Source organism: Muntiacus reevesi, chromosome 10 (assembly GCF_963930625.1).
Source record: "Muntiacus reevesi chromosome 10, mMunRee1.1, whole genome shotgun sequence".
In the NCBI taxonomy this organism is placed as follows: domain Eukaryota; kingdom Metazoa; phylum Chordata; class Mammalia; order Artiodactyla; family Cervidae; genus Muntiacus; species Muntiacus reevesi.
Window position 1 is genome coordinate 6205662 of NC_089258.1, and position 121896 is coordinate 6327557.

The 121896-nt window shown below is 39.9% G+C and overlaps 2 protein-coding genes, 1 non-coding gene and 1 pseudogene across 6 annotated transcripts; 2 read left to right on the top strand and 2 right to left on the bottom strand.

The window, feature by feature from the left end:
• Positions 1 to 1794: 1794 nt before the first annotated feature.
• Positions 1795 to 82724, top strand: PPP2R2A (protein phosphatase 2 regulatory subunit Balpha). Of its 2 annotated transcripts, none has more exons than XM_065946425.1 (10): positions 1795 to 2081; positions 3917 to 3991; positions 50717 to 50811; positions 62423 to 62588; positions 70731 to 70843; positions 72549 to 72726; positions 74627 to 74791; positions 75889 to 76058; positions 78136 to 78227; positions 81113 to 82724. In XM_065946425.1, exons 1-10 carry the CDS (start codon positions 2075 to 2077, stop codon positions 81390 to 81392), a joined length of 1341 nt encoding a protein of 446 aa, XP_065802497.1. In that variant the 5' UTR covers positions 1795 to 2074; the 3' UTR covers positions 81393 to 82724. The 2 variants fall into 2 exon arrangements, with proteins under 2 accessions (XP_065802497.1, XP_065802496.1); XM_065946424.1 differs by having other exon boundaries at positions 1796 to 2081; positions 50714 to 50811.
• LOC136176693 (small ribosomal subunit protein uS17-like) lies at positions 40396 to 40900 on the bottom strand (annotated as a pseudogene).
• A 10832-nt stretch (positions 82725 to 93556) lies between the features above and the next one.
• Positions 93557 to 119199, top strand: BNIP3L (BCL2 interacting protein 3 like). 3 transcript variants are annotated; one of them, XM_065946644.1, is made up of 6 exons: positions 93557 to 93772; positions 102324 to 102507; positions 107481 to 107553; positions 113381 to 113484; positions 113583 to 113732; positions 116457 to 119199. In XM_065946644.1, the coding sequence occupies exons 1-6, from the start codon at positions 93649 to 93651 to the stop codon at positions 116503 to 116505; spliced, it is 684 nt and encodes a 227-aa protein (XP_065802716.1). In that variant the 5' UTR covers positions 93557 to 93648; the 3' UTR covers positions 116506 to 119199. The 3 variants fall into 3 exon arrangements, with proteins under 3 accessions (XP_065802716.1, XP_065802717.1, XP_065802718.1); XM_065946645.1 differs by having other exon boundaries at positions 93557 to 93748; XM_065946646.1 differs by lacking the exon at positions 93557 to 93772 and adding an exon at positions 101555 to 101616.
• Positions 100462 to 100583, bottom strand: LOC136143928 (small nucleolar RNA SNORA26). The gene has a single exon (XR_010658430.1). It is a non-coding gene; the product is annotated as a small nucleolar RNA SNORA26 (small nucleolar RNA).
• Positions 119200 to 121896: the final 2697 nt, after the last annotated feature.

The following is a 121896-nucleotide window of genomic DNA, read 5'->3' on the forward strand; positions in this document are numbered from 1 at the left end:
AATACTAATGTAGAAATGGAGACATAATACAACCGTGCAGCTGTTCCATCTGGAGGAATTTTGAAACTCGCTTTTTGCTCAGATGGTAAAGAATCCACCTGCAATGCAGGAGACCCAGGTTTGATCTCTGGGTCAGGAAGCTCCCCTGGAGAAGGCAATGGCAACCCACTCCAGTAATCTTGCCTGGAGAACCCTATGGACAGAGGAGCCTGGCACGGCTACAGTCCATGGAGTTGCAAAAAAGAGTCGGGCACAACTGAGCGACTAACAGTTTACAATGAAACTCCTCTGCAGATCAACAATAAGGCAGCTGGGCTTTCCTGGTGGCTCAGTGGTAAAGAGTCGGCCTGCCAAAACAGGAGACACAGGTTTGATCCCTGGTCTGGGAGGATTCCACATGCCCTGGAGCAACTAAGCCTGGGAGCCACAGCTATTGAGCCTGTGCTCTAGAGCCCGGAGCGGCAGCTGCTGAAGCCCAGGGTTCCCTAGAGCCTGCTCCACAAGATAAGCCACAGCAAAGAGAAGCCCAAGCTCGGCGGCTAGAGAGTAGTCCCCACTCCCATAACTAGAGGAAAGTCCCAGCAGCAAGGAAGACCCAGTACAGCCATCTCTCCGCCCCCCAAAAAAGAAGAATTAGGCAGAAAGTAGAAATAATGCAGAGGAGGTGCAGACAATCATAAACTTTCGTTTGGTCTCTGAATGCCTTATCACCCTTTTCTGCCTTAAGGTCAAATCCTGGATATTTTTCGAGGTGTTTTTTATGTGGAAATCGTGGTTCTTTATTCTGTAGGAGTATTGCAAAGACTGAGATATGTAATGTATATGTTTTTAGGGGCTGCATGCATAATTAGCGCATCTTTTAAAGAAGTACGCATCCTCTCTGGTCTGATAGGTGTTTCCAGTTTTTTTTATCCTTAAACCTTCTAACTCCACTGAAGATGCTTTCAATACAAATCTAATAATACCGGCAGCTCACGTTTATCACGTACTCAAATCATTTAATCTTTGAAACAATCCTATAAGGTAGGATTGTTACCCTCATTTCCTGCGTGGAGTCAGAATCTGCTGCGTGGTTTCAGAGCCCAGCACTTAACTACTGTTTCTGCACTTTTGGCGGAACAGATCTGGGTCACCTTTTCGACAATAATCTACTAGCAAACTCAGTTTTCCTTTTTGAAACCATTCTCAACTGCCTTCACTTATCAAGGGCTCTCGCCTACGTTCCCGGGTCCAAGAGAAGGTAATTTAATTCACCCAGATGGCACCCGCCCAGCCACGTCCTTCTCAGATTCGCGAACTTTCACCTTGGCTGAGCAGCGAATCTGCACCACCGTCCCTTTATTTTACCGGTCTCGGAGCTGCCCGATAGTCATTATTTTAAGTAGCAATACAGTACGAGTGTTCTCTAAAAAGACACAGGTCCCCATCAACTCTTAGGAGCGAGCACGTTAAATGGACCACTGAGCCTGCCCAGAGTGCAGGCACTGGCGCGAAGGCGTGGGCGCCGAACCGCAGCAGGACCTCGGACCGGGACCGACAGAGCGAGCACAGTAGGGGTTACAGCCATGGACCAGAAACGCTCGGGCCAGGCCAGCTGGGACGCAGCGGGCGGAGCGGGGCCGGGCGGGGCGGGAAGGGGCGGGGCCAGGAGCCCGCCGGGCAGCTCCCCCGCCCCTCCCCCTCCGCTCCCCTCCACAGCCCCGCCCCGCCCCTCCGGCCCAGCCCGGCGGCTCCGCCCTCCGGGTGACGTCACTGGCCAGGCCAGCCGGCGCCATTTTGAAAGTGGAGTCGCCTGCCCTGCCGCTGCCGCCGCCGTCGCTGTCGTAGCCGCCGCCGCCGCCGCCGCCGCCGCTGGAGAAGGAGCAAGAGTGGGGAAGCCCCTGAGTGAAATCCACCATCCCGCCGCCTGGTCTGCCCGCCCCTCCTTCCTTCTCCCCCGACCCCTGCCCCCTCCCCCCACAGGTGCCATCCGCCGCCATCCGCCCTCTCTACCCCCCCATCCCCAGGTGAGGGGGGTGAGTTCAGGAAGCGGAGACCCCGAGGAACCCAGCCGGGTCACCATTTGCAGCGCAACATGGCAGGTAAAGGAGAAATCACCCTCTCCACTGACAAGGCACCGCTTCCTTCCTCCTCCCTCCATCACCCCCTAGCGACCGCCTGCGCCTGTCGGAGAGCCACGGGGCGCCCCTCGGATTTCAGGGAATTGGTCGGGTGGGGTGGGGGTGGGGAGGGTTCTGGGGAGGCGAGTGGTCGCTGTGGCATCGTAGTGGCTTTTAAAATGAGGGCTGGCGCCTGGGCACGGGTGGGGGTGGGGTGTGTGCCGGCGAGCCGAGGGGTAAGGCGTGGGTGGGGCGGGGTGGGGGCGACCGCCGATTTGTCCCTGCGGCCTGGGAGCCGGGAGAAACCTCCGCCCCCGCGCCCCCCCGGGGGGCTTTTTTGCGGCTCTTCCTTCCGGTAATTCCTATTTTTCTCCCTTCTGCAAGCCTTCTCCGGTGTTTCTACAAATAAATCTATTTTGCACCGAGAAGGCAGAGTGCTTTACAAGTTAAAATACAATGGGGACATAGTGTATTTCTTTCCACTGTGGGTACGTATGTTTTTGAGATTAAGCCTGAATTTTTTGGGGAGTCTGGAACCATTCTCCCTTTGGTTTCTTACCCTTTACATCCAAAGATGTAAAGGCCTCTAATACAGCAAGTTGTGTGAAAAATGTAATTTAAACTTACGTTTTGCATGTTAGCTTTTGTGCAGATGTCCTTTTCCCAAAAGGGTTTCATGGAGTTAGTTAAAATAGTTGTGGAGTTCAGAGATATAAATAGCCAACGGAGGAGAGATTTAGGTAAAAGCTTGGAGGGGGGAAAAGATGCAGAGAGAAAACCAGGTTGGAATATTTAGCAAGGAATGGAGGTGAAGGGGGAGAAAGGCAATTGCTTCGAGGATTATTTTTGTACATTTTGATGTTGCTGAATATCGTCCTTCATGTAGTAGAATCAATTCTAGATCTCGATCCAGTGTCTTGATAGATGCAGGACATTTTCCTCCGTGCTTGAAAGTGGAATAGAAACATTCAGGGACTAAACCCGTTTTCTGTGCTTGCATCAATATTTAGACAGATCACTAAACCTGTAAAAAAGTTAACACGTTGGATCGGCTTAGGGTTTGCTGTGAATAAGTTGCTTTTTGGCCTCGTTGAATAATTATGTGAAATTACAGTTGTTTTGTTTTGCACAAGATGATGACAAATGAGCAGAATTCATTCTTTGCAAGGTCCTTGGGCTTCTGAGGGATTAGGTGAAGGGGAGGCGAAACAAGCTTCCTGTGGCCGTCCCTTCAGGAGCATTCAATTCAGTTTCTCTTCCTCTCAGTCTGGAGCCAGTGATTTGCTGGTAATGAACTGCAAAGAAATGGGTGGTGAGGTTGTGTTTGCTGTATGTGCGCCTGTGGTGATAGGGTTCATATGAATCACTGCTCCTCACCCAGGCAGTAATGTTCCTGAAGTTTTCTCTTCGTTCCGTGTTTTATGGTAGCTTAACCTTATTAACTCTTCTCCAGGCTTTTGTACCCTTAAAGAAAAACTCTGACTTTTGGTATTTACGTTTTTCTGGTAGGTCTTGCTTGAAGTGAGGCTTTTACTGTATTTGAGGGGAAGGAAAACTGGAAGGAAAGTTCTGCACTCGTATACAGGGGTGATGATAGTACATGGACGATAAATATTTCAGACCTGGAATCTCTCTTTTGAACACTATACCAACTATTGGGGACTAACCTTTTTCCAAATTAGTGCTCTGGGGTGGTGGTTGTATCTGTGGGAACTGCCAGGCGGTTGGTCTCATGCCGACCGTGGATACCATCGCTGTGTTTACGAGAGTAAACATGAACAGAACTCAGTTTTAATTGGTATGTTTTCTTTTTGCAGGAGCTGGAGGAGGGAATGATATTCAGTGGTGTTTTTCTCAGGTGAAAGGAGCAGTAGATGATGATGTAGCAGAAGGTAAGAGAGCTTTTGATAATGCAGAATTTGGATATAGAATCTTTTCAAAATCTCGGTTGCTGAAGGACTTCCTAGCAGCTGAGTCTGTATTAGTTTAAGGACGTTTTATGTTTGTTGTCCAAGCAGTGGGAGAACAGTTTTAAAAGGTAGTCTTAAAATATTTTATTGTTTATGCTGTGTTTTATTATTTATTTCCTGATTAAAATGAGTAGCACTAGATAATGATGTATATAAAACTGTCATAAGAAGAATCTAAGGTCCATATGGTAAAGGTGTCTTTGCTGTGTAAATTTCGTGTACCAATAAATGGTGATACATTTTCATGGTTATGCACCGTATTTTTAGAGATAGCATCTTTCATTTTTAAGTGGGGTTTTTAGTTTTGTTTTTTTTTTTACTTGCCTACTTTGAGAGTGTGGTGTTGAAATTGGCGTATTCTGTGAAGAAGTGCTGGCTCTAATGATGCCTTTAATTGTCTTTTAAAGGTTAATTTAGGTGGATAAGAAAAGACAAGTGTAATGGATATAGAACATGTCTTCTGTATTCTTAGAAACTGGATTTGATCAGTTGAATTGCTTAAGTATTTATTTTTCCCCCAGATTTGTTTATTAGCATATTTCAGAATTCTCAAATTTTGAAACTTCAAGATTTTTGATTTTTGATGGCATTTGAGATGGTCTTAGATGGAGGAGACATTTTTCATAAAGTAGTTGTATTACATCATTGTTAGAAATATTAAGGTATGAATTTTAATAGTATTCTGTGTCTTGAATTACAGTAGGAATTGTCTAAAACTCAGATAAGATAGGTACTTTTAATTTTCAGAAATTTGTTTAGTGAAAATTTATAAATTCTCTAGATTGTGTTGTCCTCATGATAAGATCCTGTTTCTGACCTCCTGTCAGTGTTCTGTTTGTTCTGACAGTTTTCCGGGTGATGCTAGGGTGATGGCCTGTGTTGAGCCAGATGAATGCTTGGGTTTGCTTGTGTCAGTGTCATTCCGATTAAATACCTGCTCAGAGCTTGTGGAGTCCTGTCGGGGAGCCAGCTGGCTTCCGTGGCACTTGAGACAGGTCTGTCACGTTTCTTTCTCTTGAATCCTCATCCGTTTTGCAGATGAGAAACTGGAAGCTTAAAGGAGTTGAGACTCACTGCTGGTCATAGAAATAGTGCAAATCAAGGTTGTCTGGTGAAGCCTGTGGCGTCCAGCTTGTTCAGAGAAAGAAATCCTAAGTTCAAGGGAGGAGTCATGTGTTACTCATTTTGTAACTCCATTACCTGTTGAACAGTAGGCACTCAAATATTGGATCATTAGTTCTGTGCTGTTGTGTAATACACACCAAGTTATGAAAGTGCTGGATCCTTGAAAAACATTCCTTTGTTGATTTCCATTTATTCCCTTTATCAGAGATCTGCTGGGGGCCTGCTAAACATACTAGGGGTCCAGTGTGTCTAGAATTTAAACCCTGCCCTGAAGGAGTTCATAGTTTGCTTGTTAAACAGGCAAAGGCCACATGAATTTTATTTAATCAGAAGAGATTGATGATTTCAAAGTTAACCTAACTGAACCAAATGATAGTTTGTGACATATATGATGGATCAGTAAGAGTTTTCTTCTGCTAATACTTAGCTGCATTTTGCTACTGATTCATTACATAATTTTCGTCTGAGGTTGTTAAGTATTACTTTTAACACACAGTACACTCTTGGCATTTTAACATGCCGAAGTGTGGTATGTATTATTTTAATAAAAACATGATTTATTCTAGTACCTGTGTCCATACAAATGTAGTAAGTATAAAAAACACTCAGTTTTCAAGCTTTAATTTGGGTATTTTTGCATACTATAGTTTGCATACTATAGTCTGATATGTTTATTTTACTAAGAAAAGGTTTATTTTTCTGAAATAAAATAAGATTAATACATTTCCCCCTGGCTTCAGAGTGTGATCTGTAAATGATTACATCTGGGTCAGTCTTTGGCTTGCCTGCTTTCTGCTAACGATACATCCCAAGTTCTTTTCCATCAAAGGCTCCAAATTGTCTTTTCCTCCTACACACAGTCAGCTGTCATGGCATACCCTTTTCACCTCTGTAATGCTTTAATCTTCTTTCCGTGCCCACTTTCACCTTGGTTAAGGTTCTCAGTATTTCTCATCAGGATTGCTGTAACTTCCTAAATGATTCCTTGCTTCTTGTTAAATGTTTTGCTTCTAAGTTAATCTTAAATGCTGCCCAAGTTTATTTTCCTTAGACATTTTTAGTGGTCACTGTATCCACAGGATTATGAATTACCTTCAGATATTTTAGCGTAGAATGTGAGATGAGACTTCTCGCCAGTATGACTCCTACTTCTTTAAGCTTCTTTGCCAGTGTGTTTTACTGTCCAGGTGAATGGATACTGTTCTTCAGGCAAGTCCTGTACATTCTTATTTTGAGGTCTTAGTTTTGTTTTCGTTTTTCGCGCTTCTTCCCATGGAATGCCTGACACTCCTCCCACTCTTCCCCTACCAGAATCATATTCATCCTTCAAGTCACGTCTGTAACCCTTATACTCATCTCACTTTTCCAGAAATATTTAAAATCTTCCTTCTTAGCACTTTGTATCTATAGTATTTAGTACCCCCAACCTTCACTGTTGCACTGTAAGCTTAGTGCAGGACTGCTGTATCTTTGTCCTCTATGTGGGACTTTCTACATAAAAACTGCTGTGCTTCGAACAAAGCCTGGAACCCGGTAGGTGTTCAGTGTTTATTGAATGGAGGGATACAAATGTACTGTTATGGGGTTATGAAGGAGGACAAATATGGGTGAAAGATACGATGATTGAGACATACTTTTTACTTGGCAGCTTTCTAAGTGGATTGATGATACATATATAGCCGTATAATAGGAAGAAGTGAGGAGACCGTGAGTTTCTATCCTAGTAACAGGCTAGTATATGTCACTCTGGGTTCCAGTATGCTTAGCCTTAAGAAAACAGAACTGGATTAGGTGATTGCTGTTGTTTCTGGTCCTCTAATCTTATTAATTCTCAAAGATGTCTTAGGAAAGAGACAGCCTCATATTGTTACTACTGGTAAGTTAAGTTGGTTGAGATGTTGGATTCTCTGGGGGCCTTCATTTAAAAAGAAGACAACAGAGGTCTTGGTTACTCAGGACTCAGGATTTTTCCTTAAGTACATTTCAGAACATTTCAGGGGGACTTCCCTGATGGGTCATATGGTAAAGAATCTACCTGCAATGCGGGGGACCCAGGTTCGATCCCTGGGTTGGGATGATTCCCCTGGAGAAGCGAATGGCTACCCACTCCAGTATTCTTGCCTGGAGAATCCCCTGGACGGAGGAGCCTGGAGGACCACAGTCTATGGGGTCGCTAAGAGTCAGACACGACTGGGCGACTGTCACATTTCAGAACTGAGACAGAATTTGGGCATTTGATCATATACTCTTATTGTCCTTTCTCCAAGTAGGCCCTTGGACGTTTACAGCCAGTGTTGGGGTACTTATTCCGTGCCCTGTGCTCTTTAGGCCCTTCAAGTCGTTTACCTGTGATGTAGCTGCTTGTCTTGGAGAAGGATGAGGCACTAAAACCCCTACCACTCACGTAGTCTCATGTCATGTAGTTTTTATTTTAGCCTTCATGGTAGCTTTAGCTGCATTTTACCGTATCTTCAGCTTAAGTTTTTCCTTGGTTGATGGCTGTTCTCTTATGAGACAGTAGTTTGAGCACAGACTCCAGTGCTGGGCTGCGTGGTTGGAATACTGCCCAGTTGCTTGATAGCCGTGTGGTCCTGGGCAAGTACCTGAGCACCTTTGTACCTGTTTTTCCTTGTGTGAAACGAGGATGACAGTAAAATGTGTCCTATGAAGTTGTTTTGATGATTAAATAAGCTAATACTCCTAGAAAAGAAACCCGGCACATAATAAGGGTTTAGCTCTTGTTATTACTTGAACATTTATGGTGAGTAAGGGACAGTAGGAGACTGGGCAGTTGTGTTTAAAGGCAACTAAAAACTTACAAAGTGAGAAAACGGTGTGTGTGTGTTTGAACTCTATGAGTGGAATCAACGAATGTGTATAAATGGGATGGTGAATTGACCTGGATGGTGGTTGTACAGATGTTTGTAATAACTGATTCATTTTAATTTTCTGTATTTGGTAGCTTTCACAGTAAAAAATTTCTCAAAAATCCAATACTGTACTGAAGGGTTTAGAATGAAAAACAACAGTCCCTTCCACACTGTCTCATATCCTCTCTAGTCCCTCTCGTAAGGGCAGTTACATTGAACTCTTCTTCTAGCTGTATTCCGTTGGGCTTAATTACATTTTGTTTGATAAATAAAATGACATTTCTCTTTCTTGTTGATTTTAAACATTTCCGATTGACTTCCTTCCCTGGTAGAAGATTTAGCTGTTGATGTGCTTGTCCCCATGCCCCAGTGCTACATCACATGTTATGGTCAGATTAGAAATCAGTGCTTGCATTGTAATGAGGATGCAAATAATTCATTCCTGAGCCAACACTGCTCTGTGATGTTGCTCACTTTTTGTGCATTCCTTTATTTTTCCTGAAGCTAATGATTGCCTGTTTTATAATTTGCCTAGTTCTTTTAAAATGATTTTTAAAAAAACTTCATTGTGGAGATTTTGAACATTACAGGAAGTAGGTGGAATAGTGTAATGAACTCCCATCACTCAACATCGACATGTGGCTGGTGCTGTGGATCTCTTGACTCCTTCCCAGCTCTTATTATTTAGTAGCAGAAATATCATTGGTTTTGTTTTTAAAATCTAGATTCAACAAACTTGAAAATCAAGTTCATCATTTTAATGTGAAACAGTAAGAAATTTTTCCTAATGATTTTTTGCAGTGACAATTCTCATAATTCATTAATTTGTTCAAATTTAACTTGTGAACATAGGATTGTTAAAAATTCAGATACATGTGGGCAATCTGAAGTGTGTAATTTTGAGTAAAAAAAAATAAGAATTTAACCAATATGGTTATTTTAATTTTTTAATGCAAATTTTCACTATTTAATATTGAATATTAAATACTGAATTTTTATTATTTTCATTAATGTAAGTGTAATTTTTCTTATCTCCAAATTTGACCATCTTAAACTTTCTTTCATAGGGTATGATTTTAGGGTATGATTTTCCTACATGAGCCAGTGAAACTTGGATACAAATGTATTGCCATCTTTTTTTTTTTTTTTTGCATTGCATCTTTTCAACACTACTTCCTGTTTATTTTTGGACTTAGACTTGTGGACTAGTTCTTGGGAAAAAAAATTTGCAGTGGGAGAGTCTAAATAATCCCCAAGTAATGAAGTAAATAAAATTTGAGAAACAATCTTTGGGGCATCACAGAATTTCACAGTTTAAAATCCATTCAGCATCTTCAGTGCTATAGTATAACAAAACTTATCCATGTTAGATTCAGGCACTAGGGTCAGTTAGTAGAAAAAACTAGTAGAACCTAGTTTTTTGCATATTTTAGAGTATTGGCACATTGATTGTATTCCAGAACTTAATGACTCACGGCAAAGGTCTTAATATTTTCACTTTGTAACACACGTGACAACTTCTTTCCCTTGACACTAGCATTACTGCTGACAGAAGTCTGGTACTAATACAGTGCCATCACATAAAGTAATGTCACTTTGCTCGTTAAACAACATGGATGACTATTTCTCACTAGTAGTAGGCAGGATCCTTGTTTTCTCCTAAGGTACTAAGGAGTTTTTTCATACTCCTTTATTGGTTTAAAAAAGGAAAAACGAAATAATGGTGTTGACTGTCTCAGACTACTAAAATAAAACAAAAATGACACAGGTATTTCTCAGTACTCTCTTTTAGTGAACTACACTTTAAAATTCTTGAGAATTGTGGAATAAGCAGAATGATAAGAGATTGAAGCAAAGAATTTTATTAAATCAGTTTAAAAAAAAAGATTGCCATATAATTTGTATTTATACATCTGTATTTCCCTAGTTTAGTTGAGTTGCAGGGAGAAAGGTAAACTTAATTTTAAGCTTCTTATGTTGTTAAATAGGAAAATGAAAGGGTTGGAAATAGATATTTTAACTAATGCCCTCAACTGTCATCTTTTTTCCCTTCTCTTGGGTGATAATGGAAATTAAAATTGAGTAATCACAGGTCTGCAACTTGCTCTCTTAGTAGAAGGAAAGAGAAGTAAAGGCCTGGTCATATATAAATTAGATCTCTTAATTATGTGCCAGGTGTTGTTTCAGTGCTTTATATATATTATTAGTCTGTGAAATACATAGATGCTGCTGTTTTCCCACAGAGACAGGAAACAGGCCGGAAAGGTTAATTTACTAACTGTGTCCTTAAGCAGGTGGTGGTGCTAGGATTCTCACCTCAAAACTTTAGATTTCCCTAACGTAAGTTTATTTACTTAAAAACTTGAACTCCTTTTAGTTAAGGTGAAGGTGTTTGAGGTTGTTGGAATGTGACTGGTTTAGAGTTAATTTGTAATGCCTAGTAGATTATTGTTCTGAAGTAATTAAATCCAACTTGGAGATTTACTGAATTTTCTGCAAATGGAATTCTTATGCTAGGACATGTAATGTATGTCCTTGTACATTGGTGCATTGTCAAAACAGCGGTTATTTATTCCATTTTGAGGTGTGGTTTGGCAGCCTCTCTTTCTAAAGATCTCTGAAATTGAAACTGTTTTCGTAATCATACTAAGACACTGTTTGCCTTTTGCATTATGTTGACGCTTGCACCAACGATACACAAGCAGTGGTGGGTCGATCTGCTGACTCCTTGGCATGTGTTAAGGCCTTGGCACCAAAGGGTGGTACCAGCACCCCCACGGTCACCTTAATTGCCATGTATCAGCCTTTTGAAGATGCTCGCTTTACTTAAGAATGTCTTTGATGAAGCAGTAAAAATGGATTTTGTCAAGTCTCTACTATTGAAAGTCTTGATTCTTGAGTACACGTGTTGACATTCTGTGTAACAGGATGGAAAGTGCACCTGAAGTGTAAGCCGGAGGACAGTGGTGGGAGGAAAAGCGTTAGTGCAGTTATTTGAGTTTCAAGATGAGCTGACTAGCTGCTTTTGGGGGACATTATTTTTACTAGAAAGAGCTATGTGTGTGTTAGTTGCTCAGGCATGTCTGACTCTGACTCCATGGGCTGTAGCCCACCCAGTTTCTCTGTCCATGGAATTCTGCAGGCAAGAATACTAGAGTGGATTGCCGTGCCCTTCTCCAGGGGATCTTCCTGACCCAGGAATTGAACCCACATCTCCTGTGTCTCTTGCATTGGAGTCAGATTCTTTACCATCTGAGCCAACAGGGAAGCCCCCATACTGACAAGCTATTCAGACTTAAATATTTGTCAGACATTTTCACAAATGAACAGTGAATCTGTCATTGCAGTGGACAGTGTTTGTTGCTCTTGATAAAATTTGAGTTTCCAAGCAAAACTCAGAAAGTATTGGAAAACATGCATCTCCTGAACTTGATAACTTGTGAATGCTTACAGATATTTTAGATGAGATCAGTAGTAATATTAATGACAGTGATTTTTGATACCGTGTAATGAAATGTGTCAACGTTTGGAAGATCTGCATAACTGAATCACTATTTTTCAAATGGCCAATGCCTGTGATGTTAAAGAATTATGCATAAGTTGAAGTGTAAGAGCATTAGGTTTTTTTTAATGTATGTAATTTTATTTATTTATTTGTTGAATTTTGGCTCTGCTGGGTCTTTGTTGCTGCTTGGGCTTTTGTGGTGAGCAGGGGCTACTCTAGTTGCGATGCATGGGCTTCTCATTGTGGTAGCTTCTCTTGTATTGGAGCACCAGCCTGAGGCATACTGGCTTCAGTAGTCGAGCACATGGCCTCAGACGTTGCAACTTGCAGGCTGGATTTTAATATAACAGACAACTGGTAATGATTTCAGATTCCACAAACCTTTAAGAAACTGTCACATGTTGAGTTTTGCGATAGTATCAAAGGGATATCTGTAACTACCTGAAAATCCTGGAAATGGTTCCTGCCTTCCCAACCACATACCTGAGTAAGACTGGATTTCTTCATATGTTTAACTTAGACAACATGATGTAGTATGTTGAATGCAGAAGCAGTTGAGAGAATCTCAGCATCTTTTGTTAAGTGAGACATTGAAAAGATTTGCAGCAATGTAAATGCCATTCTTCACACTAATTTTGGAGGGAGGGGAGATAGTCTTTTTCTTTTTGTAACTTCTTTGTTAATGTGTAGGGCTGCTTAATACATTTTTAAATGAATAAATATTTTAAAAAGCCTTTGGGGGGTCCTCAGATTTTAATGGTGTAAGGAAATCCTGCTATCCAGAAATAGCTTACAACTGTGGGTTTAGTCTGTTAATTTCATTGTACCTTTGCTTTAGCTGAGTCTCCTGAACTACAAGATAAGTGAACAAACAGAAAGAATCATAAAGTGCTGCTTTTGTGCGTGAATGTTTAAAGCTTTCCTTTAACTTCAGATTGTTTCAGCTTACTCCCTTTCTGTTCTTTAGGTACCACATTAAATATGCCTAAAGTTTTTTAGGGGTTTTGTCACTATCTCTGATGGGGTCCACTATCATCAATACTTAATGTAGGATTAAAAATTCCTTAATGCCTAGTCTGCTGCCGTTTCTGGGTTGGCTGCCTGGTCATTAGAAATGAGTTGGTGCCCCCTTGCCACCGTGTTTTATTTTGAACCCAACATGTAGCAGTTTTATGTGGTTTTTTTTTCTCCCCTTGTGAGAGCTACACAGAATTGGCATGGTAACTATTTCTCAATTCTTAAGGGAAAGGAAAGGAGAAGGAACAGTGTTCTTTAAATTCTGCTTTAAAGTACAACATAATCCTATTTTTAAATAGTTGCTGAGTTTTCCGTTCTAAGAATGCAGTCTCAACTATTTATTCCTTAGTATTTTCAGTATTTTCATGGCTATTTTTCTATCCTTTTAAAAAATTTGTCAACCTGTGTATGACTTTTAAAACCTTTTAAAGCTTTACTAGTTTTCCATCCATGTTTAAACACCAAGTTTATTTAAAAAAAAACCAATTAACTTTTTACTAATATGGACATTTTTAATGTTAACTGTAGTTGATTAAAATGTCATCTAGATCTTTGCCTGTGACATATGTGGAATTCTTGGCAATTTATTATTGAGTGCTTCTGTGTACACTGTCCCATGGTCAGACTTTTGTAATTTTAGTTTCTGTATGTTGACTTTCTCTCTGAATGCTCACATATTGACTGGAATTTTCTTTTCCGATGTCCTTGAATGATCTCTTTTGTCCAGTTTGAGGGGACTCATGGACCAGTGACCCTGTTTAAGAACCCCTGCTTTAATCTAAAAATCTGTCTGTGTCTAATTTGCCTATATGGTTAATTTGGAGGAGTCAAGGATATTTTATATGAGAATGATAGTTTTTAATAAGCCTATTAAGAGGATTATTCTTAGGAATCTTTTTAGTAGTTACTCTCCTGATATAATTTTAGAGGGATGAATCTTCTAAGATATTGGACTTGACAGCTTTAGTGTAGTCTCATCTTAATTTTTTTTAATTGAAAAACTGTTGTCTCTTTAACAGTGGATAAAAATATTAGAGGATATATTGGATTTTTTACTTGATTACTTGTTTATACTTCATTCAGAAGGTATCTAAATTTTCCTCAATATATTAAAAAGGGATTGGTGGGAACATTTTTTAAATTATTTGGACTTCTGAAACAATGTTACCTTTTAGAACTTGCCATTGTAGAATTTCAGGTCTGCTTTGTGAAAGTGGAAACAACCTTTTTGGTGTTAAACATGCATGCACACACACCTCCCACCTCCCCACTCTGCCCAGTTTATCTCAAGGTGAGAGTCTTGTGGGCCTGAAGTAGGTGTGTTTTTAAAATAGCATAAGCGGAATCTTTAATATTTGCTATTGGCTAATAGATTGAGAAGGCTGTATTTCAAGAAAACAAGCTGTGGTAAGCAATCAGTAATTCTTGTCAAAGTCCTTTCCTAGGGATGCAGCATTAAAAATGATTATTATCAGACTTGGTAGTAGAGAAGGGATGGCTCCTGGTCTTCTTTCTTTGCTTGAAAGGAGAATTATTTTTTTCTTAGCAGCAAAACTTCTTTTAAGTTTTTTTTAGCACCTTGATATTTTTATGTATTTTGCACTGTAAAAAAAGTCCACAAGTTTACTATTGTAGCCATTTTTAAAGGTACAGTTCAGTGGTGCCAACTGTATTCACATTATTGTGAAGCAGGTTTCCAGAACTACTTCATCTGCAAAACAGATACTGGACCCTTGAAACATCTCTCCATTCTCTGCTCCCCTCACTCCTGTATCCATCAGGCTACTTTCTGTGAATTTGACTACTTCAAATACTTTATGCCAGTGGAATCATAGTATTTGTTTTTTCGAGACTGGCTTATTTCACGTCCTCAGGGCTCACCCATGCTGTAGCTTATGGCAGGATCTCCTTCCTTTTCAAGGCTGAAGCACATTCCCTGTGTGTGTCTCCCACAGTTTGTTTTCATTCATCTTTGACAGACATTTGGGTGGTTTCCACCCCTTAGCTGTTGTGTGCTGCCAACCTCTTTATAGATAGACCTGGGGTTCTGTGGGGAGGGGCGTCCTCAACTTTCTGTAAGTGGTTGGAGGTAGACAGGAGGAGCCCTAAGCAGAAAATGGAAGTGTCAGATTAGAGAATATTGAAAAATACAGGTTGTTACTGCTGTGATACAAGTCTATTATCCCAGATTAACAGTTTGGGGACAAGAACTGGGTTATTTTGTCGGCCATTTCAGGATAAGATTAAGCAAAATCTACATTTTTGACCAGAGTTTCACTTTATTTGTTTTGCAGTTTCTGGTTAAAAGTAGAAAATCCCATGGATTTTATGTCACATTTCATTACTGTAAAACAATAAAGACAGTACATTGTTTTGTGTGTATTTTAATTAGGCAAAGTCTTCAGCATAATAGGAAAATTTGATAACTACATTGCATTTCTTTGTAATGAAATTGTAGATAAGGAATGACCAAGGTTGCATTTCTTAACAAGCCTTTGAGGTAGATATAGTCATTTTGTACAGAAGGACACTGAAGCTGAAAGAAGTTGAGAAATGTTAATCTAAGATTATCAGTTAGTCAGAAAAACTATTCTGTCTGCCTTTAAGGCTCCCATGTTGCTTCTCCGTGGTTCACTTTTAAAAAATACTATTTAAATCTAAATCACTGGTTCTCATAGGGAGTAGTGCTCTGGTGAGACCCTAATTATTCATCCACCAGTCAAAAAGTATTTGTTGAGTGCCCAGTATTTTGGAGAATGTGAGGGAAATCGAAGACATGGTTCCATCACTTTAGGTATTAAGAGAGGTCAGTTTTATTACAGTAAGCATTCTCCATAATACACTGTGGCCTTTGGTATTAACTTGTTCATATTACCAGGAGATCCTTGACTAACCCTATGTAAAAGTTCTATAGATAATGCTGGGGTGTGAGTAGTAAATTATTTCCCACGTTCCAGGTTGAGGTTACTCTGCCTGATACTGAGATGGTGTTTAGTACAATACTTAGTTGTTTAAAAAAAATCACAATTATCTCAAGTCTTTTTTAAGACGTAACTATGTCTTTGTGGTTACAAATGGTTGTGAGTTGGATTTACTAATGAATAAAACTGAAGATTTCTCCAGACAGATGTTTGTGGTAGTTTACATGCCCTTTAGTCTCTTTCCTTTGTATCCTATGTTTCAAAACCTTCATTTGAAATTTTGGCAGCTCCTTAAAAAGTTAAACACCGATTTGCTATAACCCAGCAATTCTACTCCTATGTATATACCTCAGGGAATTGAAAACTTGTGTCCACAAAACTTGTACATGAATATTTATAGCAACATTGTTCTGAATAGCCAAAAAGTGGAAACAGAGCTGGTATCTGCCAACTGGTGATGCATAAAGAAAAGGTGATGTAGCCTTTGTCATTGTTGGTGTTCAGTAGCTATGAGATAGTAAATTTCTGTCGTTGGAGCCACCTGTGGTATTTTGTCATGGTGGCCCCCGCAAACTAACACAGGATTTTTGTTGTTCAGTCGCTAAGTTGTGTTCGACTCTTTGGGACCCCATGAACTGCAGCACACTAGGCTCCTCTGTCCTCTGCTATCTCCCAGAGTTTCTTTGGATTCATGTCCTTTGAGTCGGTGATCGTATCTAACCATCCATCCTCTGCCCCACCCCTTTTTCCTTTTGCCTTCAGTCTGTCCTTTCCAGTGAGTTGGCTCTTCGCATCAGGTAGCCAAATACTACGCATCAGGTAGTAAATCAATATCAGTCCTTCCAATGAATATTTAGGATTGATTTCCTTTAGGATTGACTGGTTTGCTCTCTCCTTGCAGTCCAGGGGACTCTTGAGAGTTTTCTCCAGCACCATGGTTTGAGAGCATGAGTTCTTTGGTGCTCAGCCTTTATGGTCCAACTCTCACATCCATACATGACTACTGGAAGAACCATAGCTTTGACTATACTGACCTTTGTCGACGAAGTGATGTGAGGTTTCTGCTTTTTAATGTGTGTCTAGGTTTGTCATAGCTTTCCTTCCAAGGAGCAAGCATCTTTTAGTTTGTAGCCACGCTGGAACATTGTATAGCCATAGAAAGGAACGAAGGACTGGTACATGCGGCAGTGTGGATGAACTTTGAAAACAAGTGAAGAAGCAGTCACAGAACCCACATGTAACATGGTTCTGTGTTTACGTAATGTCCAGAATAGACAAATACGTTGAGACAGAAAATAAATTAGTGGTTGCTAGGGCTTTGAAGGATGGGAGAAAGGGAAGTGGCTACCAGTAGGTACAGCATTTCTCTAAGGGATGATGGAAGCATTCTGGAATTAGAAAAGTGATGATGGTCACAAAATTCTATAAATTTAGTAATAACTGCTATAATGTACACTAAATTGAAACATAATAATTGTAAATAAACTAAAAAATTAACAGAGACAAAGTAGGATTCTCTTCCTTAAAAAGTTTCTAGAGCCAATAAAAAATTCCCATTCACAAAAGAAAAAACTTTGATTCTGCAGTACTTCTCATACACACAGCACATCTACTGTTCGATCCCTGGGTCGGGGGTTCTCCAGGCAAGAACACTGGAGTGGGTTGCCTTGCCCTCCTCCAGGGACTGTTCCTGACCCAGGGATCAAACCCGGGTCTCAGGGAAGACTGGTAGTTCCTTGAACCTCATCTGACTTTCCCTACTGTAATAACCAAATCTGATTTGCATATCTTTTTTACAAACCAAATGTAAGACAATTATTCTTGTGTTTTACTAACCAGGATTTAATATTAACACCTCCCACCACCACTGCATGCACATAGACATATACAATGGTAAATCCACACAGTACAGGAGGTGTACGGTATAAACATTTCTCTCTCTTACCTATTCTCCTAGGTTCTGTGTCCCAGATATACTGTCACAACTTTCACATTTATTATTGCAGAAATATTTAATATTTGGATGTTTTTTAATTAATGCAGCATGTTCATCACTTTAGATTTAAAGTGGGTAAATATATTCCAGAAGTCCATGATGGGCAGAGTCTGTAGCCAGGATGCTTAGAGAGGATCTAATGAATTGCTCAAGTAGCTACCATTTCTTTTAACTGGTCTGTGATTTCTGTAGATTCAGTCTGAAGAGTTGCTGAGAAGATTGTACATGTTTGAGATGTGAATCTAGATATGTGATTAGTGTGTTATAAATATAGCTAAGTAAAATTTATAATAATTAGGTTGTAAGATATCAGTATCTTTAAAAATAACATTTGGGTTTATTGATTCCTGGTGTCCATGTCTTATTGCTTTTTAAATTAGACCTTGAGCTGTTTTTAGTTGAATTTTACCATTCCTGGTAGAGTCTGAAGCCGACCTGGTCTTTTTGGTGATTATTTCATTAGGCTTACACTAGATGTTATAGAGTAGGCTGGTTCCCAAGGACCTAATTTTTTTTTCTAACGTGTTTTTCTGTCGAGTAAATACATAGGTCCTTTAGCTCATATATCCACCATCTCTAATTCTCAACTGAATTTCTTGGGAATTTGGTTAACATTGTGTAAAATGCCAAAATTTGGTTAATATTAGTGTACTGCTCAGGTTGATGAGAATATAGCTTCATCAGATTGTTGCTATGTGGTTATATGCTAATGTTACAAATTTTTATTCTTTCTGAATATGTTCTAAAAAATAAGTGCCCAAGGAACATAAAGTGAAAGTCACTCAGTGGTGTCTGACTCTTTGTGACCCCATGGACTATACAGACCGTGGAATTCTCCAGGCCAGAATACTGGAGTGGGTAGCCTTTCCTTTCTCCAGGGGATCTTTCCAACCCAGGGATGGAACCCAGGTCTCCTGCTTTGCAGGCAGATTCTTTGCCAGCTGAGCCACCAGGGAAGCCCCAAGAAACATAGCTGATTACCTATAGTGTAAGCACTTTGCATGCACTGTCTCATTTAATCTCTGAGGGTGGGTGGTATTATCATTTTCATTTTGTAGATGAGGAAATCAAGGATTAGATAAAGTATCTTGACCAAGGTCACACAGTTGGTAAGTGGGAGAGCCAGGGGATGAACCTGGTTCTTTTGACCTCAAAAACCATCATAAGTAAATGAAGAAAATTATGTTATCTCACTCCTTTCAGGTAACGTCTGTTAACATTTTCACATGGATTTTTCCAGTGTACAGCGCTTTCTCTGCTGTGGATATGTATTTTCACAGCCAACATTGCATGCATAGTCATGTAGTACGCTTTTCCCCAGTTAGCAGTCAGGAAGATGATTGTCTGTATGATGTCTAACTGTCTGTGTGCTGTGCTTGGTTGCTCGGCTGTGTCCGACTCTGTGACCCCGTGACCTGTGGCCTGCTGGCCTCCTTAGTCCATGGAATTCTCTAGGCAGGACTGCAGTGGGGTTGCCATGCCCTCCTCCAGGGGATCTTCCCAGCCCAGGGATTGAACCCAGGTCTTCTGCATTGCAGGCAGATTCTTTACTTTCTGAGCCACCAGGAATGCCTAATATATTTAATTTGGACATATTTATAATTTTTGCTATTATAAATTATGATGAACATCCTCGTGGGAATCTTACTATTACTTTAGGGCATATTTCTAGCAGTAGAAGCTAGTAGTCAAAAGGTGTGATCTTTTTTTTTAATGGCTGATGGCATGTACATGGCCACTCAATGAAGCGTCCTTGCCTGGAGAATCCCGTGGATGAGGAGCCTGGCAGGCTACAGTCCATGGGGTCACAAAGAGTCAAACACAACTACAGCAATTTGGCACGCGCGCAATGGTATGTTTTATAAAATTTCAGTAGAACATGATGTTGATTTTCCCTTTCTCCACCAGTGAATGGGAGTGCCCATTTCCTGACCTGTTGACAATGTCTGGCACAATACTACCATTCAGAAAAATCTTTTCCACTTATTTGCACATGTTTTAAGTGTGTAGATTCTGTTCCTGTCCTTTGTTGTTCTTTGGGGATGCTTGTCTTTTTCATATGTATGAGCATTCCCACCTCTCCCCCTGTCCTTCCCACCCCCCCTCCGTCATGTGATACCTGAGGAAGGTTGTATGGTAGCACAGAGAAGAAATAATTTATGTCTACAGTAGATGGGGGAAACTTTCTAAAAGAAGTGGTTTTGTTTGTTTTTGACAGGCAAAGGAAAGCCAGAGGGTAAGAAACCAAACATTTGAGAACTATTGTTGTGTTTTCTGTCTGTAAATGGGGATAATTACTAGACTTGCTTTGTTATTTGGAAGATTAAGCACATGTATGTCCTTAGTTTTGACACATACTAAGTGCTCAGAAAATATAAGTGCAGTTATTGAGTTATTTAATGCTAACAGGTTAGCAATTAACATAAGAATAAAAGCCTATTTGAGCCCATAAATTAAAAAAAAAAGCCTAACTGATTTTGAAATATGGGGCAGGTTATACACACTTTCAACCAGGGTATGTTGCCATAAATGCAGCTGTAACTTGGTTGGGTTAGGAATTTGGAAAATCCAAACACAGAAGTGGGAAGATTAGTTTCATCAGAATTGGGGTTAGGCTGGGGTTTGGCACTTTGCTTGTTAATTTAACTAAATTACTGTGTGGTGACAACATTTCAAACCCTTTTTTTCTTTTTCTTTTGCTTCATTTTCCTATTTGTCTCAAGTTCCTCCATGTTTTGTCTTCTCTCTGATTGTATACTCTGCATCTTCTCTGAAGGAGAATACAGTTGGGAGTGAGGGGGAACCTGAGACAGGCAGTAGGCCCAGAAGCGCCCTTCACCTTTGGGTTCATTTTCCCTTAGCATGTAAGAGTGGAGTTTGGGACACCTGAGGTTGTGATATCAGGAAAATCCTCTTAGAAGTATTGACCCTTTAATTACCGAGGTTCTAAAAAGCTTTTGAAGGCAACTTTAAAAGTGCATTATTCTTTACTGTTCTCAATATTCTTTCCTCCACTCTTTAGCTGTTTCTATGATGATCTGAATCCTTTAGCAAACCTTGAGTAGACTGATGAATATATGTATAACTCAGAAAAAATTCTACATGAGTCTGAAGAGAAAGTTTTATTATACCAGTGAGCACCTTTATTTGTCTCCTCCATTCCTGTTTAGAAGTGTGCTGTTTTGTTGTCGGAAGGGATGGTGTTAGCCCAGTACAGGTACTTGTCAAGCTTTATGTGCTTATGAATTTCCTGGGTGGAGCCTTTGGTTTTGCGTTTGTGACCAGCTCCAGTGATGGCCACGTTGCTGCTGCCGCCCTGGTGGACTGTGGTCCGCAGACTGTGCGCCCAGGCGGTTTACAGCTTTTTTTAGGGGAAGGAGAACAGGTAGGGTAGTAACTTAATTTGTTGACTTAGCATTTGTGACAGACTGAATAGATCCATTGTACTGTTGTCACATCAGTTAACATTTGTTCAATAAATGAATAAACACCTCCTGGAGAGCTTTGTACTAGTGTCAAAAGAACAGCTTGCATCATAGTACTATGCTTCAGCCATCCATAATTGTTGGGTTAAGTTTGTGTTTGCAGGTGCAGTTCAGCTCAGGCTAAGATCTTACTATACTTACAGTCTTGCTTTTGCTAATGATTTACTTTTATAAGTAGATGGCCTTCCAGTTCTGTGAAAAGGATGAGTTTAAGAAGTGAAATCTTAACTCCTTAATTGGTTGTTTCATTAACACAGATTTTTAATAAGTATAAATGAGGAACCATTTAATTTTTATGTTTGTGATTCCTCTGTTTGCTTCATTAGCCTTGAGTTACCTTTTCAGTCTCTACCAGGATCTCTCCCTCCCCAACCACCTAATCTTAGTTTTATTTAGGTTGATTTTCATTTTATCTATATAGTTTATGTATATAATTTAACAAATTGGTATTTCACAATGCCTTTGAGGAAGATTAAAAGTTTTCTGTCCCTCCTCACCTTGAGTCTCTCTCAGACTCTCTTAGCAGATTTTTCTGGTATTTGTTTTCCTGTTTCTAAACAGTATGCTTACATAGTTGTTCTTTTATCAGTTTTAGACATCCTGAGATGTAAATAGTCGCTAAGAATTGAGCTCTGTTCTGCCCCTTACCACTCTTGCTGTTTCCTCAGGATTGTTGTACCATTATGATTGTTTACACCAGTATTCAGAGTTGTAGCAGGCTGAATAATGGCCTTCCTCCCCCAAAGAAGATACCTACTTTGTAGCCCTGGGAATGAGTGAATATTACTTGGAAAAGGAATTTGAGATGTGGTTAAATTAAGAATTTTTTGAGATGAGATGGTTATTTGGGTTTATCCTCCTAGGCCTTGAATATAATCACAAGGGTACTTGTGAGGAAAGGAGGAGGAGATTAGGATCTAAGGAGGAAGTAGTAGATGCAACCCCAGAAGCAAGAGATTGGAGTGATGTGAGGAAAGGATTGCAAGCCAAAGGAGGCAGGTGACCTCCAGCAGCTTCCAAAAGGCAAGAAGTCACGTTCCTTCTTAGAGTGTCTAGAAGGAGCTAGCCAGCCAATACCTTTATTCCAGTGAAACTGATTTTGGGCTTCAGGCTTCCAGAACTGTAAGAAAATAAATTTGTGTTGTGTTCAGCCACCAGATTTAAGGTTAATCTGTTAAAGTAATCATGAGAAAGAAGTACAGAAGTAGATGTTATTATGTCCATATAAATACTGTTCACCACTGTCAGATGATGAATTATATCTTTGCTGTTATGACACTGTTTTCTCTAGAGTTTATAATTATCATGTTTTTCCTTTTTTTGTTATTGTTTGTTTCAATCTGCCATCCCTGTTTTCTTTCTGCACCTTTCAGCAGCTTTTCAATATAATTTTCTACGTGGCTAAAAGAATCAGATAATCAGTCGTTTATCTCCCCTTGACCCCTGGAGTTCTCCATAATGTTGTTTCAGTCTGGAGTGATTCATTTTCTGTGAATCTGTCGTTGAATCACCCTCAAATCCTCTAAGAGACTAGCTTTCCTGATAGTATTTCGAAGTACATCAGGGTGTTCTCCCAGTTTCAGTTTTTCCTTGAACTCTGTCCCTCTGAGACAGGGTGTTTTCTAAGTTTATTGCATACCTTTGGGATTTTTCTTTGTTCTTTCATATTCACATCACCATTGTGGGAGTTCCCTTTGTCTTTCCTGTGTTGAATCTTCCAGTTTTGGGGTGGCATGTTTTGTTTCGTTTTTTTTTTTCTCCATTGGTAGAAGTTTTTACCTGCTTGGAAAGGATGTCTTTCTGTTTTCACACTTTTGGCTTTGCCTAGTTATCGGAAGACACTTTTCCTCAGACTTTGAAAGGCATTTCTTCTGTCTGTTAAGAGTCCAGTGTGGCGTTTAAGAAACCTCGTGCTGTTCTGTTCACTTTTTTTCTGCCTCTGGACGATGTGCCATGGTGTATCTTTTTCATTAGTTAGGCTAGTACTCATTGGCCCCTTTCAAATTGTAGATTTATTTTCTTCAGTGTTTTTTTTCCTTCTCTGTCTTATTCTCTTATTCTTTCTGGAACTCCTGACATGTGAATCTTGGACTTTCTGCATTGATCCTCTAGTTTTTGTGGGTTTTCCCCGCTTCTGTTTTCCATCAACTTTACATTTTGTTTCTTTTTGTGAGAGTTCCCCACTTTTGTTTCCAACTCTTTCACTGGTATTTACAAATCCGATTATTTTAAAAAGCTTTTTGTGGTATATTCCTTTTTCAGCAACCTCTGTTTTGTAGATTGGAGTATCTTTGAGAGGATCAATTCTAATCTTGGCATTCTGTTTCCTTTGCTATCCTTCCTTTCTTGTGTTAGTAGACTGCAGTATCTGATGATCCTGTTGTGAGATGCTAACAGGGGATTGGAAGGGCGGTGTTCACTGGCAGAGCGAATCAGCTGGTGGGCTCACTGTAAGGTGATGAACTGGGGACTCTCAGTGTCTCAACAGAAGGAACCGCGTTCAGAGGGAGTTGGGGGGGGTGCGTGTCGTGTCTTAAGCCTGGCTGCTGACATTCTGAGAGCCAGGCAGGTCAGCTCACGGTTGACTATGCATCCTTTCACTTGGTCTCATTTTCAGTTACTTGGCCTTCAACCCAACCCATTTCTCCTCTGGTTCAGTTTCTTCAGAAACTAGTTCTCTCCTTGAGAATTAGACTTCTCTGCATCTTAAGTAGATGCTTCAACCAACAGCCTTATTTTGAATCTCATGTCTCACTCTTGTCTTTTCCTGACCCCTGGCACCGTCTGCTTGCCTCTTTGGCAACTCCCTCCGCATGCTCTTAGTTTTCAATTTCCTTTATTTGCTTAGTTACGTCTTTCCATTTTCTAGCACATTTGTTGTTGTCTTCTGCTGTTTGCGCACATGTTCTTTTGTTCTTAGTGTCTCAAGCTGTTTTTATTCATTTATTGTCATTTTAGTAGACTCTAAAGGGGAGAGATGAATGAAGTGTTTTGAATCTCTGTATGTAACAGGTAGATCATTAAACATCCTCTGTGTGCCAGGACACTTAATAATCACTTTCTCTGTCTTGGAATAGGAGAATTCACAGTAGTATTTCTCATTCTTTTAGTGTAAAGGTAGATTTAATTGTTTTCTCAGATTTAAATTCTAACACTGTGTCCTTTTATTCTCAATATACTAAGCCTACAGCAAAAAAAGAGAGAAATTAAGATACACTGTTTTCAAACCAAATTTTAGACATTAAGGAGTCAGCCAAAATGGGTGAAGTTTTAAAAAATTCACTATTACCATTTTTAAACTTTGAAATGTATTCTGATACATTAAACTCTACAAGGACCAGTTCTTTATTTACTGTGATACCTTTAGCGCCTGCAGCAGTGTCTGCATGCGAAGTAGCTGCTCGTGAGATAATTTGTTGACTAAAGTCATATGTGAAACTTAATCACATTTTAAAAATATCAAAAGAAAGCTTTTGCTCTATTAGAGATGACTTTTACTTTTTTTTCCAACTCCTAAAATCACTTAATTAATTGAAATATTTGTCTCAAAGTAAATAGGATAAGATTGTAGTCAGTTACTGACTGCAGGGCAGCTGGGTTCATAATTTTCTCCTGGGAACATCACTTACTCCTGAAACCAAGACAGAATTAAGGGAGTGATAGTTTTTCTCTGTTTTTCATCCGGAGCATTCATCCCCTGAAACTAGTTCTGTACATTTGTTCACTTAGTGCTAGGGTGCCTCTGCCTGCCTCTGAGATCTTGTCTGTCATCTCACCCTTGTGTTCCATGAACATGCACAGTCTTGTACTTGTTGAAGGCTTTAAGCTTGCTGTTTTAACCTGGCATATCTTAAATTTTTGCATGACTTTAGGTAACCCACTCCAGTGTTCTTGCCTGGAGAATCCCAGGGATGGAGGAGCCTGGTGGGCTGCCATGTATGGAGTCGCACAGAGTCGGACACGACTGAAGCGACTTAGCAGCAGCAGCAGCAGCAACTGCGTAAATTGAGTCCCCTCCCAAGTCCAAAGTGTACTCAGTGTTACCTGCTTTTCCCCCTCCTTTTCCCCATATTATTATATGAAATAATCTTACTATTTGTTTGTTTATTGTGGGCTTCCTCTCAAGTTTATAAAATTTTCATGCATGAGGCAGTGAACTCGTTTCTTTATTTTTACTATTTTTTTCTTAACATCTTGAGTAGTCTCAGGTATGTAACAGTATTTGGCACTCAGTGGGCATTTGGTAATTATTTGTTGAATGGGTAGATAAATTGTGCAGTGTTTTCATATGTCATCCCATTTATTCAAATATCTGTAAAACTTCACTTTTTATTTTACCCAAGGTATATATTTGTGCTTTTATTTAATAACAAGATACAGCCAGCTAAAAAGAAGTTAATAGCATTTGTATCATTCTAATCAGCTTTGTGAACCAGTAAAATGTTCAGCTGGTAAAGAATCTGCCTGCACCAGGAATCAAATCCACATCTGCACTGGCAGGCGGATTCTTACAAAAAAAAAAAAAAAGAATCTGCCTTTAATGCAGGAGACCCTGAATTGATTCCTGATCGGGAAGATCTCTGGAGAAGGGATAGGCTACCCACTCCAGTATTCTTCGGCTTCCCTGATGGCTCAGCTGGTGAAGAATCCACCTGCAATGCAGGAGACCTGGGTTTGATCCCTGGGTTGGGAAGATCCCCTGGAGAAGGGAACAGCTGCCCACTCCAGTATTCTGGCCTGGAGAATTCATGGACTGTTTAGTTCATGGGGTCACAAAGAGTCGGACTGAGTGACTTTCACTTCCACAAAATGAGACCCAGAAAAATACCCCAAGTCGTACAAGCTGTTACAGACCATGCTGCTGTAAAAGACGCAAATACACAGCGGCTCCCCAGTTGGAAGCTTATTTCTCTCATAGCCAGCGGTGGTAGAGAGGAGTCGTAAATGGATGAGCTGCTTTTTCCCAGGGATCATCCAGCACCCTGGGTTTCTTCTTTGTCCCTTTCCGCAGTGTGTTGCTCTTGTCTGCATGGCCAGGTCTGGGTCACATCTGTGCTTGTTCCTTGCGAGGGAGCCAGAGAGAGGAAGACAGGGAGCTTTTTTTAAGGATGTGACATGGGAATGTTACACTTATATCCCATTGTTCAGAGCTTGGTCACATGGCCTTAGGAGAGCCCAAGAAATGTAATTTCTACTTTCCTGTTAAAACTGTGTGCATGGTTTTGCTGGGGGTATGGGTGAGGGGCTGTGGGGAGTATCCGGGTGTTCTGTTACTAAGAAGAGGAAAGTGGAAGTGGCCACTTGCAGGGTCTGTGTGCCTGTTACAGCTTGTCATTCTTGGCAGTGTCACTCCCGCCTGTTGTCTCCTTAGTTCAGTGCTCTTTCTTTCCTACCTACCTCATCTGCACCTTTAACATTAGATATTTTCTTCAAGGCATAAAAAAGTTAAAAAATGTTACTGTAATTTTCATTGTCAGATAAAATGTTGATTATTTGCAGAATGGAATAGGTTCTAGAGTAGTAACAATAAAAATCTTCTAAAAATTAAAATTAAATCTCTTTAAAATTAGAACTTTTGGTTGTGTCTTGTTTGAAGTGGGGTTGAGTAGGCCTACATCTCATTTTTTAGAGGTGTGACTTCATCTTTCCCAGTCATGAGTGCCCTGTATAGCTTGGTTAGAATTGGGGAGATTATCTTTCTGGTTTAGTAAGGGTTTGAGGGAAATACGCCAACTTAGATCTTGGTTTTCATGCTGGTTAGTTAGGAAAGAGCCAGTCTGTGCCACCCCCCAGCCCGCCCGCCTGCCCGCTCCTAGCCATTATAGGTGGCTTCATAGTTTTAGGACTCAGTTAAATGTGAAATGAGGTCGGATAGATAATATTAGATCTATACAATGAAATATGAAGTGCTGTCTCCTGGGGGCAGGAACCAGAGGGGTGGTTGGTTCCCTGAGAGGCTTTGCAGCCCATTAGAAAGAGACCCAGGGAGGAGAGCACTCCCTTTTTTTGCTGTGATGGATGTATGAGAATGTATCTGGAGTTGCTGTATTCACTCAGTCCCTTCCTTTTCCATCTTCTGTTTTGAAATATTTTAAGCCCACAAAGAAGTTGAAAAATAAATTTGATAACCATTCTTTATTTTATTTATATTCACAAATTACATTTTGCCACATTTGCTTTATCTATACCTGCACTTTGGCCTCTAAATTTTTTGAAAGTAAATTAGAAACAACATGTTGCTTTACCCCTAAATAACTCAGCTTTTATCTCAAGAACAGGAATATTCTCTTACAACTACAATACCATTATGTTACCCAAAAAATTTGGCAGAAATTTATTCAGAAATGCTCTCTATTACACAGTGCATTTTTAAACTTTCCCAGCTGACTTAAAAATCATCCTTAAATTTTTTTTTTCTTTGTTTTCAATTCAGGATCCAGTAAAAGCATTCGGTTAATTTTGAAGAGTCAAGGCCTATTATAAAATACCTCATTTTCTGGATTTCACCAATTGTTTCCCATAAGGAAATCCATGCTAAACATTTCGGGCCAGATCACTTGGTCGTGTAGTATATGCCAAATCTTGCCCGAAAAGGACCCTATTTCCCTCTTTTGTATCAATAAGTAAATCATTGATGGCCCTTGCCTGAGGCAGTTAATATGTTGGTGGGTGCAGAACAATAAGTGAAGTGCTAAAATGTTTGAAAATTCTGCTTGACTCAAAACATACCACCTAGAAATCTGATCATATGAGATACGGGTCTAACCCTGGGGCGCAGGACCTTCTGCGTTTGTGCAGAATGGTTGCTTGTGTGGGTTAGATCCTGTGCGGCAGCCTTGTGTCTACTTAAGGCGTTTGTGTTAAGTCCCTTCTTAACTGTGTTTTCCACACATTCATCAGATAAAAGAACCTGAGTTCTGGTTGTCCAATACCAGAGTATCAGATCCAGAAATTTGTTGACATCTGATTGAGGGTTGTTTTTTTTTTTTTTTTTAGTATTTTTCATGTGGACCATTTTTACAGCCTTTATTGAGTTTGTTACAGTATTGTTTCTGTGTTTTATGTTTTTTTGGTTTTTTGGCCAGAAGGCATGTGGGATCTTAGCTCCCTAATCAGGGATTGAACCTGCACTATCTTCATTGGAAGGCAAGGTCTTAAACCAACTTGACTGCCAGGGATGTCCCTTGAGTTTTTGTTGTTTTTCTTTCTGTTCTATTAGTTTTGTAAGCAAATAGGGCAAATAAATTGTCTTCATGGGAATGAGGATGGGGTAAGAGGAATAATATGGTATAGAAAAATCTTTTTTTATTGTTAAACCAAAAATGGGTATTTTGGTTTGTGAGTTAGAATACTGTTGGTGTTTTGACTGAACCTGGGCAAACTTCAGGAGATGGTGAGGGGCGGGGAGGCCTGGCATGCTGCAACCCATGTGAGATTGATTGCATGGGTCGCACAGAGCCGGACACAACTGAGCGACTAGACAGCAGCGCCGTCTGTCTTCCCAGTGTCGTGTGTCTGTCCCGCAGCGCTCGGTGCCCCCTGCTGGGCGCGGAGCGGCAGGGGTGTCTGTGCAGCCCTCTTCTGGTGGGTTCTTCCTGCTGAGCAGCTGTGTGTTGTGATTCCGCTAAAGATGTTGTTAAAGTGTTTCTGTGCTTACTAAGTTTTCTGTTCGTGTCTGACTCTTTGCAGCCCCTCTTGGAATTCTCCAGGCCAGAATACTGGAGTGTGTTGCCATTCCCTTCTCAACGGGATCTTCCCAACCCAGGTCTCCCACATTGCAGGCAGATTCTTTACCATCCGAGCCACCAGTGAAGCCCAGGAATACTGGAGTGGGTAGCTTATGCCTTCACCAGTGGATCTGCCTGACCCAGGAATCGAATCGGGGTCTCCTGCATTGCAGGTGGATTCTTTACCAGCTGGGCTACCAGAGAAATTAAGTTTTCTAATTAGTCACCTCTTAAACTGGACTAAGTTTGGTGACATTGCATTTTTTTAGAAATCGGCAAAATTTAGTTACTTAGATTGAAATCTTTGTTTTATCCAACAACGGAATTGAATTATACGACTCAGAAAATCAACAAGCATTTCTTGTTGTATTTATCAAAACAAAGTCTTTGAAACAGTGTGTAAAGTGCTTTAGTTAAACAAATAGCTGTGTTGACACCCAGTGGAAGATGATGCTCTAAACTCATTGTTAAAACAGACAGACAGACACATTGATATGACCGACAAACATAATGGGGAGAGTGCCGTCGCCTTGGAAACCCTGGAAGTGCCGTAACAAAACTCAAGAGAATTTTGTCAGGAAACCGTGCAGATGAGAAACAGTGAAGAAAGTCCTTACTGGCTGACTTGGGTTCATTTATGTGGTTGAGAAGCCCTCTTAGGGTGTGTGATAAAGAGACCTACTTCGAGCAGCTAAAGCTAGAATTGAAAGTGGTTCATGGGGCAGTTGGTGAGATATTTTGTACTTGAAGCTGGATTAAAAACTGAATGATAAATATGAAAAGTGATCAGATGCTGAGCCCAGAAATAAAATGGAATAAATCTTGTTTAACTGGTGTCCTTACCATGGTCTTATCTGGAAGCCACCTACTTGGATATATGTGCTGATCAGACATACCCCCTGCATTCTGTTTCATTTATTTAGTAAACTTAAATAGTACTCCTTAAAAACAAAAACAAAAAAAGCAGTGATACAGACCGGTTCTTACCAAGGAGAGTGTGACAAGTGGAGAGGGGTTGACTCCCTGTGGTTGAAGGAGAGAGACTGACCGAGAAGCTCAGTGCTGGAACTCTCTGCTCTGATGCTCCCTTCTCGGCTTTGTAATCCTGCTTCCCGACTGCGCATGACTGGGTCGACAAGCTGACTAAGGGTGAGGTGTGGCAGATAGCTTCTAGAGTGGCCCCAGTGACCCTGCCTCCTGGTACGCATGGCCTGTGTGCCATTCCCTCCCCTGAGCATGGCTGGACGTAGTGACTTGCTTCCACAAGTGTGGCAGAAGTGATGGGATGTCACCTTCAAGGTTAGGTTATGAAAGGGCTTTGGGTTCCACGTTGGACTGCTGCTCATTTACTCTGAGGGAAACCATCTCCCATTTTGTGAGCTTCCCTATGTAGCTTGTGCAGCAAGGAGCTGGTGTTTCTGGCCAGCAGCCAGTGAAGACCTGACGGCTTGCCAGCAGCCGTGTACATGAGCTTGGTTTACGAGCCAATTCTCCTTCCACCAACCTGCATCGAGCTTTGAGATGACAGCGACCCTGGCTCACACATTGCTGCCTTTTGAGAGATCCTGAGTCAGTGCGCACCCCCCAGCACACCCAGGTTCTTGATGCCAGTTTGTTGTTTTAAACGGCTAAGTTTGAGGATGATTTGTTAGGCAGCAGTTGAGAGCTATCAATAATGTAGGAAGTAACCATGTAAACATCTCCCCATCCTTAAAGATTTTAATTTGGTTTTCTGAATGGTTTTTGATTGAACCCAGTACAGTTCCCAGTGTTGCATAAATGTAGACCTTTCTCTTTAAAGTTAAATACACGAGAAGATAGACATAGACTCAGTCTAAGAGAAGGTGACAGATTTATTGCAAGAAATAAGAGAAAATGTTGAAACTTAAAGAAAAACTAGTTAGTATTCTCAAGGAGACTCATGAGCATTTGAAGAAGTATCAGAGCAGAAAAAGTTCTCTGGTGAAATATGCGATTCTTAACCTATTGACTCTTCGGAGCTGGGTAGCTGCAGGGCTCTAGAAATATTCTTGCAACTCGGGAAATAGATAAAGGTGAGTAATGTGGACACAAATATAAGAAACACAAGTAATAGATTTCCATTTAGAATGAGAGTTCAGAGTGAAAAGTCAGAACAGATCAAAAGGGTTCAGGGACATACTTTACATTTGTTGAGCACTTAGTGTATACCCTGTGTTGGGCAAGTTGAAACTCATTAAAAATTGCCTACACAGCTTTCATGTGGTAGGACCTGTTAATATTACTCTTTTACAGATAACTGAAGTGCATACCAAGCAAAATAAGTGGGATCCACACCTAGAAATAACCTAGTGGATTTCTAAATTTTAGGGTGTGGAAATAAATAATACAGGTATTGAGACAGGAAGGAAGGTGTATCAGGTAGACATCGAGTTTGTCTTCTTTATGCTAGAACTATTCAGTTAGTGGTAGCCACTAGCCTCAGGTAGCTGTTAAATTTAATTCATTTTATTCCCTCAGTTTCACTCCTCTCAGTTTAAGTATTCAGTAAATAGCTGTGTGGCCAGTGGCCACCATGTTGAACAGTGCAGAATAGAACATTTCTGTGATCAGAAAGCCTTGTTGAACTATGCAGGAGTACCTTGTTGAACATGGCCGAGCCATTTTCCCATGGGACTTAACAAAGAGATGTATTCATAAGGGGCAATGACAAAGGAGAGCAGTGTAGCCTTAGGTTAATTTAGCTTGTGTTTCATAGTCCAGAACAGAGTTGTGAAAAGCTAGACTGTAGCATTTTGCCTGACTAAAAACTTGGGGGGCCCTTCTCTGGTTCCCTCCTTTGATCCAAACCTGCCTACTCAGTGACTTTATTGAAAGGTATAAGATCAGAAAGAAGAGAGTGCTGAAGCTCAAGGGAGCAGCTAGGCTTCTGACATGAAAATGCTCTCTTCCTCACTTTTGCTGTGTTGGTGAAAACCAGTGGAGTGGCATCTAGAGAAAGTAGAGGAAAGCTGTGTAACCTGAGAATCTTTGGTTGGTGAGACTGTCCTTCACATAGGGCAACAAAATAGCATTTTTCATGCTTCTTGTGACTCAAAGTGTATCACTCAAGTGCTTTTCTTGGGAAAAAGTACTGCTCTCTCAGTGCACCCAGCCCCCTGAGAAGTCAACGGCTCAGTAGCATAGTGAGTCAGCTTAAGTGTTTGCTTAACCCTCTGGTTCCCACAATAACCCAAGACATAGATTCAGTAAAAGTAAGGGGAGATCTTCATCTATGTCAGACATAAAGAGGATGCCCTCTGTAAACCACATTTCAGACTGTCAGAGCACTGATTTCAACCTCTCCAGCTTAGCTCCAGAGCTGCTTCTCCTGACAACTGTAGAATAAAGCCACAGAAAATAACTTTTATTTTAAGGATGCCAATCCACTGAAACCATTTCTGTTGAAATCACCCCAGAAATCTGCATGTCACCAAATCCAACTTTAATTTCTCAACCTTTGCTTAATTTCTGTGCACTTTGGGACACAGTTCATCACTGTCTCCTTTATATCTCCTCTTCCTTCCCTAAGCTGTCAAATTTGTCTAGCTTCCTAGATGACATTTCCACTTATGTGTCTGGTCGAAATCAGCACCACAGATGGAAAATGGAATTCTGGGCTCCTTTCTTACTCCAGACCTACTCTTTTCCTGGTGTGTGTCTCCTCAGTAAATGGCACTGACTCTTCCATTGGATGCGGTACTAAAACCTTGGAATCATCCTTTGACACCTCTTTTGAGACCTCAGCAAGTTTTGCAGTGCTGTCTTCAGAATGTATTCTGAATTCATCCACTTCTCTGGTTGCCACCTGAGTTCAGACCATCGTTATCTCTTGCTTAGGCTACTTCAATAACTTAAGAACCAGATAAGGGTTTTAAAACAAATTTAAAGCTCTTCAGTGGCTTCTTATCACTGTTATGACAAAGTCTTAGTCCTCCCTTGGCTTGTAGGCTGAATATGGTTTGACATCTGTTAAATGTGCCATCTCTTCTACCGCCTTGTTCTGCATTAGTCTCATCAACTCATTTCTACTTAGATCCTCTGCTTGTAATGCTTATTCTTGTAAGTTAGGACGACTGATTCCCTGTTCATTTTGGTTTCTACCTAAGTCATCTCAGAGAGGCTTTTTCTTACTACCCCACTGTGTTTGTATAGTACTTAGCACTACATTTTATATTTATCTTTTCTTTGTATAATATGCCCCCATCTCTAGAATCTATGGTCCATGAGACTGGGGATCTTTTGGGCTGCCTTATGAACTCCTGTATCCCTAGCACTTAGAAATGCTGCCATAACCTGGAGTGTCCAGCATGTATTAGATGAAGAAATGACTGTTAAGAATTTGTTGAAGGAATGAGCAGAACAACAAAAATGTACACGATTTATTAAAAAAAAAAAAAAAGATCAGTTGTCAGAGGAATAAACTTTTTGTTCAGCTAAGTGGAGAAAAACTTTAATGTTTAATTCTCTTTCAGTGAGATCCATGAAAGAAATTGCATATTTGAAAATGGAATCGTGAAATTAATTTCAAATTTTTGAGAAATGTGACTATAATTGTTTAAACAGTATAGTAGAAACAATGATTACAGTGTAAATACAATTGAAAACAAGGTCAGGGAATTATCACCTTGTGCAGACTAATCTAGAACCGAGAAGAAAGGTTTAAGACAGGAAAGATGAGCAAAAAGAACATTCTGAGCTAATTTTTTTTTTTTTTTAGTAATATGATATATCCCTTTTGGTTCAAGAGTTTTCATGAAATCATTCTTGACATAATCTTTAACTTAGCTGATGGAACTTAGCTTTTTTCTTTTACCTGAAGTTGGACCTACGAGTTATGTTGTTGTTTAGTTGCTAAGTCGTGTCCCAACACTTTGTGACCTCATGGACTGTAACTTGTAACTTGCCAGACTCCTCTCTGTCCAAGGGATTTCCCAGACAAAAATTGGGGTGGGTTGCCATTTCCTCTTTGGGGTGACTTGCCATATAGATGCTGTTAAATAAAACCTAATGTAAGGTAAATATCTGTCTACTGATGATAGCAAGATTAATACATTCAGCCAGCCTGAGAAGCAGGACATTGTGCTTGCTTTCATCTTCAGTTCTCCACACTTCAGCAGTGATCAAGCCTTGCTTTATATACTTCATAAATGGATTTTAAAGTCTGAAGACTTCTGTCCTCTCTTTTGCCTCCATGCTTTAGTTTCTTCATTTCTTAAATGGATATATTAATATAACCAGTTGGAGAGGTTTGTTGTGAAGATTAAATACTTAACATAAAGTGAATTTCAAATGTTGGCTCCTTTTGATAATATTGTTACAGTGCTAATACTAATTCACTTGGGTCATAGTCATCACATACCAGGATTTCTGGAATGACTCTGGGTTTGTCTCCAGACTGCCCCCTGCTTACTCTTCTCCTAATTCCCAGCCTATATCAGCCGTGAGTAATCTAAGGTGCATATCTTTCCAGTGGGCTTCCTTTTGTCATTGGAATAAAGTCTGTAATGTTTTTTCTATCATAAAGTTCTCTAACTTCTTTCTCTAAAATATTCTGCCTCTTTATACCCAGTCTGTAGGTGAGCTGAAGGAATCCTATCAGAAAACACATTTGCTCTGGTTGTGAGTCTGCTAAGACCTGTCCAGTGAAGTGCTTCCTGGTTCTTACAGATGGCTGTAATAATCCTAGTTTGTAAAGATTTTATAGATTAGCAACCAGATAACCATTCTGGTTGTAAAAGTATCTTCATACATGCGAAGATGCAGGGGCTTCGTGCAGTACTGCTTGTTTGTGTGATCTCAGTGAGGAACTAGAATCTATTTTGATAAGGCAACTTAATGAGATGATTTGTTTAGTGGACTTAATTATGACTTCCTTAAAAGTTGGTGAACATCTAATAAATATGGTAACTAGGTTTAGAATGTTCAATTTAGAGCTCTCCTTTCAGACATTGTATGTAACATTCATACACCAGGGCTTGTTTGTTAAGATCACCCCTGTAGACTAAATGTGTTAGCAACTATTTATCTTTCTGTTCTTTGTTGCAGGAGGGTATGGTTCCATTCCATTTTATCCAAACATGATATCAGATTATCCAGGAACAAGTTAAAAAGAAGGGAGACTGGTTCCAGAACACATCTCTGGAAATTACACTATGGACCCTGACTCTCGTGGCAGCTTTACAATGTAGGTTCTGTGTGAGCATCGACAGCCAGTGGTCTTTATGGAGCTTATCTCATAACATGTTCTGGTTCACTGAGGCAGGGGCAGAGGAAAGGCTTATTATGTAGGCCGCTAGCACTTTATGTTGTTCTTGGAAATCATGGTGTAATTTGAGGGGGTATTTGGACTAAGATAGGAGTACCGGATCCTGTTATCGGTCAGCTATGCTTCAGCCTGAGGCCTTGTAAGTGTCTCTGCAGAGAAGCAGCAAGCCAGGCAGTTGCAGGACTTTGTTCCTAGCTTGGCCTTTAGCCTCAGGCTCCTGGGAGCTATGCTGGACCACTTGAAGAACTTTTTTACTTAGACTAGGATTCCGCAGAATAGTCTAGAAACGAATAAGGCTAAATTCTTGTTTCTGCTTCATGCAACAAAGCCTAGATCCCAGCCCATGTCTTTTTTTTTTTTTTTAACCAGTGTGCCTAATGTGTGCCTTATTCAAGGCTCATTTCTTTGCATTTACTGCTGTTTAGCCCTGAAAGCAACTTTGAGGTTGTCTTTTTAAGATGAGGAAACTAAGTCTAAGGTGCTGAGTTACTTCCTCAGGGTCATATGGACAGGAGAAGTAGTGATTTGATAGTAGGGAAATGACCATCTAGCATCTGGTCACTTGCTGCCCAAGTTCCCTGCAGATGTGGCCCCAAGAATGGGGTACAGTTGTGCTAGGATAACAGTGCCTCAGTCCTTGAAGGTGGGTGCTTGAGTGCAGATGGGAGCAGCCTCCCCTCCGCTCGGTGCTAACGTTCTCTGGCTGGAGGGAGGAGGTGGTGCACTGGCTGCAGCAGTGAAAGTCTTGTGTCAGCAGGAGTGCTCACGGCCTTTCAGATGGTAGTGATCTGCCCTAGTCAGTGCCAGGCAGGAGAGGAGTCAGGAAGGGAGAGGAAGAAATGGTTGGGGTCTGCTCACCCCAGGAGCGGGTAAGCAGGTCATGTCATACTCAGCCCTGAGAAGCAAGCAATCATAAGGGGATGGCACACACTTAGCTTTCCCTTCGGAGTGCTGAAATTAAATGTTCTTAAGTTTTGAACGCATCAAATTTGTGGGAGGAGTGTCCTGACCTTGAGGGGAGAATATAATAAGAACTTTGAGCTCCCTCTAGAGGTCAACAGAGAAAAGGAAACATCATAGTGGTCTGAAGGGAAATAACTATACTTAATGCTTGCCAACACTTTATCAAGAAACTAGCATTTTATGGCTGCATTATCCAACAAAATACTTTTTTATACTGGGGAGGAATTAGTTACCTTTGGGAAGAAATCTGGGTGAATTATATTCTAGTTAGCTATGTGGGGCCAATCCTGAAGTCCAGTGTTTGCCATATAGGTTGTATTTAATGAATAGAGGAGAAAAGATTGTAAAAATTGGTCATGTTTCCAAACAAGATAACATGCTTCTTAATGAGAGCTCTAATTGTTGAAACTGGATCAAAATGAGAATTCACTTCTGTGCCGTTACGGTGCCAGAATGTTTTGACAGCAGGCCCCTGACTGTAACAGAGAGTAGTTTGCTGCTATGTGTTAACCCCGTCTCCCCAACATCTGAAAAGAAAAAAAAAACAGTACCTGAAGTTTAGAATTAAGAAATCCAGGTTGTTGGCTAACACACACAGTTTCTTAACTTCTAGAACCTCAGCTGACCAAATGAGAATCTGTTCTAGGATATAAATCTTTGTTGTTGTTTAGTTACTAAGTCGTGTCTGACTCTTTCGTGACCCCATGGACTGTAGCCTGCCGGACTCCTCTGTCCATGGGATTTCCCAGGCAAGAATACTGGAGTGGGTTGCTATGCCCTCCTCTAGGGGATCTTCCCTACCCAGGGATTGAATCCGTGTCTCCTGGATTGGCAGGTGGATTCTTCACTGCTCTGCCACTGGGGCATATAGAAACCTTACTCATGGTCAGTTATTCCAAGGATGAGAGTTAGTTATGGTGCTAATCTTTCTTTTAGTTATTCCTTTTGTTTTCAGTATGTTTATACTTCAGAATTAAGAGTTCAGTTCTTAAAATTTAGTATGTAACTATAGGATAAAAGAGTTAGAAGTCATTTCTAATTTGTGGTGATATTAAGACTATCTGAAAGTTTACATTAAAAAGAATATTCCAAAATTTCTCAAAAAGCAGAAGAATAGGAAAATGTCAAAGGGACCCAGGAACCAACCTGAAAGAGTTCTCAGTGGCCAAATCTGGAACAGTTTGAGCAGCACAATAAATTACATACTATTAGATTATAACCCAAAGTATGACATTAATACCTGTAAATTCCTACTGATAAATGATTGGTTGGCTAAATAAATGAGGGGGAAGAGACAAATTTCCCAGACGAATTCTAGATAGTTTAGCTACTTCCCCTCAAATAGATGGAGCTTGGTTAATGCATATACACTCAGTCCCTTTAGTGATTTCCTTCTGGAGTACCTTAAGAGGGTGAAGTGACTGGTGGAGAAACTTTGCAAACCATATCTTGGCCAGATGATCTAGGTTATCATCAGTAGGTCATACTGGTAGGATATCCCCTTGCTACGGTGTGTTAAAATGGTATCTCATCTCTGATCTTTCTGCCAGTAAGTCCCATAATTGCAGCCTGGCCTTCAGGAAAACACATTGCAATCTCACTTGAGATACTTGCTGCAGGGTACCTAACTAGTACTCTTCAGAACTGTCAAGGTCATCAGAAACAAGAAAAGTCTGATAAATTGTCACAGACCATAGGAAGCTAATTGCAGTATCCTGGAGCTGAAAAAGAACACTAGGAAAAATAAAATGAAATCTGAACAAAGTGTGGACTTTAGGTAATCATATGCAAGTATTAATTCCTTAGTTTGTGACACATGTAGCATAGTAATGTAAGATATAAACAGTGGGAGAAGCCTCCTGAGAGTAGGTGGGAATACTCTGTACTGTCTTTGCAAGTCTTCTGTAGATCCGAAACTATGCTAAAATAAACTTCCAGAAGCCAAAAAGATCCAGCTCAATTAACTCTTGTGTTATTCAGCTTTTGTTCTGTGACATTGGAAAAATGGGGAACTTTGCCGCTTTGTGTATATGTATTGAGCAGTCTCTGACTTTGTGTAAAAGTGAGGAAGATGCCATTTCCTGAAGTTGTGTGATGACAGATGACAGGAGAATCTCTGGTGCTTCCCTGCACGTTGAGCCGAGCAACTTCATTGTCTGGGTTCCATTCCTATTTCACCATCAAGTAGCTTAGAACTAACTGGAAGTAAATCACTATTGTTAACTAGTTCCACATTAAATAAAGAAGTAGTAAGTCTGGGATCCATTTTTGTCAGTGTGTGATCTTCAGTAGAGATCCTGGTCCTGGGTAGAGCTATGCAGCTTTTGCAGAAGGGTTGTCCTTTCAGTCTTTAATTTCAGATATTAGATGTTCATGCATCCTAATAAAAGCTTGCTATTTTCCTCCACCCATTATTCTGTTTTCTTCCTCCCTTAAATATGTTGATTTTAAGTATCTGAGTTGTGTACATGCCCTAAGACATTCTCTGAAGAGATCATCTATCCATATTTCTTTGCAAACAAGAAATTTGAAATTCATAAAGATTAAATGACTTACTCATAGTCAAATTATTACTTAATAGCAGAGCTGAGACTGTTTCCCCAGGTGTCTGGTTGCTCTTGCCTAGTAATGGTTAATGAAGAGCCAGAGCTTGTAGTGAATATGGAGGAGGATTAGAGCAAAATGTGAAAGGACATTGGCAGAGTAAGAACATTTGATGTTTCTCATATATTCTTTAACTTTTTAAATAATTTATAAAGGCATAGTGACTATACATTAAAAAATTTGGGGGGCATTATTTCAGTAGGATGACTTCTGGAACTGATCAAGTTCCAAAGGAATGAATGTTTTGTGGCTTCTGATATAAATTATGGAATAGCTTTCTACAGTAATAATTTATACTTTTGTCTACAATGTAGGCAGGTAACCTGCATTGTAGATAAAAGTATAAAGTGACTGAGCACATAGAGCAAATAACAGGCTTATGAACAATTTGTATTTTCTCTCTAGGAGATAGAAAATGGTGTCTTATTAAAAAATGTATTTAGTTTAATTTGAGTGGCTGTTTCCTTATGTTTTACTAGTATTCTTCTTCTGTGAATTGTTTTGCTGCATTGTAAGAACTGTTTCTAAAAATACAAGTGTTTTTCCTAGTCCATTTGGCTTCTATTTATTTATATAAAAATAACATTTTTCTTTTATTACACTTGTAGATTGTAATCATTCGGTGTAGCTCTACCTCACCAGAATTCTAATGTGAATTAATGCTTTTTTTAAAAAACTTTCCCTGATGGGGCACATAGGGAAGGGCTGAAGGAACTAGGAGAGGAAGGAAGGTATTTCAGGCAAGGTAGACAGTGTATCCAGGGTAAAGAAGAGGTAGTGAGGCTGGGCTTAAGTACATAAGTGGGAGGTGTAAACATGAGCTTCACTGGAGAATGTGGTGAGTGCTGTGGTCCTAGGAAGTAGGTTGGTATGCTTAAGGGAAGGGTTAATATTATGGAGAAGATGGAATGCCACTCAGTACTTCACAGATCTTGTTGTAATCCTTAGAGGACCTTGAAGGTTTTGGAGCAGGAAAGCATTTTGTAACCTGTAAGTAAAACAGAAGAAACACATGGCGTGTCTGAGATTCCAGGATTTTGTTGTTTTCTTATGGTATAATTTACATCCTGTGAAATATATCCTTTTATGTACAGTTCTTCAACTTTTGATTAGAAAACATAGTCACTACCATAGTCAACATAAAAAGCAGTTCTGTCACTCCAGAGAGTCCCATGCCCCCTTGAAGTTGGCCGCTACCCTCGCTCTATCCCTCTAGTTGTCCCTTTTCCAGAATGTCAGATAAATGGAATTATATAGTGTGCAGCCTTTTGAATCTGGCTTCTTTTTGTTAGCATGATGCGTTTTGAATTTTATTCATGTTACTGCTTGTATCTATAATTTGTTCCTTTTCGTTGTGGACTGGTACTTCATTGTACGGATATATGCCACATATTGTTTATTCATTCACCAGTTGAGAATCATTTGGGTTGCGTCCAGTTTTTGGTGATTACAAATAAAGTTGCTGTAAGCATTTGCATTCACATTTTTTGTGTGAATGGTAGTTTTCATTTGACTTGAGTAAATACGTAGTGATTGCTGGGTTGCATTGTGTTTGGCAGTACTCAAAAACTTTTTTCTTCCCCCCAAGAGGGTTGCATTCCTACCAGCTATATGGGAGGGTTGCAGTTACTCAATACCAGCACCAGCCATTGTCAGTTTTTAAATAAAAGTTTAGTCATTTGAATACTGTGTAGTGCTAACCTCACTACCTTTTTTTTTTTTTTTTACTTTGTAGAGATTAGTCCATTCGTTTTTGTTTTTGTTTTTGTTTTTTTTGATGGGGAAAATATCTTTATTGTGTTTGGGGCAGCGGGCAGAGGTCCAGTCTCAGAACTTCTGGAACTGCTTCTTGGTGCGGCAGCCTTGGTGACCCTGAGGACGTTGAAGCGCACGGTCTTGCTCAGGGGCCGGCACTCGCGCACCGTGGCGATGTCGCCGATCTGGACGTCCCTGAAGCAGGGAGAGAGGTGCACGGACATGTTCTTGTGGCGCTTCTCGAAGCGGTTGTACTTTTGGATGTAGTGAGGGTAGTCTCGGCGGATGACGATGGTCCTCTGCATCTTCATTTTGGTCACCACGCCAGACAGGATCCGCCCTCAAATGAAGACGTTACCAGTAAAAGGGCATTTCTTGTCAATGTAGGTGCCCTCGATGGCCTCCTTTGGAGTCTTAAAGCCCAGACCAATGTTCTTGTAGTATCGAGGGAGCTTTTCTTTGCCAGTTTTTCCAAGCAGGACCCTCTTCTTATTTTGAAAGATGGTCGGTTGCTTTTGGTATGCACGTTCTGTCTGAATGTCCGCCATCTTCCCGGCTGCCTGAAAAAAGGCCATTCGTTTCTGTTACTGTTATGTGAATGAGAAAATGTATCTGTACCTGGTCTCCCTAGCTAAGCTCTGGTCACCAATTCCATAATGCTCTGATGGATTTATGGTACACCAACAGGATCAAGCATGATTTGTAACTTTTTAAATATATATGTTATAGATAACATTCTTTCTCAGTACAATAGATTTTTTTTTTTTTTTTGGTACTAAGCGCGGGAAGTACATGTGAACAAACTTTGGAAGGGTATACCGGACTGAAATTCTCTCAGAAGTGGGGTTAAGAGTGAATGGTTATCTTTTTTTTCTTTTTCTTTTTTTTTTAAACAAAGTAGTTATTTTACACAGTAGTAGTTATTTGTGTGATCAGAAAAAAGGTTAAGTTAATTTTAATTGTAATTTCATTACTGAAATTGATCTTCAGAAATCATAGCATATATGAATACATCTGATTACATTTTTTGCACTTTGCATGAGTTTGCCAAAAGATTGTTCATTTATTACCTATGGTGGTTACTCCTTGTGGTGGGATTTCAGGTTTTTTATTTCAGTTTTTAAGTTAGTTTTATAGTGATTCTTGTATCTTTTTTTAAAAAGAAGAACAATACTATCTTAGATATGTATATACTTATGTTCCTGTAAATCTTCAAAAATATTTTTATTGCAGTACTAATTTTTGTCCCTGTCCTTAGAGTTTTAAGGTTACTAAGTAGTTGATTAGAACCAGTAGTTACTTATCATTAGCTAATTTTATTGTGCTTAGACGGTGTGGTTTTTAGAATTCCTTAAGGGACTCTCTCAGTAAACGTGAGTTTTTCAGATTTAAAAAAAAAAAGCTCTTTTGAAGAAATAACTTTTTTTGTATTGGTGTAAAGTTCTGTGTGTGTATCAGTTACATTTTTCATGTGTCTGTCCCTGCTTTTCCCCCCTTCCCTGCCTCCTGCCCCACCTATTTTTAATCTGTCAGGCATGGAAAAATCTGTCAGTCAACTCTTCTACTCCTGGTAACCCTGAAATATATAAAGTAACCATCTTTGGGCATAAGATTTATGACTGCTACATCTTCACCATACCTTTTATCAAATAAATATAAACATAATATAAACTCTTGTCCTATTGAGTTCTTTTTTTTATCTAATTTTACCAATGAGTGAAGGCATTATTGGCATTTACTAGGCATAGGCTTGATTGTACTAGCTATTCTGCAGTTTTCAGGACAGTCTTGAACTAGAAGAAGTTATCCCATAGTCTGCATTATTTAGAATATTTTGCCATGTTTGTGGTGTTGAAAAAAACTATTTTCTAAGCCTAAAAGCCTGACTCTATTTTTGTTTTTTGCATGTGTTTACATACTAAAGTTTATTTTGTAAATTAGGGAAATATTATGCTTTGAAATGTTGGAATTCTTCATGATTTTGCAGTTATATCCTAAAAACAAGACTAATGAAATTGATTGAGTTGCCACTACTGTGTACCTTTGTAAGTATGCGTGTATACCTTGGTTTGATTATTCTGCATGTAATGTCATCATGCTGGAGCACTTCCATGGTGGTCATTTTTTTCAAATATTCCCCAACTTTTCCCCTGGGACTGCAGTGATACCTATGTTGGAACACTAGATCGTCTCCTGCAAGGCAAGTCTTTGTTCTTTTTTTCCCCTCTGTATCATTTTGTTTTGACTCTGTTATGAGACCTTCTAGTTCTTGATCTTTTCTGTTGCAGCATCTAATCTGTTAATCACATTCAATGTATCTTTCATTTCAGATAGTATACTTTTCATTTTAACATGTTCCTTTGTCTTAAGCATATGGAGTGTATTTATGACAGCTATTTTAAGGTCCTTGTCTTCCAGAAATGATTCCTCCGTCATTTTTGGCATTTCTGGTTCTCTTTCTATTTTTCTTCTGGTTATGGCTTACATTTTCCTGCTTTCTTATGTTCCTGATGATTTTAGACCCCAGACAGTTGTGAATTTGCATTGTTGAGTTTTGGGTTTTGTTCTTGCACATAATTAAGTTACTTGAGATCAATTCTTCAATGTGAAGCTTTGTCAGGATGAATTCAGTTTGGCACTGACTTGATCTCTGAGGTGATACTCTTCTGAGGACTCCACCTGATGCCTTGTTAATTACATTTCTCTACTCTGGCTGGTGGCTCAGTTGGTAAAGAAACTGCATGCAATGCAAGAGACCTGGGTTTGATCCTTGGGTCAGGAAGATCACTTGGAGAAGGATTTGACAATCCACACCAGTATTCTTGCCTGGAAAATCCCATGGACAAAGGATTCTGGGGGACTGCAGTCCATGGTGTCGCAGGAGTCAGACACAAATCATCGATTAAACCATTGTCAACCAGCCTCCTCTGGTTGAGTGGGATCTCTGTTTATTTTGAGACCTTGTAAGCTTCCGGATAGTTCTTTTGTAGGCCTTGTGGAGTGTTATACCAGTTACGTGTGTGCATGCATGCATGCTTGGTCGCTTCAGTCATGTCCAACTCTTTGTGGCCCCATGGACTGCAGCTTGCCAAGCTCCTCTGTCCAAGGGATTCTCTAGGCAAGAATACTGGAGTGGGTTGCCATGCCCTCCTATCCTCAAATCAGTATTAAACTCTTTAAAGATTCTAAGTGATTTCTGTAGATCCCTTGAACTTTCTGTTAATTTTCTAGTCATTCCCAGCTAGAGGCTGAATGCAGATTGTCTTGCTTCCCCATGGCTAGAAGCAGAAGACCAATTACAGACTTTTAATTTTTATTTTTCTCTTTCACTTCAACCTTTTTGAAGTGCTAAAAGTTACTTCATGTTTTCATTGGGTACTTTTTGGAGACAGTTTATGCAGTTAGCTTTAATGTTCTTTGTTTTTACAGAAATATAACAAAAAGGAAAGAAGACTGATTACCTTGGTAGAGTTTTAAGGGTAATTAAGTACTATTTGCAGAAAGGTAAGATTCAGCATAGCCAACTTGCTAAAAAACTTGTTTTCTTTCAGACCTGAAAGTTTCATTTGATACCTAGAAGGCCATGCTGGCAGCCTGTCTTCGCTGACACTCACTTTCTCCCCAGAGTAATCCCTTTTGAGATAATATTCAGAATGTAGAATTTTATGAAGCACTGGTTATTCCTAGAATTTTTGTGAACCTCGTGTTTTTCTGTATGAATATTTCGAACCTCTTGTCTTGAGATTTATGCTGTCCCGTGATGAATAAGGCAAATGTGCCTGAATTTTTAGAACTATTTACTGTAGCAATGTTTATATTATTTTATGAGTATTAACCTTTTAAATTTTCTTCTCTGTTGCTTAGCTTTAAAGACTAGCCGTATTGAGAGTATTGAGCATAGTGCCCTGCAAGCAGTGTATAAATATTGAGCTGCTTTTATAGGTGGCTTATACTACTGATGTCTCAGTGACAGCACAGGGAGAGTGAAGTAAAGTTTTGTGAGCAGGTGAATTTGAGAGATAAGTTACAGTTTGCATTGTTTTCTGGGTGGAAGAAAGATAAAGTTGAATTTAGGGTTAAGTAAAATGTTTCTGACCTGACAGTTTTATTGAAAGAATACTGCACATTCCTGTTTCATTTATATATATATTGAACAATAAAAATTCCAAGTTAGCAAAAATTAAAAAATAGTAAGCGTATTGACAAAAATAACAGAATCAGGTGTGTCAGCATTCAATGGATGCTATGTTAACTGTTTCAAGTGAAACTTTGGGGACTGTATAATCCAGAAGGTTAAACATATGTGTGAGCAGTTTCTTCCAGTTGATTTCCTCCCCGTTTATTTTTAAAATAAAGGGAGCTTCTTTATATATTTACTCAGTCTTCATGTCTTAGAATTCATTTTATAATGCTTACAATATTCCTTCTTTGGTTCTTTTAAACATTTACTAAGTCTTTTCTTGGTTAGCTGTTTGTTTATCTGTTTTAATAATATGTTGCTTATAAACCTCTTTAAAGGGTACAGTTTAGACTCTGGATCACCCAGCCCCTGGAGTGGAGCAGGTGTTGGAAGAATGCTTAGTTTTATTGTAGGGCCAGACCAGTGATTGTAATGAGATCATTAGTAAATAGTGTAAAGTCGATGTAGTTTGACCTTAAATGTTTTATTGAACACAGGCATTTTGGCAGTGAAAAAGCAGTAAACTGAACACTTATTTATTTCTTCATCATCCAGTGACTTCTAGAATTTTGTGCTGCCTCCTTATACATAGGATTGTTCACACCTGCTAAATTTGACTCCTGGCTTTGACACTTGACAGAGGTGTGAAAGGCAAGTTACTTAATGTCTCAGTGCTTTTGTACACTCTCCTGTTAATTGAAAGTGGTGTCTCTATCACAGTGGCATTATAAGGATTAAATGGGAATATATATATAAATGCTCATTTAGTACACTGCTTGGCATATTATAGTTGAATCTTTCTGTAGATAGTGTGTGCTTTGACATTAGTTTATCGGGTCTCTGTCTCCACATAAATCATACTTGTGCTTTTAATGTTAATATTCATTTATTCTTGCTTGGAGAATCCAAAGGACAGTGGAGCCTAGTAGGCTACAGTTCATGGGGTCACAAAGAGTTAGACACGACTGAAGCGACTTAGCGCAGCATTCATTTGTATTAATATACTTGAGTAGTGGTTGACAAGCATCTTCTGTAAAGGACCAGATAGTAAATATTTTTAGTCTGTCTCCAACTATTCAGCCCTGCTGTTGTCAGTTGAAAGCAGCCAAAGACAATATGTAAACAAATGGGCATGGCTGGGTTCCAATAAGAGGTTCTTTACAAAAATAGCTGGCAGGCCATAATTTTCCAACCTAGGTACTAAGATTGCTTTTATATCTCCTCATTATTGGATGTTTAACATACATTTATTTCATTATAGACACATCTCAGATATTCAGGGTGTGGCTCTAGATGACTGCAGTAAACAGTCACGTGAATTTTTCTGTTTCCCAGCGCACATAAAAGTTGTTTACAATGTGCTGTAGTCTCTGAAGTGTGAGATAGAGTTAACGTCCCCAAAAATGTACATATCGTAGTTGGAAAAATACTTTATTGCTAAAAAAAAAGGCTGACTACTATCTGAGTCTTCAGCGAATTGTAGTCTTTTTGCAATAGTACTATTTACGACCACTGATCACAGATCACTGTTAAAAGCATAATAATGAAAAAGTTTGGCATATTGAAATTGCCAAAATGTGACACAGGGATATTAAGAGAGTAAATGCTGTTGGAAAAATAGCTTTGATAGACTTTGTCTACACAGGGTTGCCTCCAATTTGTTAAAAGCACAGTATCTATGAAGCACAGTAAAGGGAAGTGCAGTAAATGAAGTATGCCTGTGTATAGATAATTCACATATAACCATGTTGGTGCTAATTTTAATTGGTTTCTTCAGATAATTTGTTTGAACTATAGTCCTCAAGTGGAATTATAAAATCACTGAGTAACCCATAGTGTCTTACAGTGCAGGAGTTGATGTATTTAGAGAATGTCAGAGCTAATAATAATTTGATCACTTAATATATAGTAATTATTGTTAATTGCTACCATTTATGCATATATATTGTCTATTAATTTTCCATCATGAGATTTTTATATTGAGTGTGTTGTATTTTTTAACCATTGGCTGTCTGTGTCCTTTTCCACTGATTAGAGTACATAAGAAATAGAGAAGGTGAGTAACAAGGAAATGGTGTGGTGTGCCTAATGAAATAAAGACAGACCAGAAGTTGCGTTGTTGTCGTCCCCCCACCACCAGTTAACCATTCTTGCCCCCAAAAGAAAGCAGTCATAGCATCTTCTTAGGATGAAGCCTGGATGCTGATGGTTTAGGAAAAAAAAGGTTGGAAGAAATTGAATTCCATTTTATATAACACATTGTAAACTTCCTGGTTTTTATTAATACTATGTAGAATTTCACATCAAAGGTCGAAAACACTGTGGTTAAGTTTTCTTACCAGCAGTCAGATTGTGCCTTTCTGTCCCTGTCTTTAAAGTGCATAGAATGGCTGTGTGTTGACTTAATATAATGCACAGTAGAGAATCCTTGACTGATGTTCTCATCCAGAGTCCTTCCTTTTTATTAACTGTATTTGAGTGTTCTTTTATATGATATTAAACAGGCACTTTTTTTTCGTTGTGAAAAAGCATTTGTACTGGTCATAGGAAGGATTCTTATGAATCCTTTATGAGAACAGACATAGTTGATATGTTATACTGGACCCTGCCTCGAGTTGCAGTAACGTGACTCTTAACAGTGAGGTTAGTGTCTTTGCCTTTTTAAAGTATGTGATTAGTGGACGGGGTCCTGGGAAGGGGGCCGGGTGTGCGAGGTGGGGGGGAAAGGAAAAAAAAGTATGTGATTAAAAAAAATAATAAAGTATGTGATAGTTATTTTAATCTCAAGAGTAAAGTGTTCACAGTTTCCAAGGCTTTCATTAATACTTTGTTTTAAAAATAGTATCCAGGAATCCGAATTTTCATGAAGTACATTCATATTTTCAGCCTGCTCCTTGAGGTAACAGTCTGGGTGTGTGCGTACACAGTAGTTTTATTTTACCTGTTTAAAGTTTCAGAATTCTCTTAGCTTCAGCATTCTTGTCTTTTAAAAGTCAGTGTCCACTCTGTAATGTTTTAGACCTAAACTCTCCAGTACAGTAGCCCCTAGCCATATATGGCTAAACTTAAAAATTCAGGAGCCACATGTGGCTTATTGAGCAGCGCAGATATAGGACCTCTCTATGGTAACAGATTTCTGCTGAACAGTGCTATTCCTGCAGTCATCTACTGTGTAATTTTTTTTTTAATGGTATAGAAATCAGAGCAATGAAGAATATTTTCTAGGAGTATGGTTATTGTTATTTTCAAAAACACAAGATAGCAGTATTTGACCAGTCTCATCTGGGTATCGCTACTCACAGTATGGGAGCACTATTTTTAGAGCCATGCTTCCTTATCTTTCCCACATCGTGGCATACTTCAGAGCAAAGATGTTTGTATGGCACTCTGAGGTCAAGTGCGGGCTCCAGGCTGGAGGTCTCAGGTTTGGGTGGTTGCAAACCCATAGCCCCTTCCTGGCATACTAGTGTGCTGCAGAGGCACATACAGCTCAAAGCTCACTTTCATAGAGTACTCCTTTATGGATTCCTGGATAAATTTCTCTTGGACTATAAAGCAGAATTTGATTTTATTCTCCCTGTTATTCATCCTTTTTATATGTCATATTCCCAAGAAGACCTTGTAAGATCTAGGCGTTTTACAACTGAGAACAACTTTGAAAGCATTCATACACTTGGAGGTTTAATAGGAGCTTATGTGCACCGTGGCTGTCTCACTTCACGTGTGGACGGCCGAGCCTGCAGGAGTCACGGCGTCATTTCTGCTTCATTTGATGGGAAGGAGGAAGGAACACCTGGGCATGTGCCTATTTAATTTCACCACACAAGTCATGAAAATAACTTACCTGTCTGAAATATGCAGTTAAAAAAAATCAGTGAGGAAGCCAGGAATCTGTGTACCTCTCCCCCAGATAAAATTCCACTGTACTATTCACCTAAGCATCAGTGTCTTAGTTAGCTATTTCTGAAATTTTATGTTTATTCATTGGCTTTTGGCAAGATAGATAGTCACAAAACAATAGTACCTTAAAAATAGCTGAAATGAGAAAATTATTTGCCTTTCTCTCTGTATTTCCCACCCTCAAGGATTTAATGTGGGTTGACTTATAGTGTAAATCTTTGGCTCTTGTCGTTTCCTGACAGTCAGCCTCTCGCTGTTAGGTCAGTTGTTTCTAGGGTTCCTCAGCCTATATGACTTCCTGTTACTCCATTGAATGAATCTGGAGTTGGTATGAAGTGTGAGCATTTTACCAAGCCAGGAGTATATACTGGAGTCCAGAGGTCAGGAGTTTTTGGTATAGCATGACTTTGTAGCCAAATTAACTAGTTCATTTCATGGGCAATACAAAGTATGAATGCTGTAGGGAAAACTGGCTGAGTTGGACTTAAAAGAACAGGAGAAAGTTTGCATCTCCAAAGTGGTGCCTGTCTGAGGGATTTGAATTTAAAGATAATTTTTACTGCGTGTGGGAGTTTTTTCCCCCCTTATTCCCTGACTTTAGAATCTGACCTACAAGTAAGATGCCGCTATTTGCTCTGTCCAGTAGTTAGCCCTGCTTATTTCCTCTCTGTAACTGTGCTATAATGTACAGGACTGTGTGCTTTTAATTCCTTATTATACTCAATACAGAAGTAAATACAGAGCACCTAGTAGAATGACTTCTAAGTACTGGTTGATGTTGGGCTTTATAGAATAGTACAGTATATTCAGTTTTACACCTTGGTGTTACATATACATGTAGCGTAAACACAAGATTTATTCCTTCCTCCTGATAGCACCGACCATGGTGAGTTGTCTGGGCCAAAGGTTTTAAGCTGGAGATGGGGTGCTGTCCAGACCTTTAGAAATTACATGCAAATTTTTGTGTGTACTTAAATGCGTACAGTTCCTTGGGAGAGTGTGTATAACTTTCAGTAAGTTCTCAGAGAGTTCCAGAAAGATAAAGTGCGTTGGACCTAGACAATGGAAGAAGCAAAGAAAGCTTTGCAGAATCTGACTCAACTCGGAAAAATCACTGAAGTGAAAATGATAAAATGCAGTGCTGGTCAGTTTATTGATGTGCTATGTTGGTCAGTAAGTTTTAAAATTTAAAGCATATAATGTTCTTTATCATATAAGTGAAGTGAAGTCACTCAGTCATGTCCGACTCTTTGAGACCCCATGGAGTGTAGCCGACCAGGATCCTCCATCCATGGGATTTTCCAGGCAAGAATCCTGGAGTGGGTTGCCATTTCTTTCTCCATTATTATATAAAGTCACTTTTAAAATTCTTACAGTGAGCTAATGTTGGCAAGAAAATGAGCTTTCGCCCATAGTAAGAGTTTGCTTTTTTATGTAACATGCGTTTGATGGGGTCTTCCCTAATTTAGCATAATGCTTAGTAGTGAAGAACTTGTAACAGTGGGGAATTGTGTAGTGTGATTGCTTTATCTTAATGCCCAATTCTGTAACTTAGATTTTTTTCTTTAGGAAATTGACTGGTGTCAAAAAGCAAGGGAAAAAACCTGATAATTTTATTTGAACTTGACTGTGAAGTTAGCACTGACTTTGAGTGTGTAACATGACTGATTCTAGTAGCCCCTGCTGTGTCTGTATGTGGGAACCACAAGAAGAGCTGTGCATTTTGAAGGTGCATAGCACAAAGCATTGCTGGTATAAGTGTGTTCTGTTTACAGATACTTGTTTGAGATCATAGTTTGAATTTATTTATTTATGATTGTTAAAATTCTATCTGAAATTATTTTTGCATTTAAAGAATTTCCCCATTTTAGTTATATCTGTCTTAATTTTATAGACCTTCTTTGGGTTTGCGTAGATCAGCTTATCAGAAGTATATAAGAAAAAATTAGCACAATAATTAATGTTTAATGGTACTATCATGGAATGTTTCATGTGTTGTTGATTTCTTTATATTCATGAATTTAGTGAATTATTATTAAAGCACTGATATTTTTTGTTCGTTATGTGCCTATTTTAAACAAAAATAGTGTCATTGGTTTACTTTGGGGAGAGTTTTGTGGGAGGAGTGAACCAAATATTCATGACTCAAAATATTCATGAAAGAACTTTAGATTTACTTTATTTCTGAGGGCAGGTTGATATATAGACTTGGAATATGTTAGGAAAACATAGCTGAGTTCTTAGTAAGAAACTCTGTCGTGAGTTGGGAGAGAAGAACTAATGTCTTTTTTGTTTGTTTCAATTATACAGCAGATATAATTTCTACAGTAGAATTTAATCATTCTGGAGAGTTACTAGCAACCGGAGATAAAGGTGGTAGAGTTGTCATCTTTCAGCAGGAGCAGGAGGTAAGTGTTTAAAGTTTGATATCTAAATTTCAGTTGGCTCTTGGGACTGCAGCTTATGCTGGAGAATCTCATCAGAGGATGTTGGCAAATTTTCCTTTAAAAATTTGTTGTATATCAAGCAGAATATTGAATGTATAAATAGCTCTAGTTCTTTTAGCTTTGTGTGTCTGTGTCCATGTGTGTGTTGTTTTAATTGTGAGAGGATTTGGTTAGAGAAAGGAGTGAGAAGTGTGTTATACAAGATTTTAACTGGTTTTATAGCCTTGGCCCTCATTTTTTTTCTCCTAAAATTCCATAAAGTAAAATTGTTTTGACCTCTTCTCAGTGTATAATTTTCCTTGTGTAATTAGGGGTGGGAGCCTGGTTTAAAGGAAAAAGCTGCTCAACTATTTTGATATCAGTTTATACTAATACAGTTACTGCAATTTAAGTATAAAGGTTTTAAATGATAGTTGCATGTGTACACATGTAATGTATGTAATTTACAAGTTAGTTACCCCTCTTTAAAGTGGATTTGAAAATTGTTTTTCCTTTCTCTTTGAAGAAAGGGATTTCTCATTGCAGAATCTGTGATTAAAGTAGGGTTGGTTTGGTTTTGTGTATAACATAGGCACACTTCTAAACCTGATTGACTAGATTTCTCACTAAAATTTTATACTAAACAAAATTTGTCACACTAGATTTTCCCTTAGTCTCCCCCTCCATTTGTAGATCAAAGTTAATTTATCATTTGCTTCCAAACATTCTGTCCCTGTCTCTATACTATCTTCAAAAAGAGTTAAAAGTAATGTGGATAAAATGCAGGGCTTTATGAACAGATGTCTAAATCATAACACAGAGTTAGCTTTTAAAGGATTGTGAAATTCCTTAAATAAGCAAGAATCTAGTAATAATACTACTACTTTGCACTTCTATAGCGCCTTTGACCTGAGGATCTCAAAGTGCTTTACAAACACTAATGAATTAATCCTCACAACACCCAGTGAGGTAGGTAATTTAATTTTAAAAGAAATGATTAATAGTGTCTGATTAGAAGATGCACAAGCACTAAATATGTCTCCTTTTATTATTTTTCTTATTGGTTGGAAGGAAATATGAAAATAAGACTCAAGGTTTTCTTGACAAAGGATGTTTTTGTGGGAAGTGGGGGCAAAATCAGTTTTCTGTTCATGTTTTCAAGCAGCTAAGAACTTGACCATAACAATCTAGGAAAAGTTGGAGTCGAAATAGAGCCTTACAAATCATTATAGTTTACCTTTATCTCCAAATGAGAAAGCAGATTGATAAGAGATCCCTTGATTACCCAGACTCACAACCAGAGCCCAGAGCTCCAGCATGTCCCCCCGGTGCACTCCTGCGCCTTTTACTAAGTCACCAAAATGTGAGTGTTAACGTGCTTTAGAAGTCAGAGTTGGAGTTCCTGTAGACAGTCTCTGCCCTTCTGTGGTTTGGTTTTGTTTTTTACTGAAAATTAATGGCATTCTGTATTTTTTTGTTTTAAAAACAAAAGGTGTTTGGAGAAAAACATGTAAATTTAAGTTTGCTTCCCGAGCATTTCCATCTTGAAGGGCTTTACATTGTGGGTTTCTGAGCCTACATTTTTAATGGGGACTTTGTGTTATTTAAAAGTATAAATTGTCATTCTTAACTGCATGGAAGTGTTGAAGACAGAAATCCATTATCTAGAACCTCAGATTAACAGTATGTCTTTTGAGAATTACTTAGTGTAAATTTCAGTGTAATTTTTAGTGATAAATAATAAAGATGATAATTATTCTTCTTCTTGAAACTTAATGTTGTTAATGTTAATTTGATGCCTTTTACCCAATATATTTTCCACATTTTTAAGCCCTTATTCTGGAGCTTCTAATATTATGCTGTCTTCAGGACATTCAGTACCTATGTTAATTATACATGTATGTGCCTTATATCAGTCAGTAGCTAACATATTTAGTGTTAGATTTTATGAGTTCTTAGCTAAATGTCTGTAAAATAGTGTTAAGAGTTTGAAAATTGGAAGCGAACTTAGAGATAGTCTTTTTCTAATGTTTAGATAAATCTCAGCACAATTTTATATAAAGTTATATTGCTGAGTTTAATAGCAAAGGCCTGGGATTAGAACTCGAATCCCTAAATTTCAGTAGCTTCTTCTAACTACCACAGCTATTATACATACATTCCAGGATATGCTGGCACTTAACAAGTGAGTGGTTTTAGAACCTGCTAGTTCTGTTTGCAAAATGCAGTGATGTTTGAACTATCATGTCTACAGTGGCAGGGTTCCTTGCTAAAATTCACTGGACTGGAGACGTAAATGTTTCCACTCACTCTTTTTGCTATGGTAGCAGTGGACCTTGCACATCAGAGTTTGACAGCTTCATCCTGCCTTTCTGTCTCACTTCACTCTCAAGGTGTGGCAGGTCCCCTTCCTGTCATCTTGTCGGGCACACTTTGCTGCCTGTCCATCTATTCCCCAGGCAAAGACACCGGGTGCTCATTCACAAGATTTTCATTTGGTTCAAGTGTATTTCAGCCTGGTGATTCAGTAGCATGTTCTCCTGTTTTTGTGAGTGTGTGTGTGTGTGTGTGTGTGTGTGTTTTAAACTAACATGTTTGAATGATTTTCTGTTTGACAGAGTCTCTGAGATATAAGCAGGGCATGCAGGGAAATTGTGGCACAGGGTAGATCAAGTTTCCAGGAGGCATCACACAGAGTCCAGACTTTCGAGTTTGACCCAGTGTTCTGTGTAGTGTGTCCTGAAATAAGGCACCCATCTTGCTGATTTTCACAGCTTGTGTGTACTAGGTTGGTACAAAAGTAACTGTGGTTTCAAACAATTTTAAATCATAACTAGGGTCATACACATATTCACTAACCAAAACAGGAACCACTACATTTTGCCAAATAAGTATGTTTATTCCTGTTGTATAAAAGTCCATACTTCAGGATTTGACGAACTCTTAGAAAGCATTTTCTGCCTCCTGCTGGTTGTGGAAGCAGTTTCCCTGCAAAAACTTGTCGAGTTGCTTAAAGAAGTGGTTGGTTGGTTGGCAAGGGATCAGGTGAATATGGCAGATGAGGCAAAACTCTGTAGCCCAGTTTGTTCCACTTCTGAAGCCTGTGTTGTGGAGAAGAATCGGCCCTTTCTGTTGATCAGTGCCAGCTGCAAGGGTTGCAGTTCTCGGTGCGTCTCATTGATTTGCTGAGCGTTCTTCTCAGGTGTGATCATTTCACCAGGATTCAGAAAGCTGTAGTGGATCAGACCAACAGTAGACCACCAGTGACCATTACCTTTTCTTGGTGCAAGTTTGGCTTTGGGAAGTGCTTTGGAGCTTCTGCTTGGTCCAAGCACTGCCAGTGCTTCGTATACAGTCCCCTTTTTGTTGCATGTCACAATCCGATTGAGAAATGGTTCATTGTTGTTGTGTAGAATAAGAGAAGACAACACTTCACAACAACTATTCTTGGTCAGCTCATAAGTTACCCACTTACCGAGCTTTTTCACCTTTCAGTTTGCTTCAAATACTGAGTGACCAGAGAATGGTCCATGTTAAGGAAGTTCTTCTACAACTTCTCATGTAGTTGTAAGAGGATCAGCTTTGATAATGACTTTGAATTAATTGCTTATTGTCAACTTCCCATGGCCAGCCACTGTTCTCTTCATGTTCAAGGCTCTCTTCTCATTTGCAGAGCTTCTTGAACCACCCCTGCACTGTATATTCGTTAGCAGTTCCTAGGCCAATGTGTTGTTGATGCTGCGAGTTGTCTCCACTTCTTTATGACCCATTTTGAACTCAGAAAAATAGCTCGAATTTGCTTTTTGTCTGACATCATTTCCATAGTCTAAAATAAATATAAAATAAACAGTAATAAGTTATTAGCAGAGAAAAACATAAAGCAAGAAATGCACGTTAAAATAGTATATTACATAACCACATTTATTTACGGATGTATCCCAGAGAAAGGCAATGCCATAGAATGTTCAAGCTCCCACACAGTTGCACTCATCTTGCACGCTAGCAAAGTAATGCTCAAAATTCTCCAAGTCAGGCTTCAACAGTACTTGAACCGAGAACTTCTAGATATTCACACTGGATTTAGAAAAGGCAGAGGAACCAGAGATCACATTGCCAACATCCATTGGATCATAGAAAAAAACAAGAGAGTTACAGAAAAACATCTATTCTGCTTTATTGATTACACCAAAGCCTTTGACTGTGTAGATCACAGCAAACTGGAAAATTCTGAAACAGATGGGAATACCAGACCATCTGACCTGCCTCCTGAGAAATCTGTATGCAGGTCAAGAAGCAGCAATTAGAACTGGATGCGGAACAATGGACTGGTTCCAAATCAGAAAAGGGGTACATCAAGGCTGTATATTGTCACCCTGTTTATTTAACTTATATGCAGTATACAGCATTCGAAATGCTGGGCTGGATGAAGCACAAGCTGGAATCAAGATTGCCAGGAGAAATCTCAGTAACCTCAGATGACACCATACTTATGGCAGAAAGCAAAGAAGAACTAAAGAGCCTCGTGATGAAAGTGAAACAGGAGAGTGAAAAAGCTGGCTTAAAACTCAACATTTAAAAAAAAACCATGGCATCTGGTCTCATCACTTCATGGCAAATGGATGGGGAAACAATGGAAATAGTGACAGACTTTATTTTTGGGGGCTCCAGAAGCATTGCAGATGGTGACTGCAGCCATGCAATTAAAAGATGCTTGCTCCTTGGAAGAAAAGCTATGACAAACCTAGCACCATATTAAAAAGCAGAGACGTCACTTTGCTGACAGTTCGTCTAGGTAAACCTATGGTTTTTCCAGTAGTCATGTATGGTTGTGAGTGTTGAACCATGAAGAAAGCTGAGTGCCGAAGAATTGATGCTTTTGAACTGTGGTGTTGAGAAGACTCTTGAGAGTCCCTTGGACTGCTAGGAGATCAAATCAGTCAATCCTAAAGGAAGCCAGTCATGAGTGTTCATTGGAAGGACTGATGCTGAAGCTCCAGTAGTTTGGCCACCAGATGTGAAGAACTGACTCATTGGCAAAGACCCTGATGCTGGGAAAGATTGAAGGCAGGAGAAGAAGGGGGGGACTACAGAGGCTGAGATGGTAGGATGGCATCACCAACTTGATGGATGTGAGTTTGGTAGACTCCAGGAGTTGATGATGGACAGGGAAGCCTGCCATGCTGTAGTCCATGGGGTTGCAAAAAGTCTGACACCATGAGAGACTGAACTGAATTGATTCCAATATCAAAACGGCAAAGTTCAACAGGTGCAAAACTACAGTGCTTTTGTAACAGCCTAAATAATAGCTTTTGACATCAAAGTGGATGGGGCAATATTCTTTCTGATGATGGTAATGTGGAGGGAGAGCCCAAGCAGCTGTCAGACTGGTGTTCCATACTTTTTAAGGGATCTTTTATTTCTAGGGATGCTCATAGGAGGTGGTCAGCACTTGTTGAAGTAACTGGTTTCCTGTTGGCTTTGGATTGCTCAGACCTTCTTCTGGTTTCTCTGAGGCTTTTTGATACATATAAGCTAAACTGTTGGGGGAGGGTTAACATTTTTAAGAGACTTAAGGAGAAAGGTGAACAGAAAGGTTGTTCTTAACTGATTTCTCTGGATTGTTATGCAGCCTTTGTTTTCTGTTTTCTACCACTTCTGGCTACTTACTAGGATTTCTGTCTCACTTTTCTGTTCTTCATACAGTGTTCCCAAAACTTAACACGATTTAGAAGAAACCTTTAGCATGCTTATCTCAAAAGTTGGATAGTATTGTTTATATGTTTATATTCCCTTTTCTAAATTATTTGGAAAAACTAGAATGAGACTCAGTTGTTTTAAAACACGATATTGTTTTAATAGAATTTAATATCATGTATACAAAGGGCTTGACTTAGTGTATTTTTTATTAATGTGAAGGAACAGAACCTGCTGTTTTAGGGTGACAGGGTAGCGTTCTCTTAAGAGTTGAGTAGTTAGGTGGGTCCTAGATTTGCAACTCCTGGCAATGCAATCTGCTTTTACCAATAAAGAAATGGAGAGGCTCAGACAGATTACTGGTCAGAAGTCGTACAGTTAACCAAGAAGTGAACTCTTACTCTAGAACCCTCGCTGTTACTCCCGATTCCCTGCCCATTGCATTCCCCTTTCTGACTCGGGTTTAGCAACAACAGTTGATGTGCCACACTCCCTGCCAAGCTCCCTAAATCTTATTAATCTTCACAGTAAAATAACAGAGATGTTATGCTTACTTAACTACATCTCAATTTATTACAAATTTATAAGTGAATTGAGACCTAAGTTAAATGCCTTTTCTAAGATCGCACAGCTAGTCAAGTGGGTTAAAAAAAAAAAAGCTAATTCCATATAAATTGGGATGAATATCCACAGTGAAAAACAAGTCTTAACTCCTCTAAGTAATGAATCTAAGTGGTATGAATCAAGAAAATCAGTTTCATTTATAGTAATGAGAAAAGAGTTGGTCCTCAGGCTTTTTAATAACAGCCATTAAGGAATGATGTTTTCTCTGTACAAGTTTAGTGACAGAAAAGTTGGAGTTTGGAAGCCTTGAGAGTGTAGAGACCTGGGCTGTAGCCCTCATTCATATCCATTAACTTGTCCAAGCACCTCTCTTGTTCAGCTGTCTGTCCTCTCGATTCCTAGTTTCAGTCTACCTCTTAATATTCCCAGTAATTAAAATTGCTCTGTGCCTTGCTCTTATTCTGTGTCATGGTTTAGAACTAAATTATTCTGGATAGTTATATAGTCTGAATCAGCACTTGAACCTTTTTAGATTTTATAACATTTTAAAGCATTACAGTTAACCCTTTGAACAGGATGGAGTTAATCCCTGTATAATTATGGTCACTCTCTGCGCCCCCTGATACATAGTGCAGTTGCATTCACTATTAAGAACACACATGTGAGAGCAGTCCCGCACTGTTCAGCGGTCACCTGTATTAACTGTAACCTGCACATCTCCACGGGTGGTTGGATCCACAATTTAGAGGACCAAGTACAAGTGACGCCTGGACTTCCCACTGTGCAGAGACTTGGCACCCACAACCCCTGTGTTAACACGGCTTTGCGTACATTGTTTTTCATTCGGTTATACTTCAAAGTGGAATTGTTGAGTACATCTTTTAAGGCTTTCAATAAGTATTGACAGATTATTCTCCAGAAAAGCTGTGTAAATTTATACTTCTCCCTGTAGTGTATAATTTTTGTCCATATTCTCATCAGTAAAGCAGTGATCATTATCATTTTTTAAATTCTTCATCTGTTTAAAGGCAAAACATTATTCTTTAATTTTGCGTGCTAACAATGAATAGTTATATATTTGCTGACCATTTTTTAGGTAAGCTACCAACTGTTGGCCTTTTCATGTCTCAAGGGGGGAGAGTGTTAATATTTTTACTAATTATTTTTAAGGACTTGAAAACATAGTAACATTTTTTACACATGAAAGGTAGTAATCTTGTCTTATGATGCACTTTTCTCCCTAGTATGCTTTTTTTTTTAAACTTTTAAATATTTTTCTTCTTACCTTGTCAAAAGTCAACTTTTCTTTGCTCTTTGCTTTCACTTTATACTTAGAAGCTCCTTTTCACTTGAGAGTTATATAGAAATTCACTATTGTACTTTCTCTTAGCTTCTTTTATTTACTTTTAAACATTTGATTCTTCCCTCTGAAATTTATTTTTGTGTAAGAAATGAAGTTCTAATTCTCATCCCAAATGTTTGTTTGGCTCTAAAACCATTGGATTTTACTGCTGTTTTCTATTTTGGTTTCGTTGAATCTCAGGGGCGTATTGAATTCATGACACTACCACTAGAGATCATAGTCAGGCCCTTAAGTAAGCATGCGCATAGGTGTGCAGTAGTGCGCACATCAATTTTTATTTGCATGATGTGCTGCCATTCACCTCTCACCTCACAGATAAGTGTTTGAATGTGTTGTTGTAATTTTCACTTTGTTTTTGTGTACTGGACTGTGTTTATCTGTGGCAAAGTGTAGCATTCGACTCCCAGCAGTTCCCAAGTGTGCAGCAGTCTCGCCAACCACATGCACGCGACTGTGCAGCAGACCCCCAGTGACTGGGCTCTGTGCCGCTGACCGGCGGCTTCCTGCCGTCCACCTCCCTCCAGTCCCTGACGGTCACCATTCTGCCTCCTGTTTCTGTGAAGTTGACTGCTGTAGACAATCCATATATATAAGTGGAATTGTGCAGTACTTATCATTAATGACCGGCTTTGTTTTATTTAGCATAATGTCCTTAAGGTCCATCCATGTTGTAGCCTATGACAGGAGTTCCTTTTTTTTTTTTTAAAGGCTGAATAATTTATATGTGTATACACATGTGTGTGCATATACCCACCCACCACATTTTCTTTATTCATTTTTGCGTCAGTGGACATTTAGGTTATTTCTGCGTCTTAGCTATTCTGAATAATGTCTTTTGAGGTTCCTTTTTCACTTCTTTTGGATTTATACCCAGATTGCTGGATCATCCAGTAGTTCCTTTTTTTTTTTTTTCCCCCCTTCGATGTGGCATATGGGATCTTAGTTGCCAACCAGGGATTGAACCCACGGCCCTTACAGTGGAAGCATAGTCTTAACCTCTGCGATGCCAGGGAAGTCCCTATTATTTATATTTTTGAGAAACCCCCATACTGTTTTCAGAGTGGCTACACAATTTGTGTGCTTTTTTTTTTTTTAAACTGTGTTGAAATAAACACAGAAAAATGCACAAAACACTAGTGGATTATCACGCAGCAGGTATCTCAGTCAGGAGCCAGAACTTCCCAACTTCTATCAACCCTCCTCATTCCCCTTCCAAGCAATTCCTTTCTCTTTCCTCCTTATAAGTTTTTTAACACTTAATTTGGCCTGTAGTTTTAGAACTGTTTGGAATCTACACTAAATATTCTGTGTCTGGCCTTTTTACTCAGTTTTTGTTGGTGTAATAATTTGCTGTCATTACTGTATTGTGGTCTTCTGTATTTCTGTACCACAATCTATCCATTCTGTTACAGATGCAGATGTTTTGGTTGGTTCCGTTTTCAGCTATAAAGAATAAAAAGTTGTTAAGATAACATAGTAAAAAGTTAAAAAAAAAAAAAAAGACAACATAGTAATAAGGGAAGCCTGGTGTGCTGCAGTCCATGGGGTCGCAAAGAGTCGGACGTGACTGAGCAACCGAACAATAGTAAAAAGTGGTTCTGCCCATTTTATCCTCATGAACAATGTGTGAAAATTCTGGCTCTTCCACATCTTTGCCAATGCTTTGTGATTTTATAATTTAAACATTTTGAGATTATGAGGGTGTCTTGTTATAGTTTTCATTTGTACTTTCTTGGTTAATACTGAGGTTCAGTGTCTTTTTATGGGTTTGTTGGCCATTGGATATCATCTTTTGTGAAGTACCTACTAAAATTTCTTGCACTTTTTTCTACTGGATTGTCTGTTGTTTTTCTCACTGATGTGTAGGCTTAGCACCTTTTGAATATTAACCCTTTGTCAGTTGTATTTGTTGGAAGTATCTGCAGTTCTGTGACTTACTGTCTTATTTTTCTGAATGATACTCTCATAAGTAGAGGCTATTAATATAATTCAGTTTATCTGTGTTTTTCTCTAGACTTACTGCATTTTCTTTCCTGTAAAAGAAATGCCTCTCTACCCCGAGGTCCAGGAAGATAATATATTCCTGTTATTGTTTAGATCTGTGCTTTCCAGTACGGTAGTTACTAGCTACATGTGGCTATTTAGAATTTAATTAGTTAAATGTAAACTTCACTTCCTTAGTCACAGTGGCTACATTTCTGGTGCTCAACAACCACATATGACTGGTGGCTACCATATTGGACAGCGCAGATAAGGACTGTTCCCATTGTTGCAGAAAGCTCTCTTGGATAGTGTTGTACTAGAAGCATTTAGAGTTATATTCCTGATTCACCTGGAATCAGTTTATATGAGTGGCTTAAGGTGGGTGTAGTATGGGTCAGGGTTTGTTTTATTATATTGAATATATGAATAACCAATTAACCGAAAACTATTTAGTGAAAAGACCATCCTGGTCCAGCAATTCCATTTTTGTCTGAATTCAGGCCTACCTGAATTATATGGACTTTAGTTTCTACTTTTGACTAAAGTTTCATATACACAAGTTACCTGAAGGCAGAGATTCTGTGTTATTAAATCTCTGTATATCTCTGGGACCCAGTGTACATAGTACTGTAGTCTTTTGCTTACATTAAAAATAGCATTCATATTAAAAATTGAATTGCTGTTTATTGTAACTTTCTTGGAGAATAATATGACAAATTTTTTGAGGCTGAGTAATTTTCAGTGGAAGATATATGGAATTTCTTCTAAAGAGATATTGGCATATAGCTACTAAATGGGTTGGGTTATTAGATTTGGTGTAAGAGTATTATAATGAGACCAAGATTCTCAGTTTGAATTTTACCCTTTTCATATCCCCAGTGTGCATTATGTTCTGTGATGTGTTCTGCATTCTCAGTATTGGTAAACACACTCAATAATAATTAATCCAAATACAACTGTAACCATGAATGATCAATCCAGATAATCAAGCTACTGGAAAAAACAACCTAAAACCTATGCTTATGAGATAATGATTCAGTAAGATTTTCTTTTTATAAGGAGGGTAATAATAATGACCAACAGGCCATTCTTAGTATCACTTCATCTTAAACATTTCATTTGTTAATTCATATTTACTTAAAATAGTTGATTATAAATACTACCTTTCTTTTAAACTATTTTTACATTGGTTCTTTGAACAAGACATTTAATGTTTTTGGTGGAAAGGTTTTTGATTGTGTGATGATGGATTAATAAGTGAAACTCTAGAAATGGTTACAGTTTTCATTTTTGCTAAGGTATTAGTGTTAACTGAAGAAGTTCACAAGTAGTCTCTATCCAACAGCTTAAATTATATTCATTCGCACTGATACTAAATGAAATAAATCATTGGTGTGTGCTAGGCTCATAATTAAGAAAGATAATTTAAGGAGGGTTAGTGTTTGTTGCTGAGTAGAGTTGGATGTGGTTTCAGTGAGTAATACAGCCCCGTAAATGTGGTCTTGAGTGGGGGAGGTTGGAGTCAAATGTGCCGTTGCACTTATGAGGGCTCTTCTCTTCAAGAGCTTTCCAGCAGTGAAATGACCTAAAGACAGGCATGAGAAAGGCAGAGAAAGAAGGTGTGCCTCATCCTTCTTTCTGCTGTTTCTGATCATTTTTTCTTATTTAGTCTTTACTTTTTGGATGAAACTTGTTATGTATGCTCAGTAGTCCTCTATTAAGTATGTCATATATAATGGTAAAGTAGCAGTCAAAAGGATCCATATTTTAATATCATTTTTCCTAATAAGTTGGGCCTAATTAAGTAAAGGATTTATCTAGCTTTTCCTTTTTTTCTTTCAAGCATTTATATTTATTCCTTGGAAGCTTTAAATACAAAAAACAATAGAATTGTATATAAGATGATACAAGGTCTGTTAGAACTGGTTAAACATTTGATTAATTTGAAATATTTCTCAACTGGTCCAAATATTTTTGTTTCCATTTTAGAACAAAATCCAGTCTCATAGCAGAGGAGAATATAATGTTTACAGCACCTTTCAGAGCCATGAACCAGAGTTTGACTACTTGAAAAGTTTAGAAATAGAAGAAAAGATCAACAAAATTAGGTGGTTGCCCCAGAAAAATGCTGCTCAGTTTTTATTGTCTACCAACGGTGAGTGTACATTTCTTCTTTTCATAAACCCGCTGTGTGCACATGTCCTGTGGGTTCCTTTCCCCTGTTCAAAGAGGAGTAATTGTTAAGAGGGCTCTGGAGATAGACATTTGGAAATATTTCTTCCCCATATAGAATGTAAACTCTTCTTTTTGTCTTTCCTTTTTTATTTTCTTGCAGTTTTTAAATTCTCATAAAGAGCTCCTCAGGTGTCCTTGTTCTTTAGTACACACACAATTTGTAGTAAAAAGAATGAGATTTACATTTGCTTTGGGTCAGATCCTGTTCCTGCTCCTTCTTGGCGTAGGAGCCAGGTCTCCTCGTCTGCACACTCTGGGTGGTGGGTTTGCGTTACCACCTGGTTGAGGTGAGTACACACGATGACTCCTGGTGTACACAGTGAGTGCTCAGTATGTGTTCATTTCCTTCCCGCTTCCTTTTCAAGTGTGCCTAACTCTGCAAAGAGTGTTTCATACTGTAAATGCAAAACGCTGTCAAAGGACGGTCCCCACTCCAGGACACTGTCTAGGAGAGAACTCGTCTTACTTGATCCTCGTTCAAGAAGGACACAAACTGGAGTTGCCTCATTGCCATACTGTCTTGTTTCTGTAGGAAGAGTTACTAAATGAAGGTTAGAATTATATAATGTCTCTATCAGAATTTAAAGTCCTTTATGACAGGTTAAGAAGTGGGTCATTTCTTTTTGTTCTTCTTATTTTTACCTGAGTTGTGACTTGGCTTATCCCTGCAGATTTGGGTCTAAGAGAGAGTTATTAGCATGGTTGAGGAGTACTTCCAGGTGTTTGGAGTAGCCAGTCTGTAAAAATTTAAATTAAAAGCTTCTTAATGCTGGAACAAGGATTGGGGGAGACTTCCATTTTCACATCCTCTTGGTATTAGTAAAATCAGATATTAGCATCTAGAACTCACCATTCTTTAGCACTTGCAGAATCCAAACTCAGGTGACTTTGGTTTAAACAGTAGAAAACATTAAGTGCTGGCTTCATCCACCTTAGGCCTTCTCACCTACTGTGTCAAATTCTTGGAAGTGCACTCCACACAATGATACCACTGGCTGATAACATGAACTGCATTTTCCTCTCTTCTTATTAAAAGAAAAATACATAGTGATAATGATTTAAGCTTGTAATTTACAGCATTGTAAATGGAGGCTGGGTGTTTACTCGTGTTGTACGTCGGTTTCTAATCTTGGTTCAGTTTTGATTTGTACAGTTAACTAAGTTTTTTCAAATAGCACTTGAGGTACTGCTCTTTGACATCAAATAATATGTATTATTGTAGAGAAGGAATGGCAACCCACTCCACTGTTCTTGCCTAGAGAATCCCATGGACAGAGGAGCCTGGTAGACGATGGTCCATAGGGTCGCAGAGAGTCGGACACGACTGAAGCGACTAAGCGCGCATGCAGTATGTGTTTCTGCTTTGGAAGTAAATGTCTCAGGAAGTGTGTTTGCTCGTAGTAATTTTGGCAGTTCACTTCTTACAGGCTAAATTGTTTTATTTTTTATAGAGGGGGATTTTTAATATACAAGCCGAAGTAGCATAATGAAGTCCCATATACCAAACACCCAGCTTCAGCAGTTTCAGTTCATCCCCAGCTGTGTTTCGCTGGTACTTCTTACCCTGCCTTTTCAGTCTTATTTGAAAGCAAACCCCATTTCATCTCTCAGTTCTCATTTATATCTCTGCATGTCGTCCATGCAGGTTTCCTCTATGATTTGAAATAAATAAGGCATCATATAATCAGCCCAGCCTTTCTAGACACTGAACTCGGCAAGAGCTCAGTGGGAGAAAAGACCACTGGAAATTCCAGGGACTGGGTCAGGGGTCATGTGAGTCTAAGTACTGTTTTTGTGTGGACAGAATAAACAGTGTTCCCCAAATAGAAGTATGTAAATTTGAAAAATCATTGATTAGTAATAACAGCTTATTTTTAAGGGCAATACACAATGCATTGCACATGTTTGGGGTTTTTTATTGTTAATGAATGCTAAGTAAAACACAGCTTTTGGGATGGTAGCTGTATTATTTTTTGTGCTAAAAGTAGAGTCCAATGTGGAGGAATGTAACAAGTATCAAAATTTTACATATCACAGTATCTGGGAGTGCTGAGAATAGGAAAGGATGGGAGTAGTAATTGAGCTGCATCTGAAAAGCTTTATTCTTTGAAAAGAGAGAAGGCAAATATGGAAAAATGTTAACTTCTGTTAAATCTGAGCAGTATCTCTATTATCTGGTATAGTTTTCTCTGACAGCATAATATCTGTACTTTCTGTCTTCATAGTGTAATGGGTCTTTATACTCACAGAAAGGTTAGAAAACTGCTGGGGAGACTGATGGAAAATGGGAGCAAACGTTCCAACTTTGAGTAATCAGAATTAATCTTCATCTTTGCATTGGCTTTCTGTGATCATCACTATGCAAGTATTTCCCAGATTGTTTTTACTTAAATAATTTCATAGTCATCTTCTTATAACTTTATTCATTTAGTGTTTCTTCAAGTGACTTTATTCTCTTTCTCTTTAACCTCCTTTGCCTTTCTCAGAATTCTCTTCAGTTTCTCTATGTTGCAAAAACATCCAGCTCTAAAATCTGTTGACCATGGGTCTTTGAATATATGACTAATAAAAGTTAACTTGTGAATAGGTTGTCTTAACAGCTTATTTATTAATAAGAAGCTTTTTGGATTGTATGTAAAAGCCACATATCTGCAAAGGAAACTTGGTAGCATTTGTTTTCCCTGTTCTAACCCTCTGTGGTGAGGGGAATACTGGGACTCTGAGCTTCTGAAACACTTTGAATATCAGTATTCACAGTGTCAGGAAACAGGTAGAGCAGTGGTTCTTAACTTTTTGACTCTAACAATTCTCTCTGAGGAGTCTAATAACCCTCTTCACAGAAAATGAGTATATGTACATACTCTTGTGTGCAGGTTTTTGGAGTTTGATTATTCTCATGTCCCTCCAACTACAGGCCCAAAATTCCTGGTAAAAGTAACCGCTGGACTTCTCTGGTGGCTCAGTGGTAAAGAATCCGCCTGCCAGTGCAGGAGACACGAGTTCGCTCCCTGGTCCAGGAAGGTCCGACATGCTGTGGAATAACTGAGCCCTTGTGCCACAACTACTGAGCTTCTGCTCTAGAGCCTGTGGGCTGCAACTGCTAAAGCACCCTAGAGCCCATGCTCCGCAAGAGAGACCAGCGCAGTGAGAAGCCTGCAACCACACCAGAGTAGGCCTCGCCCCCACCCCCGCAAGCGCTTGCTACAAGTAGAGAAAGCCTGCTCACAGTAACAAGGCCCAGTGTAGCCATAAATAAATAAATAAATAAATCTTTATAAAAAAAAGAAAATAACAAACCTGCAAGCCCAGCAGCACAGCCAAAAAAAAAAAAGTTTTAAAAAATACTGTGGAGCATAAAACTTTTGATTTTTTTTTTTTTTTTTTTTAAATTCCCAACCTGCCTATTCACAAGCACTGCACTGATACTGTGTAGTACTTCTTGGTGTTCTGTTTATGCTATTAAAAGTTTTTAGCACTCTCTAAGTCATAGATTTTATTACCTTAAATTTTTTGTTCTGAAGTTTAATTTGTTTCAAAAATCTGTTTACCCAGTTTTTTTTTCTTTTTCTTTCTCTCTCTCTCTCTTTTTTTTTTTTTTTCTGTAACATTACTGGGAACCACAAACTAATTACATCTTATTTGAAATGTTTGATAAGTTTATTGTGATTTCTAAGGATGACGAATTTGAGCAGGCCATCAGAAATCATGGGAACGTGTGTGTGGTGGTGTTGGAGGGTGTTCATCCTAATAATCTTTAGGTGATAATTTCTCCCAAAATGTAGAATTCAGGCATGGCTCATTTATATGATAGATTTGGGAACAGGTTAAATACTCTTAAAACTTGTCATTCTTTACCTAATTTGTATAAATAAATGTAAACCAAATGGCACATAGAAAACACATATAACTTAACTGCAGTATAACTGAAAACCCCAATTACATAGGCTTCAGATGAAATGGTTAGCCACAAGCCAGTAAACTGGCAGTTGTTCTCTGTGTACATGTCATCTCTGCCGGGGGCACCCACAGTGGTGCTACGCGTGCTCTTCTCCACTGGGCAGAGGGGTGGCCAGGCTGGAGGAGGTCCTGCCATGTCTCTATATGATGGAGCACTACAAAGTACTCTATACACTGCTTTTCATATTCTAGTATACCCATTTGTTTATGAAGGGCCATTAAGATGCGGCATTTTGTAAGTGCAGTTTTAAGCTTATAATGGGCATGCTTGCTCAGTTGTGTCTGACTCTTTGCAGCCCCATGGGCTATAGCCCACCAGCCTCCTCTGTCCATGGGATTCTCCAGGCAAGAATACTGGAGTGGGTTGCCATTTCCTACTCGAGGGGATCTTCCTGACCCGGGGATTGAACCTGCATCTCCTGTGTTGGCAAGTGGATTCTTTACACTGGGCCACTTGGGCACACAGAGTTAAATAAATGTGCTTGATTCTATTGTGATGTAGATGGCTGATTGAGTAAATAAATAAGTGGGGAGAAAGGATGCTTGTTACAGAGAATTCCAAATAACATGTGGATGGACACTCCTGCTTGCCCAGACTGTAACTGGTCCTATCAGACATGGATGGATTTAGTACCTCATTTCCAAGGGGGAGACACTAAGTGTGCAGTGGAGGAACCTGGCAGTTTCTTTCCTAACCAAGTGATCACCAGTGGAAGTCATGTCAGTACTGTGCATACATTTACTTTACTCTCAGCTCTTCTGATACCCCATGATCCCAATTAGATCATGAGGGAACAACAGACATGCCCAGTGGACGGACATTCCACACACTGCCAGTGCTTCTCAGAACTGTTAGGAAGAAGAAAAATAAGAAAGTCTGAGAAATTGTTGCAGAGAAACTAAGGTGACTTGACAGCTACATACGGTGTTGTTTGAATCCTGGAACAGAAAGGAGGCGTTGGTGGAAAACCTGATGATATCAGAGTAAAGTCTGAAGTCTAGCGAATGGGGTAACGTGGAATGGTAATTTCTTAGTTTTAACAAATGTATGCTGACATTAGGAAAAAACTGGGTGAAGAGTATATGGAAACACTCAGTGCTCTTTGCAACTTTTCTCTAACTCTAGACTTACTTCGGAGGCAAAGCTTATTGTAGAAAACACTATTTTATATATTCTCGATCCTGAATAATTTTGTCTTGAAGGACTTGGGGACGTATGCTTTTAATTGGTAAACTATTTTCAGGCCCTTGTACTTACTTGAATTGAATCACAAACATAACAGAGGAAAAGAAAGGTTTTAAACAGATCCATCCAGACCTGTTAAGAAGTTTGTGGAGTTTTTGAGAGCATATGCAGGAAGTGTGGGACCAAGGGAGATAGATAACCTTACCATTTTTATTCTAAATAGTCCCTGGTGGCTCATATGGTAGAGAATTTGCCTGCAGTGCAGAAGACCCAGGTTCCATCCCTATGTCGGAAAGATAGCCTGGGAAAAGGAATGGATACCCACTCTAGTATTCTTGGCCGGAGAATTCCGTGCACTAGGAAGAACTGAGCCTGGTGGGCTGTACAGTCCATGGGGTGGCAAAGAGCTAGACATGACAGAGTGGCTGATACTTAGGCCATTTTAACCGACTTTGCTTTTTTGTGTAAAAGTTTAATGTTAAGCGTTATGCATGTATAGACATATGACTAAGCATGTGCTTAGTCACTTAGTTGTGTCTTACTCTGTGACCCCATGAACTGTAGCCTGTCAGCTGCTCTGTCCATGGGGATTCTGCAGGCAAGAATACTTGCCATGCCCTCCTCCAGGGGATGGACAGACACACACAGAGTTTCCCCCGCCCCCTACACACACACACACACACACACACACACACACACACACACACACACACCCTCTCCAGGGGATGGACAGACACACACAGAGTTTCCCCCGCCCCGTACACACACACACACACACACACACACACACACACACACACACACACACACACACACACACACACACACACACACACACACACCCCCTCTCCAGGGGATGGACAGACACACACAGAGTTTCCCCCGCCCCGTACACACACACACACACACACACACACCCCCTCTCCAGGGGATGGACAGACACACACAGAGTTTCCCCCGCCCCGTACACACACACACACACACACACACACACACACACACACACACACCCTCCCTCTCCAGGGGATGGACAGACACACACAGAGTTTCCCCCGCCCCGTACACACACACACACACACACACACACACACACACACACACACACACCCCCTCCCTCTCCAGGGGATGGACAGACACACACAGAGTTTCCCCCGCCCCCTACACACACACACACACACACACACACACACACACACACCCTCCCTCTCCAGGGGATGGACAGACACACACAGAGTTTCCCCCGCCCCACACACACACACACACACACACACACACACACACACACACACACACACACACACCCTCTCCAGGGGATGGACAGACACACACAGAGTTTCCCCCGCCCCGTACACACACACACACACACACACACACACACACACACACACACACACACACCCTCTCCAGGGGATGGACAGACACACACAGAGTTTCCCCCGCCCCGTACACACACACACACACACACACACACACACACACCCCCTCTCCAGGGGATGGACAGACACACACAGAGTTTCCCCCGCCCCGTACACACACACACACACACACACACACACACACACACACACACACACACACCCTCCCTCTCCAGGGGATGGACAGACACACACAGAGTTTCCCCCGCCCCGTACACACACACACACACACACACACACACACACACACACACACACACACACACACACACCCTCCCTCTCCAGGGGATGGACAGACACACACAGAGTTTCCCCCGCCCCGTACACACACACACACACACACACACACACACACACACACACACACACACACACACCCTCCCTCTCCAGGGGATGGACAGACACACACAGAGTTTCCCCCGCCCCGTACACACACACACACACACACACACACACACACACACCCTCCCTCTCCAGGGGATGGACAGACACACACAGAGTTTCCCCCGCCCCGTACACACACACACACACACACACACACACACACCCTCCCTCTCCAGGGGATGGACAGACACACACAGAGTTTCCCCCGCCCCGTACACACACACACACACACACACACACACACACACACACACACACACACACACACACACACACACACACACACACACACACACACACACACCCCTCTCCCTCTCCAGGGGATGGACAGACACACACAGAGTTTCCCCCGCCCCGTACACACACACACACACACACACACACACACACACACACACACACACACACACACACACCCTCCCTCTCCAGGGGATGGACAGACACACACAGAGTTTCCCCCGCCCCGTACACACACACACACACACACACACACACACACACACACACACACACACACACACACACACACACACACACCCTCCCTCTCCAGGGGATGGACAGACACACACAGAGTTTCCCCCGCCCCGTACACACACACACACACACACACACACACACACACACACACACACACACACACACACACACACACACACACACACACACACCCCTCTCCCTCTCCAGGGGATGGACAGACACACACAGAGTTTCCCCCGCCCGCTACACACACACACACCCCTCTCCAGGGGATGGACAGACACACACAGTTTCCCCCGCCCCCTACACACACACACACACACACACACTTTCCCCTGCCCCCTCTAGCTATAATAACTTTTGAAGGATAGGGACCTGGCTGTGACCTGACTTTAATATTAAATGATATTTAATGAGTGCCACTAACATAGATTTTTTATTTCTGTGCTATTTTTATATGTACAGATGCTTTTATTCACCTGGTAGTAGAAAGTTTGTGTTTTATTAAGTCAGGTCAGGGATTTTATTCTTGGGATCCTTTTGGGTCAGATATGAAATCACATGTTTAAATATATATTAAAATGTTTTCCTTCTGTCAAGGTTAATCTCTCATTTTTTAAGGCTTTCTTTATTTTTTCCCCAGATAAAACAATAAAGTTATGGAAAATCAGTGAAAGGGACAAAAGACCAGAAGGGTATAACTTGAAAGAGGAAGATGGAAGGTATAGAGATCCTACTACAGTCACTACACTACGTGTAAGTACATGTTAAAAAAAAAATTCTGATTCCAATGAATAGTCTTTTGTACTGTTATTATATAGTCTAGATCCTCAACAGAACATGAATAGGAATAGTTACACTCTGCTGCTTCCCAAGATTCTGTAACCAGAGGGAACATTAAAGACTCAAATTTTAAACAGATTCCAACCTACAGACGAGTCTCACTGTGGCCAGGGGCTGAACCAGGACTCAACACAAGACTGTGTTTTGATTTGTTTTGTTTTTTACTATGCCACCACACTCTCTTGTTCTTATGGTTTGGTTATCAGCTATTAGAAGGTTAAGTTTCAAGATTAACTTTTTTGGAGATCAAAAAAGTAAAAATGGACTAAATCTTCTAGTTGCAATGAGAAATACCAAGAATTTGATGCTTCGGGCTGATTTCCTTTTTAGCCACTTTATTTTATTTTTTTTTTTCATTTATTTTTATTAGTTGGAGGCTAATTACTTTACAATATTGTAGTGGTTTTTGTCATACATTGACATGAATCAGCCATGGATTTACATGCATTCCCCATCCTGATCCCCGCTCCCACCTCCCTCTCTACCCGATCCCTCTGGGTCTTCCCAGTGCACCAGGCCCGAGCACTTGTCTCATGCATCCAACCTGGGCTGGTGATCTGTTTCACCATAGATAATATACATGTTTCGATGCTGTTCTCTTGAAACATCCCACCCTCACCTTCTCCCACAGAGTCCAAAAGTCTGTTCTGTACATCTGTGTCTCTTTTTCTGTTTTGCAAATTATAAACATTTATTAACTTTGCAAGTCTTTCAAACAAAAGACTGAAACTAGGAAAAACTACAAATTTTGATAGTTATTGCTCTCTGTAAAGGAAGGCAGATTTGTTTTTCATTTTTCTTCCCATGTCAACACTTCAAGCAATCAATATCAATTGCTTTATAAAACTAAATCTGGAACTACCATATGACCCAGCAATACCACTTCTGTGCATACACACTGAGGAATCCAGATCTGAAAGAGACACGTGCACCCCAGTGTTCATCGCAGCACTGTTTATAATAGCCAGGACATGGAAGCAACCTAGATGCCCATCAGCAGATGAATGGATAAGGAAGCTGTGGTACATATACACCATGGAATATTACTCAGCCGTTAAAAAGAATTCATTTGAATCAGTTCTAATGAGATGGATGAAACTGAAGCCCATTATACAGAGTGAAGTAAGCCAGAAAGATAAAGAACATTACAGTATACTAACACATATATACGGAATTTAGAAAGATGGTAACAATGGCCCTATATGCAGGGCAGAAAAAGAGACACAGATGTACAGAACAGACCTTTGAACTCTGTGGGAGAAGGTGAGGGTGGGATGTTTCAAAAGAACAGCATGTATATTATCTGTGGTGAAACAGACCACCAGCCCAGGTGGGAGGCATGAGTCAAATGCTCGGGCCCCGTGGGCTGGGAAGACCCAGAGGAGTCGGGTGGAGAGGGAGGTGGGAGGGGGGATCGGGATGGGGAATTCGTGTAACTCTATGGCTGATTCATATCAATGTATGACAAAACCCACTGGGGAAAAAAAAAGAAAATCTGTGTAATATTATGCTGTTTAATGTTACCTCAGAAACTGGAGTAATGAAGTCTCCTGAGCCTTCAGTCCTCTTGTAGAAAGTGAGTGTTTGTAATTGCTTCTTTTTCATGTCTTGTTGACAGGTGCCAGTCTTTCGGCCCATGGATCTAATGGTTGAGGCCAGTCCACGAAGAATATTTGCCAATGCTCATACATATCACATCAACTCAATTTCTATTAATAGTGATTATGAAACGTATTTATCTGCAGATGATTTGCGGATTAATCTTTGGCATCTGGAAATAACAGACAGGAGTTTTAGTATCCGTTTGGTGTTCTTTTTTGGTGTTAGGTAAAGAAGGCATGTTATCCTCATATTGGACTAATCTTCATTCTCTCCTTAGTGTGTTTTGATTCTTATATAGTAGCTTATTATTTTATAGCACTTTTTTTGTGTATGAGTTAACACTGGGTGAAATTATTTGATAAAAGGCATAATGTATCAATTTTAAAATTGGACTCTTGGAATTATAACGAATTTTTCTCTTTGTACCTATGAAAATAGAAAAAAAAATTTAATAGCTGTTTCTTATAACAGAAACAAATATGTGGAGTATTATCTTTGAAGTGTTTTTAATTATAAAAAGTATCTCATTAAGGTTGGAAAAGGATTCGTACAAGTCATGATGCATAATGGTCTAAATACTTCTCATTGTTTATGTTATCCTCCTAAAAATTTTCTGTGATTACGAGATATACACACACACACACACACACATATATAGAAATGTATATACATGTTTGTTTTTAAGTACTTAAGTTCTTGATAAGTGGTCATTATCAAGACTGCTATTAATGTATATCTTTCCAAATAGATATCATTTGAAAAATTAACACTGTACTATAGTTCATACTCTACCAGTTGAAGCATACCTCAGAGATATTACAGATTCAGTTGCAGACCACAAGAATAAAGTGAATACTGCCCTAAAATTAAGTCACACGAATTATTTGTTTTCCCAGTGCATATAAATGTTAGCGCTATATTGTAGTCTGTTAAAGTATGTAGTTGCATTATGTCTTAAAAAAAAATGTGAATACCTTAGTTTAAAAATATTGCTGAAAAATGCTGATCATCCACCTGCACCTTCAGCAAGCGGTAATCTTTATGCTGCTGGAGGATCTTGCCTCGTTGAAGGTCGCTGACTGATGAGAGTGGTGATTGTTGAAGGTTAGGGTAGCTGTAGCAGTTTCTTTGAAATAAGGCAGCAGTGAAGTTTGCCACATCAATTTTGACTCTTCCTGTCATGAATGATTTCTTTGTAGTCTGCAGTGCTGTTTGACAGCATTTCACCCACAGTGGAACTTTTTTCAAAACTGGAGTCAGCCCTCTCAAACCCTGCCACTGCTTTATCAACTAAGTTTATGTAATGTTCTAAGCCCTTGGTTGTCCTTTCAGCAGTTGACTAAATTCACCACCTTATGTGTGTAGTTCATGGCACCCCAAAACAATTATAGCAGTAACATCGAAGATAGCTGAGCTGATCACAGATCACTGAAACAAATGTAATAATAATGTAAAGGTTTGAGCTGATGATGTTAGGAAAATGGTGTTTGATAGGCTAGCTTGATGCACAGTTCCCACAAAACATCAATTTATAAAAAATGCAGTGCAGTGAACTGATAGGTGATGCCCGGTAAAGCAAAGCAAAGCAACAAGGTCTGCCTGTAATGCACAAGAAGAGCCTGTTTTCCTGTACCTTTAGTGGTCTAGTTAGTGAAAGGGCCTCTTGTTGTTTTCATTTGCTTCTTTCGTCTTTACTAGACTTTTCATATTTTTTTCAACCATTTTTTTGTTCTTTTCCAAAATTTTCTTGGATTTGCATGTATTCTTACTGGAGTTTTTTTTTTAAGCACCTTCTTAATATCAAGTAAATCAGCTCCATTGTTTGTGTGCAGCTTCCCCGTTGTGCTGCCTTCCAGATTTTTCCTTTTGTTTTGTTTGGAAATATGGTAAGTTCTTAATACTTAGGATGATGGCCTATCAATCTTTGTGTATGTCTTCTGGGATTTATATCATACTCAGGAAAAAAAAAAAAACCCTCTACATTCTAAAATAGAATTAATATGTGTGTCTGTGAATGAGCTGTAGATTTGAGAAATATAAAATTATACTTGACCTTTCTTTTAAGTGGAAATTCCTTAATAAAATGCTCTCCAGATATTGTGGATATCAAGCCTGCCAATATGGAAGAGCTGACAGAGGTGATTACAGCTGCAGAATTCCATCCAAACAGCTGTAACACATTTGTATACAGCAGCAGTAAAGGAACAATTCGGTTATGTGACATGAGGGCATCCGCCCTCTGTGATAGGCATTCTAAACGTAAGTTTATTTTCAAATGATAACATTTTCTATTTGTCTTCAGACACGGTAACTACATTTACATAGGTTTCCTTGGTGACTCAGACAGTATACTAAGAATCCACCTGCAGGGCAGGAGACGTGGGCTCAGTCAGTGGGTCGGGGAGATCTCCTGGAGCAGGACATAGCAACCCCCTCCAGTGTTCCCGCCTGGAGAGTCCCGTGGTGGAGGAGCCTGGCGGGCCACAGTCCATGGCGTTGCCCAGTCAGACAGGACTGAGCGGCAAGCACAGCACATGAGTCTTAACCTCCTGTACCTTCTGGTAAGCTGCCTGACTCAGCCTGAGACCTTACAGGTTCTACTGGAAGAACACAGAAGACTGTCTGTAGGGTACGTCTGTTGAGTACCAGTGGATGTACTTAATAGAGTGCTATTCTTTGGGAACTTGGGTTGGGTTCCCCAGTCCTGTATGCAAGTAGAACATTTCCTCTCTTCCCTGCCTCCCTTCTCTCTTCTCCCCACCCCCTTCCTTCTTGTTTTGGGCTTCCTAGGAAGAGTTTTTCCCGAGAAGAGATTTCTTTGACTCGTTTAAGTTTGAAGAGTACAAGGTTAAGAAATTCAGGGGTTGCATTATTCTTACCTCCATGTTGAATTTTTTAAAAACTTAGAAAGACTGTTAACATACTTCTTATCAAACTAATTTTACCTGACCACTCAAAACTGTGGGTATGCATGGGAATGGCGGAGGTGGTCTGTGTCTTGTGGTGACGGTACAGGCAAAGTCAGTGAGGTGTATGTAGGACCACAGACCTGACACATGCCAGATGTGGCAGCCGAGTCTGGTTCTGGTGGATTAGCGGCGTGACTCTGGGACGTGCTGTGCTGCATAATGTGCTTCTGCCTCTTCAGCTTCAGTATTGGGTCATCCTCATTCTCCTAAGAAACTCTCTCAGGGAGGTTACAGTCTTACAGATGTTCTTAGGGACGTTTTCCAGTTCTTTACTAGTCTGTCATTTTTAGCTCACTGCTAGGATGTTTGTGAACGATGTTTTGTGTAAATGCTTTGTCCAGGCCAGAGTAATTACAGATGGTCCCAACCTTTTGTGCTTGTTTTTAGTGTTTGAAGAACCTGAAGATCCCAGTAACAGGTCTTTTTTTTCTGAAATCATCTCTTCAATTTCTGATGTAAAATTCAGCCATAGTGGTCGATATATGATGACTAGAGACTATTTGTCAGTCAAAATTTGGGACTTAAATATGGAAAACAGGCCTGTGGAAACATACCAGGTATTTGGAATTCTTTCTTTCAATGAGTATATACCCTATATGTGTTAATCCCAGTACAAAGTGCGTGTTCACCATTGGGCTTTTTCCTTCAGAGATCCATGAATACACTGCTTTTCCTTATGTTAAATTTATACCTACTTTTATAGATTGTGTTTTCTATGTAGTTTTACAATTAAAATGTAAAGCTACCAATTTGTTTCAATAATAACTTTTTTTCCTACTGTTATCGACATCTGAAGTGAGGATGGAATTAAGGTGTCTGCGGAGGTCTGAGGAGAGCTGCAGGGAGAATGGCCAGGCCTGCTAGAGGCTCCCAGATAGAGTGTGGACAGTCCTAGCTGAATGAGAGGTTAACCCTGGCGTGTCGCCCAGTCAGGTGAACTGGCTGGTAACTGTTGTCTTAAGCTGAAGGAGAGGGGCTTGTGAGCACCCAGCAGACAGCTTTGGGAGCTGCCCGTCTGTCGTAGAATGTCAGTTCTGGATTCTCCTCGTCAGCCAAGCTGCTCCCGTGGGTCCCTTTATTCTGGAGAAGAGAATGAAGATGTGCACAGCGGGGACAGGGTGCAGTTTCTTTTAACCTGTGCTGACCTGGCGTAGTAGTTACATCATACTCAGTGTAGCAGGTGCGGATTCAACTCCCACTGAGTTTGTATAAGCATCTAGCTGACCGGTTATGTGATTGAAGGGTAATGTTAACAGTACTATTTGCCTCACGTACTCATTGTGGGTCCTAACCCACAAATGTTGTAAATCCTCTGTGTTAACAGATTTTCACCTAAAATGTCACACAGAGTGGTCTGAATCATTCCATTATACTCAAAGATATTTAAGTGTCTTAAAATGATGTTAGGTTGTTTCATAAAGACTAGAGAATTACGTACTTGTTCTTTTCTGTCATTACTTCATTTTAAGGTTCTCATTTAAATGAAAAAGAAGAGTGAGCTAGAGACTCCTTTTTTTCCCTTATGATCACAACAAATACTTTGGAACTTTGCTTTGTAATTTAGTAATAGTAATACAGAAATGTATCATTTCTAAGAATACTTTTTCAATTTATCTTCTAGTTGATCCCTTTGTGAAAAACTAGTGAATATAGAATTGAACTTAAAAAAACAGCCATTTTCATTAGCTTTGGATACTATATAAGAAACGGGCTTCCCAGGTGGCTCAGTGTAAAGAATCCACCTGCCAATATAGAATCCACAGGAGATACAGGTTCAGTCCTTAGATCGGGAAGATCCCCTGGAGGAGGAAATGGCAACCCACTCCAGTATTCTTACCTGGAGAATTCCATAGACAGAGGAGCCTGGTGCGCTACAGTCCCAGGGCCACAGAAAGTTGGACATGATTGAGTGACTGAGCACATACTGTGTGTAAGTAATAACAAGTGTGTCACATATTTCCATGATTCATATGTGAAGTAACCATATAATTTATCACTGGATCAGGGCAGGATCATGCAGTGTATAACATATGCACTTAATGATACTGTAGGCTTCAGTTAGTTATACCCCCAAATGGTAGTTTAAAAGGAAGTAAAGCCACAGTATTGTATGTTTTTTAATCAACAATAGACAGAAAATCAAGTGTTGGAAAATTCAAATATTGCTATATATTCTTTAATCAGTGTCTTACCTGTGCCATTTTAAATGTTTTCTGGCCTACTGTTTTAGTCAAACTTAGGAAGAGTAAATGTGCCATCCCCAGGAGGGTCTATTTCTCAGTTGTATGAAAGAAAAATGTGTATTGGTGGAACGGGGAGCTCAATACCTTTACTATTTCTCAGAGAATTGAGTTTTTGTTTTGAGAATTGAGTTTTAATGAGATGAAAGTATGTATATGATCTGAAGAATTTCGTGGACGGAGGACCCTGGTGGGTATAATCCATAGGGTCACAAAGAGTTGGACACGACTGAGTGACTTTCACTCAATCCATGTGTTTATATATTCCTTCTTAAAAAGATACAGACTTGTTAAATCATTTTCCAGTTTCAAGAGCAGTAGATCATGTGATGTAAGCTAAGTACACATATGTGTGTGTGTTTGTGTGTGTGTATAATAATTTTTCCCCTCCCAGGTGCATGAATACCTCAGAAGTAAACTTTGTTCACTGTATGAAAATGACTGCATATTTGACAAATTTGAATGTTGTTGGAATGGATCTGACAGGTAAGTTGATTTTAATTTGAACTGAACATCTTATTCAAATGTGAATTCTATTAGAGGAAAGAAATTTACTATTTTACTCCTAGTATGATTGCCACATTTACTAATGGCCGATGTGTTTTTTGACTGACATAAATTACATTTCCCAACTCTATTTCCCCCATGGTTTCCTTAAAATCTTATAGCAGTATTGGGAGATAAAAATTAAACATTGTGAAATGTTTCACTAAGTAAATGTGAAAATACACCAGAAACTTCTAGATATAATGTTAATATTTAGGATAAGTCTTAATCTTTTCAGTTTTGGTTGTCAATATTTATTCAGTTCAGTTCAGTCACTCAGTCATGTCCGACTCTTTGTGACCCCATGGACTGCAGCATACCAGGCTTCCCTGTCCATCACTTAACCCCCGGAACTTACTCAAACTCATGTCCATTGAGTTGGTGGTGCCATCCAACCATCTAATCCTCTGTGATCCCCTTCTCCTCCCACCTTCAGTCTTTCCCAGCATCAGGGTCTTTCCCAGTGAGTCTATTCTTCGCATCAGGTGGCCAGAGTATTAGAGCTTCAGCTTCAGCATCAGTCCTTCCAATGAGTATTCAGGACTGATTTCCTTTAGGATGGACTGATTTGATCTCCTTGTCCAAGGGACTCTCAAGAGTCTTCTCCAACACCAAAGCATCAATTCTTTGGCACTCAGCTTTCCAACTCTCACATCCATACGTGACTACTGGAAAAACAATAGCATTTGACTAAACGAACCTTTGTTAGCAAAGTAATGTCTCTGCTTTATAATAGGCTGTCTAGGCTGGTCATAGCTTTTTCCAAGGAGCAAGCCCAAGCCTCTTTTCATTTGATGGCTACAGTCACCATCGTGGTGCTTTTGGAGTCCGAAAAAATAAAGTCTGTCACTCTTTCCATTGTTTACCTATTTGCCATGAAGTGATGGGACCAAATGCCATGATCTTAGTTTTCTGAATGTTGAGTTTTAAGCCAATTTTTTCACTCTCTTCTTTCACTTTCATCAAGAGGCTCTTGAGTTCTTCTTCGCTTTTTGCCATTAGGGTGGTGTTATCTGCACATCTGAGGTTTTTGATATTTCTCTAGGCAATCTTGATTCCACCTCGAGTTTCATCCAGCCTGGCATTTCACGTGATGTACTTTGCATATAAGTTAAATAAGTGGGGTGACAGTATACAGCCTTGACATACTCCTTTCCTGATTTGGAACCAGTCTATTGTTCCATGTATTTATTTACCATTCATTATGTTCCAGGAGAACAGACAATAGTAAAAGAAAACATAATTCTGGGATTACTAAACCTACCTTCAAGGTATTCATTAGAGTACTTTATTCAACAATAGTTTTATCACTGAAGCCTGATATGATTCAGGTTTCATGGTGCTATTGCAGATAACAGAACTTGAATCATTTATCTGTTGTCTGATTTTTTAAATTATTTTTATCTGGTTATTATGTGAGGCCACGTAGTAGGCTGACCACAGTAAACCTGGAGGAGCAAGCAGGCTTCGCCTTTGAACACCACTGCTCTCTCTCAGGCGTCAGGGAAACGAGAGAAGGCGCTGCTGGAGTAGGGTACAGTGCGCAGCTGCGCCAGCTCGTTCTTCTCGGGTTTAAACAGCATCTTCCGTTATAGGGAAGCTGTCTATTTCCCTAACATGAAAACTGTTTTTGGCAAGATGCTCTCCTATATAATGACTGTGCGGGCATCTAAGGCAGAAGAATTCACATGGGTGCAGTACTGCTGTCTAACCCACTGCTGCTGCTAAGTCACTTCAGTCGTGTTTGACTCTGTGCGACCCCATCCCTGGGATTCTCCAGGCAAGAACACTGGACTCTGTGCGACCCCATCCCTGGGATTCTCCAGGCAAGAACACTGGAGTGGGTTGCCATTTCCTTCTCCAATGCATAAAAGTGAAAAGTGAAAGTGAAGTCGCTCAGACCCCTGTAAATAGCACACGTTCCCTCAGTCGTGCTCTTTGTCCCATCTCATTGTCTCCTTTAATGGGGAACAGTTCTTCATTCTTGTCTTTCATGATCTCAGCTTGTTTTAGAACCACAGGCCATTCATTGTATATAGAATTTTCCTTCGTTTGAGTGTTGTCTCATACTCCCTCGTGATTAGATTCAGGTTATACGTTTTTGGCAAGAATACCATAGAAGTGTTGGCTTGCAACACCTTTTAAATAGCTATAGACTAGGTGTCAGAATCCATTAAAATCCATTAAGACCTCACAAATGCAGGTAACATGGGGATGCCAGTCTAAACTACACAAATTATAAAAATATCTGTCAAAAATACTTACTTACAATATACTTAGTGTGTAGGTTAAGTGATTTATTTTAATTAATAAAAATGATATGTGCTACTTGTTTTATATTCTTTGAAGCAGATTTCTTAAAAGCATTCATAAGAAGCTATTTTCTGAACCTGACATGTCCTGGGAACATCAGTACCTTATAATGTAAATCAGAATAAAGCATTGTTTTTTTAGAAGTGTATACCACAGTTATGTGTTTTGTTGTTGGTTGGCTGGTCTGGAGGACTGCATAGACTGGGGTTGTAAATGTTTTCAACTAAGACCATTCACTGCTACCTACAGGCCTTACTTGAGGATGCTTTCAACTTTGGTGACAGTTTGGGCAGTCATGATAGGAGTCATGAATAGACATCAAGTTAACTAATACCGTATTCCTAGTTTATTCCAGTGATTGGTCTCTGGGTTGGTGCCAGCAGCCCTCTCCCTAAACCCAGATCTGCTTGCAGTAGCTCTTGCTTCGGAGCATTAGGCAGAATTTCACCAGCAAAATGTTCACCAAAAACTAATGTTCCTTATTTGACTGGATGCTCTGTCTCCTTTTCCAGTGTTGTCATGACTGGATCTTACAATAATTTCTTCAGAATGTTTGACCGGAACACAAAGCGAGACATAACCCTGGAAGCATCACGAGAAAACAATAAACCTCGCACGGTTCTGAAGCCACGCAAAGTGTGTGCAAGTGGCAAGCGAAAGAAAGATGAAATCAGTGTTGACAGCCTAGACTTCAACAAGAAAATACTTCACACAGCCTGGCACCCCAAGGAAAATATCATTGCTGTAGCTACTACAAACAATCTGTATATATTTCAAGACAAAGTGAATTAGGGTTGGCCTTCCTAGCAGAAGAACCCACTTCCTGCTTAGTTGAGATAGTTGAATCTAGCATTCGTACTTAAAAAAAGAGAGAGGTCCATTGTGGCGCCCCTTTTCCAGTGTTTGACAATGTGCCATTTGACAACACATTTTCCATAGCTACATGGAGAAAGCTCTGTGGATCCCTCCCTGTGGTGTTCTCCATGTCTGCTAGCCATTTAGGTAAGGGTAGGGCACTTTTAATTTAAATGACTTCTTGCACCATCTTGCCTAATGGACTAGATTGGACTGTGTCAACATTGATTTACTCCACTTTTTATGCCTTCCATTGTGATGACGTCAAACACAGTGAAAGCCTTCAGTCATGCTTATGGGATTTAATTGTGTATCCTCATTACTGTATCATTTGTGGGGTACACCCCTCCTCCCCTTTTTTAAATTAAATACAGCTCATTCTTACTGTGGCTTGTAGCATTCCTCCTCTCTGGCCTCCTGGACTCTTCCCCTTCATCTCTCTTCCCCTTGCCCCTCCACCCAGTCTTGGTGGTGGTATAAAAAGGAAAGAACGAAAGCACACAAACGAGTCAGTTTGGGGTCAGTGGTAAAGGGGGTACATGTTGCGAACAAATGTTTTAATAACAGTTGGCTGTAATCACTCCTTGCCGTGTCTGGCACTGAAAATAAGGAAAAAAAAATACTACTACTGAATAAAAGTGACAAAGAATGGAGAATCTGGTTTCCTTTTTCTTTTTAATCTACCTCTTTAAGCCAATTTGTGTCATACTTTTGGGCGCAGTGAAATGAAATGAGGTTCCATTGTTTAATTGGTATTTTTGTTAATTATTCTTAAAAAGTGTTCTTTTACATTGAGGAGAGGTATTGGTTCTGTATGAACATATTTTGATTATATATTGGTATTCCTAAAGATATCACGATCTATATACATGCTACTAGAGATTTTTTTTATTGTAGTTATAAGGGTACTGGATACATTGTGTCTACACTTAATTCATTATCTGTTAATGAAAACTGTTGTAAATGGGAACCAAATTTGTAGAACTTCATTTTTAAAGACTTTTTACAGTGCTTAATTTCATTTTTGCATTACTGCAGACTAAGTCAAACTTTTTAAACAAGTTAAAACTTTTTTGGTTATTCAGTCATACCATAACAAAACTATCCTCAAGTGATTTACATAGACAGAATTGACACTGCACTAATATTTTGGGGAGGGGATGTATTTTACTGCTGTCAAATCTGAATGAAATGTACTTTGCCATAGATGTCTTTCTTCTATTTTTGGTTTTCCAAAGCAATTAATATTAAAGACAAACTTTAAAGGTACAGTGTTCCAAAAGTGCTTAATGGACTCCAACAGCTGCCTCAAGTAAAAATTTAGTAATGTATATGATTACATTTTCCCTAAATGGTGATACCTTGTCCAAAGATGAAGAGTACCCCTATTTTAACAGGTAGAAGGAACCTTTGTGTCAATCTTGCAGAAGCTTTAATGGAAAAATAGATGGACTTTATTTTTAAAAGATAAATGAGTAGGCATTCATATTAACAGAATGGTAGTGTGTTTTGGTTTAGCAGTAATAACACCGCCTTGAATTTTAGAGGACCCAAGTGCTTATCTGTCCACCACCTTGTTGTTCTGTTCTCATCAATGAAAAATGATTGAACGACTCCACCGTAATCCCCTCTACACGTATACAAATACTGTGTCCTGTAAGTTAACATTTTTAGCACACAGGAGAAATTATATGTAATAAAATTACTGTATCTTTTGGACTTAACGAATTTGAATTTGTATTTAAACACTTTGATTATACATCTGATAATTCTTAAAATAATGGCACTTTTCCTAATTTACTTGGGTGCATTTGTATTTTGTGTTATTCTTCATGCTTGACTTGGAAGTGGGCTATTCCCTGGCTACAAGCAGACACTGATCACTGATCGGGCAGTTTTCCAGATCTTTTTGGGAGATTGTTTCCCTAAAGTTTGGGTGTAGGTGTTGAGATAAACATCGTCAGACAGCTCTCAGAAATTCTTCTTTGATTTAGCAGTAGCTATGATGATTCTCCTCCATGACACTAAGGGTTAGTTTCATATATTTACAAAAAACAAAATTGCTTAAAAATTAAAATGCCTCTATAAAAGGAATGCTATTATAAATTACTGTAACTATTCTTAATCAATTTTTAATTTCTTTGATGTAGCAAAACTATAAGCCCAGCCACTCATGGTCATGGTTAATCTTTTTTTTATTAATAAAAATTATACTTAGAGTAAATGTAGTCTTGTCAAGTTGCTTATATTATCCCATTCTTTTGACACCTACAAACATACATATTCTGTCCCTCTGTCTTAACCTTTTTGAAAAATAATAGACCTTTCATGCTTTTAATCTCGATCTTTAGTGGCTGGGCAATAGTTTTTATCTAAATCTCTGTATCTATATAAACATGTTTATGTAACTATTGGATATTAAGCTTTCTTCTGTGAAACCCTTAGACTTTTGGAATAGAAAAGTGCATTCACACTTTTTCCTTTCAGATTAAGTGAGGATTTTTTAAAAACCTCAAATGTAAGAATTATTCTGGTCATAGACATTCCTAAAGAAAACAATAAAATTGAGGTTCTTACCTTTTTTAACAGTATTTATACAAGTAATGTGTTTATTCTTGGAAAATTATTTGTGAAAACTAAACAGTTACTGATAAAAGTATTTTTAGTGAAATTTAAGCCATTACCTTGCCTGAGGGACACTGCTTCAGCATCTTTCTGCCACATAGAAATTCAAATGGAGATAGTAGTGTGTACTTGCAGAAGAACAAAACCAACCCCCAACCTTCAGAAAAGAAAGGTAGTGCTAGGCAATCAGGAATGAAGTCCATTTACTGTAGTGTATAAGAGCACTACTATTTCAGGTACTTATATGTTCAGATGGTTTATAATTAAAGCTGTGTGTTTGTGAGAGAGAGACACCATGTTTTAAAACGGTTTTTTACACACCCCTCCTCTCCAAAAAGCCTTGGAAACTGATTCTGCTTCATCTTACAACCATGCATATAAGGTCAAGGCGTCTTTAGTCTTAATCAGAAGTTCAGAGAATTTACAACATCTTGGGATTCTCAAGTGTTAATTTTAAGTGTAATAATAAATTGAGTTTTGTCTGCCTGACAGATTATTGCACAATAGTTTTAAACTATGTGACCTACTGTGTAAGAATTGCATGCCTAAAGTTAATAATACATATGAAAAGGCCACCTTAGCACAGTACCTATAGAAAAGAAGACACTACAAAATTGAGTTTTCTCCAAAAGAAGGAATTCGGCAAACAAAAATATGTGAATAGCAGCCAGTTACTTGAGGACTTTCCCACTAGGGGGCACCAGTTAAGCCTTGACCAGCATTTAGGAGGTATTTTTGAAAATGCGTGAGATACCAAAAGAGCTTCATTATTAAGAGCTACACTGGGAGCCAAACAAAGGGAAAGTCCAAAGTGTATTTATGCCCAAACAAAACCACTATTCAACACAACCCTGGAGTGAATGACTGAGGGGCGACCCAGATGTCAGCTCTGCTATCTATCCATGGTCTGCCTTACTGGAGAAGTAGCAAAAATGACACAGAGAGAATTATGAGCTGCCTTTTCTTTCAGTCAGAGATTACTCAGCCTGCCCCCTTCCCCTTGCAAAATCAGATCCTTACGTACTGTAAAGGAGACGAATTTCATGTTGCTCTTAACTCTGGAATATCTAAATTGCTTAAAAAAAAAAAAAAAAAGTTAACTTTTTTCTTCTGAATACATGTTCTTCAGAAAGAACAAAAAAGGAAAAAATACCCCAGAAGTAATTTAATCGTGCAGAGAAAATTCCCATTCATATTTGTATGTACTTTTGTTGGCTCTCTTCTGGGCGTACTTGAAGCCAGATTTCCCCTCCAAATAGCCTCCTAAATTTGTGGCTGATGCATTACTTAACTACTCCTGTTATCAAGAGAGATTTTTATTTTCATTTTTGCAAGTGGAAGTATTGGAATAGTGAACATACACACCAGCCTTGGTGTGTAAGATTTTTAGGATACATTCCTAGAAATTACTGTATTAAAGGATATGGGTATATTTATGATTTGGTACATACTGTCAAATTTCCATTCCAAAAATGGAAGTTCTGTCACAAATATACCCGTAACTAAGGATAAAAATCTCATGCTTTACTTTTGTCAATCAGAAAAGGTAAAAATGATAAGCCAAATTGTGTTTACATATTTCTAGTCAGATATTATCTCCTATAATCTGGCTACAAGACTATCACCCGTGTGCTTTATAAATATTTCTTCCCAGAATGAGGCTTGCTTGTCTTTCTTTTCACAGAGCTTTTTGAAGAGCAGAAGTTCTTAATTTTCACAAAAGTTCCCTTTTTCAACTGTTTCTTTAATGGGTTATGCTTTTGGTGTCATATCTAAGAAATCTGCCTAACAAGGTGACAAAGTTTTTAAATATTTTAGAAACTTAATAGTTTTCAGTTTTTACATTTAGTGATGTGAATGTGATCACGTTTGAGTTGGGTTTTATTATGTTACATATAAAAATCATATGTACCATATATAGATTAAGATTCATTTTTCTTTGCACCTTTGTTGAAAATCGGTAGACACACCATTAGTCTATTAACTATTCTGTTAAGTGTATATGTCTGAACTTTCACTCATACTACATTGCATGATCACGGTAGCTTTGCATAAATAATGCAGCTATGTTCTTTTTGAAAACTTTTGCTAATTTTAGATCCTTTGCCTTGCCATATACAATTTTGAATCAGCCTGTTGACAAGAACAAAACCACCTACTTGGATTTTGCTAATGATTTGCATTGAATCCATAGACCACTTCAGGAAGAGAGGACATCTTAATATTTGCCCTCCAGTCCACGAGTGCAGCATATTGCTCCATTCATAGAGGTCTTTGATTTCTTTTATCAGTGTTCTTAGATTTTAGCATACAGATCTCGCAAATATGTTATCAGTACTTTCTGGTTCTCTCTATGTGTGCTTTTATAAATGGTACTTTAAAATTAAAAAAATTTTCAATTTCCAAAATGTTCATTGCTAATATCTAGAAATACGATTGATTTTTGTATATTGACCTTGTATCCTGACACTTTGCCAGATTACTTATGTAGATTTCTTTAAAGTTTTCTACATAGCCATGTCTGCAGATTATTATTATTTATAATAAATGTTTTATTTTTTCCAGTCTTTTCAGTTTTCCTTTCCAATGCCTTTTATTTCTTGTCTTGCTGCACTGGTTAGACCTTCCATTATGATGGCGAAAAGAGTGGTGATGCCAGACACAACCTGCTTCATCACCGATATTGGGGAGCAAGCATGCAGTCTTTTAGCATTAGGTTTAGTAATTGTAGGTTTTTTGTAGATAGTCTTTAACCAGGCTGAGGAAATTCCCCTTTACTCCTAGTTTTCTGAGCATTCTTCATCACGAATGGATTTTGCCAGATGTTTTTTCTGTATCTATTAAGAATGATCATGTAGTTTTTCTTCATTATGTTGACATGGTGAATTACATTGGCTTTTAATTATGGAACCAGCCTTGCATTCCCGGAGCATTGCTGGATTCTTTTGCTAGTATCTTGTTGAGTATTTTTGCTTCAGGTTTCATGAGGGATATTGACGTATAGTTTCTTTATCTTTTAATGTCATTGTCTGATCTGTGTAGTATTGACCTCATAAAATGAGTTTCCCTTACCTATATTATCAAAGACTGTAGGGAGAATTCATATAATTTCTTCCTTCAGTGTTGGAAAGAATTCATGAGTGATGCCATTTGGGTCTCTTTAGAAGGTTAACTGAGTTTAATTTTTTTTGAAGACATAAAATTACACAAATTATCTATTACTTCTTAAATGAGTTTTGGCTGTTTTCCCTTCAAGGAAATTGTCCATTTTACATAAACTGTCCCACTTAGGAGCACAGTTAATAATACTCATTTTTTTAATCTGCTCAAAATACTATAAACTGGGATTTCTTTAATTATTTTATAGTCAAACCAAAGAGTTGTTCATTTATAGCTAGGTCTTCTCCAGCTTAAAATGAGAAAAAGTTACTTTATGTTCATATTTATATTTGATGCTTTTATTTCTTAATACATTTTAATTTCTATTACTGGTGTTCCTGTTCTAATTCTGAACTTCATTAAAGGTTATGAGATAAAAATTACTACAGGTGAAGTGTTCACTTCAAGATACCAAATAATGTCCCTCATTAGCATTAATTAATCTTGACCTGTACATCAAAGAATTACTTTATTGTTTAAAGGGAACTCAGACTTGATTAAACCAAACTCTTCATTTGAAAGATGACACAATATAAAATTGTTCTGTTGAGGGTCATGTTAGCTGTGAGTCACTACAAAAAAAACTGCAGTATCTGTCCCTTTTGAGAACTGAAATGTATTATTGTTTTATTATTCTCTGAATCTCTCAGCAGAGTTGGCAGAATGAACCATCATAATTTGAAGTTTTCCAAGTGACATTTTGCTTCCTCACAGGATCTTCGAAAATGTTAATGTATCAGCCCCAATCTAGATCAAATGCTTGCTGCCCAGTTTACTTAGCACTGCCTGAAAGGATCCACTGATCAGGCCAGGCAGCCATTACCTTCAGTAGGAAAGAACAAGGTGATTAGGATGTGGTGAAATGCCACACCAGGAGCACTGCCAGTCCAAGAAAATATTATAAAGTCCTTTCCTCCTCTGAGCCTCTTCACTGTCTCAGCTGGCAGCCGGGTGCTGACGGAGCGTGCAGAGAAGTTGATCCGGTCACTGGATGAGAAGGCTTCTCAAAGCTCAGGCTTCAGTTCTCCCACGTTTGCTTACCTTCCTCCCTTCTGAAACCACCGAGTACACACCTCTTCTGCTTTAGAATTAGGGCCAAAACAAGGCAAAATTATTTGTAATTGGCTACGATATGGAATCAACACTCAATATAATTTATAATGGGCTTCCTGGGTGGCTCAGTGGTAAAGAATCCAGCTGCCAGTCGATACAGGAAATGCAGGAGATGTGGGTTGGAGCCTGGATCAGAAAGATCCCCTGTAGGAGGAAATGGCACCCCACTTCAGTATTCTTGCTTGGAAAATCCCATGGACAGAAGAGCCCAGTGGGAATACAGTCCATGGGGTCACAAAGAATTGGACACATCTGAGCAACTGAGCACACACACACACACACACACAATAATAAAATGGTTTGCAGAGTACATCATGGTTTTGTCTCATAAACATCTCATTTGATGCCTACTACATCCCCGAGATGGGGAAAGAGGATTACTTTTCCTAGCTGACCCTCGATCAAGCTCAGAGAGGATGTAACGCCCAGCATCTCATCACTGGAAAGCCTGGACTCAGACTCAGTTTTTCATACTCTGGATCCCATGTTTTTTTGCTCTATCTTACACACGACGCCTCTCTGAGATTAAAGACATATGTATTTTCACTTAATTTCCATTTCATAATGGTAATGATGATGATAGTTGCACTTTACTAAGGATTTTACACAAATTAACATTTTTCTCAAAGTAATTTGCCCAGAGCCACATGACTAGTAAATACCACCCAACTGGGTCATCTCCAGAGCCCACAGTCTTAACCACTACTTTAACAGACTGCCAGGAAAGGAAGATAAAGATCAAATCTATCCACAATTCTTCCTCTCAGATATCATTTCTTTTGCTTTCATATATATACAAAAGTTGGAGGGTTATTAATACTGTTCTGTAAACTATTTTCACATGATGGCCCACATTTTCCCATCACTGATTAACATTTTCATTCTTCATGACTACATTACAAGGAAGTACCACTGTTATTAAATTAACTTTCTGTTGGCCACATGTAGATTTTTTAATCTAAGTTTTTTTTGTGGCCAGTAATACTGCAATGATTATCCATGGACAGACCTCTTTAATTATTTTGTTAGGCTAATTTCCTGAAAGTGAAAGTTCTAGACCAATAGACTACATTTAAAATCTGGATGCAGTCTGCACCAGAATGGTTGTAGACAAAGCTTTGTTATGTAATGAGACAAGTTAAGGTCCTAATTTAACTATCAGTGTTATAGGTACCAAAGCAATTTCCAAAAATTGTGGATCAAAATGTCCATTTCCTGACCGATTTATATCACTTGGTCCTTATTTTTTCAAAAGTTAATAACAATGCAGTGTTCTCAAACTTGACAAAACTTCAGAGATCAAGGCAAAACATTTTCTGCATGATACAATTATGGTTCTTCCCTTGAAAGCAAAGTAAAACTATAATTTGAGAGAAATCACTCCCTGGATTAACATACCAGCATTAAGGCAGCATTTTTTTTTTTTTTTAGCATCTGAAAGGAAACATTCTTTCCTACCAATCAAATGGTAAATAATTACACCTAACATACTGAACTTTGCATAAGCCCATAATTGATAAGTAGGAACTCTGATTTATAGTAAAAAGTTCCAAAGGAAGGATGCCTGGCAGTGCAACTGGTTAGGATAATGCAGACTGTATCCAGGTGGGATCTCTGTAAATTTGGGTAAAGAGGAATCTGGCTCAACTGGAGCCATTTTTCTAGACAGTGCCTTGGAGGCTAAGAAGCAAGACGATAATCAGAACACTGGCAGCTTCAGTCACGTGTGTGGAAATGAAGAGGGAGCGCAGAAGTATCGAGTCTGTACTTGGCAAACGGTTCCGGGTCCAAGTACCACCTGTATTGCCATCATCATGTGTATGGTACTTAGCAAGTGTCATGGTTTTCTTATTTATAAAGTAGTGACAATACCTAACTCCTAAGATGGTTGGGAGAATTAAATAGGAAATTAGCTCTATGCGATAGTCATAAAGTCTGGCTCAGATTAAGTGCACAATAAGTTTAGCTGCTGAGCTTCCCAGGTAGCACAGTGGTAAAGACTGCCTGCCAATGCAGGGAACATGGATTTAATCCCTGGTCTGGGAAGAGCCCACTTCCCGTGTAGCAAGTAAGCCCCTGTGTCACAACTATTGAGTCTGTGCTCTAGGGCCCGTGCTCCGCAACAAGAGAAGCTACCACTTCTCTTGCGGTATGGGAAGCCTGCATACCGCTAGAGAATAGCCCCGCTGGCCACAACCAGAGAAAAGTCCGTGCAGCAACAAAGACCCAGCACAGCCAAAAATAAATAATTTTTTAAGTTAAAAAAATGGGTAGACATCAAAATGTTGCAACTAAACAAAAACATCAACAACAATAATAAAAAAAACAAACCAGAATCATGATTTTAATATCAGACAAGGTTGGACTGAGGACAAAACTAGGACCAATTCATAATGATAAAGACACAGTTATGAACATCTATGCATCAAATAGTGAAGCCTCAATTACAACAAAATAGAAGAAAGAAACATCAGGAGTGAAATACTGACCTCTTGAAATCCACAGAAAGAGGGAAAAATTAAAAAAAAACTTAAATAATTATTAAGGTAGTTCCAACAGATACATCAAATGTGCTATCTTCAACACAGGAATCATACCTTCTTTTCAAATATTCATGGAACATTTCCCAAATGGAACCATAAATTAGGCACCAAAGAAAACCTAAGAGAAATCGCCAAACTAGAAGTAGTACAAAAACATACTCTGAACAGAGAAAAATTCTTAAACACCCAAATAAATAATGAATGGAATAAGTATCAAATGTAAGAAGATAGGAAAAATCAGACATAGCTAATGAGCATAGGGTTTCTTTTGGAGGTGACCTAAGTTGAGAATTAGATTGTGGAGATGACTGCACAACTCTGTAAATAAAACACTGAGCTGTGAACTTAATTAACCCATTTAAGGTTAATTGTAGAGTATGTGAGTTATAGCGCAAGTAAGCTGATAAAGGGCTTTCCCGGTGGCTCAGTGGTAAAGAATTCACATGCAATGTGGGAGATGGGGGTTCGATCCCTTGTGTTGCGAAGATCCCCTGGAAAAGGGAATGGCAATCCACTCCAGTATTCTTGCCTGGGGGAATGCCATGGACAGAGGAGCCTGTCAGGCTACAGCCCATGGGTTCATATAAGAGTTGGACAGGACTTAGCGACCAAACAACAACTAAGCTAATAAAAAGGGATTTCAGAATCATACGGTTAGGAAGAAGGAATTGGGTTAAAAAAGCCAGAAAAATAGATATACATTAGGTCATATAATCATGAGAAAACAGATTCCAAATAACATAATATAAGAAATAAAGATAACATCCTATAGAACCAGAGCTTACCCCTCCCTGCTAAAAACACTAGATCTGGATGTTTCCTTAGAGGAAACAGAAAGGTAATTTCAATTTTATCTACTTAAGACCACAGAAAAGGAAACCTTCTGTGGTTTTTTCTTTTTTAATGAGCATAAGATCATACCAAAACTTAAAAAGATGAAATGTTTAAGATCTTTTTGAAGAACGACTTTGAAAAATTTTAATAAAAACAGAATATGAAGGGATATCAGTATCTGAATGGAAGACAACTTTGTAAATATGTCAATAATCCCCCCAGAGTTCATTGGAAGAGTAATTAAATAGTCATAAAAACATTTTAAAGGACAAATGAGGAGAGACTTTCTCTAACAGTTATCTGATAGATATATTGTAGAGACACTGAAATGAACTCCTGTTTTTGTGGAAATTTAAAATGTGATAAGGCTTCCCTGGTGGGTCAGATGGTACAGGGTCTGCCTGCAATTCGGGAGACCCAGGTTCAATCCCTGGGTTGGGAAGATAACCTGGAGAAGGAAATGGCAAGCCACTCCAGTACCCTTGCCGGGAAAATTGCATGGACAGAGTAGCCTGGTAGGCTACAGTCCATGGGGTCGCAAAGAGTTGGACACGACTGAGCGACTCCACTCACTCACTCAATATGGGATAAAGGTGTACTCTCAAGTCAGTGTCAAAAGGATGGCTTAAGAGATACTGTTGGATCAACTGTGAAGAACTGAAGTTAAGCAATTTACAACACACAAAAATAAGTTTCAGATGGACTAAGGTATGAGTATAAAAATCCAACCTATTAGAAAAAAATTCTAGGGAATAGATTTAAAATCATGGTGTGACAGTATTCCAAAGTCATAAAAATAACAGGTCCGATTGCCTCAGCATAGTGAAATCCTGGGCTTCCCTCGTGGCTCAGTTGGTAAAGAATCTGCCTGCAAAGAAGACCCGGGTTGGATCCCTGGGTCAGAAAGATCCCCTGGAGGAGAGCATGTCAACACACTCCTGTATTCTTGTCTGGAGAATCCCATGGATATAGGAGTCTGGTGAGCTACAGTCCATGGGGTCGCAAAGAGTCGGACACGACTGAGCGACTAACACTAGAGAACCCACTATAGTGAAACAAGGTTAAAAAAACAAATGACAGACCGAGAGAAACAGATGCCACACATAAATGAGACCACGGAAACGACAAAGACACGGAAATAGGACGTAGATGGAGGGTCAAGGAACATGGTTTACGGTCAACCCACCTTTAGGAAACAAGGTTTCTCATGTCCTGTTCCAGAATGGGCCAAGTCATGCGATTTGGGTGATTATATTCTTCTCTTTTCCCATTTAAAACTTTCCCATTTTAAAAATAATGATTGCGTGTTGTTTGTAATTATGGTTTAAAAAAAAAAATCGTTTAACAACTAAAAAATCTGGCCTGCCTTATATTGTTCCTTGTTTGGCGTGTTCAGTGTTCCACTAGCTTGATTTTAGATTTATGACGGGGAGGCACTTCCCTTCTGTCACCACGATACCTATTTACAGGTAAATATCTGAAGAGTCCTTACGGAAATTCAAAAAGAAATGCTCACGGGTTTGATAAAACAATGGTGATCCCGCAGGTGTGGGAGGCCTGCGTGTCAGCACCAGAGGGCCTTGCACTTCCTCATTACACGTCTCCTCATCCTCTATCCCAGTTACAGCCGCATACCTCACTCCATCCTGCCAGTCAATGACACGCAGGAACTCATTCCTGGCGCGCGCGTCAGCGCGACTCCCGCGTCTCCACGTACCTAGCTCGCCTGGGCACGCCCCCGCCCCGCCCCGTCGCTTGTTGTGTTGTCCTCACGTGGTCGGGGCGGGTCCTGACGTCAGGGCGGGGGAGGGGCTGCGCAGGCGCGGAAAAGGGGGCGGGGGACTCGGCTTGTTGTGTTGCTGCCGGAGAGCCGGAGACGGTCCTTGCTGCGGGGCCGCAGCTCTTCCAGCCTCCTGACAATGTCGTCTCACTTAGTAGAACAGCCGCCGCCGCTGCACAACAACAACAATAACTGTGAGGAAGGCGAACAGTCTCTGCCACCGCCTGCCGGCCTCAACAGTGAGTGCTGGGCCAGCGGACTCGGTAAAGGGGATGGGGGAGGAGGAGCTGCTCGGGTCGCCGCCGCCAGCTCCGCGCGGGGGGGGGGGGGGGGGGGCGGGAGGAGAAGACAGCCCATTGGTCAAGACCGAGGATGTGCGGGTGACTGACAGCTCCCGTCACCGGTCAGGAGTAGTCGCTTCTGTCTTCCTCGAAACCTGGCTCCGCTGCCTCCTGGGGTCGTGGATGGGGAACGGCTTGGGTTCGCGGTTGGGGAGGATAGTTGGGTGGGAAGACGAGGGGGTCGAGTGGATCTTACCTGTGGTGGGCCCCGGAGAGGAGCCAATCGGGGCGTGGAGGGGTGGGCCTTGCGGCGCGGGAGGGAGGGTGGGCGGAGCGGGCAGCGAAGGGGACGTGGGCAGAGATGGGGACGTGCGGCTGGGACGCCGGGGGATGGACGCGGGCAGCGGGCCGAGAGGAGGGGGCGGCCGAGGGCGGGCGGGAGGTCAAGGGTGCTGGGAGCTTCGGCCAGGCCCGGCTGACCCCACCTCTTTGGGTCGGCCTTTCCCCTCGGCTCGGAACGTGAGCCCTCTTGTTGCGTTCTTTTGTTAGCACAGGCTGGCCAGGAAAATTATTTGGTAATTTAGTGGTTACTTGTATCACGTGAGGGTGGGGGTGAGGAGACTATGCTACTTTAAAAAAAAAAAAAGAGATGTTTCAGAGTTGCTCAAGTAATTTTTTTTTTTAAACGATCGTGTTGTGTGTCCTGTAGACCTGATTTTGAACAGCCTCTTGAACCGTCCAAGATTGCACAAATCTCGGCGTCTGGGGCAATGGATTTTCAGAAACGGGATTGAAAACTCATTCGTTTTTAATGTGCTAAAGCGGGCTATTGAAAATCAATGCCAATATCGAATTACGACCAAATACAGTTGCTTTTCCTAACATTCTGGTGCTTAGACATCTTGTTCTGAGGTTTTTCCCTGTTGCCTTTAAAGCTCGCTGAAACACTTGGGAAGGTTCTCGCCTAACCTTCCTGTAATTTACCTTTTGAAAGTGGTAGTTGGGACATTTAGCATATGGCCACATAAAGTCATTTAAAAATCAGTTGGATGCTTAAATGACATTTAAAAGCACTGCAAGATCTTTGATCAGGGAGAAGTGTTCAGCATGGCCCAACAATTATTTTAAAGAAGAGAGTTCCTTTCCTCACAATATTGAGATAGAATTTAAGTATTTTAAAAATGTTTTCAATGCTTATTGTTCTTGCTCCATCTTTTGTTAAGTGATTCCTTAAATGTTGACTTCTCAAAAATTTGAAGTGTCTTATGTTCTGGAATATAAGGTTTATGTATTATTTCCCACAGTAAATTAGGATTAATTTCTTTGTCTTTTAATGTTATTTTCCTCACATATTAATATGCATTTAAAAAGTTTTAATTAAGAATTTTTTTTAAGCATACTCTTTTGAAGCATGTGATTTTAAAATGGGAAGAAACATTAGCAGTAGCTGTCCACTGTTCTTTACTGGTAAAGAAACAGATCTGTTTAGAATGTATAAACAACAAAGTCCTACTGTATAGTACAGGGATCTCTATCCAGTCTCCTGGGATAAACCATATTAGAAATAAAGGTAAAAAAGAGTATATATTTATGTGTGTAACTGAGCCACTTTGCTATACAGCAAAATTTAGCACGTTGTAAGTAAACTATGCTTCCCATTTAAAAAGAGAGAAACAAGTCTAGAGTCAGGTGTGTTGTCCAAGTTCACCACAGGCTAGATCCTAGAGCGAGGTTTTACTTTCACCCGATCGAGTGTTCCTTTCAGGACACTCCTCTTCAGTGGCCCACAGTCCCCTGATCTTGTGTGTTTCTTATTTATTCCCTGTGTTATCCCACCTGATGTACAGAGGTGAGCTGCCTATGGATCTCTTTCTAGTGTACTGTTTCTTGTTTGCACTCCAGTTTTTCTGTGATACAAGTTAGCTGTTTGGTTAGTATATGTCCCTGACATCACAGAAAGCAAAGGAATTTTTCTTTACCTTTGGCCATGTAACAGAAAAATGGGGTTGCACTCCATGTGATGATTTTCCTCCCTGTCCTGACAGACCCCTGAGGTCTTCCATGTCCTTGACCAATCAGGTGCCGATAACATTTGTATTAGCTGTTACAGAAGTGCAAGGATGCTCAGCCTGTGTGTGTAGTATCAAAATGTTGCTTTGGGAAATCTGCTAGATAGAAAGTATTTTGTTGGAGCTAGGGTGAGCTGCTTTGAAATGTTATTGAAAAGCTTTTAGATGGTGCCACATTTCATTATGCTTCTCTTGCCTTTCACTTTTTTTTTAAGCCCAATATACAAATCTGGACTGAACAAAACAAGAAGGTTTATTGATTCCTTCAAGTGATTTTTGGACACTCTGGAAAACAACTTATTCAGGCATCTAATACCACCGAATTTGCTGATAAGTTGAAGTTCTTTGTTGGGCAAAGTTGCACAAGTCTGAAAAACAGGAGATGAACTCATTGTACAGATAATCTGTGGCTTGGGATTTTATCTTTAGTTCAGGGGTCAAAGCAGAGCTTTACTAGCAAATTACTGAAATTTTTGGAATAATGAAACCTTTCTCTGACTTTTTAAAAAAAGTTTATCCGTGTAGAGGGACTGTTTGCTTTCATTACAAATCAGTGGAGCAATATCTGAACTACTTCCAAAGTTAAAAGAATATTTTCCAGTTGCTACTTTTAGTTTAGAGAAAACTATCAAGTTGCTTAAGGATATTTGACATTTATGTCATAAAATTCAGTAGGTAAGATGAGGAAAATTACAGTAGTAATCCAGTTTTTGTTATTGTTTCATGTAGGCAGTACAGGCGGTTTTTGTTTGTTTTTTTTAATCTTTTAAACATCTTCGGCTCTGTTGTACGTGGTTCCCCAGTACTGCAAGAAGGCCTTTAAGGCTATGATACGTGACACTTCAGTGCCTTATAATACATTTTTTTTGTTGTTGTTGTTGTTGTTTTTTTAAAGTAAAATGTCAGTGACTGTTCTCAACTGGATTCCAGCATCAGGTACTTGAAGTAAAAGAAAGGTTTTGAGGAAAGAAAATAAGACATAATGAAATGTGTTACCCTGGATTAGGATGAGTTGCACATGGGATTGAAAAATTGGGGAAAGAATGAGAAAAACTCTTTTTCCTTCTTTCCCCACATTCTCTCACTTTCCCACTTCCCTTCTTACAAGAGGATTGAACTGGTGATTATAAAATTTTAAAGAGTAAACACACCATACAGTCATGAATGTAATCACAATTACTGGACCAGCCTTCGCAGTGAACTGTGTTATTCAATGTAGAGGCATGCATCTCTGAATCCTCTTAGCAGTTCTCACACTTCAACTAGAAAATAGCTCCTGTAGTGTGTATATGTGCTACTTGACGCAACAGAACCATGGTTAGTTTATAAGTAGTCTTTTAACATAATAGAGCCTCCAGTTTTTAATTTTAAAGCTTATTTATTAGGAAGAGAATTCATTGAGGTTTTTCTTTCAACTTTGTAATACTTGGACAGCACAATGCTCATATCTTGTCTTGTTTCCTTTCCAAGGAACCTTAGACCAGGCAGGAATTCTGAGGCTGCAAATCAGGAATGAAGTAGGTGATGAGAAAAAGGGATGTGTAGTTCATCTATTGAGAAAGACAAGTCTGCCTTTTTTCATTTTTACTCGAAAGATAAGGCTATTATGTAAACATTTAATGGGTATGTGTGTCTAACTTGCTCTGCACTGAGTATTTCCATAGATGATATTACTGGAAGAGAATTAAGAGTTAATGGCAATCTTCTTTTTTAAGGCTTTTAATAGATATTGGCAGATTACTTGGCAGAATGTTCACGGAAGTCTTGTTGTAATAACAAAATATTAAGAGACTGTCACTTGGATAATGATTGGCTATTGCCATTTGGATAATGGTTAAAGCATGGTATATGTTTATGATGAGTTGCAATGCAAAAGAATAAGGTAAAGCAACATATATTGACATTGAAAAACATCAAATTGTTAGGTAAGAAACACTAGTTACAGAAAAGTAGGTGCAATACAGTTCCTTTTTTTTTTTTGTAAAAGCAAAACACAAAAAATGAAGTGTTTTCTGGAAGTCTGTATATGAAATTATTTAAAATAGTTTCCTTTAGGAGTAGGAATGGGAGGTTGGGAAGAGGTGTGAATTTGTCCTTCATGTACTGTTTACATTTTCAAGGAATGCATTAATTTTGTAATAAGTGTTTTAAAAGATAATGCATAGCATAGCATTATTTTTATTATTAGCACTTTATTTTCATTATTCCTGTCATCCTCCCAACAACTCTATGAGGTAGATGTGTTTTGTTTTGCTTTCTCACTGTGTGCAGGCAGCCCTTCTGTATTCTTTTAATTTTTTATTTTATGTTTGAGCATAGCTGATTAACAGTGTGGTGATAGGTTCACATGGACAGCAAAGGGACTCATCCATACGTATATATGTATGTATTCTCCTCCAAACATCCCCTCCCATCCAGGCTGCCTCTGTGTGTGTGTGTGTGTGTGTGTGTGTGTGTTTTTAATTGAGGTGTAACTGAGATACAACATTGTATGAGTTGCATGTGTACAAAATAATTTTATTTATTTATTCTGAAGTGACCACTACAGTTAAGTCTAGTTAACATTCATCATCACGGAGTTACAAAAAATTTTGTTTCTTATGGTGAAAACTTTTAAGAACTACTCTCTTTTCATTCAGATACACAATGCAGTTATTAACTATAGTCATCATGCTGTTTATCACATGGTGATAGTACCAGGACTGATGCCAGAGGCTTCTTCTTCCTTTGAGATAATATTCACGCAGTAGAGGTGGTTGCTTCCCAGGTGGCGCTAGTGGTAAATGACCTGTCTGCCAGTGCTGGAGACCTAAGAGATGCAAGATCCCCTGGAGGAGGACATGGCGAACCACTCCAATTTTCCTGCCTGGAGAATCCGGTGGGCAGAGGAACCTGGGGGCCGTGACTGAGTAACTGAGCGCGCACACACATTAATGCAGTTGCGGGGCATTTTCACTAAGCCTTTCTAGGTGTGTCTCCTCCAGTTCCTACACTCTGATTACTTACATACATTTAATGTAGAAAGTGGAATTTACATATGGGTTTGGAAGTCCTTCAAAAAAAAGCAAGGTCTCCAAACCCTGATATTGTTACAACCTTTTTTCTCCCGATCAGCTGCTTCCAGTGAATGTTAATTACATTTTAGGGAAGACTGACTTTCACAGAAATCCTTCTAGAACTCCTGGTTCCTTAGTTCTACTTCTACCAGAGCAACTCTGGCTTTTCGTTTATTTATCACATTGGGCTTCTAAATAAGAACTGGTCCTATTGGTGTAAATTAGGTTTTTTCAGTCCTAGAAAAGAATGGGAGTAGAAAACAATACAGTTTGTTCATCATATACCTTTCTCTGTCACTCTTTTCGGTTAAAATACTTGCTTGTTGTTGTTCAGCTGCTAAGTCATGTTCGACTTCTGCTACCCGTGGACTCTAGCACGCCAGGCTCCTCTATCTGTCCTCCACTATCTCTCTGAGTTTGTCAAATTCATGACTCAGTGATGCCATCCAACCATCTCATCCTCTGCTGCCCCCTTCTCCTTTTGCCTTCAGTCTGTCCACCATCAGGGTCTTTACCGGTGAGTCAGCTCTTGGCCATCAGGTGGCCAAAGTGTTGGAGCTTCAGCATCAGTCCTTCCAGTGAATATTCTGGGTTGATTGCCTTTAGGAAAGAAAATGTTTTGATAGAGCTATAAACTTAAGGATGCTTTTATTTATTTTTTTTTTCTTGAAATGATTGTTAAATAAATACACCGCACACTATTCGAAGTTCTATACACAGTTCCAATGATGAGGCGCACCAAGGTCTGGGAACCAAATCATGTGAGCAAGGGTGAGGGGACTGGGAGGCCCCACCCTGGGGAACCAGTGGCACAGTCTTCAGGCACCTGAGTGGCAGCCCCCCCGCAGCCTCTGGCGTCTAAATCGGGGGCTCATCATGCCATTCCCGCCTCAGGTGTGTTTGTAGCTCCAGCGCCTCCTAGGACAAATCCAAACCCGAGTCCTCACGTGGCCTTGCCTGTTTCCCAGTGGGATCTCTTCCCCCACTCTTTCATCTGTGGCTCTCTGCCCTCTTCTCTGTTCCTCTAACAAGTCGTGTTCTTTCCTGCCCAGCTTTTTGGCATGTCTTCTCCTGCTTGATGTCAACTTTCAGATCTCAGGTCAAGTATCTCTTCCTTAAGAAGCCCCCCGGCAGCCCTTCTCTGGATGGGGTCCCAGTTCTGTGGTGAAACACAAGGTGTCTGGGGCCAGGTTTAAATCTCAGCTCTGTCATTTCTTAGCCAGGTGGCCATGGCAGTTACAACGTAACCAGTCTGTGCCTCAGTTTCCTCAACCGGGATAATACCAGTGTCAACCTCAGGGTTGTTAGAATTACATGTATTAAGTCAGAAAATCTTAATTAGTGGCATGTATATAAATAAGGGTTACATAAATGTTAGCTACTCCTTCTTTTACATTATTGTTGTTGTTTCTGTATCCATTCAAAGCAACTTGCAATCCTATGCAGTTTTTTTTTTTTTTAAACCGAAGGTCAAGTTTAAATTTAATGACTTTCGTATTAACTATACACATACTAGTAAGTACTAAGACTTAAAATCTTCCGGTTCAGTTGTGACTCCAGACAGGATCCAGAGAGGAGTTCTAAAATCTCTTCTCTGGGTTTTTTGGAGACTTTCTTTACCCTCCTGTGTTAGCCTCTTAAGGCACTGTGTCAGCCTTAAAAGGGCACTGGAAAGGGCGTTAAGGATGCTTTTAGTGTATTTCTTACGCACTCCATATGCCCTCCAAGCATAAGCATTTAGTTAAATGACCTTCAATGTTAGATCTTTCTTAGCTTTGCTAGTGGAATTTGTTCATCCATTTTGAGTACTGTCCAGTCTGTGTCCATTTTTGTGTGTGGACAGAAGAAGACCTGGGAGATTTGTCACAATTGTGTTGTTGGACAATACAGTGCCAAAGACGTGGTGGTGATGATGGGATTCTAACAGCCACTGGGACTGCCTTGGAGGGAAAGGAAGGAAAAGGGAACTTCATTTTTATGGAGGAAACACTGTACATTACAAATATCAACTCTTAACTAGTGCGTAGACGAGCATCTCCTGTTTACGAGACACTTTTCCTGTATTTCTCTATTTAGTCCTCACAGCAACGCTGGGAAGAAGGTACTTTGTTATCATCTCTGCTTTACAGATGAGGCAGCAGAAGTCACAGTAAGTGGGAAAGTCAAATTTCCACCCAGGGCTACCTTTTGAGCTTTTCCTTTGTAGACCGGTGATATTGAGTTCATCTAGCCATCACCTCATTTAGGGTGCAGTTTAGGGGTTGAGCCTGTTATTCTGACTTACTGGTAGGAGACTGTTCAGCCACAGAACTCTCTCCTACACTTCTGCTTGGAGTTTACAGGAACGGTTCCACCAACTTGTATGATTACCTTTTCTAAAACAAAATTTGTTGTAAGGAATGGAAATTATGAGAAAAAATGTACCACTCTCTCCTTTTGTTGTGAAGTTGCCTTATTGGCTATTGTTGTCAATTCTTACTAAAATTAAAGGACCTGCTTGTGGTCCGCACTCACGGAGCCCTGTTTTCAAGACGAGCCAAACGCCCAGGGCCCCGCCCCTTTCCCGTGGCCCCGCCCTCTTTCCCTCCGAGGCCGCCGTGTTGCCCATGCGCAGTCCGCCCCCTACCCGGTACTGGCTGGCTTCATGAAAACCCCAGGCGGTGGAACTTGGGGGAGCGAAGAGAGAAAAGCCGTTTGCAAGGTATGTTGAGTGCATAGAGGAAGGAGAAGGAGTGGAAAGAACAAGGTGTAAAAGAAGGGAAGAAGCTGATGTGTGGGACGGGAGGGCTTTTTTTAGAGGTTTTCGCATTCTCACCTGCCAGCTGCGTTGGTTTTTATGCTCCAGACTCACACAGGAATTGACATGTTTACCATCGGCTTCAGTTGCCTCCCCAGGAGCTTCTCAGTAGTTTGTACTAATTAGGGCACAGTTGCTAACTACTAAGATAAACTTTATGAAATTTCTAAGCCAGATGGAGACTAGACAACTAACTAGATAAAGGCAGACTATGGAAAACACATACATATGTAACTAAAATATTAAAGGTAAGTAGCCTATCTGGTAATAGCTATTTATTTTTTGAAAAGCAACTTTAAAGTTCTCCTGCTGTGTTTATTGTAGATAAGTTTTAACCAAAAGAAAACTGGCTGAAAGACACGTTTCTTAAGTTCCTCATTTTAGAGTTCCAACTGCTTCTGCATCGGTGAATTGCACAAGAACCTTCAGGAACAGAGTGGTGTAGATCTTCCGACTTTTATTGCTCCTTGTTTATCTTCTTGAGAATACTTGGGCCTCTGGTTCCAGGCGAGCCCGAATTCTTATCTGAATTCACCATGGCCTCATGGTGCATGCACACTCGAGCCTGCCGCTTGCTGTGGTTGACGGCAGTTATCTGACTTGTCCAACAGGTTCCTGGGTGGAGCTCCCCATGAACAGCAGCAATGGCAACGATAATGGCAATGGGAAGAATGGGGGGCTAGAGCACGTGCCCTCCTCATCCTCCATCCACAATGGGGACATGGAGAAGATTCTTCTGGACGCACAGCATGAATCCGGACAGAGCAGTTCAAGAGGCAGTTCTCATTGCGACAGGTGCGTGAGATCCGTGTTCTGGTGGAGTTCCGGCCACGGGCGGGCTGCCACGTTAATTCCCATTAGGAAAGATAAATTGCTTCTATCCTCATTTGACAGAAATACAGCTCCCGAGTTCTTGGCCGCATGTGTGTAAATCAGACAGCCAGCTGACAAGGACACGAGTTGCCACTTTTTCCTTAGTTTCCTTCTTCAGACTGTATCATTTTCAGATATTTATCAGGCAGTGATACAAAGGTTTACTTAGAGAATTAATCTTTCTCCCGTTTTCCTTTGTCCTTTCACAGGTCTCTTTCTGCCTTGAATGCAGTTAACCTTTGTACGTATCTGTCCTCCCTTATATAGTGTTTGAGGCTTTAAGAGGCAGGGGTCCAGCTTCACTCTTGACAGTCATGGGCTGGCATATAGTAGCCACTCAGTAGATGTCTGAGTTGCAGGAACTACAAGCTGATTCAAGCTATACCAGTATTTGTCTGATGGAAGCACCAACCAGGGTCTGTAAAGATAGTTAATTTTGAAGGCTATTGAATTACCTTAAAGCTCAAAAGTTTTCTCGTTTTCCTGTTTTTGGCTTGGGGAGAGTAGTTCTTCTGATGAAGGACTGCTTGTTTTGAGGGAGTTCAGAATACAGATATATATGAGGAGACTGGAACAGAGTTGTTAGTTTACTTCTCACTACAGCCTTCTCTTTTTTCCAGAGGGACTAGGAATTAAATGACATTAGCAGTATATCAAACAATTCTTAGACTGCTGACAGCTCTAGTATTAGCACTTCCTGGTATTGGATGATCTTCTGGCTAATGAGAGTTCGCTGACACTGGCCATATAGAAAATGCAGATACACGGGAAATAGATTAAGGAGCCATCTCGAAATGTAAACAGTGATTATCTGTAGGGGATGCAATGCTGGCCATCGGTCTTCTTCAGAGTTTTTATACTTTGTAAAAATTGTGCATAGTACATGTTGTTTCTTACCAGAAAAAGTAGAAAAGGAGAATCAAGAGTTAAATCATATTCAAAGTTCCTGTATGACAGTGACCCACTGCCTTTACTGAGGCCACAAAGGACTGGTCTGACCGCCTTGTGGCACGCCCTTCACCCCCAGCACCTCGTCACATCGCTCACATGTCCCTGGGCTTCTGAGGAGCCAGGATGGCTCTTGTCACGAGCAGATGGTGTGCCTCTGAGCAGCTTGCCACCAGGTATAGGAGCTCCAACTGAAGTCTGTTTTTGTGAATCACGTTTATATTATGGTGCATTTATATTGTAGGACTCATTGATGAGCTTCTGAAGTTTTCTACTGGTTATGGGCCTGCTGATAAGGCTTTTCTTTTTTTTTTTTTTTGATTATTTATGTATTTTTTTTTTTTTTTTTTAAATATTATTTTATTAGTTGGAGGCCAATCACTTTACAACATTTCAGTGGGTTTTGTCATACATTGACACGAATCAGCCATTGATAAGGCTTTTCTTATATGTTCAAATATGCAACCCTGGATCATGGGAACTGGCGAGTCCTTTAGCCTGCCGTTCCCTTGGTGCTGTCATTGAGCACAGAAAAGATCCCCTGCCCGCCCTTCTGGTCATCTCGTGTCATTTATGTGTGTGTTTAGTCAAGAAGTCATGTCTGATCTTGTGCGCTCCTGTGGACTGTAGCCCACCAGGCTCCTCTGTTCATGGGATTCTCTAGACAAGAATACTGGAGTCGGTTGCCATCTCCTCCCCCAGGGGATGTTTCTGACCCAGGGATGGGACACATGTCTCCTGCATTGGCAGGTGGGTTCTTTACCTCTGACCACCAGGGGTTGCAGTTATATTTGTGATCTAATACAAATTCATCTTCCTGTGAACATGTTCCAGTTGGGTTTCTAAACATGTTAATTGATGTGTGGCAGGTGCTCTTGGACACTTTTGTGTTCTCACTGACTCATCTTTAGGCTCTGGGTTACCAGTCACCCCTCAGAGGAGGCCTCAGATGCTAGCCCAGTGATGCTTTCTGGGTATCTAACACTTGAACATTTAAAAACATCTTTACAGTTCATGTCACCAAAATTGCCGATGTCTCTATACTTGAAATTGTTGCGAACTGTTTCTTGTAGGCAGAAGTGTTTTAGGAGTGTTGGCTATTAGTTCCAGAGTTAACGTACATGTTCAATTCAGTCCAGTCGCTCAGTCGTGTCTGACTCTTTGTGACCCCATGAACCGCAGCACGCCAGGCCTCCCTGCCCATCACCAACTCCTGGAATCCACCCAAACCCATGTCCATCGAGTCAATGATGCCATCCAACCATCTCATCCTCTGTTGTCCCCTTCTCCTCCTGCCCTCAATCTTTCCCAGCATCAGGGTCTTTTCCAATGAGTCAGCCTTACGTGTATTTTTTTTTTAATTTATTTTAAAATATTTATATATTTATTTTTAAATATTTCTTTATTTATTTGGCTACATCAGGTCACTCCAGGGCACACAGGCTCAGTATTTGTGGCCCTCAGGTTTAGTTGCCCTGCAACTTGGGGGATCTTAGTTCCCGGACCAGGGATCAAACCCACGTCCCCTGCTTTGCAAGTCGAATTCTTAACCACTTGACCACCAGGGAAGTCCCTATGTATATTGTTAATTTAAAAATTATCCCGTAGCTATATGATTGCCACTTGGAGAAGGAAATGGCAACCCACTCCAGTATTCTTGCCTGGGAAATCACATGGACAGAGGAGCCTGGGAAATCCTATAGTCCATAGGGTCACACTGGGTCAGACATGACTTAGCGACTAAAACAAACAAACGTGATTGTCACTGCGATTGTTAGAAAATAACCTCCGTGTGTTTTGCTTTCTGTTCCAGCCTCTTGTCGGAGTTTCTAACCTATACACCAGATTCACCCCGGGAGCTTTTAAAAATACTAGCGCAGAGACCCTGTCCCTAGAGATTTTCATCCTGTTGTCAGATAGGAGAAAATTTTGAAAGCTTCCTAGCTGATCCTAATATGAGCCAGGATAATAATGCACACCAGATTATTCTGAACAGAATAGTGCTGTTGGGCTCAGCCAGTCAGTGAAATGCTGAGCGTTAATCTAAGCAAGCAAGCTTTGGGCTTGCCGTGGTAAGAGGAGTGTAGAGCAGAGCAGTGCTTCTCTGGGGTTCTTGACTGATCGTTTGGCTGCCTTGCCCTCATCATCATGGCTCTGTGAGGCTGGCCCCTCGCCCGATCTATGACTGTGAATTCAGCAGTGTCAGCAGCCTAATGACAGTACACTGAGGATAAGAGGCCCTCGTTCTGCTGGGTTCCTGTGCTATAGCCTGAGATTTCTACTCCAGTTCAAGACAGACATTTTCTAAATATGTTAATATGGTGGTTTAATATAGAACCAGCTTTTCCCTTTTCCTACCCTCATTGTAGAATCTCTTATGTCAGTTGTGGGACTTTCCTGGTACTTAGATGGTAAAGAATCTGCCCGCAATGCGAGAGACCTGGATTCGATCCCTGGGTTGGGAAGATCCTCTGAAGAAGGGAATGGCTCCCCACTCTACTCTAGTATTCTTGCATGGAGAATGCCACGGACCGAGGAGCCTGGTGGGCTAGAGTCCTCAGGGTCACAAACAGTCGGACACAACTGAGCGACTAATACTTTTCACTTCACTTATGTCAGTTATAATAGTCAAAGACTCCTAGACCTAATATCGGACACATTTCTGGGGATCTCACTTTCTAGTCAGGCTCACCAGCATCTCTGTGTATTACCATCTACACATGCTCTTGGCAGCTCTGACAGTCATTATCAATTCCTTTGAGCAAGTTAAGCCTGCAGCATCCTTCACGCCCACTTGAGTTTAAATGTGGGGAGGTGGGTTGTGAGTGAAAGATGCAGTGACTCGCTGTGGTTACACAAGGACTCATCGATGCCACTCAGAACAGCAAGTACCACGTTGTGTTCATCTGTTGTGTCCAGTACAACTCATGATCATGTAACTTTGTCTAAAAGTTTGTAATTCTTGGAATACGTCTTGTAGTTGCGAAAGGTTATCACTTGTTATAAGCTTTTGTAATTCACTCTGCAATATCTCAGAGTTAATATTTCTAAAAATCAGTAAAGTAGTGGTTCTCAGACTTCTTGGTCTCAGTACTCGTTTACACCCGTGAAACTGTGAGGGACCCCAAAGGGCTTTTATTTATGTGGGTTGTATGTTTTGATATTTACTGTAGTAGAAAGTAAAACTGAGAGCATTAAAAAAGTATGTGTTCATTCAGTCAATGATAACAAACCTGCCAAACAACAAACATTACCGTAAGTAACTTTTTTAAACAGAAAGTAACTGTTTTCCATAACCCGGAAATTTGTAAGAATAGTGGCATTGTTTTATATTTATGTACATCTCTTTAATATCTGACTTAATAGAAAACAGCTGGATTCTCACGTGTTGTTGCATTCTCTCTGTCATGATGTTATGTATAATGCAGCCTTTGGAAAATTGCACTGGCCTCTCATGAGCTAATGAGCATGAAACAGGCACATAAATTCTAATGGTGTTGTAAAAACAGTTTTAACCTTACAGACCTTCTGAAAGAGTCTTTAAGAGCTGCTTTCACACTTTGAGAACTACTGGTGAATTATTTAATGATGAGAGAGCGTTGAGAAAAAGAAGCCCAAACTGGAGTTTCTGAATTTGAAGATCCTTTTACCGTTATTGGGAAAAAGAGTAAAAATAAGAAAATGTGACAGGCTTCTGTCTTTGGGTGATATTTCCATTGCATATTTATCATTGCAAAGGAATTTAGCACCAGTGAAAAATTCTAGATCACTTGGACAGTAAGAGTGCTCAGTTTTAATTTTTATTACACAGCATTATGGTATACTTTCTGATTTGCTGCTTTTTCAAAGCCATACGACTGTAACCTTTAATTTTCTAATATCCAATAGAGGCTGATTTATTTGACAAATTGAAAGAAAACTAACAGCTCAATGTCTTTTTCCTCCAGCCCTTCCCCACAAGAAGATGGGCAGATCATGTTTGATGTGGAAATGCACACGAGCAAGGACCATAGCTCTCAGGTGTGTATGTGTGTGTTTAATTTTGTGGTTTACAGTAATTAGGAATATGCAAATCCCTAAATAAGTCTGGTTTGCTAAAATACAGTAAAGAATATGAAGACTTTAAAAAATAGTTTGAAGCCGTTTTAACTTACTGAGGCTCTCATGTTGAAATTTACTTAATGCCTATGGTCATGAATGTGCTCCTTTACAACCTAGAATTTGGGATCCTGTCACCTAAAAGAACTGGGAAATTCTTTTGTCTGTATCATTCCAGTATTCCAGGCTAGTGTCTCAGGTTTATAAATATTTGAAAACTGAGACTGACGACTTATTTAAGGTCACAGAATAAATGAAAGTTGTTGTAGAACCAGGTGTGAAGCTTTTTTTGCACCTAGAATCAAGTCAGTGACTTTTGCAATGATTTTCAGCAGCAAGAGGTAAAACTCTCCTAAATTAAACACACCAAGTTCCTTAAGGTAGAGAAGTTAAATATTGCTTCACTAGGAGTTGACACTGTTGTAAATATAGATGAATATAGTATTGAAAGCTTACAAAGGTTTTTATTATAAACCTTTGATAAATAAGTAATGGATGTTAATGATGTAGAATGTTCATAACCAGCCCTTGACTTTATTGACATGTCAGATCACCTCCCAGTGTCAGAGTGCAAATTCCTGAGAACGGGAAGCATTGTTTTTTCCCTCCCATGCTCAGGTACCTGAAGAATGTGTGTTGAGTGAGTGTTTCAGTGAATGCTAACAAAAGCCGTTTTGTGGGGTTCTCTCTGCAGTGTCCTGGCTCCCTTTGCGCTGGAGATATTTTGCATGTTACCTGGGATCCACCCAGTGTTCTTTCTGTTTGAGAAGCTGCACACTTTCTCCCATGTTGACTGCGCTTCATTTGTGCTGTTTTCTAAAACCTCGAAAACCTAGGGGACTGACTACTAACGATTTTACAATGAGCTTTATGTTGCAGAGAAGCTTGTAGCCCCAAGGCACTCATGCAGGGAGCTGGCTGCCTGTGATTGTGGAATTGCTCGCCTCTGTCCATCAGTTTTGTTGTGTGCAGTTAGCTGTAGCTAACAAGGAGAAGACTATATGAAGCTTCCTTGGGGGATGGGGGGGGGGGGTGAAAAAGTGTACTAAGGAATCCCAGGATGGAGAAGTGAAATTAACTGTTTGCTTCAGTCTTTCCCTGAGTTAGCTGTCTCCATCCATATAGCCTTTTATACAGACAAGTCGAAAGTCCAGAGTTAGTGGTTCCCTAAAAACATTTTGAGGAACATTTGCTCGCTGGGAGGCTCCATAAGGTAGTTCTGAAGTCAGATATCTGGGAAATACACTGCAGTTCCCAGGTTCACTCACCTTCCCTCTCCAGTGGTACCAGGGCACGAGAAACACATTAAAGGCTCTGGAAATTCCTGCAGTGAAGAAGTCTGTTGATTTCCACCAAGTGCAGGCGTTCCTTGGTATTCTCAGGGGACTGGTCCCAGGACCACCACCACTACCCCCGACACCCCAGTCCACGAATGATCAAGTCCCTCATGTAAACTGGCAGTGCAGTCAGCTTCCATAGTCGAGGATGTGTGACCCACCCATACTGAGAGCTGACTGCTTCCCAAACTTATCTGACCTTAGACCTCCCTCCCCCTCCACACATACCTTTTCCCCCTAATAATCTACCTGGTAACTAACAACCACAGATAAGAACAGTCCTGGCTCATGGGGTGGCAGGTGTACAATTAGGCTCACCTGAGAATTGTATTTTAAGTGGAATTCTAGAGCTGACTACATCCATCCTAGAATTCGAAAGCAATTTGTGAAATTCAGGAGAGAAAAGAGTTTGGTCTCTTGTCAGATTGTGATAGGATCGCTAGTGTGATCCCTATTCAGAAACAAATACCTAAAAGAACACTGGTTATCATCAAGTACTGCATAAGTGATGCTAACAATCAGATCAGTCTATTTAAGCCAGGTTATGTTTTTCAAAAAGCAGTCTAACTTCTATAGAAAAACATTATATCCTTCAGAGTAGGACTCTTAGTAAGGGAGAAATCAATAGGTGTAATTCACTTACACTTTGAAAAAACTTTTTATATTGCTTGTTTTTAATTGAAGAAGAGATCATTTAATTATTTTAGTGTTTAGAAGGATGAATTTTTTTCATAAATGGGAAGGAAGCTTAGGGTTAGGAAACAGTTAAAAACAGTTAACAAAGGCCTGTTACTTGCTCTTACTGAATATTTTTATATTGTCCACATGAAGAATATATGACGTTTTTAGCCTTTTTAGGAAGACAAAGGGAAGGTGCTCATTTATTAGAATTTTTAAAAAATTTTAATTGGAGGCTAATTACTTTACAATATTGTGGTGGTTTTTGCCATACATTCACATGAATCAGCCGTGGGTATACATATGTTCCCCATCCTGACCCTCCCTCCCGCCTCCCTCCCCATCCCATCCCTCAGGGTCATCCCAGTGCACCAGCCCTGAGCACCCTGCCTCATGCATCGAACCTGGACTGGCGATCTGTTTCACATATGATAATATACATGTGTCAATGCTGTTCTCTCAAATCATCCCACCCTCGCCTTCTCCCACAGAGTCCAAAAGTTTGTTCTTTATATCTGTGTCTCTTTCGCTGTCTTGCATATAGGGTCATCATTACCGTCTTTCTAAATTCCATATATATGCGTTAATATACTGTATTGGTGTTTTTCTTTCTGACCTACTTCACTCTGTATAATAGGCTCCAGTTTCATCCACCTCATTAGAACTGATTCAAATGCATTCTTTTTAATGGCTGAGTAATATTCTATTGTATATATGTACCACAGCTTCCTTATCCATTCGTCAGCTGATAGACATCTCGGTTGCTTCCATGTCCCGGCTATTATAAACAGTGCTGCGATGAACATTGGGGTGCACGTGTCTCTTTCAATTCTGGTTCCTCGGTGTGTATGCCCAGGAGTGGGATTGCTGGGTCATATGGCAGTTCTATTTCCAATTTTTAAAGTTATCTCCACATTCATTTATTAGAATATTTTTTAAAGTTTTTCCCACATTATTTTCAGTTCAGTGAAAGAGGTGACAGTATCCCCATGAATAAACTGGAAAAACAAAGCTTTGTCTTAATTAAGTTACTTACCTAAGATCCCCAAGGAAGTAAGTGATAGGCCAGGGCTGAAACCCCGGCTGTCTGGGCCTGTGGCCCCTGTTGTACTAAAGTAAGTTGATGAATGGGATCGATTTCAGGAGCGCTCAAAAGGTTGTGAGAATGAACCGAGACGTGTCAGGCAAGTCATTCCTGGTACAGGGAAGCCTAGGGTGTGACGTGTTTAGGAGAAAGATTGTTCAAACTGGGCTTTTAGGATGATGGTCCTCACGAATTTCACGCTTGTAGCAGAAAATAGGCCACAGATTGTCTCTCAGAGGCAATTCTCAATGTGTTTCTGGGACCAAAGAGGCCAGCATGGGTTGGAAGATAATACACGCTGAAAATGCCTTCCTTTTCTCTCCTGTAAAACTGTGGTTTATCTGTACATGGTATGGAATTTAATATCCATGTTTAGAGGCCTCAGAGAGCTTGGGGTGGGCCAGAGAAGGAAAATGTAAGCGTTTAGAAAGTAAGGGACTTCGACATGATGACGCACTGAAATGATCAGAGTCTTCTATCATGATAGATGTAGATGTGGGGCGAGGGGTATTGATTTGGATAAAGGCATGACTCTCAACTCTCACTTCATTAGATGAAGCACATTTTTACAGTATTAAAATTCTAAGAATCAGAAGGCAATTTAAAGCCTAAAACTGGTAAATTTAAGGTTAATAAAAGTAAGCAAAGGGTAGTGAGTGAGGAAAGGTTACAGCCCTTATTCTTAAGGTCAGCATTCTAAACTAACAGGGTTTGTTTGTTTGTTTGTTTTTCCCTAAATCATAGTCTGAAGATCATCATCTCTAAAAATTACCATAAAATCTTATTATATTTTCATTATTTTGGAAAGTATGAAATACTACCTTATTCACAAATTTAAATCTAAATCTTTGAGTGGTTTTAGAAGTGTTGATTGAGACCAAGGTTAGAAACTGAAGTGACCCAAGTGTGTTGAATGAGATACTGTGTGACAGGCTGATCTCTAAGTAAATTGTAGCGGTTGATCACTTTTGATTTAGTGTTTTCAGTTTTACTCCAGAGAGCCAACTCATGGTTCCCAGTCATCTGAAAACCCAGTGGGAACAAGCTTAATCCTAAAGGCTACATCGTGTCATTCTGTGGAATTTGTCAAGCCCAGCGGAACTAAGCCTGACAGTACCAGAGTAGCAAAAATCCACAGGGATTTGATTTCAGTTTGACAGCAACCGGAGCCATCTGTACCTAGAGATTCTCTGAAGTTACCTTCCTGGGGCAGCTGTTTCATAGAGAATTTTCATAACTACCTACTGAAAAGAATGAAAGTTTGGGTCAGAAAGTTAACTCTGCCCAAACAAAAGAACATCAAAATAATTCTTAGCTTTGAGATCCTTTGGTTTCGGGTCACTTGAGACCCTTTGGTTTCGGGTCATAGCTTCATATTCCTGAAAACTGAATAAACAAATCTGTGTCATTTTTCAGAAATTGTTCATCCCTGTGGGTTCTGTTGAAAGAGAAGCTATTGGAAATTTTGATTGTTCTTAGGCCGAAAGTTTAGGTTCTCATTAGCAAGAAAAAGATTTGATATGAAAGCTGTCAAATTCTTACTCAGTATTAAATAATTACTTTTTAAAACTTTTGGCTTATGTAGTCTGTTGTTCTGTTGTTCAGTTGTTCAGTCATGTCCGACTCTTTGCGACCCCATGGGCTGTAGCCTGCCAGGCCCCCGTCCATGGAGTTTTCCAGGCCAGGATACTGGAGCAGGTTTCCGTTTCCTTCTCCAGGGGATCTTCCCGACCCAGGGATTGAACCAGCGTCTCCTGTGCCCCCTCATTGGCAGGCGGATTCTTTACCAGTAGTGCCACCAGTTTTGAATAAACTTTGGGAAATATTTGGATAGCAGTTTCTCTAAAAACTATAATCTCCTTCCAGGGAATAAAACCTAATCCCTAAGAGTGGGGGCTCTAGAGACAGTTTGCCTGGGTTTGGATATAGCCCTGCTACTTACTACTCATATAGTCTTAGGTGGTTATTTATGTCTCAGTTTCCTCATATGGAAAGTGGAATAGTAATAGTTCCTTTTTTTTAATACGGTTGTTTTAAGTAGAGGTTAGTACATGGAAAGTGCTTAGATCGATACTTATCTCTTGGTAAGTGCTTAATAAATACTATTTATTTTAAATTATTTGTTAATAATTATTTAAATTATTTGTTTCTGCAGCACCTCTCCCAGTTTTTTTCTTTTCTATTTGTTAGCATATACTTTTTGATATGTTCCTTTTAGTTTTAAATTATGAACATTTTTGAATGCATACAAAAGGAATTAGAGCCTATTATGATTGCCGTCCATACACGTATGACTCACATTCAACAATTATCAATGCTTTCCACACTTCAGTTAACATTATGTCCTAATGTACACTTTTTTCAGATTCATATTCTTAAATTGAGATATAATTCAAGTTTCAGGTTCATTTTATGTTTATATAACCACAGTGAAACTCACTCAAAGTTTTTTGATTTTTTTTTAAGATATTAAATACTCTGATCTTAGATTATTTTATCAGCCTTTTTAGAAACATGGCATGTTGCTTACATAAAGTTACTGATGCCCAAGTTTATGATTCTTGTATATTTTCTGTCCATATTTGTTTTCTGTAGTAGGAAGGCTCTATCTTCCTTTTCTCCTTTTTAAAGTGTGCGTTCTCCTCTACAGTCAGAAGAAGAAGTTGCAGAAGGAGAAAAAGAAGTGGATGCTCTGAAGAAAAGCGTAGACTGGGTGTCCGACTGGTCCAGTAGACCTGAAAACATTCCACCCAAGTAAGTCGGTCCATGTCCCTTTTCAGTGGATGCAGTGAAGGGGTGTGGGCACGCTAGCACCTGAGATGCATTTATCCCCTCTGCGTTTCTTCCCCCAGGGAGTTCCACTTCAGGCACCCTAAACGTTCCGTCTCCTTAAGCATGAGGAAAAGTGGAGCCATGAAGAAAGGGGGCATCTTCTCCGCAGAGTTTCTTAAGGTGTTCATTCCATCTCTCTTCCTCTCCCATGTTTTGGCTTTGGGGCTAGGGTAAGTACTGGTCAGTGGCTGAAGTTTTTTCCATTCGTTTTCTGCACAGATTTTGTTTTCAGGATGTAAGGAATACATGTGAAAGCAGTGTGTGTTGTTTTCCTTTTCATATGTTAGCACAAGTGGAGTGAACTTAAAAGAATGAGTTGATAGACTATTGATACACACGTTCCCCCCACCCTTCCCCACTCTCTGAAAGTAGAGCGTTTCTAGGAAACCTTCCGTAAGCTGAAATGGTATAAGGTGAAGCAGCGGTCACCTGAGGACACGTCTTGCTAGCGGGTGCAAGATGCCTTGAGATAAAGCACAGATGCTCACAGACTCGGTTCAAATCTCTGGAGGCTGGGTGCTGAGATGCTGAGTGTGGTCCCTAGGAAGGAGCTTGACAGGGCAATTCTCACTATGTGGGGTGCCCTGTCTCCCTAACAGTTCTCTTCAAAACCAGTCCTGAGTGGTATTTTCACTTTTTGCATTTTTTTTTTTTTAATGTAAGTGAAACTCCTCTTCAGATTTCCTTCAGTGAACAAAAACAGGTACTAATGTAGGTCTAACTTACGTAGTGAAGTGGCGGAAACCAAACTTTCAAAAAGCGGGGTACACCTGTCCCAACAGGGGTTTGTAATAATAGAGTTTTTTCCCCTCATTTGAAAGCAAGTTGTTTCTATGATTTAATCCCCTAAATGATCATTTTTTTTAAGTGAACTCTTCTGTATTTGATTTTTCTTTTTGGGTTTTGTTGTGGTTGTCTATAAATTACTCAGGATCAGTTGAGTTTGAAAGTAGATGAACCTTGAGTGTGTAAAGCTGGGGTGGGTGTGAATGTTTCTTTTTCCTAGGTGGGAAAGCACACTTTTCTTGAATAGTCCTTGAGTGAAACTGGAAAATTGGTTGATACTGTTAGTACGATTCTTTTCTTCTTACAGTCTTTTTTTTTTTAATCCTTCTAAAACTGACCGCACATTTACCTGTAATTTGTTCATTTTTCGGGCATGTCTTTTAAATTCTTTGTTCTTTTTGTTCTTGTTTTTAATTTGAACAATTGAGGAAATATATTTTTTTAAATACTGGGTTGGCCAGAAAGTTTGTTCTTAACATAACATCTTGTGAACAAAACCCAAACAGAACTTTCTGGCCAACCCTGTATTTTAGGAGTTAGGCACTTGCTTTTACTTACATTCAGGATGTATCCGGCCTTCTCTTTGAGCCTGCCCAGTGGGTCATTTTCTGTGTAGAATGCACAGAAGATACACATCTTTTAACTTGCCTATAAGGAGCTCAGCCTGTGGGAGAGATGTTCACAGTCGTGAACTTGGAAACACACCTGACTGTCTCACACACCTCTTCTGTCTTTCTGGGTGCCTGCTTCCATGAGGGTGAGGACAGCCCCAGCACGCAGCAGGACAGGGAATGTGTGAAAGTTGTGTGTGGTTAGTGTGGGGACAGGCTCAGAGCTCAGGCTCCCCGCTCCCACCTGCACCCCAGGGTTGACTGCACAGCAGTTCATTTGCCCTCAGGAGGTTGGCTGGCTTTTGTACCTTGAATTATCTTGCTTTTATGAATCTTTGGACTGTTTCTTTTGCTGGTGTAACTATTGATATAATCAGATGGAGAAAAAAAGGATTTTGAAAAGTATTATTGGGGGACACCCCTGGGGGTCCAGTGTGTAGAACTCTAAGCTTCCAATGCAGGGACCCGGGTTTGGTCCCCAGTTGGGAAACTAGATAACCCACATGCATGCCACCGCTAAAAAGTTAGCATGCTGCAAGGAAGATCCCACGAGCTGCAACTGAGACCCAGCACAGTTAAAATAAATGTAGAAAAAATGACGGTTTCATTACACTGGGGTGTGGGCTGGTTCTATTTTTCCTTCCCTTCCCTTCTGCTTCAGTTCTATAAGGGTAAAACCCCTGCTTGCTGTGGGAAGGTGATATAAGGCCCTTAAGAGTTAAGCTGGTATACTGCGGGGTAAGGGAGGGCTGAACTGAATGGGGAGAGTAGCTGGGAAACAGACATTACCATATGTAAAGCCAGCAGCCAGTGGGAATTTGTTGTATGATGTAGGGAGCTCAAACCCGGGGCCTAGATGGGGTGGGAGTGGGAGGGGGAGGTTCAAGAAGCAGGGAGCATGTGTTACCAATGGCTGATTCATGTTGATGTATGACAGAAACCACCACAACATTGTAAAGTAATTAACCTGCAATTAGAAGTAAATAAATTTAAAGAGAAGAAAAGAATCATGAAACAATATTTTTAAAAAAGAATTAAACTGTTAGAACATTTTAAAGCACGGGAAGCTTTGTAATTAGGTATATTGCTGTATTTTTTAGCGTAAATATCGGTAGAATTTTTTGTGCACCACAGCAGACCACCTCAGAGGAGGCTGGCTCTGCTTGTCTCTTCAGAAGCATCTGTCCTCCCGGATCAGAGGCATCTCTTCAGAAGCATCAAGCCTCCCTGGCTTGACTGTGTCTAATCACTGCCCTGTGCTGTCCAGTCCTGCCCCACGAGTAAACACAACCACATAAAACCAGTTTAGCTGGCTGGTGACTGGCTTCAGGTAAGTCAGTAATGATTTCAGAGTGTCAGGGAACCGTGCACGTAGACCTCCAGAGAGCCCTTTTTTGCAAACGGATGAAGACGTTCCCTTGAACAGTTCAGGCCGTGGCCAGGTCGGTACAGAGCTGTTGAAACAGATGAAACACGCACACTCTGTTTCCCTTTCAGCATCTACATTGGAAAACGACTGAGCACGCCTTCTGCCAGCACCTACTAAGGGAAGAGAAGAGTCCCCGGGCCAGCGTGTGATTTGTGAAGTGGTGTCTTGTCACAGTAGTTTATTTGAACTTGAGACCATTGTAAGCATGACCCAACCTCCACCCTCTTTTTACATATCCAAGTTCCAGTAACTCTCAAATCCAGTATTTTATTCCAACTCTGTTGAGGCATTTTACTAATAACCTCATTCCCTTTTTGGCCTGTAAAACACTTTAGAATTTCCTAATAAGAGTTTACTGTCGTTTAGAAATTTGCAAGGGCTTCTTTTCCGCAAACGCCACCAGCAGATTGTAATTTTGTCAAGAATGCCATTGTCTTCTCTCAGTACCACCAGGTCTAGGCCTGCACCATTCATGGTATAAATCTTCCTCTTGCGAGATAACCCCACCTGTCTCTTCACATGAGACCAGGTTGCAAATGATATGAAAACTTTGTTGTTTTGTTTTTCAAGACAAAGGCAAGCCTCCCTAAGCTTGAATTTATAGTTATGAAAAAAGAAAACAAAAACAAATAAAACAGACAAAATACAACACAAGGGAAAAAAATATCCTGGGCAATAAAAAGTTATTTTAAACCAGCTCTGGAGCCACTCTTTGTCTAAGCCTCTTAATGGCGCCTTTTTAATTTGTTGGAGGCAGGCTATGTAAGTGATAGGTATAAAGTACAAGAACTAGAATACATTAGCAGATTTTAATACTAGTAGGTTATAATGCTGTCTTTTCTATAGTGTAGAATCTTTATTTCTGGTAAGGAATGTCTCAGGCCTAGAAATCTATGAAATTGCTTTGGGGGTTTGTGCGTGTGTGTGTGTGGTATTTTTATGTTTATTAGCTGCATGTGAATTTTTCACGACTTGGAATTTTCTTTCCTTTTTAATTTTTTCCTCAGAGGCTTTGGAATGAGTTCCAATTTGTGGTATAAATACAGGCTTCTTGTTTTAGGAAGCATCACTTACACTCTGAAGCCTTTCAGCTCTGAAGACAGTTGTCTCAGAGTTATTTCAAGCTCTTGGGAAACTTGGAAAACCAGACCTGGGTTGTGGGAACAGTTGACAGAGCTCTGAAGAGAAGCCATTGGTTTTCTCCTGCTCACTCCCTTTCTCGTGTGTACAGCACAGCCTGCCTGACCGATCCCTGTGAGTCCACAGGCGCCGGCCACTTCCTCCTCCCGTAGCCATCTTTCCAGTTCCGTTCGAGCTCCGCAAGTCCCAGAACACTCAACAGCTTCCTCTCATGATACACTTCTGTGTTCGTTTCTCAGATGTGAAGCTTTAGGACCAAATTGTTAGAAAGCATCAGTTACCATTTACTTCAAGGAGGTTTATTGACTCTCTGAACACACAGCATGACTCTGAAGGGATGCTGTTATATGTGTCATATATAAATAATTACTGTTTGTAGTATAGACATTGAATATTTAGAGAACCATAGGGAAACCAGGTTGACTTGAACAAAAGCACTCTGAACCATCAGGTTTGCTAGTTTGCAGAAACTGTCTTCTCTCTCACATCAAGTTTTGTAAAGTTGATGTGTTATAGTGGAAAATAATGTATAGCTTAAACAAAAAAAAAATTAGTTTCTGATCTCTTTATTCAAGAATACATCTGGATATCTTTAAGGAAGACGGTGTATCCAGGTAGTCTTCTGAACTCTTTGGCGTTTTCTTTCTAGTTTTTGTTGTCTGAACAGTCTTGGCTGTCTGTTTATTAGCCCTTGTTTCTGTGTCTTATTCACAAATCTGATAACACCTGATTTGCCTTCTATAACCTATTTATTTCAAGTCTTCATTTTTCTTTGGGAAGAAAGTACATCTGCTGGCTTGTTGGACTTTGAAAAGCCTTGAATAAAATTGGAAAGGCCGGTAAACTTAAGCGAACTAAAGAGCTAAACTGTTCTGATACACAGTTTATATTACATTGAGTATCATGGGAGGGAAAAGTAAAATTAGAGGAAAGCAAGTTTATACAGACAACACAGGACTTTCTCTTGAAATTCAATAGTAATCCTATCAGGAGTGAGATTGAGTACATTTGTGGGGTTTTTTTGTTTTGTTTGTTTTCCAACATTGAAAATAAATGTAGTTCTACCCCTTTTCTTCAAATAGCTGTGAAATTTTGGACTATTACTTAGAACATGAATACGCGATCACAGTAGAACTTAATCATAAGATGAAATCATGCAGTATTTATCAATAATCTTAACGTGTGGGATAAATGTTTATGCTCCTCCCCAGATTTGTTTTGATTGGAGCCAGATTGTGTGATTGGAAAGGAGAATTGGACAATGAACAGTTGACATGTTTTAAGATCGTTTAAAAAGCTTTATGCCTGTTCACAATTTGGGGACAAAAAGGCAGGCTTCCTTTTCCTATGTTTGATGAAAACTGGCGTGAGATATTTGTAAATATAATCAAGAGCAAAACTGCACAAACTTGCACATTGACGAGTGCAGCAAGTTATTCTGATTGCAGTAAAAACATTGACTCTTCTAAACAATGAAAACTGAAGATTTAGCCAGTCAGATGAATCTTCAAGTGAACCAGTTGTTGAAATTATTGGACTTAACTGAGCCAAAGTGATTATGCATTCCTCATCTATTTAGTTAGCACTTTGTATCATTATATACAGTTTACAATCCATGTATAACTTGTAGCAACAAACATTTTGTGCTATTAAAGCTATCACAAAACTCTTTCTGTCAGTATATGATTTTATGTCCCGTGTGTTGCCTGGGAGTTGAGGGGAATACCCGTCTACATACACATTTTCCATTGAGTTGTCAGATCCTAGAGGACCTGCCAGTGTGCCCGGCACATAGGAGTGGATGACGTCCCTGCCCTCCTGGGACTGCTACCCTGGGGTTGGGGAGACAGCCATCTCACGATATAATCATTTATCATGTGTGAGGTACGACGGGGCTGTGCGTTTAGAGCAGGGGTCCCCAACCTCTGCGATCTCATGCCTGATGATGATCTGAGGTGGAGCCGATGTCATAATAAGAGAAAGCGCACAATGAATGTAATGCGCTTGAATCATCCCGAAACCATTCCCCCTCCCACCCCTGGCCCTCGGAAAAACTGTCTTTCACGAAACCAATCCCTGGTGCCAAAAAGCTTGGGGACTGCTGGTTTAGAGCATTTGTTCTGCCAGAAAGCATCAAGGCATTGCTTCCAGAGGAGGGAATCTACTGAAGGATGAGTATTCAAAAGGGATTACGCACAGGCCTGTAACTGACATGTGAAAATACATTCCGGACATAAACACGTTCATTGTGGCTGGAAAACATGGTGGGTAGAGAGGACACTAAAAATGTTGTGAAGTGGTGGACCAAAACTGAAGTTTACATGCCCTCGGAGGGGATGAACTTATTTGAATAGTGAGATACCTTTCAAGGGGTATTTATTTAAAGCAGGAAAACGCTTGAAGGTAACTTTTAGGTGGTTATGAAAGGTGATGAGCACCAAGGCCAGGAGGCCTGTGAAGTCTAAGGAAGGAATCACGCCGCACCCTCAGCTGTGACCCTCGGCGTGGGGAAGGTGGGCTGGGATAGGTGTGAGGGACAAAGCCAAATCCATGGTAAGGAGATGGTTGAGAGAGGAAGAAGGCATGTGTGATCTTTTTTTTTTTTTCTTGGCCGGAGTGTTTATTGATGCCATTAACTGAGAAAGGGTCGGAAGAAGAGTGGAGTGGTAGGGGGAGAGTGAGATGATTTCAATTTTGACTACATTTCGCCTGGCTTGAGCTTACCCAGCAGACCCTGTTTTAAAATTTTTCCCTTTTTTGGCCTTGACAAACCACCATGTGGGGTCCTAGTTCTCCCATTAAGAGTTGAGCCCGTGCCCCCTGCAGTGGAAGTGTGGCATCCTAACCACTGGCCCACCCACCAGTGAAGTCCCTGAGACCTTGTATAGAACTAGAACTCAGGAGTGGGGTGTGGAGTGGAAATGAAACAGGCTCACCAAGACACACTCGTGTGTGTATTATATCATGTTTGAAGATCTGGACATGAGGACAGATGAGGGAAGTCAGGAAAATAGTCCAGTGCAGCGTTGGAACAGAAGAGAAGCTCAAAAAGGTGAGTGATGTAAAAAATAGTGTGGTGGGAGAACCACCCCTCCCTGCAAAGAGGTGGTGACCAGCCCTGTCCAGTTTAAGAGGGTGAATTGGAAAGAAGCTTCTGAACTTGGCAGTTAAATCACTGCTAATCTTTGCAAGAGTGTTTTCTGTCAGAGCAAAAGAGAGGTCCCAGGTTAAATTGAATTGGGTCAAAGAATGAATAGCACTAAGAAAGTGTTGACTCTTCTGAGTCAGTTTGGAGATGAAGGGGATAGGATTGTTTGCTTAGGTTGAGGTATAGAATGTGGGAGGGGTGAATGTAGGATTAGGAAAAAGCACAAAAAGAAATACTGAAGATGCAAGGGAGCAGATAAATAAAGGTCCTCTGCAATCTTGACCCGGAGAATCCTGTGGACAGAAGAGCCTGGTGGGCTACAATTCACCGGGTCACAGAGCCGGACGTGACCGAGTGACCAAGCACGCACAAACAGGACCTTATCCGAGACAGAAATTAAGAATATATTTAGGACTCAGAGGAGATTAACGTCGGAAAGGGGGAGAGGAACTGTTGGAACCATTCAAAATTCACTGACTCCAAACATTTACAGTAGGAAATGATGAGATAGGTGAGAAAAGGTGAAGAGAGATCTGTGAGGAGCACAAAATAGAGGAAATTCACACATGATGAGCTCTTTCTCCATGAAGGCTAGGTCTTTAAAGGTGCGGATGGTGGTAGATGCTGAAGGAAGATGGAACTGTTTTTCATCAGTATCTCCTGATCTGAAAGCAGCTGGAACTAAGAGCAGGAGACTCCTGGAGCCTTTTAATTGCTCCTGGCGTCTTCCCCCAGCACTCCTTGACGTTGAGTCAGCTGGAAGCTCAGACCAGGTTCTGCCACCTTTCAGCCTAGATGATGCTTTTGCGTTTTCAGCTGTCTCGGATTGGACTAAATGATGTCTTGGGACCTTTTAATTATGTAATTGCTGTCAATAAATTACAGTTTGGTCTAAAAAGCAGAACTGAGAATAGCAGAATGATGTATGGGCATTATGGACATCTTCTAAGCATTCCTTTATATTTGTTGGTGGAACAAGAAAGCATGTTTTTCTGAGTCTCTATGTCTCTTGGTAAATGGACGAGGTAACGAACCAGAATGCAGAGGAAAAGCTATATATTCTGGTTGCAGAAAAGCGAGGATTCCAAATAAATGATTTAATCATTAATGAATTAGTAAACCCCATTCCTGATATTTAAATTTTTGTGTGTTTTAGCCTGGGATTGTTTATTATAGCTCTGCTCTGTGAGGGTTATGAAGTTCAAAGTCACAGCCACTTT

Coding starts and splice junctions, on each gene's coding strand:
- PPP2R2A (XM_065946424.1), top strand. Junction 50,812..62,422: donor TCTTTCAGCAGGAGCAGGAG/GTAAGTGTTTAA, acceptor TTTCCATTTTAG/AACAAAATCCAGTCTCATAG. Junction 72,727..74,626: donor AATAACAGACAGGAGTTTTA/GTATCCGTTTGG, acceptor AATGCTCTCCAG/ATATTGTGGATATCAAGCCT.
- BNIP3L (XM_065946644.1), top strand. CDS start 93,649: ATGTCGTCTCACTTAGTAGAACAGCCGCCGCCGCTGCACAACAACAAC. Junction 93,773..102,323: donor GTGCTGGGCCAGCGGACTCG/GTAAAGGGGATG, acceptor CTTGTCCAACAG/GTTCCTGGGTGGAGCTCCCC. Junction 107,554..113,380: donor GCAAGGACCATAGCTCTCAG/GTGTGTATGTGT, acceptor TCTCCTCTACAG/TCAGAAGAAGAAGTTGCAGA.